This window comes from Furipterus horrens, unplaced genomic scaffold, assembly GCF_987537825.1.
Source record: "Furipterus horrens unplaced genomic scaffold, mFurHor1.1.pri manual_scaffold_10, whole genome shotgun sequence".
NCBI lineage: Eukaryota > Metazoa > Chordata > Mammalia > Chiroptera > Furipteridae > Furipterus > Furipterus horrens.
In genome coordinates this window covers 40,294,117-40,436,193 of record NW_028327180.1, presented here as the reverse complement: position 1 = coordinate 40,436,193, position 142,077 = coordinate 40,294,117, and the positions used below count along the sequence as shown (strand labels likewise).

The 142,077-nt window shown below is 51.3% G+C and overlaps 1 protein-coding gene across 3 annotated transcripts; it reads left to right on the top strand.

Annotated features, from left to right (window-relative positions):
• The first annotated feature begins 80,040 nt into the window (after positions 1-80,040).
• On the top strand, positions 80,041-139,612 carry PTPRS (protein tyrosine phosphatase receptor type S). Of its 3 annotated transcripts, XM_090289418.1 has the most exons (33): positions 80,041-80,212; positions 86,424-86,569; positions 87,163-87,304; positions 90,054-90,242; positions 95,749-95,859; positions 106,593-106,862; positions 108,311-108,892; positions 109,895-110,028; positions 110,466-110,610; positions 116,305-116,610; positions 117,885-118,078; positions 120,351-120,468; positions 121,972-122,580; positions 122,998-123,095; positions 123,653-123,906; positions 124,307-124,400; positions 124,503-124,718; positions 125,198-125,355; positions 125,854-125,865; positions 126,105-126,217; positions 127,552-127,599; positions 128,719-128,816; positions 128,895-129,018; positions 129,602-129,777; positions 129,857-129,976; positions 132,926-133,080; positions 133,189-133,474; positions 133,659-133,837; positions 134,590-134,716; positions 134,798-134,923; positions 137,397-137,551; positions 137,737-137,872; positions 138,489-139,612. In XM_090289418.1, the coding sequence occupies exons 1-33, from the start codon at positions 80,122-80,124 to the stop codon at positions 138,555-138,557; spliced, it is 5,781 nt and encodes a 1,926-aa protein (XP_090145544.1). In that variant the 5' UTR covers positions 80,041-80,121; the 3' UTR covers positions 138,558-139,612. The 3 variants fall into 3 exon arrangements, with proteins under 3 accessions (XP_090145544.1, XP_090145545.1, XP_090145546.1); XM_090289419.1 differs by lacking the exon at positions 127,552-127,599; XM_090289420.1 differs by lacking the exons at positions 116,305-116,610; positions 117,885-118,078; positions 120,351-120,468; positions 121,972-122,580; positions 127,552-127,599 and having other exon boundaries at positions 80,045-80,212.
• Positions 139,613-142,077: the final 2,465 nt, after the last annotated feature.

Genomic DNA, 142,077 nt, shown 5'->3' with positions numbered 1-142,077 from the left:
TGAGAAATGCAGAGAGACACTGAGAACCATGAAGAGACAGAGATACAATGACAGACAAAGAAATGCACAGAGAGATACAACAAGAGACAGAGAGAAACAAAGACAGAGAGAGACACATAGAACAAGAGTTAGAGACATAGAGACAGAGACACATCAAGAGGCTCATAAAAAGTCGGAGACACAGGCAAAGACACTCGGGCAGACAGAGAGACAAAGACATAGAAAAGTGACCAGAAAGAGGCCTACAGAGACACAGAAAGAGATGCAGAGACAGACACACAGGGAGACAAAGAGATGCACAGAGAGACAGAAACAGACAGAGACAGAGACAGAGACAGACTAGACTAGATGTTACTGTTGTCAATTTATAATCCCCTGAATTCTCACTTAGATAGATAGAACCAAGGCTGGGGCCAGGAGGGCTTAGGAAGTCCAGGTCCCCAGAGGTGGAGGCTCCTCCTAACAGAGGCCACCAAGATAGGAGCTGGGGTGTGAGTTCTATGAATGAACCGTATGGGCTCCTGAAATCTGGGATTCCACTGCCCATCCTGTGCACAGTGTAAGTAAGCTCTCTTCTGAAAAGCTGCAGCAAGCAGATCACAGGAGACACCCATACGTGTGCCTTTCAGCACCATGGACAGCGACACACTCCTGGGACGGAAAGAAGACACCCCTGGGCGTAGGTGGCCCCAGCAGTGAGCTTTCTACTTGCCTGCTACAGGGCCAGTAGTTGTCCCTGCAAGGGGAGGTGGTTGCCCCCATTTACTGGTGGGTAAACTGAGTCTCAGAGCTGTGAAGGCCCAGATACAAGGTCCAAAACCAGCCCCATTTGGGCTTACTTGAGCATTTACTGTGTGCCTGACCCTGTGTTGGATATTGGGGACAGAGCAGTGACTAAAACAGACAAAAGTCCCTCACCTTGTGAAGCAGATAGCTGATATAAAAGAAAAAAATTTTTTTTCTGGAATGAATCCTTTCTGATAAAGATTCTAAAGAAAATAAAATGGATGATATACTGGAGAGAGAGACAGAGTGGTGACTTTAATTGGGGCAAGGGGGATCAGGGAGGGTCTTTTTGAGCAGGTGACATTTGAGCTGGGACCTGAAACAAGTGGGGGAGCCCCCCATGGGGAAGGTGCTCTAGGCAGAGGGCACAGCAAGTACGAAGGCTCTGAGGTCAGAGAAAGCTTGGTGAATTCAAGGAACAGAAAGAAACAGAATTCAAGTTAATTTTCAGACAGGTGGATCCTGTAATCATTTTTTGGAGGGTGGGCCAAGCACTCCTCACACAAGTCTGGGCAAGGGGTCAGCTGGCTATTATTGAGAGCAAGAGGTTGGACAAGTATCTATGGAGTCTTGGGTTCGAATTCCAACTGCTACTTTCTATCTAGGTGAGTGGTCATCTGTACAGTATTGGTTAGCAATTGCTGTGTAACAAATTTCCACAAAACGTAGTGGCTTAAAACAGCACTACAATCTCAATTTCTGTGGATCAGGAATCTGGACATGGCTGAATGGGGTCCTGTGCTTTAGGTTACAATAAGAAAGTAAGTCAGTAGAGAGAGTCCATCAAGATGGAAGTCAAAGTCTTTTTACACCCCAATCAGGGAAGTGATGTCCATCATCTTTGCTGTATTCTATTCTTTAGAATCAAGGGGAGGGGATTATGCAAGGACCAGATGACCAGGAGGCATGGATCCATTGGGACGTATAGATGCAGAGAGAAAGAGACAGATACAGGAAGCAACAGAGATAAAGAGAGAGATACAGAGACAGAGAGGCTGAGAGACTAGATCAGATGTTACCGCTGTCGACTCATGATCCCCTGAATTCTCTCTTTGGTAGATAGAACCAAGGCTGGGGCCAGGGGGGGCTTATAAGCTGTCTACCACAGTGCCCTCTCTGAGCCTCAGTTTCCTCATCTGTAAGAAGGACAGTGAGTCCCTACTTTTAAGGGGTCATGCAGAGGATGCTGCACAGTGGGGCATAGAAAAGTTCTGGGCACAGCGAGTCACCTTCAGCCCTAACTTTCTGGACACACAAGTGTGAGGTTCAGAACCTTGAATTAGGGTTTCTCTGTATTCTGTTCCTTCAGTCAGATGTGAGATTGGCCTGGGCAGACACTGAGCTTTGCAAAAATAACCCTGACTTCCCTAAGACAGTCACTTGTTAGCCCACTGTACTAATTTTCTGTGGCTGTTGTAACAAGGGGAGATGGTTGCCCCCTTTTATTGGTGGCTTGAATATCAGAAATTTGTCTCAGTTCTGTAATCTATAAATTCAAGATTAAGCTGTTGGCAGGGTTGGTCCCTTGTGAGCGCTGTGAGGGAAGGATCTGTTCCAGGCCCCTCTCCACGGCTTGTAGATGGCCATCTTCATGTTGACACGATGTTTTCCCTATACGCACATCTGGATCCAAATTTATGAGGGCATGAGTCATATTGGCTTAGGGATGGATCCACCCTGCTCCAGTATGACTTTACCTTCACTGAACGAATTCCATCTGCAATGGCCCTACCTCCAAATAAGATTATATCCTGAGGTCTTGGGTGTTAGGAATTCAACACAGAATTTGGAGGGGACACAATCTAACCCATAGCACTCACCAATGAGAGACTCATATCTCTGTGTGTGTGTCTGTCTCACAGTCTCTCTATTGTTGGTTCTGTGTGTGTCTGTGTGTGCATGTGTGGGTCTTTATCCAGCCTCCCTGTCCAAGCTCATTCCCACCCCAGGACCCTTGCAAGTACTGTGACCTCCATTTGGAAAGCCCCTGGTTCTTGCAGGTCTGACTTCTTCTCAGCTCAGATGACACCTCCTCAGTACGGGACTCTCCAATCTACCTCACTTCCTACCCTCCTCTGTCATCTCCTTGCTGTTTTTCAAATATACCAAGCAAGTTCCCGCCTCAAGGCCTTTGCCCAGGCTGTTTCCCCTGCCTGGGACACCCTTTCCTCACACGCCTCCTTCCTCCATTTTATTCAGGTCTCAGCTCAAGTGTCACCCTGTTAGATAGAGTCTCCATCTCGCAGCCCTCCCAGGACCTGTCGTCCCTGGCTTTGTTTTTCCCCACTGCATGCCTCCCCCACCGGATAGATTATAACCAATTGCTTTAACTGCTGCTTGTCCATCTCCACTCGACTGTCAGCCCCACAAGAGCAGATATTGTTGTCTGTTTTGGTTCCTGCTGTGTCCCCAGCTTTTAGACCAGGGCCTGGCTCATAACACATGGCCAGTAAATGTTTGTGGAACTGATGAATCATGACCAGTCAAAAGACCTTAGAATGATCGCCCAGGCCTCTCACATTGTGGAAGCTTGCGGTTCGCCACTGAATTCCAGGCATGGAATCTTAGAACTGACACTAAATCTTACAATCAGAAAGAAAGGAGTTTTGGACTCCTCCTACTCCAGTGCCCTCCAAGGACTCCTGGAACCGTTCTCTAGCTTGCCTAGGTTATCTCCTGTGACAGGGACTTTATGACCACCTAAGGCAGCCCATTCAGGTTTTGGATAGTCCACAGGTATGACAATCCTTCCTTCAGAACTGAGCCCACATTTTTCACCTTGCCATTCCCGTTAGTCTCAGAACTGTCCCTCCCCTGCTTCCTGCACAACCAGTCTGCTCCCTCTTCCCCCCGAGGAGTCACTGGATTGGGAGGAAGGGATTTGAGCTTTATGAGGCTCTCTCTCCCTTCTTCAGCCTTCTCTGAACATTTCTGGCAAAGATGATAGCTGACGTGTGAGCTGATAACTAAGGTGTGAGCTGATAACTGAAAGGTTAACTGATAAGGGAAGTGCTGGCTGATAAGAACCGCAGAAGACAACTGCATCAACGTTAGGTAAGAACTAAAGAGCTTTGGCCAACAACTCCCCCTTTCTACCCTCCTTCCGTCCCTGCCTCCCTCCTTTCTTTCTCAAGCATTTATTGAGCACCTACTGTATATCAGGCCAAGTGCTGAGAGTGAGAGTTATAAAAACACACCAGATACAGTCTCTCCTTTGGGACACTCGGTCCAACACTTCTGAGGTTTAAGCTCTCTTGGAAGCCCCAGAGCCAGAAAAGTCTTTAAGACAGGAAAACATGGAGCTGTGCTGGTGGGATGGCAGGCAGCATGCAGTCTTTTCCCTCCATCTCCTGCCTGCTGGTAAAGTAAACCCCTGAGTCTGTCCCCACTGCTGGCAATTCTGGGCCACCTCCCTTCTCTCCAGCGTGGGTGGCAAACGACTTCATCTGGCCCCAATGGCTGTCACTCAGCCCTCGTCAGACAGGAGACAACATGGTTGCTGTGGAAACAAATATGCTTCCCCCTAGGGGGGCGGGGCGTGAGCCAAGGGAGCCAGAAACTGCTTGCGGATGTGTGAACTGAGGCACAAAGTGACCCAGGCCTGGCAACTCGAGTGGTGGCGGTGGTGGGTTAACTCCTTCACTGCCATTCTCCCCTCCTCTTTGCTCACGCTCAGGGTCCTGGAGGAACCAGGGTTTCAGCGACAGAGTTGAGAGTGTCTCGAGCCCTGCTCTCACTCCAGGCAACCTAACCCCTCTGTCCTCAGCTGCCTCATCCAAAACATGGGCACGAGAAGGTGTACTCATTTGTATTCAGGGAATGAACGCATTTCAGTTGCCTGTCACATGCCTGGTGTAGTTCTGACTCCCTTGGGTTGTCTGGACCATGGGAAAGGGTCAGACAACGAAGAAATATGTAAATTAAAAATCAACAAGTGCTATGGAGGGAAGATAAGAGAATGGAGGGACATGATAAGGAGTGGAGGAAGAAGGGCAGGGGAACATTTCGCTGGGGATCAGGAAGAAGCTGTGAAAGGAGGTGACATTTAAGCTGAGACTTCAAAGATGAGATGTGTGGGAGAAGAGGGGTTCTGGTTGAGGGAACAGCTCATGCAAAGGTCCTGGGGCAGGGCCATGCCTGGTTCATTACAGGAACAGCAAGGAGGCCTGTGTGGCTGAAGCAGAGTGAGAAAGAGGGAAGGATGGGTGGTGAGGGCAGGGAGGGTATGGGGCAGGTAGTGCAGGGCACTGTGGGCCATGGGGAGGACTTGGGCACTTACCCCACTGAGGTGGGAGCCCTGGAGGGCTGTGAGTAGAGGGGGGCTGGGACCTGACTCAGGTGTTCACAGGCGCTCCCTGTGGCTGCTGCGGGGAGGACAGGCTGTGGGGCCAAAGGTGTGTGTGATGGGGGGACATGGACCAGAATGGAGGTAAATGACCTGGACACAGAGCAATGATGAGATCCATCAAACAGAGAGTGCCTTGGCCAGCTTCACTGTGTCCTCTATTATGGTTGTGCTGGATCATTTACATATTGAAATACCTAGAATTTTATCGTAAAGAATGTTCTTTTTATTTCTCCTTTATATTATAAGTAGTAAGTTATGTTCTTTGAAGTTACATACGTAACTTGTAACTTCAAAGAACATAAGTTACATATGAACTTGTTATGTTGTCTGTGAATTTAACCTTAGGATGGGCTGAGACTCACAGCACTGGGGTGGCCCCTGGTGTGGATCTGTGTGACAAGGCCTGGCATAGAGTAAACACTTGGTAACAATAGCCTGTGGCTTATGGGGTCACAGGACAGAGGTGGAAGGGAGGCAGGTTTCTCTCCAGACTTCTGGGAGTTCCAGACACAATGACACCATGTCTCAAGGGCCAAATTACAGGCTATCTTTTTGTGGATGAAGAAACAGGCTTCCAGAGAGAGAGCAAGCTACTTTCCCTAGATTACATAGCCTGTCTTGGAGAGCCTAAGATTTAAACCCTGGCTGTTTGGGCTTGCTCAGATGCCTGGGGTGACAAATATTTGCTCTGCCTTTGGGGGAACCCCTATTCCCCACTCTCTTCCTAACCCCACCCTTCGTACTCTGTCTCTAAAGTGACCCTGAGCTGGTTAGTGGGAATGTCATATCCCTTGGCCACAGTGATTGATTCAGAAGTGGTGGCCACATGACCCAAGTCAAACCAATTAGTCTCAGCCATGGACTTGCATGAACCAATAGTCAGAAGGGGTTTCCATTTCTGTTTGGGTTGCTGACTGGGAAGAGACAAATGAGGCTGGATCTTGGGATTTCTTTTGACCCCATAGATAGGGGGTCATAGTTGTGAATGAAGCTCACTTAGAAGAAAGCCAAGCTGAGACACTGACAGAGACAGACTTTTAATAACACCATTTCAACTCCTAGATCCAAAAATACCATCTCAGCTCCTGGATCCAGCTATGCCTGAAGCTGGTACCAGGACTTTACATTTGCTAGAACCTGTTTATATGCAGGTTTATTTTTTGGTCATTTTATTTTGTTTTGTTGTCTCAAATCTGTTTACATTCCATTGCTCACACTCTGAGGGACCAGGACTTCTACCTTTGAAGTCTGTGTCCTGTCATGGTGCCAGGCTTTCTTTGTGTGCTGGGCAGGCATTATAAAGAGGCACAAGAGCGACATATTTATTGTCTTGATTGTGACAGTGGTTTCATGGAAATATACATATGTCCAAACCTATGAAAGTGTACACTTTTGCAATTTATATGTTAATTATGCCTCAGTAAAGGCATATGTTTTAAAAATAATGCCTGTAGCATTATTTCAGCTCCTGGTTCCAGCTGTACCTGAAAGCAGGAACCTTTGGACTTTTAGATACATAAGCCAGTCAATGTCCTTTGGGGGAAAGAATACTATTTATTATTAATTTTATTCCCTCATCAGTTTTGTTAACCCTTCTCTGTCTCTTTCATGTCACAGTCTAGATACAAGGGGCAACCAAGAGAGGGCAGTGGTCTGATGCAGTGCCTCTAAAGATGTGTCCAGGGAACTGCTGTGGATAAAAACTTATTTAGAGGTCATCTAGGAAACTGTTCAACAGATGTGTCTTCTGCAGGACTTGTTAGAGCCTTTAATATACAAATGAGACAACTCTGAGGCTTGCTTCATGCAGTCTCCCAGACGTCCCCAGCAGGACTGAGCCCCGGATGGTCACAACAGTCACTGCTCACCAATTCCCCCATATTGGTTCCTTCCACAGCCAGTCTCCTTTCTTCCAGTCTCTGGAGTCATCTCTCAGATAATACATTTTTCTTCCAGAAAGCCCCCACACAGTTGAACTCGGAGCCCCATTGCCCCTCCACATAGACCTCATTGTTCATTTGCTTTTTTCCCCCTCCCCTGTTAGAAGACATCAGTAAAAAACAGAAGGTCCCTTTCCTTCTGGTCTGGGGAGAAAAATCTCACAACTGTACCATCTCCTTGCCAGTCCTACCTCTGAGCCTTTGCTTATGCTGTGCTCCCTGCCTAGAATGCCCCTTCTCTCCACCTAACTAACTCCATACTCTGTAGGTCATGGTTTCCCTCAGTGCTGGGCCCAAAGTGATTGTGGATTATGAAATCCATAGCATGAATTTGCAGGGTGAGAATTGAGTCCCTTTTCAATCCACTTTCATGAGGTAAAGGAGAGAGACTCCACTGGGGCCTTGGGTTTTAACACTTTTTTCTCTCTCTCGCTGATGCTCTTTTAAGCAAAGTGAGAGCAGGCTGCAGGCTCCGAGCCTTGGTGGGCAGCAACACCTCACTAGATGGAATAATCATATTTTGTTTCCATCACATGTGTTTTGCCGCCCACCTTCTATTTGTGGCAGGTGCAACTGGCTCTCATTTCCAGGAACGAAGCAGAGACTGTTTTTAAATAAACCCTGGAACAGGTGGGGAGCCTAAATAGCAACAACCATTACCTATGATACTTGGGAAACACTCTTCTTTCTCAGAAAGCCGTCAAGGATTACCCTGGTCAAGCCTACAGAGTCTCTGCTTTACCTCCCAAATCCCCATCATTCTGATAAGAGATGCTTTATGTTGGCACATGCAGAGTGTAGTTTTCACCATAGATGGGCATTTTAGAGTATGTGGGAGGTGTCTCTGGGCCTCAGTCTATCTGTCTGTATCCAGGGGGGCCCAGGGAGTGGCCACAATGCTGGAATGGGGGTGGGGAGTGGCAGGTGCCTCTGTGCCAGCTGGGCCCGCCTCCCACAGCTGCTGGCGTTGTCATGGTTACTGCACAAGCCTTCCCCACCCCCAATCCCACCAGCGAACCCTTCACCCTCAGACCAGGCCTTTCTAGGGACCATGGCTCCTGGGTGCCATGGAAACGGTTTCCAGGCACCCAACAGCAGGCTTCCTCATTGGCTGGCTGAGCCTGCAGGCAAAGGTCACCCTCAGGGTCACTTCTGAGGGCCAGATCTGGGTTTCTTCAAGGTCCCCAGGAAGTGAGATATCCAGTAGGTAATCCTGATTTTTTTAACCCATTTGCTCCTGGGGTTGAGAGTCTCAAAGGCACCTGGGTGGGGCATAGACCTTCAGGAACTTTCCCAAACTCCCAAAAGTCCCCTCAAACTCCCAAAATGCCTCCCCCCAAAACCTCTGATGTGAGTCAATGAACTGGGCTCCCTCTGCCCATGTGGTGCTGAGAAGAGCCACCAGGCAGCCCCTTCCTTTTCTAAAACCTTCTCCCAACAGTGGTGGCTGCCACAGAGCAGGAGCTGGGGACCAGGACACAGGACTCAGGAGCCGGGGAGAGCATGGCTGGGCTGGGCCCTAGGGGTTAGAAAAATATAACAGCAGGTAACACACTTGTGAAGGCAATTTTCATGTGCCAGATCCTGTTCTAGATATAAATGCATAGTAACTCATTTAATCCTTAAACAAGGTAGGAACTATTATGCCCATTTTAGCGATGGGGACACTGAGGTCCAGAGAGATCAAATGCTTTTCTGAAGTTCACACACAATGAATAGCAAGTGGCAGCATGGATTTGGACCCCGGCCACACGGCTCCAAAATCAACAGTCTCGCCACCAGGCTCTTGATACCTCCCATGATTGTGATTGAAAGTGATATCTGCTGTCGGAGATGGGGGCAGGGGTCTGGAACTGAGTGGGTGTTGCCAGGAGGAGCTGAAACCCTGGCTAGCCAGAGGGAGAGATGGGCGCTGCCAAGGGCTGCAGTTTGGGGGCCTTCCAGACCTTTCTGAAATCTCCATCAGGGACCATGGAGCCTCCCAAAGAAACTGGCAGCTCACGCTTAAGAAGTGAGCCCACGGTGTAAACCCAGTTTCAAGAAAGTCCTCTCAGACCCCAGCCACTCCGTCCCTTCCAAACAGATGCGGCAGCTGCCCCCCAAGTCGATAGGAATTCTGGAAGGAAACCCAGGGCATAAGGTGTCAAGAAGAAAAATTAAATTCAGGGCAACAAATGTTTTATGATGGCTGCTGGGTGGTCAGCCCTGTGCTGAGAGGTAACCAAGGGACCCCGGGATGGTGGGTAGACAGAGATGGACACAGACACACCCAGCACTTTGGGGTCAGGAGCTTCCAGAGAGGGGCAAAGAGGGAACATTGGAAGGACATTGAAATTGGGCTTAGATGGTGAGTAGGAACTGGGAAGCCAAAAGAGAAGAGGGTTCTGGGCAGAGGGAACAGGCAGGGCATAGGCTCTGGGGCAAGACCGTGCATTGCAAGGTGACTCATGTGGCTAGATCAGAATGAGCATGGGGGAGAGTGAGAGGACACCGGTCAGGGAGGAAAAGGGATTGCTATAGACAGAATGTCTTTGCCACCCCTGCCTCCTGTTAATGCATATATTGAAACCTAACCCCCAATGTGATGGCATTAGGAGGTGGGGCCTTTGGGAGGCGACTAGGTCATGAAGATGGAGCCCTCCTAAATGACATTAGTGCCCTTGTAAAAGAGACCCCAGGGAGATCCCTTACCTCTATGAACCAGGGGCTTTCACTAGACACTGAATCCACCAGGGCCTTGATGTTGGACTGCCAGCCTCTAGAACCATGAGAAATAAATGTCTGTTGTTATTAAACCCCTTGGTTTATGGTGTCTGTAGAGCATGCCCAATGGACTAAGACAGAGATTGACTATGCAAGGAAAGTTAAGAGGGCTTCTTGGAGGAGGTGACATTTGAGCAGATCTTGGGAGAAAAGTGTTCTAGGCAGAGGAAAGTACAGGCAGAGGCCCTGAGGCTAGACTGTGCTTGAAGTAATCAAATAACAGTAGGGAGGCCCTCATGGCTAGAACAAAGTGAGAGGTAGTGAGGGCAGGAAAATAGCTAGGACCAAACCTGAGAGGTGCTATTGCATAGTTCAGGCGAGTGATTATGGTGGCCTGGGCCAGGCAGTGGCAGTGGGAGTTGGATGGAGACAAGTGCTTGGATTCAGGCATAATTTGGAGTTAAAGTCCCAGGTTTTTCTGATGGAAGAAAGTGGGGAGGGAGGGAAATGGAGGAATTAGGGATGACAGTCAGGTTTGGGGCTCTTTCCTCCCAAGCCAAAAGAAATTATCAGGCAAATTTTGGCTGTAGACTGATGGTGGGACCAGGAGGCAGTTCAGGGCCACCCAGCCTCCCGAGATGTTGCTGCGCTTCATGGCTTCCCAGATTCCACCAGATGCTAGCAACACGTGGTCCAGATGTTCCATCCCAGGGACATCTGTGCCAGGCCTTCCCTGGAATCCAGCAGGTTTCATCTGCAGCATGATATCTGGGATGCCTCGGATTGGGGGGCAGCAGGGCAGGAGTGGAACTAAGAGGGGGTCCTTTGTTCTGGGCCAGGAGGCTGTCACTACCTCTCACGGGGAGGGGACACGTGGGCAGCAGAACCCGGCATGGCTGAAATGGTGTTGGAGATGAGGTCTGCGCTGCTTGAATTGTCAGACATAAACCCCTCTCCAGAAGGAGAGAAAGCTGGGGGTCCCATACCAGGCACTTGGGGCTCACAATTCCTAATTGCAAATTCCTACCTCTAAACCTTTGCCCAGACATCTACCTTGCTCACTCCTTTTATTCATTCTCTCAACAAGTATGCAGTGACCGCCTACTGTACACCAAGCACTGTTCTGTGCAGCAGGAAGATAGCAGTGGCCAAAATAGAACCCCCACCCCTAACGAAAAATCCCTGATCTTGTGGGTCTCAGTCTAGTGTAAGACAGGTAGTAAATGAACAACTAAATAAAATATTTTAAAAGGGCAAGTGCTGGGAAGGAAACATCATGTGATGTGAAAGGACCAAGACAGCTTCTTCAGCTGGGGGTAGTCAGGGAGGTCCTCTCAGAGGAGGTGGCATTTGAACTGAGAGCTGAAACAGGAAGAAGAGCCAGCCCCCAACAGAAGGAGGACATTCAGAGGAAATAGCAAGTACAAAGGCTCTGAGGCAAAACAAAACTGCCTAACATGTTGGCAGTACAGCAGGGAAGCCCTCTTCGTTTGAACTGAGTGAGCAAATGAGAGAGAGGAAGGAGTGAGGGCCAGGCAGTGAGCAGTGACTGTGGTGGTGGTAGTGGTGGTGGGTTTTGGAAGACCCTACAAGGAGGGCTCATTGCACAGATAGAGACCAAGAAGGGGAGCAGGTGTGTGCAGGACACTTTCTAACAGATCTCAGAGAAGGTGAGGCATTTGTCTGCAGACACACAGCAGTGGTAGGTACCAGCCTGGCCTTTCCCTATAGCTTTGAGATTGGGGGCCTCAGAACTCAACAGAAACTTTTCTGCAAGCCAATATGAAGAAGAGGGAAAAGGAAGAAGTAGGGGGAAAGCTCAATATTTCTATTGTCCTTATCCAAATAAATTGAGATGTATTTGTGAAAGTGTCAAGGAAACCTCCAGGAGAGAAACTATAAAATCACACAGCTGCTCTGAGGGCCCGTGACAGACAGCTCAGATTAATGTAGCTGTAGTTTTACGGTCTGTTAACAACTGATATGGGTTTTAAATATATTATCTTCCATTGTATTGTCTGTCATTTTAAAAACTGCTCATGTCTCCTGTGTTTGCTTTTAAAAGGTTCTTATAGAACCTTCCGCCGCTGAGCTCCCAAATCTTTTTTTCCTGTAGATATATCATTGCATGTCTTCTCCCCCGAGCAAGGTTTTCTCTGGTACTTTCATGGGTAATTTACCACAGAACCTATTGGAACCCCTTGGGTTTCTTAATTCAGGGAGCAACTGCAGGAGGCCAGACTCCTGTCTGGTGGAGGAGTTCTGAGATGGAGCTGCAGCAGTCGGGATAGGCAGCAGTGAGGATGTCTTGGGCCTCTGTTTCCATGTTTATTGATAGGAGCTTTGCCTCGGGGAGCTCAGGGTCTGTTTATGGACACTTGTAGCAGTCAGCTAACGTTGTGATGATGCCATGTAACAAACCACCCCTGAATCTCAGTGGCTTATAACAACAAACATTGGTTTCTCCCTCTTGGTGAATTCATCAGCTTCAGAGATTTCTGCCAAGTCTGAACTGCACCCTAAATTGCTTTCTGTGCTCTAGATGAGGAGAGCTAGCATTTCCCCCCTTAGGCAGGATTCAGATAGAGCTTAGCATCTGTATCACAAACCTTTGTGTCCTCTTCTTGGGAATGACCCCATCACCCACCTTGTTTCCCCTTGATCAAAGACCTGGGGGTCTGCTGTCCCTTCCCCACATCCTCACCCGTCATTTGTCAGTCTCCACATGCTGCCCATACTACCTCTTAAATATCTCTCTCCTCCATTCCCTTCTTTCCATCCTTACAGCCTCTGAACCACTCAATCCATCTTAATCTTATCTCTGGACAACAGAAATCACCTCCTTTCTGGTCTCATGACCTCCACCATCTCTTCCTTCTACTTATTCTTCCTGAAGCCTCTAGAATGATTATTTCTTCTTCTTCTTTTTTAATTTAACTGTCAAGTCTCTCTCCTGCTCAAACCCTTTTGGGCATCCCCAGAAGATAAAATCCAAGCCCTTCAACCTGGTCTTCAGTATCCTCATATAGGACTCCCATTATATCTTTTACTATCTCCCTAAATTTTTCCCTGCCATAATTCTGCACTTCAGTCAGACTGTTTCACAAATTCTTACCTCCCCACCTAAATGCCCAGCTCTTTCCAACATCCAAATCTTTGCACATGCTGCTCCCTCTGCTTAGAATTCCCTTCCTCTTCCCAAACTCCTATGCATCTTGTACAACCCAGACTCCATTGCACCTCCTCCAGCACAGAGCACCCTTGGTCCATGCACCCCTTTACAACCAGAATTTGTGGCTCCCATGAGCTTCTTGTGAATCCTGCCTTTGCTTGTCTTCTGGTCAGCAGGAGCTGCATTTTCCTCCTGTGGCACTGCCAGCCCCAACCTCAGGAATGAGCGTGACTCTAACTACACAGAGTGGAGAGGACACCCTGGCACAAGGCATTAATTACAGAGTCCGGACAATTAGAAGTGAGGCTGGTAGACTATAGAAGTGCAGGCAACCACAGAACCATGTATAACGAGGTACTAATTGTGCAAGGAAGACAATTAGGAAGGGAGGTTCTGAGTCACCGATTCTCCAGTCTGGACAATTAGACATCGGGCCATATATAAAGGATGTGCTAATCACTTGGTTCGGACAATTAACGGGGTGCCCAGGAAATGACAAAGCAAAATGCCATCATGCAACCAGGCACAGAGCCAGGTGGCACAACCCTGGGGACTGGAGTCTGGCTGCCTGGGCTCTAGTCTTCCTGCAGGACCTTGAAAAAGACTTCCCTTTACTGAGCCTCATTCTTCTCCTCCGTGAAGTGGGGATGCTCATGGCCCCTGACACGTGAACATTATCTTATAAATGGCAGCAGGGAGGTTGCTAGGAGGCAATCATTGCCAAGTCCTGGATGGTGCAAGATAATTACCCAGATCATACAATGTAAGAATAGAATAGTGTATATAATGAAGAGAAAATTGAATAATGGATACAGAGGCTGGGAGAATCTAACAAGGTGCAAAATACTCACTGTGAACAATACAGAGGAAGTCAGTGGGATACCCCCATCCTGTCCTAGTTCTTATAACCACCCTCCCCATGTGGATCTGCCCTTAATTGTGTTCCCTGGGAACATGGAGCTGGGAGCTATGAAGCAGACAGGCCTGGCATTGCTAATTTGAGCAGGCACTTTCCCCTGGCTGAGCCTCAGTTTCCTCATCTGTGAAATGGGTGCACTTATCACCCCCATTATCTCCAGATTCAATAAGATGCCACACACAAGCATTTAGCAACATGGCCAGCATGAGGAAGAAATGGGACACGCAGTGGCTGTTTTTATTATTGTTATTAATGTCATTGTTCTCACTACTGTCATCACTTTAAAATGCTGCTCACAATTCCTGCATGGCTGCATCTGGACTCCAAGGCAGGGATAAAGCTAGGGCTCCAGGGCATGCAGAGGGGCTTGCAGAAATAAGAGTTGTTCCATCCAGACTAGAATAAGATTTCTCTGGGTGGCTGGGTGGCCAGTGTCCTGGTGGAAAGTGTTGGATGGGTCAGTCGGGACCTCCAGGAACGGTTGTTCAATGGTGAGAGGGACTCCTGGAAGGAAAGGGCTGCTGCCAGCCTCAGTGGGAGTTCTTCAGACCATGAAGAAGGGGAGGGTGTTGGCTTGACTCCAGAGGGCACTGGGAGCCATAGAAGGTTGTCGATAATAGAGGAGCTGCATATTACATTCATAAGATCCACGGGGGCTTGGTGTGAGTTTTCTTCCACTCTGGGCAGGAATGTCTGAGGTCACTTTTGCTTTAATACAATTTGGAAGGAGTTTGAAGCACCTTCTTTCCCGAAATCGGTGCCCTTATGAGTAGCCTTTGGCCCTGCTGCCACCCTGTAAGAGCCAGAATTTACTGAGTGCTTACCATGTACCAGAACATTTATTTTTCTCAGGTAAAATAAAAACTTATGTTTTCTTTTTCCCTTTTACCCCTAGGAAGCTCAGCTCCAAATGTGAGGTCCAACTATAAGTACCTTATCACAGCCCCAAACAATAATGGGACATTATTGCAAATTACTCCTCACGTAACCCTATGAGATAGGAATTGTCATGTACTCTGGTTGAGGACCCCCCAGTCCCCACCTACCCACAGTGTGTGTAAGCATATATCTCACAGTTTTCCTGTGGTAGTAAGATGGTCAACCATCCTGGTTTACCCAGAGCCCCCTGCGATGTGGGGATGTAGGACTTACGGTGCTAAATCCAGGGAAGTTCTGGGTAATTCACGATGAGTTGTTCACCCAATGACAGCTTAGAAAAAAATCAAAGAGCAAGAGTTTCGCACTCAGTGGCACACGTACCTGGGATCACTTGAGGGACTCATTTAGATAACACGGAAGCAGCTGAACCAAGTGTGTCTTCCTTTTGCTGAGCACTTGTTAATAAATTAATAAAAATAACAGCAAACAGACTCCTAGTCTTTGTCCTTGAAGCGGTGACAGAGCACAGCTGAGTCAGCATGAAGGTCTAGTCCTGCATCTGGGTTGCTGGGTAACCTGGGGAGCACTCTGGGCACCTCTGGGCCTCCAAGGGCACTGCTAGCTGGGAGGGTTTGGCAGCTGAACCTGGCCGACTGTGAGTTCCCCATCAGGTGGTGCTAGAGAGAAGTGCCACCTCCCTGAGGATGAGCCACTCAGGATGATGGGGGATGAGGCTGGAATGTTTATAACTTCTTTCCCATCCTGTGCATCCACCTGGGTTCAGCCCCATCATCATCCACTTGGACCAGTGTAGTTGCCTCTGACCTGCTCCCCTGGCTCCTGGCCACACCCCGATGGTCTGTCCTTCCCGCAGGAGCCACCTGCAACCACCAAAGTCAGGTCCTGCCCCTCCTCTTCCCATAATCCTCCATGACTCCCATCTCTTCCCAGGTAAGAGCCCAAGTTCTCCCTGGGGCCCACAAGGCCCTGCACAACCTGCCCTTGTCTCCTCCCTGTCCTCAACTCCCTCTCTCCCCCTCACTTGCTCACACAGGCCTCCTCACTGTTCTTCCAATGTGCCAGGCACCATCCTGCTCAGGGCCTTTACACAAGCTGTTTCTATTCATTGTTCCCCCCAATTTTTTCCCAGTCTGATCAGTGCAAAGTGAGATCTAGTTCTGGTTCGATTTTCTATTTCCTTGACTGCAATGACATTTTTTTCCTCCTGCTCCTCTTGGTAGAATAGATGTTCCCTAGAGATGTGGACATTGCCATCCACAGACACAACATAGGTGTCATGCACGTCCTGCCCAAATGGCAACTCAGCCCAGGAATGAGGGAGGCTGGTCAGAGGCCTGCAGTGTATGCTCTGAGCTGCTGCTGGTACCATCAACCCCTCCTCAGCCCCTCCATCATTATGATCATGATGTGTTCCAGTTAAATTGGGAGATATGCCTGATGGAGCAGCCTCTGTGCATTCATTGATTGTTGGGAGGTCAGAGTCAGACTGCCAGCAGCATCTCAGCAGTCCCTGCCACCAGACCCCCAGACCTGGAGTGTTAGGGAGGAAGAACTGAGGCTGCCCAACCAGGCTTGATTCCCAAAACTTCTACTAACTGCCATGAGACCTGGAATAGGCAGTGTCTCCTCCCTCACCCACTATGTCCATAATTTGTGAATGGGGCATTAACAGTTTCCTACCTCCCAGAATTCATTCATTCTTTCAACAAGTATATAATAAGCACCTACTGTGTGCCAAGTCCTGTTCTAGGCCTTGCAATTTGTAGCAGTGAGTGAGACAGACAAAATCATTGTTGAGATGGTGATAATCTGATGAGGTCATGGGCAATAACCAATAAAGAAAATAATGAATGGCTTTGAAAGGGTTGTGAAGAAAAATAAAGCAGGGTGAGAGTAGAAAATGATGGGGACATGATTGCTTTAGGTGGAGTGGTCAGGGAGGGCTTCTCTGAGGAGGTGATATTTGAGCAATGATTTGAAGAGGGAGGTAGAACCCCAGGCTGGTATCTGGTTGGGGGTGGGGAAGCACTCCAGGCAGAGGGAACAGCCAGTGCAAGGGCCCTGAGGCAAACAGGACATGCAGGGCAAGTTGAGGGAACAGGGAGGAGCCCTATGTGGCTGGAGCAGAGTGAGTGAAGGGGAGAAAGGAAGGCAGTGAGGTCAGGAAGGGGATGGGGGCAAGCTGTTAGTGCAGTGGGTTGGCCTTGGGAGCCAAGCCATCGGGAATTCAAATCCCAGAACTACTACTCAGTTGCTAGGTGATTTGGGGTCCAGAGAAGCCCATACAGGTGCTTAGCATCCCCATGCCTCAGTTTCTTCATTTGTCAAATGGCAGTGATGAAGAAAGAAATTTAATCTGTGACTTCTTTCAAAAAACTCTCTTGGGCTGCAGAAATGGGAGCCAGGAGGCCAGGGGAGGTTGGGGTGGTCTCTAAACAAGAAGTGACAGCTTCCTGTGAGGGTCTGTAATGTCCAACATGGCTGGTCTTGTCAAATCCTCACCTTAAACCCCTGTGGTCATGTACTTCTTATATTATTTCCATTCCACAGGTGAGACAACCAGGGTCACTTCTTATTAGCACCCCACTCCCAATGTTACCTGGGTTTCCTTTTTCTCTCTCTCTTTAGGAACAAGAATTTATTGATGTCCTTTATCTTGGCTCAGACCACAAAAGTAACTAAACAAACTAAAATGTAGTCGTAAAACTTGGCTGTCATCTGCCTCAAAGAGCCAACATGAAGCGTGCCCTTCGAGTCTTCTTTTCTATGTGATTATATACATTATAATTTATCTAATGGCAACATACTGGGTTTTTTTTTAATTGACTCTCTATTGTTAAGTGTTTGGGTTGTGTCTGATAGGTTGTTATTATAGATTAGGAAATAACACCCTTGTAGCTACATGTATGTTCACATTCGCAATTATTTTCTTGGGAAAATGTCCTAGAATGACTAATCAGAGGGCAGGCATGATTATAAGGGCTTCCTTCCTCCCACCATTCCTTCTTTCCTTCCTTCTCTTTTCTTTTGCTGATTTAAAACAACTTTATTAGAATGCTTACATAAACTTCTTTGTATCAAGTAAATTTTCACATGCAAACACATATAAAAATGACAGAATAGTGACATATATTCTTTCAGCAAAGTGGGATGGTCAAAGGTTCTTGAAGCAAAATATTATGTGATGAAGTCCTTGCTGTGAGTGACCCTGATTTCCTCTTTGTCCATAGAAATATATCGTTCCCTTATTGGTTCTTGGTTTTTAGATGTAGTTCGGGTATCCTATGAAAACTCATCATTTGAAGTTTTTATCTGTACTATCAATTTCACCATCAGCATTTGTCTCCAGGGCTGCTCTCTCTTTGCCTTCATTGATTTTATTTTTATTGAGGGGAAATTCACATAACGATCATAGGTTTGAGATGTATCCTTTTGATGCAAACCACCCAGTACTCAGACATCCTTTCATTCCTGGGTTACCACTATTACTATTTGATGTGTTTTTTTCCAGTCTTTTTTCTGTGCATGTAGGATGTGGGCACCTGATTTCTCTACACCTGCTTCAGTTTTTCCCCTCGTTACAAATCTAATTTGAGCCTGCGAACCAAAGGGTCGCCAGTTTGATTCCCAGTCAGGGCACATGCCTGGGTTGCAGGCCAGGTCCCCAGTTGGGGGCGTGAGAGAGGCAACCACACAGTGATGTCTCTCGCTCTCTCTTCCCTACTCCCTTCCCCTCTCTCTAAAAATAAACAAATGAAATCTTTACAAAGAAAACAACAAATCTGATTTGATTAATCACTAAATGAGGACAGGGGTTGGTCTGTCTTGGACACTGCAGTATCACTGGTGCCTAGAACAGCCTGCGCACAGGGACTTGGTAAATACGTGGTGGATTAATTAATGAGAAATATCTCAAGGCTTGTTTTATTTTGCAAACCAGTGTGCTAACATTATAGGACCTTTTCCCCAAGCATGTGAACATGAGCGTGACATGACCAGTACAGTCTTGGGAACAGATGCCCCTCTGATTCAAATGGAGACTTAGGGGTGACCCCCCAAAAGTCACCAAAGTGTCCTCAGGAAACATCTAATCTAGTTTTCATTACAGTTGAGGAAACTGAGGCCCAGAAAGGGAGAAACATCCTGCCTAAAGAGCCACAACAAAATAACAAGAGGGTCCCTTTTGTTTTTAAAGGACAGTGTCTCTGATGGGTGACATTGGACTGGGACTTTGCAGTTTGCAGTCACGTGGTTTCAGTGGCTCGGCATTCACCCTTTTGATTATTGACTGCATTCCGCAGCTCAGGCCCAGTCTGCGGCCGAAAACCTGGGTCCTGTAGCCCCATGGGATTAAGAATCACAATATGTATTGTTTTCTTGAGCATTTATTGAGCACCTATTATCTACTAGCACCTATAATGTGCTGCATGTACATTATCTCTTTTGACTGTCACAACATTCTAGTAAAGTTGGCACTGTTATTATCATACCCATTTTACAGAGCAGGAAAATTGAGGCTCAATGGGGGAAGGAAATCATCCAAGGGGTGAGAAGAAAGAGAGGGCAGCCAGGTGGCAGACACAGCTCATGCAAAGGCCCAGAGGTGGGCCTGGCTGATGGTGTGCAAATATGACCAGAGCCCCCTCAGTGGGAGTGGACTCTGTGCCAGACCAGGGCTGGAGGCTTTAACATCTGGTCTTGATAATCCTCAGACAGCTCCAGGAGTTGGTTTGACAGATGAGGAAACAGTCTTGATCTAGGGAGGTGACTTGCTTAAGCAGAGAAACTGAGGGCCAGCAAAGGGAGCAAGAGTTTGGGGCTTGGGGCGAGAAGCTCGTAACCCACCCTGGCTACAAGGGAGGATCTTTAACTGACTGCTAATGGTGCAGAGAGCTGAGGGGAGGTGATGATAAATCTTCCCGTGTCCAAAATGCACAGGGAAGAAATTTATTTCAGTGGCGTGTGGATGTACCTCTCCTGCTTCTCTCCCTCCCCTAGGCTGCACATGATGCGGTGGGGAGATTTCAGAGTGGGAGACAAAACGGAGAGCCCAGATGCAACAAAGCAAGGGGTGAGCTCTCTAAAGGGCAGGGAGGGAATAGAGTCCCATACCAGGTATAGGGGAGGGGGGACCGAAGCCCAGAGAGGAGGACACAGGCCCACCTCACCCCTCCATGTCAGCTGCCGGGGTTTGCTGTGCTCTGTCCGTTCACTCAGGTCAAGCCCCTGATGGAGCTCCATCTCCAGTTTAGCACATGGTCAGCACCTCATAGGAGCTCTCTGTGATGTATATTCCCACACACAGACACCCCCCCACCCCATCCCCAGTTCACATGGAAAGAAACTGTGGCCCAAGAAGCTTGGGCAGATGACCTACCCAAGGTCACTCAGCTAGGGGTACTTGGCACTCAATCTGGCTTGCAACTGATTTTTTAACTGTAGGCAGCTCTCTCTCTGTCTCTCTCCCTCTCCCTCTCTCCCTTCTTCCCTCAGAACCATTTAAACGATTACAAAGATGCTATTTTTATCTTGGGGAAAATTCAATTATAGACATTGACCTTTATGTTTTTTCCCAGGCTCACGTGCTGCAAGCCCAGGGTGTGAAAGGCTTCTGTGAATGTTCTCAAAAGAGAAACATCTTCAAAGGCAGAAACTCAAGAGGTAAGAGGAAGAGCAGAGGGCAAGGGTGAAGGTCGGAGGCCATGGGCTGGGAGGCAAGTCTCAGCCCTCAGGGAGAGCCTGGAAGGCAGGAATTCCCTTGTTACTGTGTTTTGGGGCCAAGGTCAGGAAAATCTGAATGGCAGTAGTTTTGAGTGTGGTCTCTTCAGGGATATCCCCCTGCTGCTCATTGTATTTTTTTGTTTCCCTGGACAAATTTTTCAGGGCCTAGCAATAGTAGAAACTCATTCATTAGGTTCAGCTTCCCTTAAGTATTTAATTATTCAACGAATATTAATGGTATGTCAGATGCTGTCTTGTTTCTGGGAGGAAATGGTGAACAGAACAGAATGAAAGTCCCCATTTCCAAGAGCCAATGTTGTGTGTTAAAAAGTAAACAAGTAAAACATATGATGTTTAACCAATGTCACCCCAATACGTTTAATTTAAAAATACAGTGGGTGATGAGAATGAAAGAAAGAAATCAAGCAGCAAAAGAAGACGGAGAGATAAATATTAAACATGGTGGTTGGGGGAGCCTCAGTGAGATAATAGCATTTGAATACTAGAGACTAAAGGAAGAAGGGGGGGGGGTAGAGGGCACAGCCTATGCAAAGGTCCTGGGGCAGAACCAAGCCTGGTGTCTTAGAGGAACAGCAGGGAGGCTCATGTGGCTGGGACAGAGTGAGTGAGGGGGAGAGAGGAGAGGTGAAGGTGGGGATGTTATGCAGGCAAGTCATTCATGGCCTTGTGGGCTACAGGGAGGTCTTGGGCTTTTATCCTGAGGGAGGTGGGAGTCTTGGAGGGCTTTGAGCAGAGGAAGGATGGGACCTGACTTGCGTTCTCACTGGCACCCTCTTCTGGCTGCTGTGGAGATGACAGACTGTGGGGATGATGGTGGAAGTTGGGGACCAGGGTGCAGGTGGCTGCACTGGTCCAGGTTGGCAGTGATGAAGCTGGATCAGAGGATGTAGTATAGAAGAGGGGGGAGAAATGGGCAACTTCTGGATAAAGTGTGGAAGCAGAGGCAATGTAATTTTGTAAAGAACTGCTTGTAGGGTATGGGGAAAGAGGAGAGCTGAGGATGATGCCAGTGTGTTTGCCTGGTGCGCCTGGAAGGTTGGAGCTGCATCAGAAGAGACAGAAGTATGGTGAAGGGGCAGGTTGGAGGGGCAGGGGATGAGGATTGACATCTGGCTTTGTTGGATATTAGGGTCTGGAGTTTGGGGGAGACATGCCTTATGAAGATATAGGTCTGTTGGTCAGTAATGAAAGAATGTATTTGAATCCATGCGGATAGATGAGAGGGCAGGGGAGAGAGCAGATGCCCGTGGGCTGTCCTGTATTAGCAACTGAGAGAGGAGAGAAGCTGGCAGAGATTGAGGGGTCCCACAGAGAGGATGGTGGAAGCCAGGTAGAGGCAGGCTCCCAGGGACCAAGTGAGGGCATTGTCCCCAGGAGGAGGGAAAGCCAGATGAGATGCTATTGGGAGTGAGAGCAGGATGGGGACTGAGAAGTGACCATTGTATTTGGACTCGGAGGTCACTTAGACAGGGCAGTCTCAGAAAAGTGCTGGGAAGGGCTCACCGCTGAGATTTTAAGGAAGGACTTTAGCTCTCTGAGCCTCAGATACCCCACATCTAGAGTGAAAGTACCAGTGAGACCACCCCCACCACCACCACCAAAGTCAGTCTGAGGATTTGGTGAGGTTATGTGCTCAGCACATACTCTGGTTGGTAAGGCAAAGCTGGTAGTACTGAGCTATTGCTACAGATAGGGGTGCTATCTGTCCATTCACCCACCCTTTCCATCCTCCCACTCATCCATGTATCCATCCACCTATCCACCCATCGACCCATCGATCCATCCATCCATCCATCCATCCATCCATCCATCCATCTACTTATTCATCCATCCATCCATCCATCCATCCATCCATCCATCCATCCATCCACTTATTCATTCATCCATTCATCCATCCATCTATCTACTTATTCATCCATCCACCCATCCACCCACCCATTCACCCATGCCTCCATCCATGCATCTATTCATCCATTCATTCATCATCCATCCTCTCATTCATCCACTCAACCCTTCTGTGCTGGGCTCTACGTTCTGTTCCATCTTGGCCTGTCTTGCTAACTCCCCTGCCCTGGTGGCCATTCTCTTGATATCTTCAAAGCAGCACCCAGGTTTGACTCCTTGCCTTTCTCCCCTTCATGCTGGGCATTGCTCACCCTCATCAACACAAGTTGCCGAATGGACCAGAGTCAGCCATGCTGCCCCTCCTGCTTCCCAGTGCTGGGCTGTGCTCAGGGTAGAACACACAGCTCCCTTCCACAGAGCCTTTCATATCAGCTGAAAAATATCTTTTTGGTCCCTGGCTGCTGTGGTTCAGTGGCTTGAGCGTCGGCCTGCAAGCCAAGTGTTGCCGGTCCGATTCCCAGTCAGGGCACATGACTAGGTTGCATGTCAGGTCCCCAGTTGGGGGTGCGAGTGAGAGGTGACCACACAGTGATGTTTCTCTCCCTCTCTTTCTCCTTTCCCCTCTCTCTGAAAATAAGTAAATAAACAAACAAATAAATAAATATTTTTTTAAAATCTTTTTGGGTTTTTTCCTGGCCCTGGAGCCAGATTGGAGAGCCAGCCTCCCCATGTACCTCACACTTTGCTCATTGATGTCCTCCTTAATCAGAAAACCACTTGCACCAGCATCAAACTTTTCTTTGTTTAAATCACTTTGTCTTGTTTCTGTTTCTCTCCCCACTCCCTAAGGAGTGGACAGAGTTGGATAGATGAGGGCTTGGAGACCAGCGCAGAGGAGTCTTGTACTAGCTTGGCCCTGCCCTACTGCATGACCTTAAGACATATCCCCATTCTAGGCCTCAGTTTCCCCAACAGTGGAATGAAGCGATGATTCTTTTTTTACTAGGAGGTAAGATTATACAGACATGCCTACCATGTGGGCTGGCTTCCAGCTGCTGCTTGATGAATAGCTGTCTCATCTTCAGGTGGGGAGGTGTTTATAGACAGGACCCCAATGAAAATGACATTGGATAAGAGTTACCCATAGCCCATGATGGGCCGGAGCACCTGGAGTCAGCCTCCTGGCTTCAAATCCTAGCTCTTCTATGCTTTCTGTGGGCAGGCTAAGTTCCCCCTTTGAGCCTCAATTTCTTTATCTGTACAACAGGGTTATAGTCCCCCCCACACACACCTATGAATAAATGAGTTATAAATATGATGTACTTAGAACATATTAAGAGCTTAATAAGTACCAGCTATTATTATTATTTATATTGCAGCCCCCCAGACATAAGCACTATTGACATTGTTATGTGTGATCTTCAGATATTTTTCTATGCATACAAACAGTTTGGGGATTATAAGTGGAATCCTACTGAAAACCACTTTCTCCCAATGAATTGATAACTGCAACAGTAGTTAGGTCTCCTAACCCAGAGCTGTGCACTTTAGATTTTGTTATATTCTTCCAACAGCTTGGAAGGGAGATGTTTTTATTAGTCCTCATTCACAGAAGAGGAAAAGAGGCACGCAGTGAAAAGAAAGTCTGGATGCGACCCCAGATCAACCTGATTCAGATGGTCAGTGGGTGGCCAGGCTAGCCACTGCAGGGAGGAGGAGTGGCACCTATCCTGGGGCAGCCTGGGCCAGGCTCCACCCCAGCCAGAGACTTCCTCCCGAAGTCATGGCAACCAGCTCCTCCGAGATGCTGATTAAGGCAAATAGAAGATTCCCACCCTCAACCCTTCCAGAGAACTAAAAGGGCACTCCCTCTTCCACTCCCTGTGCAGGCAAGGAGCACTGGGCCTGAGGGACTTGGTTTCCCCAGGTTGGGTCACTTGCTCTGAGGCTGGGTCTCTGGAGGCTGAAGATGGGAGCAGGGAGGAGAAGGGGTGAGCTCACCAGTTTGGAAATTGTAGATGCCAACCATGGGCCAGGCGCCAGGCACTAAGCACTTTCCATTCACTATTCATTCAAAGTTCAAAAATTTTAGTCTTACATATTTCTTTGTTTGGATAGGAAAGCATGGAACAGGGTATACAAGTCAAGAGCAGTGCTTAGACGGCACCTGCCTTATGCCAAACCCAATTCTCAGTATTTGATTGGTATCAATTTGTTATCTCCTCATCCATACAGCTGAGGTGCGCACCATTATTTTTGTTTTGCTGGTGATGACACGAGACAGAGAGGTTAAGTGACTTGCCCAAGGTCACCCAGCTGGTTAGAGGTAAAGCTGGGCTTTTCACCACTGCCTTCCAAGGTACAAGAGTTCAGGAAGAATAAACAATTCTCTTCCCCACCCTGGGCCCCGTCACCCAGCACCCATCCCTAGAGGCAGCCATGTTATAGGTCCCTGTTCCTTCCAGGGACAGCGTGTACATACGTACACACCTGTGTGTTTCCCTACCTACCTGCTTTTTTTTCACACATGTGTGCACTCAAGCACTGCCTTGCCCTTTTCTTGCTATCACTTAGCAATACACCTTAGAGATCATTCTTAATCGGTCCCTGGATTCTCCCTCCTGTAGCTGCTGTCAGCTCCTCTTCTGAGAGAATAAACTAGACTGCTTTTAATATCATAAAAGACCCACAGTGCAAAAGTTACCACTTTAACCATTTAAAATGTACAACTCAGTGGCATTAAGTACATTCATAATATTGTACAATTATCACCACTATCAAGTTCCAGAAATTTTCCATCTTCCTAAAACACACAAAAATATTTATTGTGGTGTAATATACATAACAGAATGTTCTATCTTAATCATTTATGTATATGTGTACATATATATTATATATATGTATTTAGAGAGAGAGAGGAAGGGAGAGAGAGAGAGATTTGTTGTTTCACTTACTTATACATTCATTGGTTGATTCTTGTACGTGCCCTGACTGGGATTGAACCCACAACCTTGGTGTATCAAGACAACACTCTAACCAACTGAACTACCTGGCCAGGTTGCCTCTTAATTCTTTGTAAGTGTCCAGTTATGTAGCATTAAATATATTTACACTGGTATACAACCATTATCACCATCCATTCCCAGAACTTTCTCATCTTTCCATACTGAAACTCTGTCCCCATTAGACATTAATTCCCACTTCCCAGACCCTGGTGCCCACCATCTGCTTTCTGTCTCTATGACTCCTCTAGGGACTGCCTATAAGTAGAATCACGAAGTATTTGTCCTTTTGTGCTGGTTTCCTCTCACTGAGCATAATGTCCTCAAGGTTCATTCATGTTACTGTAGCAGGTGTCAGAACTGCCTTCCTTTTTAAGACTGAATTCCATTGGATGGACCACATTGTGTTTTATCTGTTCATTTATCCATGGCTACTTGGGTTCTTTCCACCTTTTGGCTCTTGTGAATAACATTGCCATGAACATGCAAGTTTTCATTGGAACACCTGTTTGCAATTCTTTGGGGGATTAAACTAGACTCTTGCAACCAGTCCCTGTGGACTGGCATTTAGACTGTTTCCATTTTATTTCTTTATGTTTTGTTTATTTATTTTTAGAAAGAGGGGAAGGGAGGGAGAAAGAAAAGGAGAGAAACATCGATGTGCGAGAGATACATCAATCAGTTGCTCTCTCATGCCCCCACCTGGGGTCCTGGACCGCAACCCAGGCATGTGCCCAGACCAGGAATCGAACTGGCAACCTTTCGGTTCACAGGCTGGCACTCAATCCACTGAGCCACACCAGCCAGGGCTGTTTCCATTTTTATTTTACCATTGCAGACAAACTGCAATCAGCATTCTTGCCAGTTCTGTGCCGTGGGCAAGTCACTTTACCTCTCAGCACATCTGCTTCCCCACCTGTAATATGGAGCTGATAATACTTCCTGCCTCATAGGATTGTGGGAGAATTCAATGTGAAAACTGTAATAAAGGGTTTGGAATAGAGCCTGGACACAGTAAGTGCTCAATTAGCATTCGTCCTCTGAGCAAAGTTTGGAAATGCTTTGCTCTCTGCTCCCTTCAGAGTGTCAGCTTTTGAAACTCAAGAGCCAGAAGGCGGCTGACTGATTGAATGTGAGGTGGCAGGGAGAAGAAAACATGGCAGGGGGTGCAGGTTGGTATTTCACCGGGGTGACAAGGGCCCAGGAGGCTATGCGGGGCCCGGCACACATGAGGGAACAGTCGCACACTATCATGTGTACCCTCAGATGAGCAGCCTGGGCATGTGCTGGGACAGGGAAGTAGTGGCTGAGATTCTCTGAACCCATCTTCACAGGCAGGAGCAGGGACACATGTGGGGACACAAATGCCACAGTGACATCTGCACCCTGTGCTTCTTCAGTTAGACCCAGCTCATCAGACTCAGAAAGGCAGCTCGGAGAGGTAGCCAGTGCTGGGCACGAGAGAGTGAATGAATCTGCTACTTGGTCTGTTAATTCAGTCATGCGTGTATATGTTGGGTACTTAGTGTGTGCCAGATGCTGTCCTAGCTGCTGGGACCCAACAGGCAACAAGTTAGCCAGTTGTGGTCTCAGTGTCTGGTGGCTCACACTCCCATTTGACAGATGCACAAACTGAGGCCCAGGAGAAGGCAGGGACTTGCCCAAGGTGACAATTCTAGCAGGAGAGACAGGCATTGAACAGGTAAATAATTCATGAAAAATTCATCAATTTTTACCAAATGGGGATTAGAAATGAGAAGGACATGAATAGGGGCAGAGAATAGTTGGGCGTGTGCTCAGATAGAGTGATCAGGGAAGGCTGAGATTAGGCTGAGGGCTCAGTAATGACGAGAAGCTGGGGATTCAGTCAAGAGTTTTGAGGGCTTCTGGTCAAGATGGCAGTATAGGTAAATGCTGTGCTCACCTCCTTCCACAACCACGTCAAAATAATAACTAAACTACAAAAAAACAAAAACAAAAAACAAAAAACCATCATTCAGAACTGCCTGAAATCTGACTGAATGGAAGTTGTACAACTAGAGAATTAAATAAGAAGCCACATCAAGACTGGTAGGAGGGGCAGAGGTGTGGAACAGGCTGGCCCCACATCCACATGGAGCAGGTAAAAATCAGGAAGGATAACTCAGCTGCGAAGTTCCCCCCACACCAGGGCCCCCAACCCACTGTTTCAGTACCAGGAAGAGAAGTCCCCATAACTTCAGCCTGTGAAAACCAGTGGGGATTGTGGCTGAGTAGGATGGAGCGCTGCTGGAAAACCCAGGCATTCCTCTTAAAGGGCATGTGCGGGGACTTCCTCAGACTCACAGCAGCTTGAAAGATACTAGGAACATACAAGGAGCAATTGAATTGTCTAGCGAGGGCTGGAAGGGCAGCCTTCTCACAGACAGAAGCCCTGACAGAGGTCATTGTTCCTTTGCTAAGTCCTGCCCCTGCAAAGCCAGCAGACAGGCACCATATCTGAGTCTCCATCAATCTGGCTGAACTGTTCGTCCCCTCTGCTGATTCCCCGAGACCCCATCCAACTTGCAGGCCCATCCAATCCCTTTCCAATGGCTTTCCCATACAAACAGCCTGTCTTGGCTCATGTTGGGGACTTTCCAAAAATCTCTCAAACAAGCAGCATCTGGCTTCAGTGTGCCACATACCTCTTGCTAAGTGGCCACAGGCCTGGCACTGGTGGCAGCCAGCCTTGGTTTGCAACTTGGCCTCTCCTGGGCATCTCCAAGCCCAGGACAAGTAGCAGCCATCTGCAGATCACTTTGTGCTCAGGCCCGGTGTCCCAAGGCATAGCACAGACAGCAGCTGACCCTGGCCTGCACCTCCCAGGAGGCCCCAGAGCCAGCGAACGCGGTGGACAACTTCAGATCACTCTGAAGCACTACCCAACCACCTCCACAAGCAACATACTCAAGGGGGCAGACTCAGCAGGAACCAGAGCCCCCCTGATGAAGCCATTCTTGTTCTGTGGGTCAGCCTCTGCACAGCAGATCCCCCACAGTGGTTGTGACAGTCCTCACATCCTATTGATCTCGGCGTAAATACCTCCCATTGATGTACCAACAGCAATCAAGGCTCAACTACAATAGAAGGGTGCATGCAGCACACAAAAGGGATGTACCCAAAGCACCCAGGTCAGGTGGTTGGTGAGGCTGTGCCACTGGGCGCTACAGGAGACTATTATATAAGGCTAAGGAGGTGTAACAGCCCTACCAAAATGAGGAGACAAAGAAACGTCCCAAATGAAAGAACAGAGTAAAATCCCAGAAAAAGAACTAAAAATGAAGACAAGCAATCTACCAAATACAGAGTTCAAAACACTGGTTATAAGGATGTTCAGCGATATCAGTGAGAAGTTTAACAAGGAGATAGCAAACATGAAAATAGAGATAGAAAACAAAAAAGAACCAGTCAGAAATGAAGAATACAATAACTGAAATGAAAAATAGTTTACAGGGAATTAACAGTAGATGAAGCAGAAGATAAAATTAGCAATTTGGCAGATAAGGAAGCAGAAAATACCCAATCATAACAGGAAAAAAAAAAAATTCTTCCCCCCAAATGAGGACAGTGTAAGGAACCTCTGGGACAACTTCAAGTGCACCAACATTCACATCATAGGGGTGCCAGAAGGAGAAGAGAAAGACCAAGAAATTCAAAACCTATTTGAAAAAATAATGAAAGAAAGCTTCCCTAATTTGGTGAAGGAAATAGACATACAAGTGAAGGAAGCACAGAGAGTCCCAAACAAGTTGGACTCAAAGAGGACCACACCAAGACACTTCATAATTAAAATGCCAAAGGTTAAAGACAAAGAAAGAATCTTAAAAACAGCAAGAGAAAAGCAGTTAGTTACCTATAAAGGAACAGCCATAAGAATGTCAGCTGATTTCTCAACAGAAACTTCACAGGCCAGAAGGGACTGGCAAGAAGTATCCAGAGTGATGAAAATCAAGGACCTACAACCAAGATTACTCTACCCAGCAAAGCTATCATTTAGAATCAAAGACAGCCCTGGCTGCTGTGGCTCAGTGGATTGAGTGTCGGCCTGCGAGCTAAGTGTCGCTGGTTCGATTCCTAGTCAGGGTACATGACTTGGTTGTACGTCAGGTCCCCAGTTGGGGGTGCAAGTGAGAGGCAACCACACAGTGATGTTTCTCTCCCTCTCTTTCTCCTTTCCCCTCTCTCTAAAAAATAAATATAATAATAAAATAAACAAAACAAAAATGAATAAATTATTTAAAAAAAAAAGAATCAAAGACAAACAAAAAGAAGCTAAAGGAGATCATCACCACCAAAACTGTATTATAAGAAATGTTAAAGGAACTTCTTTAAGAAGAAGAAAATAAAAAGATTAAAAAATACGAATAATAAAATGACAATAAATACATTTATCTATCAACAATTATTTATATGCAAGTGGATTAAATACTTCAATCAAAAGACATACGGTGACTGAATGGATAACAAAACAAAATCCTTACTTATGCTGTTTACAAGAGACTCAATTCAGATTGAAAGATACACACAGACTGAAAGTAAAGGGATGGAAAAAGATATTTCAGGAAAATAGAAATGAAAAAAAAAGCTGGGTTAGCAATATTTATACCAGACAAAATATAATTTAAAACAAAGGCTATAACAAGAGACAAGGAAGAACCCAGCAATTCCTCTTCTGGGTATTTATGCAAAGAAACCCTAAACACTGAGTTGAAAAGACATCCATCCATCTGTTCATTGCAGCATTGTTTACAATAGCCAAGATAAGGAAGCAACCTAGGTGTCCATCAATAGATGAGTAGATAAACAAGAAGTGGTGCATATATTGTACATTGGAATATGATTCAGCCATAAAAAAAGAATGAAATCTTGCCATCTTCGATAACCTGGAGTGTACTGAGAAGAACAAATGCCAGATGATTTCACTCATATGTGGACTATAAAAAAAAAACAAAAAACCCCAACAACATGCAGGGAAGAGAAAAACAGACTCATAGATCCAGAGGACATTTTGACAGTTGCCATCTGGAAGGGGGGTTGGGAGGATGGGTGAAAAAGGTGAAGGGATTAAAAAGTATAAATTGGTAGTTACATAGTAGTCATGGGGTTGTAAAGTACAGCATAGGGAATATAGTAAAAAAATATTGTAATAACTATGTATGGTGTCAAATAGTTACTAGATTTATCAGGGTGATCACTTTGTAGGTTATATAAATGTCTAATCACTGGGTTGTACACCCGAAACTATTATAACATTGTACATAAACTGTAATTGAAAAATAAAAAATTATTTTAAAAAAGAGTTTGGGAAACAGTGTGTCAGGCAACGAACACAGCCCGTGCAACAGTCCTGGGGCAGGGCCATGCTGGCATGTTGGAGGAAGGGTGATCAAGGGGGAGACAGGGAGGAGGTGAGGTCAGGGAAGGGATGGGTACAGGTTGTGCAGGGCTTGTGGGACATGTGAAAGAATGCATACTTTATTAAGAAAGCACTGTGGAAGAGGGATGGGACCCAGTGACCTGCTATTCTGATTCAGGTCTTAAAGGGACTTCTCTGGCTCCATGTGTGAAACAGGCTGACAAGTGCAATTAATTAACTCATTCATTCATCCATCCATTCATTTCCCCAGGGGCAAAAGCAGCCACAGAAGGATCTAAGCAGAACAGGGACGGTATAGGGTTTGTGTTTTGAAATGTTCCCCTTGGCTGCTGAGTGGAGGATGGAATGTTGGAGTGAGAGGCAGGGGTGGGAGTTAAGTGATAGGGCAAGAACTGAGTCGCTAAGAGAGGCCACTTCTGCCCCCTGTGCCCCAGGTTTGTTCAACCTTATCTCATCCTGCACATTTATTGCTTCCCAAAGACCACCCCGAGTCAGGTACTGGCAAGGTGTTTTTTGAGATGTCCTCTCCTCATCACAGTTCCCCAAAGTCCCTCTACTCCATGCCAGGTAACAAAGGAGGCAAAGTGATCCCAGTCACCTGCAGACATAAACGTTGAGGGTGGAACTCCAGGCCAAAAGTTGGGAGGCAGCCAAGCCTAGGGACAGTCCCCACGGTGGTTGGCAAGGAGCACCCTTCCTGGTAGGCCCAGGTGGCGGGAAGCGAATGGGGGCCAAGTGTCGGGACCCCCTCCCCATGAGAGTCCAAAGCCCATCTGTCCCTGTGCCCACTTTGTTTTATGCATACTGCCGCCACGTGGGGAATAAAAGTGGATGGTGAATGCCAAGGCTTTGACAGCTGAGGACAGAACCCAGGTGCAGGATGCAGCCGAGGGTATCCGCCAGATCTGGAGGGCGGAGCTGGAACCAACCCTGGAGCTGGGTCTGGAGATAAAACTGAGCCGGCTGCAGGGAGGGAGGCCTGGAGAGGCCAACGTCAACCATAGCCGAGCACTGTCGCATGCCGGCATGTCACACTCCACTGTCCACACAATCCACAGAACAACTCCATGAGGGAGAGTTTTCTGTTCATTCTTTGCAGAGGACGGAGTGAAGCTCCGTGACAGGAAGTGACTCACCCAAAGTTACACGGGGAAGATACAATCCAGCCAAAGTTTGAACCCTGCTCTGAGTCCAGGATCCATCCTACTGTCCTTTGCAGGAGGGTATAGAGGGTATTCTCTGAGCAGAAGCAGCCCCTTAGCCTTGGATGGCAAATATATGACATACAGATCACAGGATTCTTTCTGTTCAGCAGTCCATGACAGGCATTACTAATCAATAACAGAACTCCCCCAAGGAGACAAGACCCAAGCATCACTAATCAGTGGCAGCACCCTTCCCTGCAGAACTGGGACACAGGTTCAGAATCCAGCCCTCAAGCAGCAACTGCCCATTAATGAGCAGGTGTGCAGTGGGAACACAAGCTGACAAACATTCCTTTATCTTCCAGATGGACAACTGTAAGTCACAGATTTAATCCCTTCCCTGTTAAAAATCCCTTAAGTTTATTTTTATTGACCTAAGGATGTATCCAAACTCCTGGCCCTGCCTTTGACCTTGCTGTTCCCTCTGCCCTCCATGACCTCTCAGTTCTTCAGAGAGCTAGCTCCCCTCGATCAGCCATTCTGACTAAAGTCTCCCCAACACCTACCCTTCCATTATGTTACCATGCTTCGTTTCTTTGTAGCACCTGTCAGGATCTTCAATGATCATCTTTATTTCTCAGTGTCTCCCACAAGGCAGGGGCGTGGTCTGCAGTGTCTTGTGTTGGGATGCTCACTCCCAACTCTAAGAGGAAAGAATCTAATTGGCTTGGCTTATGCCCTGGTCCAATCTGTTAAGATAGTAAGGCGGGGGTCACACTGTGAATGAGTCAGGACGCTGTGTTAGTGCGGTGGAGGGCCAGGGCAATCCTCAGGAAGAGTGGGCTGGGCAGACATTCTAGATGGGTTATGAAAGCAACAACAAAAACAATAAGGAGAGCTAATAATAACAGCAAATAAACATAGCTAATATTACAATTGTAATATTAAAATATTGTTTGTACTTGGCAGATGGGGAAATTGAGGCACAGAGAGGGAATGCAATGTGCCCAAGATCACACAGTGAGTACTCAAATGTTCAGTAGAAACCTCCCTCCCCAGGAGGAGAAACATTCCTTCAAGACCTTACCAGTAGGAGAATCCCCTCTCACCACGTAATCCACAACAGAAAATGAAAATTCTGGGGGCTCAGCCTGGCCCTTTCTATCTCTTGAAAGGGCCTCAAGGGCAATTCCCTCCCCACAGCATCTCAGTCCTCTGTGACCTTCATTCCATCTGGGCATGGCTCCAGGAACATGTAGGGCTTCAACTCCAGTGCAATTACGTTCTCTTTGTGGCTACTCTGCCCCAACCACTCTGAAGGGCCTGGCACCCACAGCTGTGGCTGAAGTTTGCATGTCGAGGACAGGAAGTGTCTATCTTTATATTCTGGCATTAACAAGCCGCTGTCATATTGAAATGGCATTTTATTTCTCCTCCTAATAAATGAGAATGTATTTTTTTTTTAGCTCTTCCGCCATCACTTGATCTCAAGTTTGAGATGTCTGAATGCTTAAAACACTTCTGACTATATCAACACATTTTAACGTTTTCCTCTCCTGAATGAGAAGAGCATAAAAGGGGGAGGAAAAAAAGTGAGAAACATTTTGACTGTATTAACAGGAGTATGAAGAACAAAATTAAGAAGGTGATTGTGCCACTTTCTCTGCTTGGAACTGCACGAAGAAGAGTGTGTTTAATTCAGAAACCTGATAAACTGGAGCATAGGGAGGAATCAGGTGGGCTAGTATATAACATGTCATTCATTGTTTTCATTCAAAAGTGTTTATTGAGCACTTAATGTGTGTCAGGTGCAGTCCAAGATGCAGGGGCTACATACTGTACAAGTGCAAAAGAGCAGATAACAAGCCCTGCCCTCCTGACATGGAAAATGTGTGGGAAGACAGAACTTAAGCAGTTAATTACTTAATTAACCATCACAGTTTATGTATATGTAAACCCTTGGACACAGGAGGAGAAGGATCCCAGAGGGGGAACCTTATCTGACCTCTCAGCTGTTGTATTAAGGATGAAAAGCAAGGCAGGCTAGCAGGAAAAACATTTCTGGCAGAGGGAACAGCATATGCAAAGGTAGTGAGTCAGGAAGGAGCTGGCCGGACCTTGCAGGTCCTGGTGAGGAGGTGAGTGTTACTCTGGGAACCCTGGGAGTTTCTTGAGAAGAGCCAGATTTGGAGCATATGAGGAGTAATCAATTAACCAATAGTAGAAAGGAAAAACATTCATTGGACAAACATTTCTTGAGCATCTGCTGTGTGCCAGGCTCAGCTAGGTGCTGGGGCCACAGGGGCAACCAAGATAGGGAATAGTGCCCTTGTTTTTACAGATGAGGAAACCAAAGAGCAAGCAGACAACATGGGGCCAGAGATGTCAAGTGGCAGCTGTGTCTGACTCTGAACCCTGGGAATCATCTGTTCCTCAGTTCTGGTCCTTAGAGTGAAAGCTGAAAGGCTGCCTGGAGAAGGAGGAGGAGGAGGAGGAGGAAGAGAGAAAGCGGGTAAGGAGAGGAAGGAGGGAAGGAAGAGGGAGGAGTGAAGAAAGAAGGGAGACTTTTTATGAGCAACCTCCAGAGAGTAGGACCAAGGCCAGAGGAAAGAAGTTGAAGAGAGACAGAGACAAGTAGATTAAAGAAAAAACTAACCTTTAGCATCACCCAAAACTAAGGAGGCTCCCCCATACAGAAAACGAGGGTCCCATTGCTGGAAGTATGCAAAGCCAGCCTGTGTCAGGGAGGGGTTTCCTCTCTGAGAAATCCCCTCACCTTCCGAAAACTGTGTGATGGAAGGGCAAAGGGGACCCTAGCCTAAGACTCCAGGGCAGCTTTGGCTGAGCACGACTCAATTCACAGAGACCAGGTTTCCAATCCAGCTTCTGCTGTTATGGCCTAGGCTGGCCCTCAGCCTCTCTGTGCCTCACCTGTAAAATGGGGCCATAGCAGCACAGAACTCCCAGGAAAAACATTGGGAACAGTGTCCAGAACAGAGAGTGCACCCTGGAGATGCTATTTTTGGTGACACCTTGAGCTCCAGTCATCAGGGGGGCCGTGGTTGTTACTAAGGCCTGGGTGGGGTCTGGCAGCAGCCAACAGAACTCTAGGAGTGATATCATTGCTGTTTCCAACTCAGCTCTCTGCAGACTCTTGCTCAAGTGCTCAGGGTGGAGTGGGCTCCTATTTACTGAGTTTTGGGGGCACAGGCTGCCCTGCCTGGGGGACAGGGCTCACATGCCTCAACCTAGATTCAGGGGCTTTGTGTACACCCTGATTAGTGCATACCTATGGGCCGAGTTCTAGGACTCTGTCTTCTGGGTTAATGATACAAATGTGCTACCAACTTTAGTCCCTGAAGGTCACTTAGGCCCCAGAAAGACTGCAAGGAAAGTGTGGGCGAGGGTCACTCTGCCTCCCAGTTCTGCCCTCAATCTAGCTACTTTTCCCCCTAAGCTGCCTGCACCCTGCTCCATCCTATCATCACCCACCTGGACCAGCACTGACACTTCCACCCTGGAACCCTAGCTCCTGTCCTTGCCCACCCTTGGTCTGTCCTCCCTGAAGCAGCCACCAGAGGGCGCCTGTGAACACCTGAATTAGGTCCCCTTCCTCCTCTGCCCATCCTCCAGGGCACCCACCTTCCTTGGGGTAAAAGCCCAAGTCCTCCCAGCAGCCCACAAGGCCTTGCACAACCTGACCTCACATCTTCCCTTTCTCTGACTCCCTCACTCTGCTCCAGCCACATGGGTCTCCTTTGCTGGTCCTCCAACATAGCCAGGCACAGTCCTGCCCCAGGACCTTTGCACTGACTGTCCCTACTGCCTGGGATGCTCTTAATCTACTACTGCTTTCAGGTCTGTGATGTTCAAATATCGCAATTAGGTCTTCCCTGACCACCCAACTTAAAATTGCACCTCCAGTCCTTCCCCTCTCCTGCTTCATGCCCCCCCCCCCCAGCACTTCTCAGCATAGATTTATTCATTTGGTTTCATGTCCATGTCTTCTGTTAAGAAGTCAGCCTGAAATTGTTTCCTATATTGTACCCTGCTGTGTCCCCAGTGCCTGGCACACAGTAGGTGCCTAATAATTGACTGCTAGATGCATGGATACATTTAGAATGAGCTGTATCAGACCTGGGTCCAGAAGCCCAGCCCTGTCTCTTCCAAGCTATGTGAATACAGGACATCCTTTTCCATTCTGAGCCTCAGTTTGCTTAGCTGTAAAACGGGCAGAAAGCATCCGTCTTACTCCCTGGGGAAGATTCGTGCTGCTCAGCTGCTTGGGAAGCTCTCAGCCCACAACCCAGCACACAGCAGGTGCTCATCAGATGGAAGTTTCTGTTGTCCTATGTCCATGACTTTCCCCCTTCCCTCAGCAGCCTGCTCCTAGCTTAGAAAAGTACCAATATTTTGGTTTCTTCCTGGCCCAAGAAAAATCATGTCCTCTTAGGGGACAAGGACAGTGACCCTAGGTGAGGTGTGTGTGTGTCCATGTGTTGCTTCTGAAACATTGTGCATCTCTGGGGCACAGGAAAAGCACCCCCCTCTAGGGCCCCAGAGTACCAGGCCCCCGGAGAGGAGCTTGATGGGTAACTGGGACGCAAGGCGAGCTGATTTATTTAGCACTTCCCGTTTTATCCTGCACGACATCTCCGCTGCCAGGACATCCTACTCGCAGCCAAATGGTTGGGTGGGAGCTGCAGAAGGTGTCAGGTGGAGGACTAGGCTCTAGCACTGCTGGCACATCCATGCCCACTCTATGTCCTGGCCAATGTGCCCCCTCCACAAGGCTGGGCTGCCTTCAGAGGTGTGAAATAACACTGGCATTCTGTTAGGTGCTTACTATGTGCCAGGTGCTTCTCTGATAACTAAGTAACTAAATGATGCCCTTGGATGTCTGTTAACTGACTTAGTGTCAAGCACACTAACACAGGTGGCGTTGAACTAACAGTGTTTCTGAGAATGTGCCCAGAATACATACTACAAATACATAAACTGAGAACAGATTCAGAACCTCCCCAAATAAAACAAACAATACCCTTAAATGCTTATAGGGCTCTGATGGGGAAAAGAGATGTAACTCCAACCCCACAGTATTTAGGGTGATCTGTGCCTCACCTCTGCTTGCACTGTCCAGCTCAGAGCCTTCTAGCTCTGCCCAGAATTAGCCCTTTCCCCTCTTTGAGTGCTCCAGGACTCCCCTCCATGCCCCTGAGGCTTTGCTGCAGTCTAGTCCCAAGATGCATCTGAGGACAGTATGCAAATGAAGTGAGTTAACCCTTTTCACACTCAGAAGGGTTCCATATACCTACCAACTATTTAGCAAGCGCCAGGGTGTGCTTGGCTCTGTGGGATGGGTTAATGAGCTGTCATGGTGACTTAAATAAGACCAGGGGCTGTGAGCTGGAAGAGTCAGCAGGTGTCCTGCTGGAGTTAGGAAAAATGTGGAGTGGTAGAAAGAGCAAGCCTGAAGTAGGCCCAGCCTTGGGAAACATCCAGACATAGGACCTTCAGAAAAGTCAGTGAAGGAAAGGGTATAGCTTTGGCAGTCAGGCTGATCCTTGTTCCAGACTAATCCCTGGGTCAGTGACATCACCTCCCAGAGCTTCTCAGCTTTATTGAAATATAATTTACACATCACACAATTCATCCATTTGAGGTATATAATCCATTAGTGCTTAGTATATTCCCAAATAATCATTGTCATTATCAACCATCCACAATCTAATTTTAGAATATTTTCATCATCCCAGAAGAAATTCCAAAAGGATCCATTACCTAATTCATAATCATGAAGATTTATGCCTGTGTTTCTGTCCAAGAGTTTTACAATTTAGCTCTTACATTTAGGCCTGTGATCCATTTTGAGTTACTGTATAAATATATATGGTGTGAGGTAAAGGTCCAACTTCATTCTTTTGCATGTGGATATGCAGTTTTCCCAGCACCACTTGTTGAAAAGACCATTCTTGCCCCAACTGACTTGACAACCTTGTTGAAAATCAATTGATCATAGGTCTGAGGGCCTATTCTGGACCTATATGTGTATTTTTATGCCAGTACCACAGTGTCTTGATGACCATAACTTTGCAATAATTTTGGAACTGGGAAGTGTGAGCCCCTCAACTTTGTTCTTTTTCAAGATTCTATTCTGGGTCCTTTGATCTCTTGTATGGAATTTTTTGATCAGCTTGTCAATTTCTGCAAAAGAAGCTAATTGGAGTTTTTGAGAGGGGTTGAGTTGAATCTGTAGATCATTTTAGAGACTATTGCCATCTTAACAATATTACATCTCCTGATCCCTGAACATGGGTTATCTTTCCATTTATTTAGGTCCTCTTTCATTTCTTTTGACAGTGTTTTGTTATTTTATAGTATAGATTTTGCATTTCTTTTGGTAAATGTATTTCTAAAAATTTTATTGAATTGTAAATGGAAATGGTTTCTTAATTTCATCTTGTTTGTTCATTGTCACTGCATAAGAAATAAAATAGATTTTTGTATATTAATCTTGTATCCTGCAGCCTTGCTGAACTTGTTTACGAGTTTTAATCGTTTTTTAGTGGATTCCTTAGGATTGTTTATACACCAAATTATATATGTGCAAGTAGAGATAGTTTTACTTCTTCCCTTCCAATCTGGATGCCTTTTACTTCATTTCTTGCCTAATTGCCAGGTTATAACTTCCAGTAGTTTTGAACAGAAATGATAAAAGCAGACACCCTTATCTTGTTCTTGATCTTGTGGGGACAGCATCTAGTCTTTTGTCATTAAGTATTATGTTAGATATAGTGCCCTTTATCAGGTTGAAAAAGTGCCCTTCCATGCCTGTTTAGTTGAGTGTCTTATCGTGAAGGAATGCTGAATTTTGTCAAGTACCATAGTCACAATTTGAACCTATGTCTCTCTGACTCCATAGTCCTAGCTCTTACCTGGTACACTAAATCAGTGGAATCCCAAAGGAGCACTCCCACCCATGGAACTCTGTAAAGAGCTAGTGTTCAGCAAGTGGGGTGTTCTCATGTGCCCTTTTTCTCTTTAGCATTGGGCATGAACTTAAGGAAAGGAGGGAAGAGAGAGAGCGAGAGAGACAGACAGACACACCATGTTTAATTTGAAGGAATGTGTAATGATGGTGGAATCTATGGCATAGGACAAAGTTATAGGGGGTATGTTTTGGACGTGCCTCTCAGGGATTTAAGGCAGGGTCTATGCAGGCAATCCTGAACTTGGCATGAGGAGTCCTGTTTATGTACAGTATTGGGCAGCCGATGGCTCCCCTGGAGTTGTCCCAACAGAAACATACTGGAGCTAATTACCAAGTTCTGGGAGACACTGGGGGGTGGGCAGGCTGGGCTGGAAGGGAAGGAGGAGAAGGCTGGGAGGGTGGGAGAGGCCGCCACTCCCAACAGAAGATGGAAACATTCATTGACTAAACTTTTCACCCAACAGTGAGTAACACCCCCTGCTTGCCAGATGCAAAGGTTGGCAGAGACCCAGAGCCCACCAAGTCCCACCTCACAATTCTAGTGTTTTCCATAGTATGGGACTTAAGAGGCTTCAGCCATGCCCCTCTCCTCTCCCCAGGGAGAATATGCTCTCCTTGGTTCTCTTCAAGCTCTGGCTTGCAGGAAGTCTTGGTTTGGTGTTACTGAATCCTTAATTTCTTCCTGACACTTGTCAACCTCCTGGGGCTGCCTGGAGGCTATGACAGTATCAGATTAGAATGTTCTGTTCTCCTTGTATTGGTTTTTATGGTCACCTGGCTAGCCATCCTGACTTTTCTATTGACAGTGGCTACATTCATCAAGCAAGCCTTTCTAGAGTCTATACTTGGTGCCAGATGCTTGATGTTATGTAGTCCCCAACAATCCTAGGAGATAGAGACTATTACTATCCCCCATTTACAGATGGTCAGAGGCACAGCAGAAGTGGGGAAACACACAGAAAATAAGCAAACTGCCCCAAATACAAAATCATTCCAAGTTATGATAAATAATCTGGTACCAAGATGAAGGGCGAGGAGGATGCAGCCTTGGGAAGAACAGAGCATCCTAGGCAGAGGGAACAGCCAATGCAAAGGCTCTGAGGCTAGACTGTGACTGATGTTTGCAAGGAACATTGAAGAGGCTATGGATGGAGTAAGCAAGGGAGACAGGTGGAGGAAGGAGAGGACGAGCACAGGTCATCTAGGACCGTGTGGACTTCACTGAAGACTTGGATCTTTACCTGGAGTGATATCTTGTCTATCTCCTTCCCTGGAGGGCAGGACTTTTTTAGCCTGTTTTTATTTACCTCTGTGTCCCAGGCCTTAAAACAACCTGGTACACAGATTAATGGCCTGAGTGGAGGGGTTTCCTAGGCATACACTGTATCATATTTTATGCCTGTTTTCCTTTGTTCCTCAAAAGAATCCTCAGGGATAGATGTGGTTGTTCCCTTTTTACAAATGGGAATACTGAGGTTCAGAGTGACTTGTTCAAGGTCCCTCCCCTAAATAGGTGGCAGAGTTGGGGCTCATGCCACATCCATAAGCCTACAGTCTCATTTCACTCTGCCTTCACTGAGCATGTAAGGCATGAGCATCTACTGTGTACAAGAAACCATGCTCAGCACTTGTGGGACTATTCCATTTGATCCTTCAAGATAGGGCTATGTCCCCATTGCTTGGGTGACAAAAACCTAAGGCAGACTGTTGATGGCTAGGTCAGGGTCATGCAGCTAGGAAGGGCAAAATAGACCCTGCAAACCTGGTCTCTGGGAAACTCTAAGCTTAATTTAGGTTCCTTGATTAATTATTCATTCTCTCCTCTCTCTTCTCCTATTTATGACATCCGCCTTCTCATTTTGTTCCCGGGTTAATGCCTTTTGTTTACATCTGCATCTTTGGCCCAGAATGAATGAATCAACAATTTTGGAGGAAAAACCCCCCTCAAATTCTAAACTTGAGTTCCTTTGTGGGTATGAGGCCCTCTCCAAATACATACCTTGAAGAAATAAAACTTTCAACGTGTTCAGAACACAGTGACCCCACATGCAATGTTGTGTGGTGTCTGAGCACTGACACCTCCCATGGTAAACCTTTGCTTTTATTATTATTTTTGTCTTGTTTTCCCATTATTCCATTTTCAAGCACCAACTACAGGCTAGGTAGGCACATTATCACAATTCATCCTTACCCTCTGCTTGTGAGCTGCGGCTACCTTGCCCCATTTCGCAGATGGGAAATTGAGAACCAGAGAAAGAAACGCAGTTTGCAGATGGAAAAACTTCATACAGCTAGTCAGTTTCTGAGCTGGGGTTCCTAATGTGGTTTATCCTGACTCCAGGGCAGCTGACGATGATAATTAGGTGGGATGTTTGTAAAGTGTTTACTCTGCAGGAAATGTTCCCTCATTTATTCCCTTATTCATTCAACCAATACACATGGATTTCAGAGCCCGTGGTGTCACACCCCAATGTGATCAGAATAAAACCAGGATGATGGATGGAGAATGGAGCCTGAGGTGGCTAGTGGCCTGGGTCAGAGAGGTCTTCTCCGAGGAGTTGCCGTTTGAGCAGAAAATGGAAGATCTTGGAGAAAGACTATTCCAAACAAAGAAACAGCAGAAGCAAGGTGCCCGAGTTAGGAGTGAGCAGTTTGTTGGAAATTTAAGGAGCTGGCGTGTCTGGAGCATGGAGATTTGGGGACAGAGTGGTGGGTGCGAATGAGGAGAGATGACTGGATTTTATTCGAAGGAGGCGCTGGGGAACCTCAGCGCAGTTCAGAGCTGGGCACTGCAAGCACCATGGCCTTTGTGCACGGTGTCCTGGCCTCAGGTGCGAACGGATGGCCGGAGGTGTCCCTCGCGCTAACGTCGCCGCCCACGTGTCACACGAAGCTCCGTGCCCCACGTGCTCCCGCGGCTCTTTAAACGCCCGCATCCACGTGACTCAGCCGCGCCGCCTCATTGGTCGGGGGGCGTGGCGGCAGCGCGGCTGCGCATCGACCAGCGATGCCTGCTCCGCCTCGCGGCCGGCAGCGGCGGAGGCAGCGCAGGCGGAAGGGATGACGTCACCGGCTGGAGGGGGGTGCGCAAGTCGGCGCGAGGGGAGCGCGAGCCGCAGTGAGTGTCCTCGCGCCGCCCGCCCGGCAGCCCGGCCGGCGCGCGCACGCCACGAGCCGCTGGCGCTCGGGCTCCGCTCGGATTCCATGTAACAGCCAGGATGTGAAGCGGGGCAGAGCCGGGGGAGCCCAGCCCAGCCAGCCTCCAGGTAAAGAGGGAAAAAAATCTGAATTACGCTAAAATTGCAGGCGCTCCAGTGGGGGTCTCGCAGGCAGCGGAGTGGGCAGCGCGCCGGCTTTGTGCCGGGGAAGCCTGCACGGCCATTGTGCTTGGAGGACGCTTCGCTGCAGCCGGCTGCACGCCCAGTCGCTGCGCCTGGCCAGCTGCGCCGGAACAATGCCACCGGGGGCCGGACTGGGTAGGGGCTACGGGACGGGGGGCTTCGCCGCGGCGGGGGAGGGGGCTGGGCTGGATTCGCCCGGAGCGCGGCGTTGGAAGCTGCCCAGCGCCGCCGGCTGCACCACCCCGGGCTGCGGGCGGGGCGAAGGCGCGCAGGGGGACGTGCGTGTGTGCCGAGGGGTCCTGGCCCCGGCGGCGCCGGTAAGGGACCCCAGGAGGGTCCTGGAGGCAAGGGGCGCTGTTCTAGGGTGGGGGTGCGCTGTCGCCCCGGAGTGGAGAGCAGCCCGGGACGGGTGGCTCCAGGTGGGAGCGAGAGAAGACCGGCAGGTGCGCCGAGCTTGGCTGCTTTGCCCGCCGCCTTCTCTCTCCAGTCCCCATCCCCTGGGAACCCCCGATTCAACGTTGTCTCCCTCAAGCGCTTTCTTGGTCTCGTCTCTCCCTTGAAAGGGGAGCTCCCCTCCATCACCCTGGCCTTGCCCCACCCTTCTGCGGCCCTTGTGTCCCCTTCCAGCCCCCCGGGCGAGGCGAAACTTAGCCCCCAGCCCCAGGGACTCTGGCGGGCGGACGAGCGCGCGCCCGGCACCCGACTTCCTCTGGGTGCCGGGGGGTCCCAGGAGAGGGGATGCCGCCCCTAGATCCGTCAGCCCCGCAGGTTCCGCACGCCGCTGGAGCCCCCTGGGGGGCTGGGAGGGTCGGGTCGGTGACGTCATCCTGGGGGCGGAGTCGTTGGAACGAGGTTGAAGGGGGCGTGCGGGGGTGGGGTTGCCCTGAGGGGGAGGTTCCCCGAGTTAGAGTGCCAGTGCCCTGGCGCAAGGGTTTAGGCCAGGCTGCGGCCAAGTTCACTGCTCCTTATGGAAATCTTTCAAATTTAGGACCCCCTGTTAGCACTCTCCCTACAAATCCAGGACACTTAACCCCATGAAATCCTCCTAAATCGTGGTACTCCCCTTTAGTCGTTTTCTCTCCAAAATTCTCAAATCAGGGAACACCCTGCAAACTGGAAAATTTTCAGCCACACCCCCACTCCCAATCTGGAACCTCCTAATTCAGATCTTCCTCTAGGAGCTCCGTAAATATGCAGCTTTTGAGAGGCCCCTTCCTCTGCAACCTTTTTTCAGGTTTAGTCACCGGCTAGGGATCTCATCCGCCCAAATTAACAAACCTCAACAGCTCCTCTATCTGGGGGGTGCCTCCCCTCCCTCTCCTGGGCTCAGCTGGGATTCCCCTGTCCCCTCCATCAGGGGGAGTCCCTACTCTGAGCATGGGGCCCTTCTGCTGTTGGTCCAACCCCTGAAAAACCAGCCTGGACAACGCGGCCAGTGAAGGGAGATGTCTGCGGTGTCTGGGCTGGGCTTTGGGACTCTTAAGAAACGGGACAAAGCATGATGGCTCTGGAAGGTCCCCACCATAGGGACCCACCCGCTCTCGGCCCCCAGTGGCCTCTATCCTGATTTGGTTGCTGGGGTTCTGGCCCACTCTTGATATCCCCCATCGTCATTGTCCCTGGGGTGCGGGGAGTGAGGGCCCCTCTTTGTTTGGGGTGCCCTGCTTCCCTCTTGGAGCCGCCAGCCGCCTTCAAGGAGAGGAAGCCAGCCCTTCCCGCTACTCCTGTGATACCAGCTGCTACTGCTGAAGCTTTTATTAATGCCTGAGGAACCCAGTTGATTCTGCCATTTGCATAGCTTCCCACCCCCTCCCAGGGTCCCTTTCTTTTGTACACCCCTTCCCCTGCCAATCTTGCCTGCCTTCTGTCCAGTTTTCTTTTTCCTCTGCCAGCTGATACTTTGGCTAAGGAAGGCAGGCAGCTGGGGCTAGAGTCGGCTGTTCCCTATGTCCCCAAATTCCAGAGCCCACCAACCTGGGCCTCTGTCTTTGGCTGGACACCCCTACACCCCACATTGCCCTTCATTGGGCATCTTTTACTGCTTCTGCGGCTGCTGCTGCCTGCTGTCTGTCCAGGTCTCTATTCTTCCTCTCCAGAAAGCTTTGTTCTGCCCCGTCCCCAGGGCCGGGTGGGGAGGGGGGGCCCCTTCACCATGACAGTGCACTTCTTCGTGGGGCCCAACCCCCCAGCCTCTTGGGGGACTGCTACCCGCCATACTCTGTTACACTGAGAGTTGGTATAATTGGGCTCAGGCAAACAAAACATCGCAGGAGACCTAGCCTGCATGGTGAGCTCATGCGTTTTTCTATTTTTGCTACCTGGGCTGGTGACATAGGCCCCCCGGGGGTGATGGGGGGGTGGCTGGTACTGTCTTGTCAGTGGACTTTGATAGTCCGGCCCACTCCCTTCGGGAGATGGGGGATAGATCATTCTTGTGTGTCCTCGGGGTGTGGCATTGGAGGGTGATCCTGGGGTGGTGGGCTTGGCTCCCTGGGAACCCTCTTCCCTCAAGGTTCCTTGCAGGCCCCTGAGCTAGGCATTCGTTCAATGGGTGTCGAGAAAGGGTCACTGAAAACCAGGTGCCTGCCTGTTGCCTGTTGCACAGAAACCATCCTTCATTGACCATGCTTCTGGTCTTTCCCTCTCAGAGCCTTTTTTCTGTGCTTCCTAGGGGATTCCGGGCATCTCCAAATGTCCGTCGGCCCCGCCTGGAGACACAGTGTTCAGGGCCCAGGTAGCAGGAGCAGGTGGAAGGGGAGAAGCTCCTTGGATGTCAGGGAGTAGTGGTAGCATCTGGGTGGATGATTCTGGAGCCATCCCTATCCTCTTTTTTTTTCTGTATTTGGGTTGCACAGAGTGTAGGACTCTGCCTGGCATTTCCTGGACTTGGGTCCAGTCAAGGAGACAGATCCACCTCTGCTGGGCAAATGGATTTTTAGGGATGACTCAGTTTCCCCTCCTGTCTTCTGGGTCAGCACTGCACAGCATTTCACAGGTGTTAGAGTACAGCACATGCTTCAATGGCTGCTTCCAGCATCCAGGCGCCAGGAGACCTGTGGCTCTGCTGGTTATCCCAGCAGCCGCATGGCCTGAACGATGGTCAGTGGGTGAGGTGGCTGGGGAGGGATGGGCAGGCACAGGCAGGGACAGTGTGACTCTGAGGCACAGAGTGGCCAGGCACCCTCCATCCTGTGTTCCTCCTGCGGCCGTGGTGGTGGTGGGGGGAATAGGGGTAGCATGGAGAGAGTTTGGGATGGGGAGGAAAACTCTAAAAATAAAAACGGATATTTATAAACCCAGCAGGTTTGGGGAATAATTGACGAAGCTTAATGTTTTCAGCTGAGAGCAATTTTGCTCCCTGACTGCATTAGGCTCCATTTGTGGAGTCATTTGGAGCCAGCTGAAGGTTCTTGAAGAGTGTGGGTCTTGGCGGGCGTCTTGCAGGCCGTGGCTCTTTTTGCGAGGGTCGCGTGCTTCTGGAGGGAGACAAGGGGCCTACTAGGCAGGGGCACTGAGACACCAGAGTCCCTGGCTTCTTTTCCTCCAGAGCAGCCTCATGGCACATCCTCCCATGGTGGGCATCCCCTTTTCCAGAATTTGCAAGGACGATGCCCATCTCCCACACAGCAGGTACGGGCTGTCCTTGCTCTGTCCTTCCATTCAGCAAAAGATGCCTGGGGTAGGGTGTTGGAGAGACACCCACCCACCCACCAGGCAGGGTGGCTCAGCCTCTAGTGGGGACAGGATGAAGGCATAACTGCTGTACCCATACAGGATCCACGTGCCAAGCCGACAAAAACCTGCCGTGGGTGCATGGACAGAGTCACATCACTGCCTGTATCAAGGGCTTTTCAGATGGTTTTTAAATTTTGTCTTATTCTCCCCTGGTCTGGGACCAGAAAGCTGCTGACTTGCAGGGCGGGGAAGGTGGGTGCTGAACAGGAGTTGAGGTTCAGGTGCATGCTACCCTATTACAAGGATGACAGACAGCCCAGAGACAGGCAGATTTTAGCTGTGAGATGCACAGAAAGTAGTGACACTTGGATCTCCCAGCCCTGTGGTTCAATTTGTTACCTCCTCTGCCTTTTAGAAGCTCAAAGGTACTGAGTATAATCTGTGGGTTTATTTTTTTCCTTTTTTCTTTAAGATTAAAAAAAAAAAAACACTCAAAAAAGGAAAAAAAATTTCGACATACCATTTCTGTCTTATCTCTGGCTGATATTTCTGAAGTGGTGGTGGTGGGGGAGGGTGCATGGGGAATATGAAAAAATCAATTGGCTTACATTCTGCAAAGGTGAAAATTAGCGAGCGGTGGGAGTGACTTGTAGACAGGGCCTAGACTTTTCATTGCTTTATTTTTGTCTCCTTTTTTTCCCCCCTCCTCTGAGGAGCTGCTGGTCCCCCTGCCACTCCCCCAGCCTGGCCAGGCTGGACTTGGGGGTTGGTACTGTTCTACCTGGCCTTGGAGTCCCGTCTTTTCTTTCCTGAAATCAAGGCACCCCCAAAGTCCCACTGAGGCCAGAGATCCCAGACATGAACATCCTCCCAGGTTTTTTTGTTCAGCATCCTATTGGTTCCTTTCTTCATCCCATGAATACCACTGTGGTGGGGGGTTTGGAGCCTGGGTTTCTGGATTGCAATGACCCCCTCCCTCGAAAATGCCTGATGGACCTGATCTGAAAATGTCATTTTTCTTTCCAAGGAGCAGATTTTGTTCAGAACTCCCTGGGTACTTCTGTGACTTTTGAAGGTTTTTTCTTTCTTTTTTTTTTTTTTTTTTTTAAATCTTTGCTGTTAGCTCCTTGTAGGAAGGCCAGGGGTCCCCTGCCTTCCTATTGGGGGAACCAAAAATCCCAGTTTTTCTCCTGGTTCTCTCCTTCCTCTCTCTCTGTGTGTGGCCTCACCTCTGCCCTGTTTCACTTGCAAAATGAAGTTATGCCTCTGATTCGGGGTCAGAGCCCTGACTTCTACCACCTACCCGGCTTGATCTGTGCACACTTGGGCTGGTTTAGTTGACTGCTGTGTTGCTTTCTCAGATCAGGGCAGTCACAGCCTGCTGCTTGTCGAGCTGGGACATGAGATGCCGTGTGTCTGTGCCTGGTCCAGCAAGGCGGAGCAGCGCAGCCCCAGAGGCATGGGACCCCAGGGTGGAAGCAGGTGGGGTGGAGAGGGGCTGGAAAGATGCTCTATTGTCGTGCTGTCTTGTGGGTAATTAAGTGTTGGTGGAAATTTAGGGGTTCTGGGAAAGCAAGGTTGACATGTCTGTATGTGTATAATTTAATGCCGTTTATAATTAACCTTGTGATCAGCAAATGAGGGGAAGTCGGGGGGGATAATAATAGCTGCTCCGTCTTATTCGGAGCTGGCGCCCCGTGCCAGGCCCTGTGCTGAGTAAGCACATGAGACACGTCCTCACGTCTTTCACCTTCACACCCTCTGTGAGCTCAGTTGCCGTACTCAGAGCCCCATTTCTCAGAGGGAAATTGAGGCACAGAGAGGGGTCTTCATTGGCCTGGAGTTACACAGCTTGTAAGTGACAGAGTGAGGGATCTTACCCAGAGTCAACGGATGCCAGAACCTAAAGTCTTAATTGCTGCAGCCGGGTACTCTGCACAATAGTCAGAAAAGTCGTTTTGATGACATTTCTACATGCTTTGGGCATCTCAGAGTCACTACGGAGGCTCTAGGGCCCCCAGCTGCCTTCCTCAGAGGCTAAGAGAAGAGCATGGAAGCTGGACTGAGGTTGCCTGGGTTCAAATCTCAACTTGGTCACTGGTTGTCTCTGTGACCTGAGGCAAGTTGCTCAACTTCTCTGTGCTTCCATTTTCACATCTGTCGAATGGAGAGTAATAGTGGCCACCTCGCAGGGTTGTTGGGAGGATTAAATGAGTTAATATGTGTAAAGCAATGCATTGCTGCTTAGTGGGACCTGCCTGGCAGGGACTCCCCAGCAGCCCCCCATCCCTCCATGGGGTCCAGCATTAGGAGACAGATATCGTGATGACTCAGCCACTGCAAACTGGGGCGTTCCCCGTCGCTGGCTGCCTAATCAAGGCCGCCCCACTTCTGCAGCAGGACCAGGCCAGGTGCCTGGCAGGATCTGAGCCATGGGAGGCCAGGTGAGGCCGGTGGGGAGGGGAGGTGGCTGCCTCAGAAGGCTCTGGGTGCTCCTAAGACACCAGGCCATGGCCCCCAACTGCCAGGATCCATGGTAGCTTTGAGTGAGTGTCCAGGGGGAGGTCATGAGGTCTCAGCTTTGACTGAGGGTGCTCAGGAGAGGGTCAGTTTACAAGCTTGATGTGCGAGCACATCCGTCCATCCGTTCATTCGCCAGCTCATTCCTTCAGTTAGTTGGTATTTGTTGAAGACCAGCTGCCAGAGGATGTGAGAGCCAGACTCAGGGTTCAAATTCTAGCTCTGCTGCTCACTGGTTATGGGACCTCAGGCTAGCTATATAGCTGTCCTGTGCCTCAGTCTCCTCATCTGTAAAATGGGTGTTTTGGCATTGCATCCATCATGGCAGGGTTATTGTGAGGGGCGCATGAACTAATCCTGGCAGAGAGAAAGCACTCTGTAAGAACTTTTTCTTTCTTTTTAAAACATAATAGCAAATAAAAATGAAATTCTGGGGATATAGTAGTGAACAAGGCAAGCTGGGTCCCTTGGACCCTGCAGTGTATTGGAGGAGATACCGAGTCCAAAAATAAGCAAAGTAATTGACAACAGTACGGTTCTGAGACTGAAACTCGGGTAGCACCTAGTATGTCACCTGGCTGCTATTTTGTCTGGGGTGGGGGGCCCAGGAGGACCTTTCTGAGATGACCTTTGAGCTGAGACCTGAAGGGAGTAAGATGAACAGGTGCTGGGGACAGCAAGTGCAAAGCCAGGAGGGGGCACCCACAGCTGTGTGGCTGGAGGTGAGGGGAGCAGAAACAAGAGGAAACTGAGGCAGAAACATGTGGCAGGAACATCATTCTCACACCCCAGTGCCCATTAGGGCCTGGCAATAATGCCCGTGGGTGGTGTGGGCCAGGCTGGCTCGCCCCCGCTTCCTGGGCATCCCCGAATGGCTCCACAGCCAGGTCTGCCAGTTATTCTGAGAAAAACCAGAAATCTAAATTCCATGTGAAATTGCCCTATTTAACATCCTTGGATCTTTCTTTTTCTTAAAATACCTCCATTTGCCGGTTGTGTTACCTTGAATCACCTCACTTGCCATTGCTGAGCCTCCGTTTCCTGGGCTGTAAAGTGGATTTAAGATTTGAAGTCACCTCGATGGGTTCTTTAGCGGCACCGGCCCAATAACTCATGGGAGGACCAAGAACAGGGCCTGGGCCAATGTCTGCGCTCAATAAACGTTGGCTCTGATTATATTAATATTGGTCATAATGATAAACTTGACTTAAATTAAATGCTGTGCAGAAAGAAACCGGCTGGTCCCATGAGGCAGGGCTGTGAATTATCTTCTGGCTGCAGGACCTGTTTCTCGCACTGTAGTCTTTTCCGGAACATACCTGTTTGCTCTCAAGGCCGGGTGTGGGGGTCACCAGTGTCATTTGTAGAATTTATTGCAAGTGGTTTGCATCCAGGGATGATTTTGCTCCCTGGGGGACACATGACAATATCTGGGAACATCTGGGGTTCTCCTGGCATTAAGTGGGTGGGGCCAGAGATGCTGCTCAGCATTCCACAGTGCCCAGGACGGCCCCCCCCCAGGGAATGACGTGGCTTCATTGTCATCAGTGCTAATGAGGAGACCCTGATTCATGCTCAAGACCCTTGGCAGCATGAGAAATCAGGCTGTTGGCCTGTCTTTGCATGTCCACCTTCCACGGTCTGTAGGGTCCTGTTGGACTTGAATGCTGAGCTTACTGATGGGTTTCCCCTATCTGTGTACCTGTCCAGGCCCCACTACCCAGTTGATTATCAGAAGCGCGTAATTGCCCCTGACATGTGGATTCTAGAAATCGGGAGCAACTGGGGTTTCTGGCCGATGGTGCTGGATCTGGAACCTGGAGGGGCTGTCACATCCAGGTTTGTTTTTTCCCTCTTTGTCCCACCTGGCCCTGGGAGACTACACTCTGTCCCCACTGGGGAAGGGCTTTTTGAGGCTTAAGCTCTCTAATTTTGAATTCTGACACCGATCTTCCCCAGCTGTGTGAGGCAATCCATTATTCCTTCCCTCAGCCTTGGTTTTCTCATCCGTGAAATGGGGACAGAGCTTGCCTGCTGCGTCATTGCGGATTAGATGGTGTCACATTGATATGGTGCCAGGCATCTGGGGTGCATACAGAGGGGCTGAATGACTGTGTCCTCCTGCCCCCCGATCTTCATGAGAAACAAGGGGGGTGAGAATAGAGCCTTCTACCTACAATTTCCCAGCAACTACAGTGGAGGGGAGGTCACCTCCCTGTCATAGAACCTGCACCACATGCTTGGCCCTGGGCTCCGGCTTTGTTTGCGTTTTCGCTTCTCATTCTGAGAACAACCCCAAGAGGTGGCAGCTGTTGCCCACCTTGCAGAGAGGGAAACCAAGGCACAGAGTGGAGACCAGGACCTGGAATGGCTGGAGCCTTTTGTCAGGGCTGCCCCCACGCAGCCAAACCTAGGTGTCGTTTCTGTGCTTGTGGAGGTTCAAAAGGGTCTGCACTTGGTTTAATGCTCTGCTGGTATTTTCTTGAAATTCCTAATAATTTTTGGTTACCCCGCAGTTATGGAGCAGTTACAGAGCTGTTACGGAGCTAGAAGGCTGCTTCCATAGCAGTTGTGAGCAGACCAGAGCTCTGTGGGGGGACATTGTTGTTGGCCAGGTCTGGTTCTAAGTCTGCTTTTGCCTCTCTCACAAGCTGTGTAACTTTAGGAACGTTGCTTTGCTTCTCTGAACAGCACACCCAAACTCCCCTCTTGGCAGCAAAGTCCCTGCCGGCCTCCCTGTCCTCTCCCCCTGCCTCTCTCACTTTTGCTTATTCTGCAGCCACCACCATTCCACACTAATTGTCCCAGTCAGGTAGGTCATGGCTGGGAAAGCCCTGCCTCAGCAGTTCACTCTGCCCTGGCAGGGAGACTAGGAGACCCAGTCCCAAGTGGAGGTGCTGTGTGACTTTGGCTACTCACTCACCATCTCTGAGCCTCTGCATGTCTGAGATGTGTGGCACAGAAGCAGTGATGAGTGGCCATTGAAAGCCAGGGGTTTTGAGGATGGGGTCAGGAAGCCCTGAAACAATCCATGAGATTTCCCATCTCTTGGGAGAAGCCCAAAGGAGTTGGGACCCCAAAAAATGCATAGTAGCCAGGTCATGTGACTTTTAAGACTTAATTACCCCTGATGTTTGTTTGATACCCTTTGTGCCGGGCCAGATTGCTGGAGAAGACACCAAGGAGGCCTCCTGAAACAGGCCAGGGTTTCGTTTGGGTATCAAATTTGACATTTGAAGAACCCACATTGGAATCTTGGGTTGGCCTCATGTACAGTGTGACCCTGGGCAAGTGGATCCACCTGCTAGGGCCTCAATCTGCTCGTCTGTAAAATGAGTGTGAGACTGTCGCTTGGGTAGTTAGGTCCATACCGAGCATGCCTGGAAAGTGCTGGCATAAACATCCTATGGTACAATGTGATGATTAATGCTCTCTGGGAGCTAATTGGGGGACCTGTGTACAAGGGTTTGGGGGTGCTGGGGAGCAGATGGGCCAAATCTTGCATCTCAAGGATGTGGTATCCTGCCTGAGCCTCCTGCTGTAGTGCCAAGAGCAGGCTGGCAGGAGCCAGTGGTCAGCCCAGGGCAGATGAAACCACAAGCCAGGCTGACACTGATTGGCGCTGGCAGGAGGCCTTCCCTGGAATCACCTGAGCTGTGGTGGAGAAACCAAGTCACAGCAATATGGCCAGAGTCCTTGGCAGATATTGGTGGGGGGGTCAGTTCTGAGGTCACCCTGCAAACTGTCTAGGGCCTCTGGACTTCCTGTCCAAGTGCTCTGCTGGACATCACCCAAATTTTGTCATTCACTATGACATGTGCCTCTTGCCCTGGCTGCTTGGTCCTCCTAATGGCTGAGTCGTTTTCTTTAAACCCATTCTCTTTTAAAACTTAAAAGAGAAAACTTTGTCTTACTCTCATGAATGCGAACCTGGTACGTCCTTGGTATAAGCAGGGGGAACCTTACACAAAATGGGATGGGAGGAAAAAAACCCATTAAATCATTTGGCTTCTGCCACAGGCTTAGAGCAGAGGCAGAGGGCTACTGAGACAGTAAAGCTGCGTGAGACCCACTGGTGACTTCAAGCTGTGGAAGGCTAGGAAACACCCAGAGCAGGAATGGCCCCCTTTCTGGTTGAGTCATTGTCACTGAATGTGGCTAGAACTGTTTGGGGGTTTCCTAGCTTTGTTGGGAGGCCAGGTCCCCTACTGCCTTCCGACTGAGTTGCTTGGACTTTCTTGTTTGCGTCTGAGTATGCCTTCTTAATGGCCTGGGGAGAAGGTTATTTCTCCCTGAATTCAATTAATGAGCCTATTAAAAACTATTTATTTTCCCTGACAGTTGTTTACTGAGGAGCAGGAGATGAATTGGTCAGGCGTCCTCAGCAAGCAGGCAGGAGGGAGGGTGGGGGTGCCTGGGGTTGTGGGCACTGGTGCTTGGGGAGTGTAGGCTACAGGCAGGATCCTGCCTTCAGGGGGCCCCAAAATGCAGAGCCTGAACTTGGGCCGTGGACACCATTTCTGACCTTGGAGTTTTGGGGGAGGTGGACCCTGGGATGTGCAAAAACCATTCTGGTGTGGAGGCAGGGACCTGGCTCCAGTGGCTTTCATCTCTACTTTCCAGGCCAAAGTGTCCCAGATGCACTGGTTTGAACCTAAGACCTGGCCCCATTGGGCCATATGTTGTGGCAGGGTGTCCCAGTATTCCTTCTCTTCTCCATAGCAGTTGAATCCTGTGACTTATCTGGGCACGTGGCCACCTGGTAAAAACAAAACAAAACATTTTCCAGTGTAAACTTTGCAGCTGTCTGTGCTATATGATTCAATTCTGACCAGTGGGGTAAATAAGCAGGATTTTTCTGGAAATGTCTTCAAAGGGAGGTGGCGCATGCTCCCTTCTACGAACCCCAGCTGGAAACTGGAGGGGATGGTAGGCACTCAGGCAGCCATTTTGGACCATGAGACAGGTATGATGGATAAGAATGGGGGATTCAAAGAGATGGAAAGAGCCTGGGCCCTAATAATTGTGAGGTGGGCACAGTAGCCCTGAAAGGCCAGCCTAGGAACTTACCTGAGGTGAAGAGAGAAACTGTGCCTCTGATGTGAGGTTTTGCACTCGCAGCCCAACTTGATCCTAACAATAGCAGTACATGAGCCTCGGGAAACGGAGCTTTTCGTGTCTCCTTCAGGTCTCTATTCGGTTTTAAGTGAGGCTTCCTCTGACCGCCCTATTAAGATTTGCAAAATTTGCCTCTCTGCCCAGCTACTCATCTCCTCCTCTCCTGCTCTGCTTTTACTCAGAGCACTAGTCACCATCTCCATGCTGTGTGCATCTGACTTATCATCTGCCGCCCGCTCTGGCTGGGAGTTCCTGGGAGGCGTTCTTGCCTGTCTTCTCTGCCATGTCCACAGCAGCTCCTGCACATAGTAGGGCTCAATTTTGCACAAACAGAGCGCTGTTCACAAAGAGGCCCGAGGTCTTCCACCTGGTCGGAGGCAGTACCTCCACTTGCACTAAGCAGGTGGCTCCCAAGTTCTCCCTTTTCACCCCGCCCCCCAACCAGTTGGCCAGTCCAGGCAGACAGGCAAGCAGACAGTCCCAGTGGCTCCTCCTGATCCTTTCTCTCGCCTCCATGTTCTCACCTTGGCCTCCAGAAATAGCCACTTTAAAATAGCCACGTCCCTGCAAGCCTTCCGGGGCCTCTGCCTGCCCACGGATATGACGCCTTGCTGACGGGCCAGTCTCCTTACTGCTGTGGGATTTTTAAAAATATAGTTGGTGTTAGGTGGGTTTTTTTGCCCCTCTTTTATGCATGGAGAAGCCCAGTCACCCACAGGTCTGCTTTCCCATCCCAGATACTTGTCATTTCCATTTTGCTCTGTGTGTCCCTGTGGATACTCCATCAAGGCACAGCCGCTGCGGGGTGCCTGGTTTGCAGAGCCGAGAGCTTTCTGCTGTAGGTCGCCTTGTGCCAGCTCAGGCCCACTGTCCCATGACTGGTTGGGAAGCCCTAAGTTTGAGTCCCAGCACTGCCGCTTGCTGGCTGTTAGACCTTGGGCAAGTATAGACCGTCTCTGAGCCTCAGTGTAACTGTCTGTGACACGGGGACATCTCGGGACTTAGGCAAATGGCTGAAGTTCTCTGAGTCTCAATACACAGCCAATATTCTGTAGAAGTTAGAGGCATTTTCTTATGTTTTATTCTTATCACGTATTGAGACCATGTAAATGAGCGGTTAAGCACTAGACCCTAGGGCCAGGTGGCCTGGGTTCAAGTTCTAGCTCTATTCCTTATTTGCTGTGACTTCACCTCTCCTGGCCTCAGTGTCCCCAGCTGTAAAATGGGGCTACTGATTATCCCAGCATGCCAGGGTCCTTGGGAGGATCTGGTGGATTACTAAAGGTAAACCCCTTAGAGCAGCACTGGGCCCTGGCTGAGGGCGAGATGGTGCTTGTAAATAATACGTTTACTTGATAAATATTTATCAGGTGCCTCCCATGGGCTGGCTCTTCCTGGGAACGGGCTTAGTGAGGTGGCTGCTTCTCAGTTGGTCTGTTTGTTTGACTTTGTGGTCCTGGATCAACCTTAGGGTTCTCTCTCTCACCAGGGCAGGGATTCAGCTGGCTGGAGGGATGTGCCCAGCCCAGTCTGCATGCAGGGCCCCTTCTTCCTGTGTTTGCTCAGCAGGTGTTGGGCCCCCAGATGGCTCAGACTGGAGCTGGAGGCTCAGGAAAGGGGGCAGAGGGCAAAGTCCAAGGATGGCTCAGAAATGGGGACAGGAAGGGCCCCGCTGGAGGAGGCGTGGGTGCTTCCGATGCTAGCCCTGCAAGCCCAGGGGCTGGTTCAGCTGCAGCCACTGCCTCCCCTACATCTGTGCCTTTAGTCATCCAGGGAGTTTCTCAGACACCTGCTGTGTGCTGGGACCTGCCTGGGGAAGAAGTGCTTGCCTTTGTGAGGCTCATGTTCTCATCACAGAGGGACAAGAAGCAAAATAAAATGTGTCATGTTAGATGGTGAGAAGGGAAAGCAAGAAAGGAAAAAAGGGATTTGGGAGTGGAGGGATGAGAGTTGTCATTTAAAATGGGATGGTAGAGACGGCTTCATTGAGGAGGTGACAGTTTTAGTAAAGGCCAGAGGGAGGTGAGTGAGGGAGCAAAGTGGATATGTGGGGAAGAATGTTCTGGGCAGTGGGTATAGCCTATGAAAAGGCCCTGGGGCAGGACCATGCCTGGCATGTTGGAGAAGTAAGGAGGCCCATGTGGCTGGAGGAGAGTGAGAGAACAGGGGAAGGGGCAGGTTGTGTAGGGCCTTGTGGGCTGTGGGGAAGGACTCGGGCTTTTAACCCTTGGGGAGGTGGGAGCCCTGGAGGGCTATGGTCAGAAGAGGGATGGGACCTGACTCAGATGCTCAGAAGTGCCCTCTGGTGGCTGTTGGGGGAGCACAGCTAGTGGGCAGGTAGTGAGGATGGGGGTGACGGGGAAGGGACAGGGCAGAAGGGACTGCACTGGTTCCAGTAGGTGACGATGGACTGGACCAAGTGGAGACAGGACAGGGGAGGAGTGGTCACATTTGGGATAGAATTTGCAGTCAAACTTTTTGTGTTCTTTTTGTGGATTTAATCTTCACAGTAGCTGTGAGGGAGAGACTCTTATACTCATTTAACAGATGAGAACACTGAGGCCCAAAGAGGCTGAGTCATCTGACAAGTGCTACACAGCTAGATACTGCATGGCAGCAGGGTAGCCAGTCCAGCTGACCGGCTGCTGGGTCTGGCCAGGGTGTCACTTGCTCCCCAAGCACTTAACAGCCATCACTTCTTAATTCATAGGTTGACCACATGCATTTAAAGGCTGTGTGAGTGTAGTTTTCTTAGTTCTGAGGTTGGTCAGGGTCCACACCTGTCCTGTTTGAGGAGAACATATTGTAAGTGCTGTCAGCTGCGTGGACCAGGGCAAAGCTGGCGATTCTGTCAGACCTCAATTCAAAGTCTGCCCTCACCTCTTGCTTAGCTGTGTGACTTGTGACCAGTGCCTGACCTCCCCGAACTCTCGTTTTCTGTGACATTTGTTTGTTCACCCAGTAATAATTTTTGAATGCCTGCTATGCGCCAGGCAGTTTTGATCAGAGTGGTTATTTCTGCCTTCACGGCAGCCTCCGTGTCAGTTGACAAACCACAGTGCTCAGGTGGTGTGAGGGTCGGCAGGAACCCCAACCATCATTGGTACCTTCTGTGAATCCCTTCAAGGGGATGCTGGCAGTTCAGAGGGAAATCCCTGGGCAGCCACCCCTAGGAGATGCTAGCTAGGTTCCTGGGGCCTGGCCACACAGGGATTGGTACTGTGTGCAGAACCCCAGACGGGCAAGTCTGGGTTGAAAAGCAGTTCAGAGGAGTTGGACTTGGGACACAGGAGTTTTAGGAAAACCTGAACTTTATATTTTACTTATATTTTCCATTTTGTACCTAGTTCAGGAGAGAAAAGTGATCAAAATCTCTTTTCAAAGAAGTTTATAAAGCTCTTTCAGTAGTTATCAAATGATAATTCTCTGTGATAAGGAAATCATGTCCAGTTTAATTAGCAACTTTTTTTCTTTCCCTCTTATTGGTATATAAAATAACAATGCACCTTAAACTCAATGAAGTACAAAAATTGCCAGACCTGGAACTGGCATGGAGGAAGGGAAGGAAAGGTGGGAGGGGAGGTCAGGAAAGGCTTCCTAGAGCAAGTGACAGCTGACGTGGAGGTTGAGTAGGAGTTACCTGGGTAGTAGGGAGAAAAGCGTGTTCGAGGTAGGCGAACAGTGTTGGGAAATCTCCCTTTCTGTACAAAGTCACAGTGAGCCCTCCAGGTAAAGTGTTGTTTAATTTTGCATCTTGGGCTGCTCTCAGTCCCAGATCTGGGTGATGCCACCCATGTAGGTGCTGCTTCCCGGTGACTGTTTTGGAACACCCGAGACCCAGAGGTTTGGGTCTCTCTAAAGCCCTTCAACAAGTTGATTCTTGAGCAGGAATAACATTCAGGGGTTCACGCCCTCAGTTCTCTGCCCTGCTACTAATGAGGCTTCAGCCTCAGACACACAGTGGGCCTGCTGTCTGAGAGAAAAGGAAACCCAAATCAAACTGACTTTAGTATAAAAGAAGATGAATTGATTGGCTCTTGTAACTGAGAAGGCTGGTGTTAGAATATACCAGCCTCAGGCATTGTGCAATCCAGGGGTACAAACAAGGAGCCCTTAACAGATGAAGGAAAGCAGACCCAGATTGTGTGAAACACTTGCCTGAGTCCACAGAACTAGGAGATACTAGGTTAAGCCAAATTCAGACTCAGGGTTGCTGTGAACATAAAGTTTGTGGCTTGAGAAGGTTGTCCCAGGCCAGGGGGTGACAACTCCATTTCATAGATGGGGAAACTGAGGTTCATAGATGGGAAATGATTTGCTGAAGGTCACACAGTAAACAAGGAGCAGAGCCTGGAGCTGAACTCACATCAAACCTGTGGTCTTGGACCTCTTACCATAAGGCTCTCTGTAAACACAAGTGAAATGGTGGGTTGGTCCGACTGAGGCAGAGAAGGAAAACAGGTTTGCCACATTGACCTTGGGCCAGGCTCTCCCCTCCCCACCCAAGAAGTGTCGTTTCATGCCTCCTCCTGCCACCCGCCCCAGATGGTTATGACATTCCCATGCTCTTGATGAACACATCACGAGTGACAGGTTGAGGAGGTCCCGCTGACCCTGGCTCCAAGCCAGCCGTGGGCCCTGGCCAGGCCTGCCTGTCTCTGTCACAGGAGGAAATGAGACTGGCAGCCAATTGTTATCCTCGGAGCCAGCCGCATTGCTCCCCGAGGTCCAGTTCCCTCTGTGTTTGCACTGTGTGCTCAAGCCCTCCCCTCTCCTGCCTCCTCAGCAAGCACCCAGCGACTGCCCAGCCACTCCCACCACCTCCACGTGGAAATGTGAACCCTGCCTCCACTCATGTCTCCCTTGGACATCTCCATGACATTTACTGGGTGCCTACTGTGTACCAGGCATGGCGCTTGGCTGCTGGCAGCCTTTGCCGCCACGTATCCCATTCTGTCACATCCGAGCTGTGTGATCTTGAGCAGGTGTCCTGACCTTTCTGAGACTCTGTTTCCTCTTCTGTAACATGGAGAGCATTAGGTGAGCTATTATGTGTGAAGCACTTTGAACAGTGCCCAGCACATAATACATGGTCTTCAAATATTAGCCATTATTTTTATTATTGCTACTATTATTTTAGCATCAGCAAATATAGCTCTGTTGTTCTCCTCTTCCCTTTCCACCTACCCTACGCCCACATCAGCATTCGCTGAATTCCGTCTGGTCACCTACAAAGAGTGTTTACAGCCTCCACTCCGGTCACCAGTGAGCCAGTGCAGGCCTGCCTGTAACAGCTTTGTGGGACAGGCATGTTTTTCTTCTTTCTTTGCCTGCTCTTGGCTGCTCCCAATGAGCCAGTTGCAGGAGCCAGCGCCGCTGCCCACCCATTCCCCCAGGGGATGGTTCAGCTCTAAAATGTTCTTTCAGGCTCTGAGACAAGTTTCCGAGTGTTGAGAAAACAATCATAATGCCTTTTTCTGGGCCCGAGACCCTGATGGGGTTCTCGAGTCACCAATGGATATTTATTGAGCACCTCCTGTGTGCCGGGCCCTGATCCGGGGGCTGGGAATAGAGTAGTGCAGAAGACAGAGGAAAGAACCCTGTTGTCCTTTGATATAGGGGGAGAAGGACTAGACACAAATAAATAGACTAAGTATTTATTAAGGGCCTACTGGATGCCATGCCTTTAAGAAAAATGAAGCCAGGGAAGAAAGGAGTATGTGACAAAGAGGGGCTATTTTAGCTACTGAATCAAGGCAGCCTTCTCTGAAGAGGTGACATTTCAGTAAAGACTAGCAGGGGTTGAGGAAGTGAACTATGTGGAGTTCTGGCGGAAAGGTGTTCCTGGCAGGGGGAATAGTCCTTGCAAGGGCTGTGAGGCTGGACCATGCCTGGGTCATCAGAAGAACAGCAAGGAAGTCCATGTGGCTAGAGCAGAGTGAGTGAGGGGGAGAGAGGGAGGAGAGGGTGGAGCAGGTGGTACAGGACTTTCTGGGCTCGGGCGAGGACTTGGGCTTTTAGCTTGAGGGAGGTGGGAGCCCTGGATGGCTGTGGGCAGAACAGGGATGGGACTTTGCTCAGGTGCTCTCAGGTATATTTTTGCCACTGCAGGGAGGACAGGCTATGGGGCCAAGGGCAGGAGCAGGGGGACCAGGGTGGGGCTGACTGCACTAGTCCAAGTGGGAGATGATGAGGGCTGAACCAGATGGAGGCAGGGGAGGGACAATAAGTGGGTGGGTTCTGGAAAGATTTTTCACAAAATCCAGTGGGATTGGTCAAGTGGTTGGGTGAGGGTGGGATTGAAAAGACTCAAGGATGAGTCCTACATCTTTGACCTGAGCATCTACAAGGACAAAAGGGGTAGGCATGGGGGTCCCTCTGTTAGAGGACAGCCACTCAGGTTCCCAGAAGGCAAAGGGGCTGGTTCTCCCTGGAGGCTTGGTGTGGGCCTCCTGGAAGTGGTGGATGTGATCTGGGGCCCGTGTCCCTATGCTGCAAGCAGGCCAGTGCCCTCAGCAAGGTGCGTTCTTTTCGCAGCCTTATATAGGAAGCACTTAGAATAGTGCCCAACTACACCTTTGGAGCTGGATGGGGCTTGGGTTGGGGCTTTGCCAGCTTTAAGCTCTACTAGGGCTCTTGGGGCAGAAATTCAGAGATTCATGGAGGCCTCCAGTTTGGGATGTGGAGGGGACCTGGTTTGCAGACAAGGAGACTGAAGCCCAGAGAGGTTGAAGCACTTGCCCTGGGTCACACAGCATGTGGCATGGGTTAGACCCCACTCTTGGGCCTGTACTTCCTCCCCTGCCCTCCCCTCCCCACTCCTCTTTCTTTTCCTTTTCTGCAAGTCTTCTGCTCCCAGGCTTGCCAGCTTCAGTTCTTGGTGGTTTCCAGGCTTCCCTTGGCTCCAGCTTGACACTCACCTCCTGTCTCCATGCACTTTGGGTCCTGGGGCTGGTCCCAGGTAGGGTTGAGGGACTTGATAAACACCCCCTGCCTTAACCCCAGGGTTCCCTCTGCCCCTGTCCGACCCCCAGTCCTGCTAATGATGGAAGAGGAGCGGGAGGGAGCAAAATTATATACACATGGACATATAGAAATTAGTTTAGGATCTGGGCCAAGAACCACTTGTGCTTGGCTGGGCATTGTGGGTAATTCATCGTCGATTACCATAAAAGCCAGAGCCTGGCAGACAGGCTGCTGTGGGGCTTTTGTTTAAGATTCTGATGAATACATGATTTCTCTCCAGGTCTGGAGCCTGCGGTTCCTTCTACCCCCGCAGCAGCAGGACCCCCCACCCACCCTGTCCATTTCCTCTGCTGCTGAGCACTGCCCCTAGGAAGGATGCACACAGGCTTCTGCCCCAGGGACTGGCAGTTCTGGCCTGCCCAGGAGCCAGACTGGCCCCGTGTCCATTGGTGACACCGCCTCAGGCAAGCTCGGCTTAGCATTCCATGCCCACTGCCAGCCTTGTCATGCAGCCCCATCCTTGGGCCCAGTTCCCTCAGTCCGTCATGCACACTTACTGGGCTTAAAGTGTTCACCTGGCCCTGCACAGGTGCTGGGAACACTGCGGTGATTGAGATGGGCGGGGTTCCTGCCCTCTGTTCTTTAGGAGTCTGTGGTTGATGGATGAGTGGATGGGCATTTATCTATATTTAAAGATTCCCAGGAGATGCAAATTAAAACAATGAGATAACCATTTTTTCTTTTTTTTCTTTTTTTTTTTTTTGCCCATCCTCTTGGCACAATGGTCTGGAGCTTGGTAATATCTGGAATGGCAGGAGTCCAGGCCCTCTGGGTGCCACTGGCAAGAGAATAAGCATTGCCACTTTGCAACATCTTTTATTTTTAATTTATGATGCATACACGTGGGGCACAGCTGAGGATGTGCAGAAGACTGCACAATGGAGTCTCTACTGCCCCCAGATCCTCAATTCCCTAACCTTCTCCTTCCCCAGAAACAGGTCAGTAGATTATTTTCTGCAAAGGGCCAGATAGTAAATTTTCTCAGCTTTGCTGGCTGGAGGGTCCTGTGCCTACTACTCAGCTCTGCTTTTATAGCAAGAAGGTAGCCAGACAATAGAGGATGAATGGGCGTTACCATGTGCCAATAAAGCTTTATTTACACAAACAGTTGTCAGGCTAGATTTGGCCTGTGGGTTGTACTCCAATTCTGCATCAGTCCAGTAGAGTTTTTATGCAATGATAGAAATGTTTTCTACCTGTACTTTCTAATAAAGTAGCCACTAACCAAATGTGTTCAGTGCAACTGAGGACTTGAATTTTAAATTGTATTCCACTTCATTCCATTTAAATGTAAACAGCCACGTGCAACTGATGGCTACCATTTTGGACAGCGCAGTTACGTAGAACTTTCCTGTGAACATTCGGTAGGCGGCTCGAGTCATACTCCCTTGTTTAACCAAATGGTAGCTTCCTTACATGCTGTTCTGTCCCTTGGTGTGTGTTTTTTAAATCTCTGTTTTAAAATACAGTATCTTAAAAGTGATTTCATAATTGTACATCTAGTTCCCATTCCTTTTCACACCCATGATGCTAATCTCATAATAACAAGAGATATGAATTTTTTTGTGTGGCATTATCTGGTCCCTTGTGCTGTTATATATTTAACTGATCCACTATTAATAGGCACTTTATGTTATTTCAAGTCTTGCTGTGAGGACTTTCTACATGTGTCATTTCAGGGGAATGTGTCTGTCAGATAAATTTCCAGAGGTGTTTGTAGGCTCAGAGGAAATATGCAAACATCCTTCTACCTCTCAGCTTTGAGAGAGAGACAGATGCTTCCCCAGGGCCTGGGAGGCACGGATGCAGCGGTTCACCACGGCTTTGGGTGAGCAACAGGAGATCATAATAAAGGGATCCAGTCTTTTAATGGAAGATTGTAAGGCAGGTGAGAAGAGGGATTGTGTGTACAGTGTCATGTGAGAAAAATGCAAGTTGGGAAATGACACCAACAGGATGATGCAATTTCCACTTTAAAACCCCACTCTGTGTTCTGGTCTTACCTTTGGTCTGTACTGCGTGGGAAAGCTCTGCAGAGATTGACACAAACCAACAACAGAGGTAGCTTCTAGGGGCAGAGGATTCTCCCTTCTGCATTGTGCACATCTGTGTGCCAGCTGCTCGCTGTTCCAGGCACGAGTAATTTAAAAGAACAAATTCCCTGTCCTCTTGTAGCTTGCACTTAATTTGGGGAGATGTAGAATAAGCGAAGCACAGAAAAGAAACCACATCCAATGTCAGGGTGGTACATTGCTCTAAGAAAAAAATATCAGAGAAGGGGAAAGGGAAGTGCCAGAGTGGAGGGCAGAATTTTATTTAAATAGAGGAAATCTGCATGGAAAGGGTAACATTTGAGCAGAGGTGGTGAGGGAGAGAGCCAGGTGGGTGTCTGGGGGGACAGTGTTCCTGGCAGAGCTATAGACAGTGCAAAGGACTGGTGCTGAGTCCGCCTGGGCCAATTACTGAGCCCAAGCCACTGTCCTTGCCCATGCCTCTGCCTCCTTATGGCTCCCAATGCCAGGGGCAGCTGGTAGAGAATAATTAATAATAATAATAACAATAATGTATTACATTTAGGAGCCACTGGTCCCTCCTTGTGCCTCCAGGTGGCTGCCAGCCCTGACCATGTGAAGACTGTGAGTCACAGGAGGACTCAGTGTGAGATGCCATGGATTCTGGGACCTTGTTATCTCCAAATGAGGCAGGAGGATGAGGACTGGGGAGGGGAGAGAGAGGATCAGGTGAGTCATTGGGGGAGGAGTTGAGAACCAGCTTGAGTTCAGGTCCCCATTCTGCCACTCATTAGTGTGATAATTTGGGCTCAACCTCTGTGCCTCAGTTTCCCTAACTGAAAAGTGAGGGAAATAATACCATTTGTTAATACCATTTATTGAGGGGATTCAACAAGCTGCTTACGTCTGCCTGGCCTTCAGGAAGAGCCAGGAATGATAGCCAGTGTGTTCCTTGAGCATCTACTGTGTCCCTGGCTCAGTTCTGAGAGCTTTTCCCATACTAAGTGCTTAAGGAGCATTTTTAGATCTTGGGGGAGACAGCTTTGGGTCCAGATCCAAACCCCTGTCTAAAAATGTTACCTTCTCCCTGGTCTTGAGAGCTTGGGAAGCAAAGAGGTTGTACCTGCATCTGAGTTCACACAGCAGGTCCATGTTCCCCTCTCCAGCCCCTCCCCAGCAGCTAGCCCCCTAGTCCCTGTCTTCTCACCTGTGCGATGTTGTTGCAGAACCCCTGGGCTGCTCCAATTGAAAACAAACCCACGGGCTCTTTAATTAGGGGTCCGATTGCCCGCCGCCAGAATTACAACTCTTAATACTTCAGTTGAGTGAAAAGAAAACTGTTTATTTAACAGTTACACATATCCTTGCCTCCCCCCTACCAAACCTAGCCAGTTTTTAAGAAGGTCAGAAACACCATTTCCCTACTTCCCAAACACAGTTCAGCTTTACCAGCGACTGCCAGTCATTCAATCTGATTGGGGAGGTCCTTTCTGTGCTGTGGTGCCCTTCAGCTCTCAATACAAAACCGCTGGGATTCTCAGCCTCCTTGCAAACTGTCTTCTTTCTGTAAACCGCGTGGATCTCCTCTCCTTCTCCAGAGCACCCCTGCGAACACCCGCCAGCGGGGGAGACAGCCCCAGAGCACGCCGCCCCTAAAGTGTTCGAAGCTGCCTATATATCCCTGACTGCGTCCTCTGACGCAGTGGGTGTTGCCAACAGTTCTGACCATTCACAGAACCCCACGTAGGCTCTGTGTGCTTTCCATACCATCCCCTGGTTCAAGACTCCTCCCATCCACCTGAGGCCTTGGAAGCATCCAAGCAATTTTGCATAATGAAAGACACCAGCCACCAGCCTCAGGCGTGTGGAGGCATTCTGAAAGCTGCTTCCCTCTCCTCATCCCCTAGCCACAAACTCCGGGGATTTTTGGACTCCCCTATTTCTGTAACAATGTGACGGGGACTCGGCCCAAGGTTTCTGTTCTCGCCTCTTCCATTTTGTCCAGTGCTACTTATGTCTTTTCTCCCAGTTTCTACTCTTTCTTTACGTCTTAGATATTTCCTCCTCCTGGAAGCCTACTGCATTCCCAGGCCGGAGGTATCCCCCATCACAGCTCTGGTCTCCCACTGTTAGAGTCCCTGTGTGCCTCCCCAGGAGGCCCCTGAACTCCTTAAGACTGGGCTGGGGCTCCCTGGGTCATCCTGTGCCCCCAGTACTCAGCGTGGAGCCTAATGTACAGTAGGGGCTCTGTAAATGCAGGTGAGGTGTGAAAGGAGAATATGTACAGGAGTGTGATGATTACTCATGCCTCAAATATATTCATTCCTCAAATAAATTCATTTCTCAATGACTTGCCTCCCGCCTACCCCTCTAATCTCATTTCTTAGCTACCAGCCACCTCTCTTTCCCTAGAAGTTCGTTTGCTCAGTCCCACCTTAGGGCCTTTGCATGTGCTGTGTCCTCTGCCCAGAATTCCTCCTCACCTCTATCTTTGCATGGCTGCCTTTGTCTATCGGTCTCCTTCCCTGGAAGAGAAACCCTGGGAGGTTATCTGCCTTGGTCCCTCTTGTGTCCCCAGAACTCAGGATAGCGCCTGGTACAAGTTAGATGCTGAGGTTTGAGTAGTGACCAAGACCGGGTCCCACCTCACTAGGGAAGTCAGGGGATGCTTCAAGCCCTGCCTCGGGGACCTTGCTGGCCTGTGCCTCAGTTTCCCTGATCTTCAAAGGCCTTGGACCCACAGAAGTGAGCTTCAGGCACTAAAAAACCAATCTTCCTCTGTACAGGTAGGGAAACTGAGAGAGTCAAGGACTTGCTCAGGACCACATAGCTCCCTGGGGACAGAGCTGGGAAGAGAACCTTGTCCTGCATTCTGTGAGCCATGATTTCTAAAGTGGGGGGCCTGTCCCCCAGCTGAAGCCGTTTGGGGGTAACCTGTGGAGGAGGTGTCTGGTGACACATAGCTGCACAGACTAGCAATGACTCCCCTTTCCATTCATGTGTAGCAGTTCAAGGAGAAAGACTCAGGTGCAGGGTGATCTTTAAACCAACACCTTCCAATCTCTTTATAAGCAAACCCCATTCAGGCTGCTGCCATTAGCAACAGTATCCAAGGAAAATGGAAGAACTCTGTACATATTTTCATGGTAACAAATTTTCTGGTGACTTTCAAGGCTGAACAGTTAGAGCTGTGCATTATCGAGCTAGTTTCTAAAGTAAATTAGTTTTAAGGCAACGATTTTCAACCTTTTTAATCTCATGGCACACATAAACTATTACTAAAATTATGTGGCACACCAAAAAATACTGTATTTTTTGCCAATCTGACAAAAAGGTATAATTTTGATTGATTTACCAAAAATATAATAATAGTAATTACCAACACTTTTTGCTCCAAAGTGTCTTTTTAAAAACTTAGATGCCTATGCTTGTATACAGTATTCCCTCACTTATCACGAATATTACGTTCTAGACCCCCCCGCGATAGGTGAAAACCCGCAAAGTAGGAACCTTACATTTATTTTAGTATTTATATATATTTTAAGGCTTTATAAACCCTTCCCACACACTTATAAACTGTTCCCAGCCCCTTATTAACCTTACCCACTCCCTTATTAACCTTTTTCACACTTTTATAAACACTACTTATGTTCTTAAACATATTCTACACTCTTAACCTACGTAACTTTAACAACATACGTATACAGTACCACAAAATCCCACGATATGGTGAAAAATCCACGATAAATAATTAAATATAATATTTTTAAAAATCCCGTGATACAGTGAGTCCGCGATAAGTGAACCGAAATATAGAAAGGGCCTACTGTATAAGGATTTTTAGTACCAAGAATTAACCAATGAGACACAACCTTATTATGCAACATGACCAATAAGATGCAGCTGCTCTATTATATGACCTATACTATATATTTGTGGTTCAAGATGGGGCATTCATGCCAAATGGTTATTATTGTGTTGGCTATTGTTGTTTTTGTTTTTGATAACCTGAGGGAAAAAAGGATCAGTGCCCCTGACTAAATACTCAGGTATCGCATGTTTTAAAAATTCTTGAGGCACACCAGTTGAAAGTCTCCAGTTTAAGGGAAAGGCATGAGCCAATTGAATGAAAGATTTACTGAGGGGATTGGCATGGGGCAGAAGTTATGAGCAAGGAGGGGAGGGTTTCGGAGAGCACCATGGACTCACTGGGGACCTTGGTGATCACACAGAGGCACCTTGCACAGAGGATGTGGCCAGAGCCACAGAAGCAGCCAAAGATGGCCCAAGGTGGGAGATGGTGGTAGGCCTGGTGGGGGCCCAATGGGGAGGACTGTGCCTGGCAGGACACCTGGCCCCTCCACCCAGCTTCTGGCTCAGTCAGCATGTTGGCACTGGGCTGCAACACAGAATCTGGTGGTGGCCAGGGCAGCTTTTTACAAAGTTCCACCCTTGGGGCTGGAGTAGTAACCCCCAGAGAGCACCTCGGTTGCAAGTCAGGTAGACCCAGGTGCAGATCCCAGCTTGAGGACTTGATGGCACCTGCCGACCTCTGCCCTGTCCTGCAAATCAGACCCTCCAGGCTTTGCAAAACCTCTTAGCCATCCATTTGTTCATTCATTTATTTAGAGAGCATTTATTGAGCACCTTTTGTGTGCCGGGCCCTGGGACCCAGCAGTGACCAAAACCAACCCAGTCCCGCCCTCCCGGCTCCCAGGCTTCAGCAGGGCTGTCCACAGAACCTTCTGTGATGATAGATATGCACTCTATCTGCACCAGTACTGTGACCCTGGGCCTCATACGCAGGGCACTCAGCCCATGTGACTGAGGAACTGAAATTTGAAATTTATTTAATTTTATTTAACTAGTCATCATGACTATTGGCTGTCTATTGGACAGAGCTTATCTAGACAAGTAAATACAAGATGAGGCAAAAGTAGATTCACAGTTGTTTGTGTGAAATATACAATAATTAATAATACAAGAGTACGCTGTTTCACATATTCACAAGTATAAAACTGCTTTTTAAAAAGATTTATTTTTAGAGAGAGGGGAAGATAGGGAGAGAGGGAGAGAAACATTGATGTGAGAGAGAAACATTGGTGAGTTGCCTCTCGTCTGTGCCCCAACTGGTGACAGAACCTGCAACTCCAGCATGTGCCCTTACTGGAAATGGAACTGGAGACCTTTTACTTTGTGGGATGACACCCAACCAACTGAGCCATACTGGTCAGTGTAGTGTGAACCTACCTTGCCCCACCTTGTAATTTCAGATGAAAGTAAGTGCCAAAAAAAGAGAAAAAATAGAGGAATGTGTGATAAAGGATGATGGGGTGCTATCTGAACTGGAGTGATCAGGTGTCTGTGAGGTGATGTTGGAGGGCGACCTGAATGGTGAGAAGAAAACTGCCACGAAAATGTGGAGGAAGGGTGTTCCAGGAAGAGGGAATAGCCCATGCAAAGGCCCTGAGGCAAGACTGTGGCAGGTGTGTTGAAGGAGCAGGGAGGAGGCCATGTGACTGGTGTGGAGTACACAAGGGGGAGAGAGGGAGGAGGTGAGGGTGGGAGGGAATGCGGGCAGACTCTTTAGGGCCTTGTGGGCTTCACCTAGGACTTGGGCTTTTATCCTGAAGGAGGTGGGAGACCTGGAGGGCTGTGGGCAGAGGAGGGATAGGACCTGGGACCTGATTCAGGTGCTCACAGGCACCCTCTGGCTACTGTGGGGAGGACAGACTGTGGGGAATGAAGGCAAGAGCTAGAGGACCATGGCAGAGGTGATTGTCTGGTCCAGGCAGGCAGTAATGGGAGCTAGACAGAGTAAGAAGGCACATGGAGAAAAATGGACAAATTATAAGAAATTAAAGAGGGACACTTGGTGGTATTTGCAGACCAGCAACATGTGCAGTGAGGGAAGAAGAGTCAGGGCTGGCCCCTAGGTTCTAGCCTAAGCCTCTGGAAGGATGGAGCCTCCATCATCTGAAAAAGGAAGAACCTGGGAAGAGCAGGTGCATCTGGATCCAGCTGTACCTGAAGGTATCCTGGATTTCTCCAGAAAGAGAGGAAGGTAGCTGGGCCTGGGGCAACCGGCAGGTGAAGAAGGCAGTTGAGCTGGGGCATGTCTGTAGTGGGTAGTGTGCCTGCTGTGGTATAGCTGGCAGGCACATGTGGCACCAGGACTGTGCTGTGTGGGTGAGATGGGCTCCTGGCTGGTCGGCACACGCTTACTTCCCCAGGTTGTGGATACTCTGCTGGATGGGAGGGAGGAAGCTGCCCAACCAGTTTCTCCCTCACTCTGAATCTTAAGGGTGTGGAGTTGGGTGGTTGTCTATAAGTGAAACTTGGAGAGATTTTGGCTCCAAATATGAGGACAGTGGGGCAGGTTGGGAGAGGGATGGGAAGGGGAGTGTCCTACCCAGGTGTGTGTGGTTTTGCCTGAGGGTGCCACATCAGGGCAGGTGTCAAAGGCTGTAGAACATCCCAACAGAGACACCTATTAGTTGGACCTTCTGGGCGGGAAGTGACAGGCCACAGGTTCAAATGTGGATGTTCCTCTCAGTGTTGTAGTTTGTAAAGCAGAATAAGTGGAAACTGATTAAACTCTGTGGATTGGACACAGGCAAATGGTCTCATAATGGTGATCTCCATTTTAGAAAGTACCAGTTTGCACACAAAGAAGAAAGACTGGAAGGAAGGAATCAGCCTCAGGACCTTTGCACTTACTGTTTCTCCTGCCCAAAACTGTTCTCATATGTGTTTATATGTCTAATTTGCTAACTTCATCCAGGTCCTCTGAGAAGTGCCCAAGTGCTTCCTCCAGGCTTTTAAAGCATCACTGTGCATTTTCTTTTCTTTTTAGAATCACTTAGCACTTCCAGCATTATGTTATTGACAATATTGGTTTCCCTGTGAGTGACTGTCTCCCTCACTTGTCTTGAGGTGAGGGGCTCTGTCATGCTCACTGCTGTGTCCCCATTAGCCTGGCACACAGTAGATACTCAACAAATGTTTGTAGAAAGAATGAATGAAAATGACCACATGCTCACATTTTCTCTCCAGGAGAGGGGTGGATTATGGGCAGTTTTTATTTTCTTTAGGGTGATTTTCTCTAATTTTCTGCTGCATGTGCCTATTTTATAATTAGAATAAAAGTTATTTTGAAAAAAACAATTACCCACAAATGTCCCAGCTGCAGGGGCAATGTGATCTAGCTCCATGCTTCTCCCCAAGGGCAGCTGCCTCCTGGGTGTATATAGAGAACATAACAACTGAATGTTTGGGGGCTCCCGGGGTCAGCCCTCAAGGGCAGTGGCTGGGGAAAGCAATCAGGGAGGGCTTCCTGAAGGTGACAACTTTTAACCTTCAAGTTGCTCAGGCCCCAACCCTGTAGTTGTCCTTGAGGCCCTGCTTTAATTTGTGCCCCACCACTAGCCCCTTAGAAAGTTGGCTCTGCCTTCATAATCTATCCAGAATGTGCCTCTCATTGCTGGCCTGAATATGGGTAGTCACCTCGCCTCTGGTTCCCTCTCTCCCCTAGTCCCCCCACTGCTCTTGCAGAGGCCAGAGGGCACCTGTGAGCACCTGAGTCAGGTTCTGCTCCTCTTCTGCCCACTGCCCTCCAGGGCTCCCACCTCCCTAGGGATAAAAGCCCAAGTCCTTTCTGGGGAGGCCCACAGGGCCCTGCATGACCTGCCCCCATCCCCTTCCAACCCTCACCTCCTCCCTCTCTTTTCCCTTGTTCAATCTGCTTCAGGCACACAGGCCCCCTTCCTGTTCCTTCAGCATGCCAAGGCCTGCCGCAGGACTTGTATTGCACTTCCGCCAAACACCCGTAACTTCTTCACATTCCCATACTTCCTTGAGTCTCAGGTCAGATGTCACCTCCTTATTCCTGGACCTGCCTTTTTAAGACTGCATCCCACCCCCTGGTTTGTCCATCTGCATAGCACTCACTACTAACTGACTCTTGGTGTATTTTATTTTTTGTTTCCCTTCCCTCGCCCTCACTAGAGCGTCAGCTCCCTGAGGGCAGGGATCCTTGTCTGTCTTAGTCACTGTCGTTCCTCAGCCAGTCCGGGCTTACAGTGGGTGCTCAGAAAGTTTTGTTTAAAGAAAGGTGGGTGAAGATGCCTGTTTTGTGGGGAGGGCATCACACACTGTAGCCCGCGGGGGAGAATAAGGCTGGAGAAGGCTCTCCTGGGTGAGGAGGGTCCTGGCTATTTATGTAAAGGTTTGCTGAGGACCTACTTCTGCAGGTGCTGGGGACCCAGCACAGGGCGTGTGCTGTGATCAAGACAGAGACCCTGCCCTTGAAGGTCACAGTCTAGTGGCAGAGGCAGGCCTATATGACCAGGCAATTAAGATATGGGGTGATTAGAGTCATGACGGGGGGACATTCAGGGTGCTGTGCAGATGGGGTTACCCAGCTGGGGTAGACCAGATGCAGGCCTCATTCCTGGCCCACATCTCTCCCACCCCTGCCTTGAGGGTGGCTTTGTTCCTAGCCCACTGCGGTCACTGCCACTACTTGGAGGCAATAGGCCATCTTCAGGCAGATATGGGCAAGAGGCCCAGAGAGGGCAGGGCCAGTTGGGGAGGGGTTGGCAGGTCCTCTGCCCCAGGTCACACAGCCCTGGATATCTTGATATATTGGATTCATTGAGTGCCTGTTGTATGCCTGGTTTTTATTACAGATGGGGAAACTGAGGCCTGGAGGTGCAGCTTCTTCCTTGAGGTCAAATGGGGTATGCTTGGATTCATTCCTGGGTGTATATGAATCCTGTGCCTGGGCCACCAACCTACAAATGCAAGCAAAGCACCGACTCTGCTGGTGGCATTTCCTGAGGGCCCACTGTGTGCCCTCCTAAGCTGGGGAAGGTTACACTGCTTGATTCCACATCTTGTTGATGCAGAGCACCTCCTGTGTGTCCCACATAGTGCTGGGGTGCCAGGTATTGTACCTCTTGAAGCATCTATCTGCCTCCCACAGTTGGGGCTGTGAGGGAATGGAGATATGGGAGTATCTCGTGTTTAGCAGTACCTACTGTGTGCTCTGTGTAGAGTCCACATCCAGACATTCACAGAAAACCTACTGTGCACCTGGTGCTTTGAGAACTCCAGTGCTGGCCTCCCCAATGCTAGGGGAGGTGGCATTATACACTGTTTTGCAGAGGGGGAACTAAGGCACAGGTCAGGAAAGGGGCAGATCACCAAGCCTGTGGTGCTGGGGAGAGGTGGGGAATGGATCCTCTAAGGCAGCCATAGCAGTGTGTGGATGGGCCACCATGGGAAGTGAGTTGTCCCTGTATGCTTATTAGGAGCTCCTCTGGGCTCCCACAGTTGCCCGTGTGTCCCCATCAAAGCCCATGTCCTTTGCCCCACTAGGCAGTGAGCTTATACAGGCTATGTCCCTGGATGCTTTAAATTTGTAGCAATTTGTCCATTTGTCGTTTTCCTACTCCAGGCCTCCTGTAACATTGTGGATAAGGGCTCAACCCCTGGACTTAAACCTTGATTCCAGCCCCTGTTCTTCCTGATCTTGGCAAGTAACCTCTCTATTCCTCCCCTAACCCCTTTGGAGAATGGGGGTGATGTTGGGGTGACTTGAGCAGGCACAGCGCTTGGTATACACTAGAAGCTCAATACATATTAACTGTGGGAATCATCCTGAGCAGTAACAGTGGAACAAGTGGCATTTTCAGCAGGGATAAGAGCAGATGGGGGAGCCAGTCCCCTGCGGTGGCCCATCAGGGTCTCCGCCCCTCCTTGAACGCTTCCCAGAACCCAGGGGCCTCCGGTTCCCTGCCTCAACCCTGGAGTTTTCAAACTCTTCACCGGAGCAGACGCACAGCCCGGATTGGCTGCCTGGGTGGGGCCATCCCTCCCTCTCCCCCCTCCTTTCCACCCACCCCTATGGATCGGGTGTCTCCGGCCTGGCATGGTGGCCCCATCTGTTTCCAATCTGGGCCTGCGCTCTCCGCCCCCTCCTTAGGGTTGTGCCTAGGGTGGGGGCCTCTGCCACCGTGTCCCCCATTCATTTCCCCAGATCCCAGCAGGAGGGCAACCTCTTTGTGCCTGCGCCCCTCCCCCACCCTCTGGGTCTTTCTGTGTGTCTAGGGGCGCGGCCTCTGCCATCCTACTCAGACTGGGAGGGACTCTCTCTGCCCCCTATCCGACCTCCAGTATTTGGGTGTGTTTGGGGAGACCTCTGCTGCGGTGTCCGGCATCCAGTCCCTTCATCCGTTGCCATGGTCACGATCAGCACCTGGAAGGGGAGGGGGAGCAGGATAGGGGTCCCTGTGTCATCAGATTTCCGAAGGGGAGGGCCTCAGGGCGCTCCCTCATGCATGTGCATGTGCGAGGGCACAGTACCCCCCTTTAAGGCTTTCCCTACACAGGAACCCCATGAAGGCTTCCAGAGACCCCAGATGGGGCTCCCCCCCTGGTCCCCCGCCCCACTTCCGTCCGGAGCCCCGCCCCCAGGTCGCCCCGCCCCCGGCCTCGCCCCCAGGCCGAGCCCGTCTTCGGGCCTTGGCCTCTCCCAAGTCCTCCCTGCGCGCGGCTCTCGCGCTCAGGGTAGACGAGGGGCCGAGGGACCAGCTGCAGCGGGACCCAGCCCCAACTTCTGAGCCGCAGGGTGAGTGCACCTGGGATCTTCTAACATATCTAGGGCCAGTCTGCGCTGAGCTTTGTTTCCCTCCTTGTCTGCACTCTAGGCTCCGGTGAAGGGGTACTCTCGCGGCCCCCACCCACCCCCTCCCGGCATGGGCCTGGCCCAGCCAAGCAAGCTCCAGGGACAGCTCCAGCCCTGACACTGCCTGGTGCTCCTCTGTTCAGGCCTGCAACTCTTGCTTTGGAAAACTCTTGACCGTTATGCTCTGTAGGGTCCCCTCCCCCGCCTGGCCCCCAGCCTTTTCTCCTCCCCCACCTCTTGTGGGCGGAGCCAGCTGGGGCAGCCTTAGCTGCCAGCCTCAGGGTGTTTGCTTGTGGTGGTGGTGGGGGGTGGCTTCTGATCCTTCCTTTGGGACCTGGTCCTTGGAGGAGGCGCAGGACCCTGAGGGTGGTGGGGTGGGGGAATATGTGGCTGGGTTCTCTGCTCTTATCCAGCCCCTAAAACTTAGGAAAGTTTCCCACTCTCTGTTTGTCCCTCTGCTCTTCTGGCCTGTGGACCCCAGGTTGGCGCTGTGTCTTGTTGAGGCTTTAATAAACTGGAGGGTCAAGGCAAGCGTATCAGCGCCTACCTATCACCTGCCCTTCCTGTCCCCAAGCTCCATGCCTTTGTACCTCCCATTAACACCCACCAAACCTGTGCCTCAGCAACACCTATTATTGCCTGAGAGTCCTGCTTCCCAAGATTCCTTCTTAGTCCTGGGTCACTATGGAGTAACTTCATGCAACTCTCCAGCAAGGGGCCCAGCTCCCCAAGTCCTGCCTGCCTCTCCTCGAGTCTCACTTCTGCCTCTTACGGCTCAAGCTGACTGCCAGAGCAGATTTAAGTTGCAGGTGGCGGCGTGCCTGTGTTGGCCTCCCTGCCTGCAGTGTCTCCCTCTAGCCCTCAGTTTCCCCTTCTGCAATGAATGCGATCATAGGAATGATGTGGGTAAAGTGCCAAGTGGTGCCAGGTATGCAGTGGACATCCAATATATGCCCAGGCCTTGCCACATTGCCCTGGTGGGGAGATGGCTCCCATCCTGGAGGTTGACAGGTCCATAATGGGAGCAGAGCTGTGATAGGAGATGCAGGGTGCTGGGGGAGCTCAGAGGGAATCCTGATCCAGCCTGGGGCATCTAGAGGGGGCTTCCTGGAGGAGACTACAATTCAGCTGAGACCTGATGATAAGTATGATGGCTGAGGTTTGATGTGGAAGGAGGAAGGATGTGCTGGGGGAAGCAACAACATATACAGATACCCCTGTGTTAACTAGTGGACAGTGACTAGGGCAGTGGGGTTCAAGCAGGGCACTGGGGGTGCAACGTGATGGGGTCAGCATACTGAAGGCTGTTAGGAGCCTGGATTTTAATGGATGTAGATGAGAGCCATGGGAGCTTTTAGAGCAGAGGAGGAACAGAGTCAGACACAGCCACTCCCAGTTCCAAGTGTGTCAGAGCTGAGCTGAGAAAGGGTCCTGCGGGTGGGGGAGGAGTCCAGGGAGGGTCAAGGCTTAGGCTGGGGTGGGGGGGATCTTGTGGCCTCATCCTTGAAGGATGAGTTGATAGGTGGGCCAGCTAGGGGAGGGTATACCTGTTAGGGGGACCCATGTTAAGAAAGATCCAGAGGCCTCAGGCTGATCAGTGGACTCTGGGCATGGCGGTAACCGTTGGGAAGATGCCACAGGGAGGATCCAGGGTCAGATCCTGAAGATCCCAGAATGCTGAGCAGAGCTACTGCAGGGGAGCCCTGGAGGGAGTGAGCAGGGCAGGAGTTCACCTAGATCTTGGTATCTCAGTCTCCTCCATGAAGCCAGTGTGGGGTTCATGCTGGCAGAAGTGAGGCTGGCATCCTGGGCACTCAGGGAGCGTGGACTCTGAACTCTATTGATACCCAGTCTCCTACCTCAAATCCCAGCGCAGTGTCCTCCATGCTATGGGACCCTTGGCAAGCAGGAAGCTCAAGGAGTGTTTAAGAGGGTTTGGCATGCTGTGACACCCAGCTAGGGTTACCAATTTCCCCCTCTGGGGCCAGTCCTGGCTCCCTATCTTCCCTGCCCATCCACTCCTGGTTTTGGGGACAGCACCTAATACAAATCAATATTGAATTAAAGGCAGATCCCTAGCCCCAATTCCAGCCTGTTCTGAGAAGGTGGCAGGGCAGGGCCAGCCCAGCACTGAGTCTGTTTCCCCGTGAGGGTACACTGAGGCCCTAAGAGGGAAAAGGGCCTGGCTGGAGCCTTTTGCGCCCACCAGTGACTAAGCTGGAGCTTGGACCCTGCTGGGTACTTTGGAGACACAGTTATGCAGCAAGGCTGAACACCCACCCCTTGCCCTTGAGTGGCTCTAAGGCCTGTAAAAATGGGTTCTGAGCAGCAGGAAAGTCTGCTGGCCCAGAAGTGAGGCAGTGGGGAGGGAGAATTGGGGGTGAGGTGGATGTGGGGGCAGAATGGCAGTCCAGTACTGTTGTCTTGAAGCCCCATTGCCAGCATCACCACCTTCCCTTCCATGGGGAGTCTCCGGAGGGTCAGAGTTGCACAGATAAGCCCTTAGACCCCGTAGGATAGGATGAATCTTTAGGGGCAGGGCGAGGCCCAGAGCATCCTTTGGCTCCAGCAGACCCTGCCTTGTGTGGGTGACATAGCCTGTTTGCTGTGCAGTCCTGGGTCATAATCACCCCTTTATGTTCCCTGCTCTGCGTGGGTACACAGGGCTGGCTCTGGGATCGCGTGACCCACGTCCTGGCGCCTGGCTGGAGTGGGTGCCCGCTCGTCTCCCATTAGCACAGTCTGGGAGCCCCCAGTGGTTGCCCAGCAAAGCTGTATCAGGCCCTGAGAGGGTCATCCACTTTCCTAGATCACATAGTGGCCATAGAAGGACATAGTCATGTGATTAAATGTGAGCTCTGGACCCAAGGTTCAGAGGACCCAGGACTCAGCTGGGGGCCCTGGGCAAGTCCCCAGGGGCTCCTCTCAGCCTCAGCTTCTTCATCTTTGAAAAGAGGGTACCTGCACACACACACACACACACCAGCTGACTGCTGGGAGCAAATGGTGAACAACTCAGCACCTGGCACAGAGGAAACTGCTGACCCTGGGTTTCAGTTCCCAAGGTTGCTCCTTCCTTCGTTCCCACCCCTGGCCCAGCCTCATTTGTTGCCCATTGTTTCCTGTAAGTCCCACAGTGGCTGTTCCCTTCTTAGCAGCCACACCATCCTCCAGGAACTCGGGAATTGCAGCATCACGCAGCCCTAATGCACCTGCCTCAGTTTCCCTGTGTCCCAGGCTGCTTTCCTGAAAGAGGCACAGGGAGGAGGCTTGGCCAGATGCCAATCTGGTCATGTCCCTCCCTGCCCAAGGCTGCCTAGGGCTCCTTGCTGACCTGTGTCTCTGCCTTAATCTCTTCCCTTCTCCCTCCTAAAACCTCTAGGTACTGCTTCTTGCTGTTGCCTTGTGTGGATGACACCCCCACCCATTCCCATTCGCTCTTTGATTATTAGCCAAGTAATATTATTAACATGAAATGTGGAGACAGAGGGAATAGCCAATGCAAAGGTCCTGGGGTAGGACCATGCCTGATTGGTTGGAGAAATAGTGAGGAGGCCCATATGGCTGGAGGAGGTGAGCAAGTGGGGAGAGGATAGGAAGGGGATGGAGCAGGTTGTGCAAGACCTCTTGGGCTGGGGGAGGACTTGGGCTTTTACCCCAAGGGTGGTAGGGAGCCCAGAAGGGCTTTGGACAGAGGAGGGGTTGGATCTGACTCAGGTGCTCACAGGTGTCCTCTGGCTTCAGGGTGAGGACAGACTGGGGGAGTGAGGGTGGGAATGCATTGGCCCAGGTAGGTGATGATGGGGCTGGACCAGGAAGAGGCAGAAGAGGAAAAATAGTAAGTGAGCATATTTGGGATAGATTTTGAAGGCAGAGCTGACAGGGCTTTTTAATAGTCTCCTGAGGTTCTTACAAAAGACACCCACAATGGGACTCTTTTAGAAAGCAGCCATTGGCAGGAGGGTCATGGGCTTTCTAGGGACTTACCTCTGTCATAGTAAGTTCCTCCAGGGTGCATGGAGGCCTAAGAGACACTGTTACTTTTTACCTTCTGTGTGGTGACTGGCTGTCTCCTCTCTGAGTCTGTTCCCTGCCTCCCATCCTTTTCCAGCCTCATCCTCCAGGCCTTGAAAAAGCCCCCAACACTGTGTTCTCTCCCTCCTTACCCCCCACCCCTGATCCCAGCAGGCTGGGTTTGGGAGAGCTAGGAGCTCACGGCCCAGCTCTGCCTGCACCTGGTTCAGCCCCTTCCTGCCCAGACATAAAGGCATAGGCCCAGCAAGGCTGCGGCTACAGGAGCCAGGGGGTAATTTGGAGCTGCTTTGTTTAGAAGGCACTGCCCCTGGTTCCCATGGGGCATGGAGAGTGGGGAGAGCAGCTGTGGCCGGGGCCCTCCCACACACCAGGCCTTCTGTGCAGGAGGCCCCTGCCTGTGCCAACTGGTGTTCTAGGTGAGGAGACTGAGGCTGGAACGGAGATGTCACTCCCCAGGAGTCCCTGGTAGGCTGGGTAGCCCTGGGTTTGAGCTTCTCTGTGCTGCAGGCTTGCTGTGCTGCCTCAGTTTCCCCAGAGATTCTCTGAGGGCTCACCCAGCTATCCCAAGTGGTCTGGGCCAGAGCCCCCCTCCCTAGATGTGGCCAAGCAGATGTGCATCTGTGGGTGGGGCCAGCTGCTGTGGTTGCCCTGGCCTCAGCTGGGCCTCCACTTTCCTCATTAGCCACTTTTGCTCTTAAAAGGCCCATGACTGGGGTACGAGGTGAGCGGCTATGCTTGAGGTTCCAGTTTCCCCAACTGCCCAGTCCCCAAGTGGTTGTATCTGAGTGTTCATCTGTAGTCTGTGTACATGCCTGTCTCCACCTGTGTGTGGATGAGGAGGACCTTTCCATATCTGGACTTATTGTCAGCTGGGTGAAAGTGTGGTTTGCTGACTACAAGGCCTGACTATGTGCACGTATCCGAGTCTGGGGACTGTGTGTTAAGTTTACTTGCCTGTACACCACAGATCTCTGACCTGACTCCATATTTATGTTTGCCTGCAGCTCAGTCATATAATTGTATTGTCTGCCTGGCCGTGACCCTGTGTGTGTATCTTGTCTGACTATGTGTCTGAGGTCTGATTTTGTACCTGTCTGTGCTTATAGTCTGACCGTGCAAGTTTTATTTGCCTGACTTTGCGTGTGGCACCATCTCTATTGCCTGACTGCATGTGTACATCTGTTGACTGTTTCTGGCCTCCCTGTCGGTGGTCTGACTGCATGTCAGTTAGTGGTCTGACTGTGCAGGTTGAGCACCCCCTACCCAACCTCCCATCCCAACTGCCCCACCCTCCACTCTGGGCCATGACCTAGCCACCACCCAGTCTTCCCCTGGGGCCGCTCCATGACTGGGCGAGGTGACCACAGTTAGGTATTTTGGGAGCCAGATGACAGGGGCTGCCCTGTCATTATGTGGCACCCGTTTTTGTGGCCATGGTTCAGACCCACCCGGGGCATGAACTGGGGTGGGTTCCGGGCTGACCTGGCCAGAGGGCCTTTTCCCTGGGTCCCTCCCTGCCCCTCCCTAGCCCTCCACCCTGACTCTGGCCAAAGCAGAGACTGAGGAGGGGGCCAGCCCAGGGTTCTGCCCATGCAACAAGGGACCCTTCTGCCTTTAGAAGAGTTTAGGTTCTAGTGAAAGGAACAGACACTGAGTGATTAACATTCCATTTAATTTACCAACTGGGGTATATGTTGTGGAGGATGATCTTAGTCATTTCTTAGGCTGTGGGATGTAGAATGAGGTGGGAGGGCTGACCTTGGAGGGGCAAGGAGGGTTCTGGGGAAAGTGACAACTGAGCTGAGACTTGTCGTGTGGTAGTGGGTGGAAGGGGGACAGCACTTCTGGCAGAGGGCACAGTCGGGGCAAAGGCTTGCAGGGGGACTGAGCTCAGGCTGTGTGGCTGTCAGGAAAGGCTTCCTCTGGGGGCAACGGGAGCCACAGCAGTTTTTAGAAGCAGGACAGGGACCAGCAGGTGTGTGTTTGGAAGGTCAACTGTTGGCTGTGTTAGCCGGAACCTCCTCCTTCTGGAGTTCCAGGCTATGAGGGGGAGAAATTAGGTTTTCAGAGCAAATTCTAGAGCTGATGTTCAGTCCTGGTTTGGGGCTTGGCTAGAGTCCGGGGCTTTGTCCAGGTTTGGGGGCTCAGTCTGGCGTTGGAACTCAGCTGGGTGTTGGGGCTGTCTCAGTTTGGGCTGCTGTGACAGTACCAGAGACTGGGAGTGGGGGGAAGCTTATAAACAACAGACACTTATTTCGCATGGTTATGGAAACTGGAGGTCCCAAGATCAGGGTGCTAACAGATCTGGTGTCAGGTGAGAGTCCGCCTCCTGGTTCATAGACATTGTCTTCTCACTGTGTCCTCATTTGGCACAGGGGGCGCAGGAGTGCTCTGGGGCCTCTGTTATCAGGGCACTAATCCATCTTCATGCCCTAAGCACCTCCCAGAGGCCCCACCTCCTAATGCCATCACATTGAGGGGTAGGATTTCAACATGCATTGGGGGAGTGACACAAACATTCAGTCTGTAGTAGGGGCTCAGCACTTTCTTTCCACCTCATCATCACCCTAGGACCCTCCCCCATTGTCCTGCAACCCTGTCTTCCCCATCCTGTGATTCTCCTCCACTCTCCTGTGATCCTCCTTCTGCCTCCCCCATGACGGCCCCCAGACTCCCCTATTCACATCTGATGGCCCCTCTGTTGTCTCTACAGACGCTGCCTCGTCTGACGCTCGGCTCAAGGCCTCTCTGTGAGGGATTGGGGCCATTCCCCCCTCCAGGTGGAGGTCGGAGGTTGCAGGTCACTGCCAAACATGGCGCCTGCCTGGGGCCCTGGCGTGACATCTGTGATTGGTCCCGTGGGCCTCCTTGTGGTCTTGCTGGTTGGAGGCTGCGCAGCAGAAGGTAAGAGCCGGTCGCAGGGTGTGTGGGTATCTGAACACACATTTATGTGTGCGTGTGTGAACATGTGCCCTCTCCAGGGCTCCTGGTGTTGCCAAGTGGAGCCTCTGTGCTCCATGAATGTTAGAGTAAAATGCCTACTATGCACTGAGTCCGAGAGATGCAGAGGTAAATAATAATGATGGAATTAATAAAGCAATAACAGTAATGATGACAATGATGATGTCTGCTTCCCCAGCTTTAACTCTGCACCAAACCCAGTGCTGAATACAGACTTTACCTGCTTCATGTTCCTCCAGCCTGTTAAAACCCATCATACCAGTTCTGTTTACCTTCCACATTTTCCAATGAGGGAAACTGAGGCTCAGTGTAGGCAGCAAGTTACTTGAAGTCCCTCACTCCTGAGTGAGCCACGGAGTTCATTTTCCTTTGCCATAGGTAGAGATGCCACCTCCCAGGTGGCAGACACACAGGCATCCAAACCTTCCAGGCAGAGCCAGGAGAGGCTTCTTAGGAAAGAGAAGGCGTTAGCACGGGTGTCTTGTGGGTGTGTAGGAGCCGCTGGTGGAAAGGACATTCCTGGTGAGGTGTGAGCACATGGAGGCTGGTGCGGTCTGGGGACGGACGAGGCTGCATTGCTGACAGTGCGTGGAGAGGATGAGATGACTGTGGGCCCAATGCCAAGAACCACTTCACCATGCGGGGCCTAGAGGAGGCGTCACTCAGTTCCCTGGGGAGACAGGGTCAGGCCAGAGGGGAAAGAAACAGGGATCTTTGAGCAGGCTGGTTTTGCCAAATACCTGCTGTGTGACCTTGGGCTGATGACTCAGCTGACATTTTCGCCTTGATGGAATGAGACTCCTAACATTATCCCTATCCCAGCATTCTTGTCACAAGGACACATGATAGGACCCTGTGTGCTGCCTGGCACAGAGTAGGTGCATAATCCCATGTTACCACAAGCATGGTAGTTATTACTGCTGAGTGAGAACACCCAAGACCCACACACCTGCCTTGTCCGTTGGTACATTTTCTCTAACACATTCAGATCAGCCGCCACAATCTGATGGGGAAACCGAGGCACAGCCAGGTTATAGTACAGCCAGGAAGTAGCCATGCTCAGATTTGAACCAGGGCTGCCTGGCCCTGGAGCCTGAGTTCCCGACCATGGTATGGAGCTGCCTCCAGGCCAAAGGCCAGGAGTGGCTGGGCTGCGACCTGTCCAGTCACCACTTTGGGCCTGTGTCTCCCTGGGCTCTAGTCCCTCCAGTCTGAATGGTGGACTAAAGATACTAAGAATTTTTAGTTTTTAAGTCATTATTTAACACAGGGCTTCTCCCATGGGCACTGCTGACATTGAGGTCTGGTCATTCTCTGTGGGGAGGTGTCCTGGTCATTGGCAGGGGGTGGAGGGGTTGAGCACCATCCCTGGCCCCCACCTACTCGATGCCAGGAACAGCCCCAAAGTGATAACCACAGATGTCCCCAGACAAAAATGTCTCACCCCCAGTTGAATAAATGGTATATTTACTGCTTGACATCTTGCTCCTCTCATAACTGCCAACCTTGGCCATGGTGGAGCTGAGATCTTCCCTGTTTTCAGATGGGGAAACTGAGGCCAAAAAGGGGCCATTGTGATGAGGGACAGAGATCACAGACTTCTAGTCCTAGGCTCAAATCCTGGCTTGATTATGTGACATGAAAGAGACTGTTCTCATTCACATAAGCACCTACGGTGTGCCAGGCACTGGTTTAGACACAAGGGACAAAACAAACATCTCATCCCCTCTGGAGCTGCTGATCTCTTAAGGGAGAGACACTGAGTGTATTGGATGGACATGCCTGGGAGCAAGAGAGCCGAATGGGAGATGAGGGCCTGGGGAGGTCACAGTGAGCAGGAGACATCTGCGCAGACTTAAAGCAGCTGAGAAGTACACTCCGTAGTATCTGAGGGGAAAGCATCCCTAGCAGGGGGACTGAGCCTGGTTTGTTGGCTGTGTGACTGGAGCAAAGAGAGGAAGTGAGAATGGGGCAGGTTGTACAGAGCTGTGTGGGCTTGGGGAAGACTTGGGCTTTCTAAGAAGGTGGCAGCCCCAGAGGACTATGGGTAGGGGGTCGTACCTGACTCATGTGCTCACTGGCACCCTCTGGTGGCTCCTGTGGGGAGGACAGACTATTGTGGGTGACAGTGGGAGCTGAGGGACTTAACTAGGTGGGCGATGATGGGGTATGACCCAGGATGTCAGCACCTGGCATGTAGCAGGAGCTGGCTCAATGGGTGTTTCCTTCATGATGCCTTAAGTGCTATAACTGTAGGTGTTGATAGCAGTCTAGATTCAAACCCAGGCCTCCATCTTCAGGGCGGGGGCATCTCAACACCTGTGGGTGGGTCTGTTTAACAGGAGCCCTTTCATCTGGGGCCCAGCAGGGAAGCTCTGGGCACCGTGATTGGCACTGCCCAAGGAGTGGTTCAGGTCCTTGGGGAGCCATTTGGGGTAAGGCTGTGAGGCTGCACAGAGCCTGCGGGAGCTGCTGAAGTGTTCACCAGCCAGCACCAAGAGGAGTGATTTCTGCTGAAGAAATGGTTTCTAGTCCTATGGGGCCAGTCCAGGCAGAGTTGAAGGGGACAACGGGTGGGAAGGTCCATGGATCTGGCACCAGATTTTTCTCTGCAGAATCAGAAATGGAAAAAACAGCCATCAGGCCTTTCCCAGCCTTTGCACTGTTGACATCACCACTCAGTTTCTTCATCTAAGAAACGGGGGCCCTGGAGTGCTCTCAGTAGTGGAGGCCCACAGCCCTGTTTATCCAGCACGCTGTTCGCAGGGCTTGAGAGCCGGGTAGGATCGGCTAGAATCCTAGCTCTTTGCCCATCACAAGTGGGATGAACCCGGCAGTTACTCACCCTTCCTGAGCCTCAGCTTTACCACCTAGGACACGGGTGTAAGGACGGTGCTGAGCCCCACCGGGCTGAGCACAAAGGAGCGCTTGCACAAACTACGGCCATACCCTGTGCGTATTCTTGTGTCCGGGGCTCCTTTGCCAAGAAGAGGAGGGAGGGGAGAGAACGAGAGAATCCAAGCATCCACAAGGAATTTTCTAGTGGGGGCTGCAGCGGGTAGAGTTCTCCTTGGCTGCCTGGGACCCTGGGGCCATCTAGAGAGAGGCCCGGAAGGAGACCGCTGCAGGGAGGGGCCAGGAGTGAACGGGCAGCTTCACTGGGCCTGGGGTTAACGGGAGCCCTGTTTTCTCAAGGGTCACTGGACACAGAGAGGAGGTGTAAGGGGGTCCTGGGGAGTGGGGCTGCCTGTACCCACCCTGCCATGTGGCACATAGGTGTTTCAGCCCAGCAGGATCAGGGCTGTGGGGGGGGACATCCAGGCAGTGGTGGGACAAAGGGGCTCTTGACCTGGCCTGCCGTGACCTGGCTCCCGGGGGAGGTGCTGGCCCAGCTGAGGTTGGAGCTGCCAGATGAAGGGAGGAGGAAGGGATGCCAGGAGGAAGGAACAGCAAGGCTCCTGGTGTGTCTCCTTCCCCGGATTGGTGAGTGTAGGGGTGTGTCCCCAGCTCTGATAAACAGACGGCTGTGTCTCCCGCAGCTGCTCTGCCCTTCCGTCCAGAGGCTCTGAGGGAGAGTTTTCCCAGAAGTAAGATTCTTGACCTGGCCCCAGTGACTTTCCCCGTGACCTTGGCTGGGGACCCATATGGCTCCAGTCATCATTCCTGAGGTTTGTAGGAGGAGGAGCGGCAGGCAGTCAGAGCCAAGGAGGCAGGCCCAGCCCTGGGTTCAGTGTGGAGCAAAACATCTAAATCAGGCTCAAGGCCTGGAGGGCATTAAGAGCATTGGTGCCGTCTTGTGTACAGAGAGACTCAGGTTCATAATGGGTGCTCTCATTGCTGAGCTCTACAACCTTGTGCAAGGTTGTTAACCTTCCTAAATCTGTATAGTCCCATCTGTATAATGGGATTAACAGTCACTGCCTCAGAGGGATACACAGGAGTTGAATGAGGTCACACATGTCACACGTAGTGGTTCTACCGATTTTCAAGAGAGATGGCCAGTGTAGAACATGGTCATATCAGTGGGAGGCAACACCAGTCAGACCACTGAGATGGGCACTCTGTTTTGTTCAAAGTCTAGTCTGAGCCATGGATGGGATAAACTGGGACCTGTGGGCACCCAGCCTTGGAACCTGGGGCTTCCTTGAGCTTCTCAGTGCTTCTGAGCACCCAGAAGTTTCCAGCTGAACCATTGTGGCCCTCTGCTGATTTGGGGGGCTCAGACCTGGTGTTGCTATAGTTTGAATTGTTCAGCCCCTTTTCTGCCTCTCCTCAAACACCAAACTTTTACTTACTAGTTTCTCTAATCAGCTCACCTTTTTACTCAGTCCTTTTAAAAATATTTTAAATTTATCTTTAAATAGTTCTAAATATAAAAAAAAGGACCAAGATATGAAGCCTCCTTCCACCTCTATCTAGCGACATGGTTTCCGTCCCTAGCAGCAGCCATTGTTTATTTTTATTTATTGATTGATTTTGAGAGAGAGACAGACAAACATCAACTTGTTGTTCCACTTACTTATGCATTCATTGGGTGATTCTTGTATGTGCCTGATCAGGGATTTATCTCACAACCTTGGCGTATTGGGATGATGCTCTAACCAACTGAGCTACCTGGCCAGGACCAGCAGCCACTGTTCCTAAACACACACACACACACACGCACGCACGCGCGCACACACACACACACGACCAGCAGCCACTGTTCCTAAACACACACACACACGCGCGACACATATAAGCTGCCTTTCCCCCTTTTCATTTTTCTTATCACACAAACAATAGCATTCACTATTTTCTCACCCCTCACTTTTTTTCATTTCATGATATGTCTTTTTAAATTTTTTATTTACTTTTTAGAGAGAGCGGGAGGTAAGGAGAAAGAGGGGGAGAGAAACATTGATCGGCCACCTCTCACTTGCCCCCAACTGGGGAACCTGGGCTGCAAACCAGGCACGTGCCTTCATCGGGAATCAAACTGGTGACCTTTTGATTCTCAGGTCGGCACTCAATCCACTGAGCCACACCAGCCAGGGCTCACTTCGTGACAGGTTTTGCTGTTTTACCCTCTAACAGTTCATTTGAAAAGCATCCTTGTTCCTTTTTATAGCTGCATAGTATTCCACTTCATTAACAACCCAGCATTCATTTAATCATTCTCTTTTGGTTGGATATGTAGGTTATTCCCCTCAAGACCTTGTAAATGTGTTGCAGCCCTTAAATCTGATAATAAAAACCTCAGAAGTAACTGAATTCATTCTTAGGATACACTGTAGCATGACTGTGAATAAAAATCCAGTATTCCTTTGGGTAATTCAAAGGTTACTGTGAAAAGTCAATAGAAAGGAAACAATGTTATTGAACTCTGGCTGGATACTGGAGCCTGTTCTAGGTGCAGAGTTGAGGCTATCTAGAAATGTTAAAGACAAAGTAATTCCCACTTGACACTTCCTCGGAAAGACTGTATGAGACCATTGTGAGGGGCAAAGAATCCATGTGGCACAGGAGCCAGCCTGATTCAAATCCTCAGCCACTGGCTGGCTGTGTGTCTGAAGCAAGTACCTTGTCTGGTCAGTGCCTCAGTTTCCTCATGTGTGAAATGGAAATTTTGATCGCCTTGCCCCTCAGTGCTGTCAGAAGGATTAGATGTTACTAATCTGAAGTGTTACTAACCTGTTTGGTGCTTCAGTTTCCCCACATGTCTCACCAGGGGATTAGATCAGGTTATCTCCTTCTAAGTCTTTTTAGGACTCAGGACCCTTTAGGGTTTGGCTGGTTGCCACTGGGGGCCTCCAGGTGCTGAATTTGGGGTCCTAAGAATCTCAGGGGTCTCCCCTCTCACTACCCCTGTGGCACTGAGTAGGTGAGCCCACGTGAGGTTCTGTCCATGTGTGCGTGTGTGTGGCTGTTCTCTCCAGGTGGTGGTGGTATGGGGTAGGGCTGTGTAGACCCCGGGCTGCCTTGGCAGGGAGAGGGGGACATTCAATGTCAGTGTTTCTTCCCCTTCCTCCTGCTCTCTCAAGCCCTTTTGTTGGGCCCACGTGGTAACTCCATGGTCAGGCAGGGGATGGGGTGTATGTTTGCGTGGCCTTGTGAGGTCCTGGCCACGTACCTGGGCCCACTGGAGCCCCTTTTTTTCCTGCTCTATCCCCAGAGCCCCCCAGGTTCATCAAAGAACCCAAAGACCAGATTGGTGTGTCGGGAGGTGTGGCCTCCTTTGTGTGTCAGGCTACGGGCGACCCCAAGCCACGGGTGACCTGGAACAAGAAGGGAAAGAAGGTCAACTCGCAGCGCTTCGAGGTGAGTTGGGGTGAGGGGAGGCAGCCTAGGGCCAGTGGCCCCCCCCCCACCCAACCACCCCCCGACAAAGCCACAGCAGCTCAGTCACACAAGATGTCACAGAAATGTTCCCCAGATGTCACGTGGGCAGCCAGGGCCAGGCAAGCCTGGTTGGGTCCCCTCTCCAGCTGGGCCTTCTCCCACCTACTCCCTGCCATGTGGCCCCACCTGTCTGCTCAGCAAGGGCCCTGCTAGGCTGCCTTGCTCTGCCGTCTTCACGTTGCGTGGTCTTAGGTGGGGCCTGCCTTCTGTTTTATCTTCAGCTCACGCAGACTCACATCCAGCACTACTGCTTGCAGAAAGGAATCTCTACACATGCTCGGGACCAGAAGTGCATGTTTCCACACCCCACACACCCTCACATGACTGTCACACAGACTTAATGTGCATGTCACACCCACATACACATAATACTCTTACTTGTACATACCCAGGCCCAGTTTTCTGCCTCCAGGGCATACACCTGGGACAGGGTGTGTACAGACCCCCAGTTCCTCTCCCTGGATCCCTGGGACCCCAGCCTTGCCTTGACCTTTCTCCCCTGCCCACGGCAGACAATCGAGTTTGATGGGAGTGCAGGGGCCGTGCTGAGGATCCAGCCGCTGCGGACACCCCGGGATGAGAACGTGTACGAGTGCGTGGCCCAGAACTCAGTTGGGGAGATCACAGTTCATGCCAAGCTCACTGTCCTCCGAGGTATTGGGCTCCCCAGTGTGGGTGGGGGAGGAACTGGATCTGAGGCTTTGGGGACAAATGCTAAAGGCATCTGTGAAAGTCTTGCTTTGGATTTTCTCTTTGGGAGACCTTGATCTCCCTTCTCTGGCCTCTAATGCCACTGAGCCCAGAGCCTACTGATAGGATTTAGTAAGCCTTTGCAGCAAAGAGGAGTGTTAAGAGATTAGAGTCATCCTCAATTTTTTATCTTAATCATGCTCTTCTGATTACAAGAGACTGACTGAACCCAAACTGGTTCAAGTAAGAAAGAGAATTTATTGGTTCATGTAATTAAATAGTAAGCAGGGAACCAGCTTCAGGTTCAGCTCAATCCAGGAATTCATATAGTGTTCTCAGAGCTCACTCTCTGCCCCTGGGCTCATTTTTTTCCACATCAACTCTATCTTCGGTGGGATGCCTCCCATTAACTCCAGGCTTCCAAGCCCCCAGCCGAAAGGGAGGACCACATAACCCAGGGCTGATGCACATTGGCCTGGCTTGACCATGCCTGAGCCATTTACTATGGCTGGGGGAACAGTCAGGATTCTGACTACCAGAGCTTTCCCTGGAGTCTGGGATGTGTCAGCCACTTAGCGTCAGTAAAGCATGGTTTCCCCAAAAGTATTGAGGAGGAACAGATGCTGGACAGGCAGAAACAGCTGCCCCCCACATCCCCATACATTCACACACATATTTGGGGAACACTGCTTCACTAGGCTGCTTGCTGGTCTCTTTCAGGTGCTTCCTCATTATAAAACAGCAGCATTCCCACAAATTCCCACCCAGCTGCGCTCTACCGCCTTCTCTATTGCAAGGTGGTTTTATAGCCCGAGTGCCTGCAACTTGAGTTCAGATCCTGGTGTTGCCACTCTTAAGCTGTCTGACATTGGACATGTTAATGAAACTCTCTGAGCTGCAGTTTCCTCACCTCTAGAGTGGGATAATGATACTCAACACAAGGGGTGGTTTCATGAATCACATGAGTGGATGATGCAAGTGGGAGGCTTGCACAGTGCTATACAGGGATGGAGCACATGGTCCAGTCTCTCTGTCTGTTATGATTATTATTGTCAGTGTTGTTATTCTGGCTTGAACAAGACAGCATGGCCACCAGCCATTCTGCAGCTGTCAGGTGGGTGGGTTGCTCCTGTCACCTACAGGGATACCCTGACCCTCTCTATTCTATAAGTATGAGCAACAGTGCAGTTAGGTGGGAGGTGGCCCATATGTGGCTCTGTGGTGGTGTTCTAATAGTGTCCTCCAGGGCAGCAGAGCTGTGGTCAGCTAGGAGCCCTGGGAAGAGGCATCACATTGGCCCCAGGGGGCTTTGTCCCAGACCCTGGTGTGTGACCTCTCACTCAGAAAGCTCTGCTGTGACCATCTAGAAATTCTTAATGATTATTTAACTAGAGGCCCCGTCATTTCATTTTACATGGGTCCTGGAGCCCATCTTGCAGGGGTTGGAGGGAGCAGGGAGGTGCAGGGAAGAGTCCGAAGCCTGGCCTGCCTTGCCCCTTCCCAGCAGGTATTTTTGCCCTGACCTTTCCTGGGCACAGATGGAACAGCCTGCCTTCCCTTGCCCAGTGCCATCCTCCATGGTAAGGGCTCAGAGAGTTAAAAGAACAAGCTGTGAATCTATTATATTAAATGCCCTGGGTGTCTGGGAAAGCTACATGTCTGCTCCCTGCCCCCTGTCAAGGCCTCCTTGGCAACTCTCTGTGCTCCAGCTTCTGGAAGGACGCGGTACTTTGGCTGGGCACCCAGCCCAGGGTGTTTGACCCGGGAACGCCTAGCCTCCCCAGCTCCGGGTCCTGAGCCCCAATCCCTGCCCCTGGCTCAGTGAGGGAGGTCTGAGCTGCTGGGCCCAGCATTTCCTACTTCTCCCTCCCTTCCCTACCATCTGATTGTGGACTCTGCTCACGCCTCCCACGTCGTTGTTTTAATTAAACTCTGAGGAATAGGGCACAATGTGGTACGCGATGAACATTTTTGTTTAATTAGGAGCTCACAGTAACGTCAGGCAGCCGCGGCCTCCCCCAGCACCCACGTGCCTGCTCCCACCCTGGCTGGGTGCCACCCACATGTGCTTGTGGGGATCCCAGCAGAGCTGCATACACATGGGAAGTGCACACATGTGGGACATGTGTCGGGTGGGGGCTGCATGCATGGGAAACAGGAGCATGGAGGATTGTAGGGAGACCCAGCCTCCATCTAGCATGCACATGCCAGCCCTAAACATCAAGAACAGAGGCCCAATTGTTTTGGCCTTAACCTCTTGTGAATGTCATCAGTACTAATGAGAACCACCTCAGATAGGGTCCTGCTGCCCGCTCAGACCCCGAAAGGTCCAGGCCCAGTTTGAGGATTCTGCAGCTGCCATCCCAGCCTCCTCCCAGTGCAGCCGGGCCTCGGTGCCAATCTCAGCCTTGCCGTGTTCTGGCTGTATGAGCTGGGGCAGGTGTGTGTGTCTGTCTGAGCCTCAGGTTCCCCCTCTGAAATAAGCCCCCTGAGGAGGGCACAGGCTAGTACATAGCATTCAGGCCTTGGGACTGGGGCCCTTTGCCCTCCATGCGGCAACCCCTGTGTGGGCCACAATCACAGCCCTCTCATTCCACTGGGGAAATAAGGTGCTTTGGCTCCTGCCCAGGGCGGCCAATCCCCCAGATCTGCCCTGGAGGGGTGGCCATGTGATAATTGGGCCTCTGCCTGTTTTTCCCATCTCTGTCCTCAGAGGACCAGCTGCCCCCTGGTTTCCCCAACATTGACATGGGCCCCCAGCTGAAGGTGGTGGAGCGGACGCGGACAGCTACGATGCTATGTGCTGCCAGTGGCAACCCTGACCCTGAGATCACCTGGTTCAAGGACTTCCTGCCCGTGGACCCCAGTGCCAGCAACGGGCGCATCAAGCAGCTGAGATCAGGTGAGCCCAGGTGGGCAAATGGGAGCCACAGAGGGCAGCTGGGGGTGGGCAGCATCTCCAGGGCCCAAGCCCTGTGTACTAATGGGAGACAGAAAGCAGCGATGATGGGCAGCTGCAGAGGGCATTGATGATGGGGAGAGTGTCTTCAGAGCTGAAACAGTGGGGATATGGATACGATGGGGGTGATGGAGAGCTGTGGTAGATGGTAGGGGAGAGTTTTCCAGTGCCTGAGTGGGCACAATGATGGGGAGCTATGGAGGCTCCAGGGGTACAGTGTCTCTCATATCCAGCAGTGGGTTCTCAACAAGGCATAGGTAGTTCCAGGTGATGAAAAGCCACAGAGGATGGTGGCTATCTACAGTGCCCCAGCAGTGGGGACACAAAGGAGGACAGGCAGCCAGAGGTGATGGGGAGCCATGGTGGGTGGTGAGGGGAGGCCATCTTCAATGCCTAACCACTGGGTATATAATGGGGCACAATCAAGGTAATGGAGAGCCATGGAAGGTGGTATAGGGAGAGAATCTTCTATACTAAAGTGGTAGACATCTGCAGAGGAGATAACCATAGACAGATAAGGTATGGGGAGCCATAGAGAACTGCAGGGATAGAGTGTCTCCAAGACTGAAGCAGCTGAGGAAGTTATGGGGCAAAGACAGGCAGCCTAGCCTGTTTGTCTAGGCCCTGGCTGGGCTAGGGGACCTTGGGATGGAGTACAATGACTTGGTCACCTCAGGGCCGGGTGGTTCCACAGTTGTGTCTCAGCATAGCTCCCATGTACCCCATCTGTGAGTCCCATGTGTCTGGGGGGTGCTGTGTGTATATTGTGTTTGTGTGCGCACACACACACACCTCCGCTTCACTATATGTCCATATGTGTGTGTCTGGGCTCCCTGTGTTAGTCTGATCTGTGGGCACACACAGGCCATGTCATTGGCATGTGGGTTCACCTTCTTCCCCAGGGCAGAGCTGGTCTATGCACATGTCAGCCACATGTATACACACGTTACAGTCCCTTCCGTGCACCTGTATCCTGGGCAGGCCCCCCACGTGCACATGTCTCAGGCCATAGGCCCCTAGTCCTCGTGCAGACACATGGTAGGGTTGTGGCCATGTGCACTCATGCGTGTTTCAGTCCATTGTGAGTACACACGTTGGAGTGCATCTCTTTTTGCTTCCTCTCTCCCTCTCCTCCGAGGACTCGGCCTTGGAGCCACTCGTGCCTGAAGGCCTCCAGTCGCCCTCAGTGCCCCTTACTCACTGCCCAGCTGCATCTTCCCAGGAGCCTGCCTGCCTGTCCTCGCTTTCTGCTCCCCTCCCCGGGGAAGACCTAAGCTCTGAAAAAGGGCAGACATTAAGCTCGGAATTTCTGCGCTGGGGACAGAGATAGACTGGCCCCTCCCAACCTGTCTGGGGATACCTGCAGCTTTGGGGGTTCAGCTGGGGGAATGATGGCAACCTTGGGAATCCAGTTGCTTCCCCATTAGCTTCCACCATCATCTCCCCAATATAGTGAAATCACTAAGAGCTCATGCCTCAGGGCCTGATGACCTGGGCCAAATGTCAGCTGTGTCCTAGGAGCAGGTCCTCTCTGGGTCTCAGCATCCTTATAAAATGTGCCTACTCCCCGACGTTATTGTGAGAGACCCAGCACAGAATGCCTGGCAAGGAATAGGTGCTCAGTGAACATAAGGTGCTTTATTAATCATAATAAATCTGATTATTCTGACTTCCGTCTCCCTATCCTGCTCTTGTGAGTATACAGGCTTCTGCATAACCACCTGTTAATGATCCTGTTCTCTTTTTCTTGTCCCTCTGTTGTAAACGTTCAGAAACCTTTGGTAAGTCTCATTTCTTCACCATGTCAGCAACTAACGTTCCCCCTTCGTTCCCTTGCCCCTTTTCCCCAGACTAACAGCCACCGTGACAATAACTGTGACCCACTCTACGTGGCATGTTTACTAACTCAGTCTTCTCCACCAGCACTCCCCACCAGCTACTGGGTATTTCCCAGCCAGGCACCAGGGAGCTACAGAGAGAAGACCCCAAAAGGAAAAGAGGAAAAAAGGCAAGGCCACACAGGCTCATTCCGACCCCAGAATGGAGGCTGAGGGGAAATCAGGGGCATCCTGGAGCTTTGCGTAGAACAGTTCACCTGCCCCATGCTGGGCCTTCACACTGCTAGAAAATGATGAAATTACAGAAGTTTGAGGGCTGGGGCTGAGATGAGAGGGAAGTTTTCTAGCTGGGCTGGTACTGGGCTCGACTCATTCTCTTTTCCCAGCATCTAACCTGAATTCCCTGAAACCAGCTGCTGGACTAATTCTTACTAAGATGAGAATGATGGATAGTGGCCCATGATTATTTCTTATCTTCCTTGGGGCACATCCTTTTCCTCTCAATATAGTGGCCATGTGCTATTTGGCCATCTCGGGGAGAAGTCCTATTGTCTAGCCTCTAGCTTCTACCATCATAATCTGCATGTAGTGAAACATCCCAAAGCAGGGGCTGACCTGGTTTCTCAACTGCCCTGGATTCTAGTTCTCCATGTTGCAGCCTTAGGCAAATTCCCATTTCCTTTGTGTAAAGAGGAGAGAGTGGCCTTGTCAGGTTGAGGATTTTGTAAGAGGTAATATGGGGGTCCCCAAAAATTCAGGCAAGAGGGTCCCCAACCTGATAGGCTAGATAGCTGGGTTCAAGGCCTGCCCTGCCTTTGACTCAGTGTGACAGTTCCCTTTGCCCGTTTGTAAGATGGGCCTGGGCCATGAAAAGGACCTGTTTTTTTCATCCTTGACAGCATCTCTGCCCTGGCCTTGGGGTCCCCTTGTCCTCCCCAGGGTTATCAGCTGTCATCAGCAGGGTGGGGGAGGGGAGAGAGATCCCCTAAGAAGGTGAGCTGAGGGTGTGACACTCCAGTCCAGGACCTCCTTTTTCCTGTCTGACTGAGTTGTCCCTGTCCCCAGTACCCAGGTGGACACACAGATAACCCTTATTTCCTCTTTTCCTTTCAGAAGTAATGGAAGCTGCAGGGCCCTTCCTCTGCCCTAGATCCCCTTTCACTGCCCTCCCCTGTCTTTCCTACTTGGCCTGTCTGTAATACCTTCCCTTTGCTTTTTAATGCCCGACCCTGGGGCACTAACCGGTCTCCCACTGTCTCTAACAAGATTCCTGAGATCCCTACTGCTCCCTGTCCTTCCCGAGAAGGAGAGAGGGGAGGGAGGTCCTGGACCTCCCTCCCTCAGCCCAGAAGGAAGGCAGCCAACAGGGCCAGGCCAGGCCATAGACCCTCCTGGGCATAGTGATGCCCCTCCTTCCCCAGGAGATTGCTGCCTAGCCTAAGGGAAGCCCTCCTGATTGACAAGCCCTCAAACCCACCCTGCTCCTGGAAGCCTTGCCTCCTCTTTCTCAGCAAGGTCTGCAGGGTCCTTAGACCTAGCTGGCTTGGCTCCACCGAGGTCAGAGCAGACAGGCCTGACTCAGGGCCCGGCCTGGCCTCCCTGGGGCCCCTGGCCCCCAGGACTGCCTTCTGTCATTCACCTGACTCTCTCTGCTTCCCTTACAGAAAGCACTCCGATTCGAGGTAAGAGGCTCTTTACCCACCCACCCACCCACCCACTCAAGCTCTCTCGCTGCCCTCCCAGCCCCCTAGGCTCCATGAGGGGCTGTCTCAGGCCCCCCTCCACATGTCTCCTCCTCACCACCTGCGCAGGGTTCGTCCATTCTCTGTGTCTGTGTTGCTGTCTGTGGTTTGGGGGCTGAGTCTGGCCTCAGTGGCTCCTCAGGCTACCTGGCTACAGGCAGAGGGCTGTCTCCTGCTCAGGGAGGGGCAGCGCCTCCCATGCCCATCCAGAGTGCTGGAAGCCAGGTTTGTGAGCGTTGGTCTGTATGCAGCCCTCGTCCATCTCCAGCCTCGTTTTCCCATCAGTAAAATGAGCGTGCAGAAGGGGTCTTCCAGCTCTGAAGCTTTGGTCCAGGGTGGGTTCCAGCCTGAATGAGCAGGGAGACAGGCAGTCTCAAAGGCCAGAACTGGCTTAGCCTCTGGGCACTGGCCCGGAGAATAGACTAGAATAGACCTGAGTAGGAGACTCAAGAAAGAGTCAATGTCTAATCCTGGCATTACCACAAAATGCAGTGTGATTTAGAGCAGCCTCTCTGCCCTCGCTGGGCCTCCATAGTAATACCTGCCTTCCTGCTTCCCTAGAGCCTTGAGTTCTGGGAAGAGTAGCAATGTGATATGGGGACAGGCCCTCATCCACCTCCCAAATGAAGTGTCCCAGTGTCACTCCCAAGGGACAACCACAAACAAAGCTAGGAGGAGGGTCTCTTTGGGAGCTTGGACTGGATATCTGGACTCTTGGTGCCAGGGACTCTGGCTGAAGCGTGTGATTCTAACACACCTGGAGATACTCACCTTTATTTACAGGTCAGCAGGCACTTGGGTCCTGGCCTGTGATTCAGACAGACTTAGAGAGGTTCACTCCTCTTTACATACTTGTGAAAATGAGGCTTGGCCCTAGCTTTTGGTTTCAGGTGTTCTTTGGTTTTATTTATTCATGGGCGCTCTAGTGCTTGATCGAGGCCTGTGCTTTCAGATATTTTTTAGAAGTTTCACTCATTCTTCTATGTTCACATAAACTGAAGTCTGCTTTGGGCCTGTGATTTCTAATGTGCTGTGGGGAAATAAGCCCTGTTTTTATATTCCTCACGGGCACTGAGGTCTGTGATTTGGACCAGTGCTTTTAAATATACTTGAGAAAATTAGCCTCCTCTTTAAATTTTTATTCATATGTGGCCAACAAATTCTTTGATTCAGGCTTGTGATTTCAAACATACTTGATATATATCAGTCTCAATGTCCTTTACTTTAGCTGTCTTCAGGGGTAACCGGTCCTGAAACTTGGTTCAAACACCCTTGAAGAACTACAGCCCTGCCCGTGTTGACTTATGGGCATTGCTGGCTTTGGGGTCCATGATTCCAAACACACTGAGGAACCCAGACTCATGTTTATTACCCATGGGCACTGGGTAAAACCAGCAAAGCACCCATCAGCTCCCTGAGGTCGCACATCACTTAGGGTGGCCCGTCAGGCCCCAGGGTCTCTGGAATGACTGCCATGGGTTATAACTGCTAACCCCATCATCTTTCTCCTTTGCCTGGGCAGTATCACTCAGTGCTTTTGTAAACACATCTTCATGGTACATGCTCCCCCCGGCTCGTAGTTCACCTCAGTAGCCATTTATGAAGCCCCTGCCCCATGACCAGCTTCTTTTACAGGGACAGTGGATGATTTCTGGGGAATGTGGTCTGTCCAGGGCTAGACTTAGGGTGGGGGAGACGAGCCAGGGAGGCTCCGGCCCAGCCTGCGCTTCTGGGCTAACTCGACTCTTTCGTCTGCCTCTGCGGCCCAGCCAGAGTAAGAGATGGGCCAGATGGGACTCTGTGACAGCCCTTCCAGCCCAGCCCTGGGCCTCGCTTGACTGGCTAAACTTTCTCCCTTCTCCCCTACAGGGGCTCTGCAAATTGAGAGCAGCGAGGAGACCGACCAGGGCAAATATGAGTGTGTGGCCACCAACAGCGCCGGTGTGCGCTACTCCTCCCCTGCCAACCTCTACGTGCGAGGTAGGGAACGCCGCATCCAGGTCGGAGGCAGGGACCCGCCCCATCCTGTCCCCCTTCCTCCTTGGGCTCACAGCCTCCGGGCTCCCCTGTCCCCTGCAGACCTGAGCAGGAGGGCCTCCCTGCCCAGTCGTGGCGGGACCTTGGGCCAGGCGGCATCCCTCTCCAGATCTCAGTTTCCTTGTCTATAAAATGGGGACAGCATAAGCCCCCACCCCTGTGCCTTGTGATGGACGCCCAGGTGGGATTCAGGTCTTGTGGGGGGGCGGCAGGAGGGAACAGGGCAGGGCCGGGGGAGGGCTTCGGTCTTGAGCCTACAGGGCCGGGGGAGTCTGCAGGCCTCTGCCCCACCCGCCCGCCCGAGTCAGCTTCTTCTGTGGTGTGTCGTGCGTGCCTCCCCTTGTCATGTGCTCGCTTCGCTTCTCCAAAATCCGTGGCCTCGTAGCTCGCCTCACCGTCCCCCCTCCAGCACCCTACATCTAAGAGCTGGGGAAGGGTCTTCAAGGGTGCCCCTGTCCCTACTGGCCCTGCACCCTCAGCTTTCCCAGAGCCCTGTGTGCTCTCTCCACATCACCCTTGGAAAGGACTCATGTAGGCCCAAGCGAGCCCAGGGCCTTGTGCTCTCTCAGGGCAGCCACACTTGTCCCACCCAGAGGCTTGGACTCATTGCCCCAGCCCCCATTCCACTCAAGGAAGTCCAGGAAGCATCTGCACACACTTCTTTTTGGGTGCCTCAGTGTCCCTTCAAAGGTCCTGGGGGCTTCACCTGCCCCTAGATGTGTCTGTCGACCCCCTTACCCCTGTATTGGTTCTCTTCGGTTCTTTTAGAGATTTTAATCTGCCACCTCCTCCACTATTTTTGTTCCTCTATCTCCCACCTCCCAATGGATGTTTCTGATCAGATTCATGGTAGAAACAGCTTCTACCTGCCAGGAAATGGGCCTGTTCAAACCCCAGAGCTGTCCAGTTGGCTCTGTACACTTGACCCCATCATGATCCATCTCCAGGCCTCAGTCTCTCCCATTCAACATAACAAGACCCTGCCATTCTCCACCTGGGAAACTGGGCGGCTCCTCCCTTGCCCACAGCCCCACCAAGCACAGCCCCACTGGCCCTGAAGCAGCTCCGTGGTTCTGCACCTTGGGTTTTGCATCTGGTCTCTGAGGAGGAGGCTGCATGGAGGAAGGGGATGGGGATGCGGGTGGGCAGGCGGGCAGGGGACACACATTTGATCTGCTGCCACGGCCCCACTGGTGAGTTATAGTGCGTCCATGACTCCAGCTGACTGGTCTTCATCTAACCTGCTTATTTTTCTGCAAACACCTGGGATGGGAATGTATAAGTCCAGCAGAGCTCAAGGAGAGTGTGGGCAGCAGGAATGGGGCAGGGTGGGGGTGGGGCCTCAATCAAGGGTATGACAAGGGAGGGGGTCCTCTGTGTCCTCAGCCCCACAGAGGGGCGGTCCCTGGCATGTGCCTCCTTCCTTTGGGGGGGGATCCAGCCTCCCAATCTTTGCCTGGGTCTCAGATGCTCCAAAATTGAATTTAAGAAAAGAATTGTAGAAGACAAATGTAGATCTTATTTGTTAAGGAAGATGTGGAGGAAAGGGAAAAGGTCATTGCTGTTCTTTTCTATTTTTTAATTTTAATTTTCTTTTTGGTTTAAAGAAAAAAAACAACAACAAACTATTGCAGCTTTTAGCCTTGGGAAGTCCTCTTTTTACTCTCTGTATCTCCCCTATTTTTTCTCTTCTCCCCATGTCATTGTGTTCTGCATCAAATCCCCTTTACATCCCTCAGAGCTTCGAGAAGGTTGGTGTGTTTTTTTCCTTTTTACTTTCTTTACCCACATTTTTACATTCTGAAAGTGACATGCACACACACGAAATTCACACAGACACACACACAGATACACACAGACATGCACATGGAAAATGATAGAAAAATGAACTAAAAAAGTAAAAACAACGGAATATAAATAATAAGTGCAAAGCAAACTAAACAAAACAAAAAAACCACCAAGCGAGAGCAAAAACCCAGAAAGACACGAAAATCTCAGCCGTGCCCAGCCCGGCCTAGGGCAGGCCGCACACATGCGATGCTTGCATTGTGGTCACCTCTATGCATCCGTTGGTAATGTTGTTGCTAAGTTTTTTGCACTCCTCGTCGTCATGGTAACTTGGGCCTGATGCATGCTGGGAGAATGTAAAAATTTCTCTGCATGCCACTCTTGTCAGTTCAGTTTGGTGAATTCTCAGCGCCTTCTGTTGGAGTGTTTTTCGTCTTCTGTTCCGTTTTCCTCTTGGTTTTCTTCATTTTCCTTTCTTGATTCCTTTTATTTAATTATAAGGGATTTCCTTTGGTTTTGTTTCATTTTAGGGGGGGAAAAACCGATCTGTTCGTTATTTTTTCCCTCTCCCATCCCCTTCACCCAGCCCTCTTCTCCTCCAAAACGTTTTGTCTTTAGTTCTGTCTTGTGTTTCCGTGCTATTTGGTTTCGGTTTCTTGGGCTGCGCTGTTCTGTGGTTGTTCTCCAAACGCATTGTGATTTAAAAGCCAGTGTTCCTGTCCCAACTACTATCTGGGAGGGCGGAAGGGGTCCCACAGCTGGGATGCTGGGGCAGAAAGTGACCACTGGGCAAGTGAGGGGACATAGACAGGTATGGGAAGTGGTCATAGCCTGGGTGGGGTGTGTTTGGCGATCAGCCCAATTTGCTTGACCTCACTGGCCAGCCCCCTTTTACTAGCCCTGTTGGGCAGCAACATTGGAAGGGGACTTAAGCAAGCACCTTCCCATTATTCTGCCTCAGCATGAGACCACCTCCCACCCTCCCAAACTACCCAGCTGTGAATGGGCGGTCGCACTTTGAGTTCTTGTCCAATACAGTGACAAGTCCAAATGTGGGAAATGGCCACCTTAAACTGGATCATCCTCCCAAAATGATGTATGCTTGGCTCATAGGCAGCACTCAGAACGGCAGCTGGTTTGATGACTTTGTGGGTCCTGGCTGGGCACAAATATGGAACTGCCCACCAGAAAATGCAGCGCGGCTGACTTTAGAAGAAATACTTAGCAGGTCATCCTGCCCTTTAGTGTTACGCTTTCACCTCCCAGGTGATGTTGGCTGATTCCCCCACCCCTTTGCAGGCTCCGGGTCTAGTCACAGGTGTCTTTTGTCCAGCAGTACAGCACGGTCACTTTCTGAGTACCTGAGCATTGGAACTGTGGAGTTCTGGAGAAAACCCAGGGGAACTTTGGATATAGCCTCTCCCCCTCCTCCCTCTGCCACCCCGATTCTCTCTGCCTCTCTCTCTCTCAGCCTTCTTTCTCTCTGTCTCTCTCACTCTTGCAAACCTTCAGAGATGCACGCTTCCATCATTTGCTCCCTCCCTTGAGTAAATGAAAGCCCTTGAGAGTTCCACTCCCTCCCACAAACCAGTCTCCAGTAAAGTCCATTTAGATTTCTAATCCCCAGCCCCCAGTCGCTACCCAATATCATGATAATTAAGGACAGAAGTCAGCCTCTTTGGGGGTCACCTTTCCCCCCACCCTTGTCCCTTATTTACCTTCTCGCTGAACTCCCAATTATTAAGTCTAGGGTCAAGTTGGCAAGAGGAATGTAGATGCAAGAAGATGAGATATATTTCTCTTATTTCCTTTTTAATCCAGTGTGAGAGCTGGTGGGTTGACCCTCAAGGAAGTCCCAAAAGATGGAAGAGAAGGGTCTCCCAGCCCCTCTACCAAAGTTGGGCCGCAGTGAATTGAGCTGAGAGTCTATGAAGACCACTTGGATTTGGGGGGCAGGATCGCCTAGTGGTGAGAGCAAAGACTGCTCTAGCAGGCCAGGCTTCAAACCCTGCTCTGCTTCTCCTTGGCTGTGTGGCTTTGGGCCACTCACCATTTCCTCATATAAACAATATGGATCATTAATATGCCCAGCTTACAGGGTAGTTGGGAGGATTCCATGATGCTAATTAATGCTCCTCAAGTGCCCTGTGTAGTGCGTGGTACCAAAAAAACAAAAATTGCTAGTGGGGTAGCTGTATTATAGAACAGGGAAGTAGAGTTGAAGCAAATGATCTGGACAAGTCACTTTCCTTCTTTGGGGACCTCAGTTTACCTGTTATATATTTCACAGATCCACTGTTTGAATAATAAGACTTATGGGAAATTGCTTTGAAAAGAAGGGCAGAAGCTAACTCATTTGCTTAGATCTTATTTTTTGCTAGTGCTTTTCTGAGGCTATTCCATGATCTCATCTTCTCCTGGCTCTAAACCCATTCCTGTGAGATCGGTGGCCTCCCAGAGCCATGCCTCTCGTCTGACTCCCTGCCACTCCCCCAGGCAGTTCTGTGGCCACAGTATCAGAAGGGAGCAAAAAAGGCCCAGCCTGGCTGCCAGGTTACCCTTGCAGATAAGTGCCAGCGCGCCAGAAGAGATGGGCCACCTGGCATGTTCTCCCTGGGAGCTACACACATTTACACTGTTGCCAGAGCAGCCAGTCCTGGGAGTTAATTGCAAGGAATTTCCACCCCAAATTTAACTCTTCTTCAACTCATAATCTTCAGTTTTGCTGATCCTGGGTTGTTCAGGATGCAGAATATTCAGACTTGCCGGTCTCCTCTTGACCTTTATCTCTGAGATCCAAAGGGGCAAAGTCAAAACCAAGTTCATTTTTTTCATGCACCTGGCAGCTACACTCCCAGAACTCCCCTGGGGAAGATGATCAGGTTACATGCTCCCTGGATGTTAATGTTCTTTTTTGTCTCTAAAACCATAAGCCTTTTAGGTGTGTTAGTGGCCATAGATGGTGTCTTTATCACGTGGCCTAGCAACGTAGCATCATTGAACCAAATGCACAGGACCCAGTTAAGTGGTGTGCCACACACCTATGTTGTGGGAACGTGCAGGGAGAACTCAGAGTGAGCTGGAGACATGGGGAAGGACTGGCCACCTTTAAGGGGCTTAAGATGTCATCAGAGTTTCAGAGGAGGCCACGTGGGGCTGGGATAATTTAATGCCCAGTCTTGAACGCTAAACTAAGAAACTGAGACTCAGTACCCACCCCCAGTGGGAGATGTAGACTGACGCAATTTCCAGGTGTTCTTCATAACCCTTGATCAGAAACCTGTCCCCCAGTCTTTTCAGAGCAATTTGTAGCATGGAATTTTATGAGACAGATTGTTTTTAAAATTAAATTTCTAGCACTGAAACCACGTAATTAGTAGATAGGACTTATAAATGCTCCCTTTACTTCCTGGCCCCTCAGAACAGGGGTAGATGAAGATATTTGGGCCTGGAGCCACTCTCACCTCCTATTCCCCTGGAAAGACTTCCCCTGGGATGTGTTGGCAAGCTCCCCAGTTCTGCTGATTATACTTAGCCACGCCACCCTCAAGGCCCCTGACTTGACCCTAGGGGTAGATGATGGCAGATCAGGACCCAGCCCTTCTCCTCATCCCACCCTCATCCCAAGGGGAGAGGGGGCTCCGGGGTGGGGAGGCAGGCTTTCCGTGGTTTGGGCATGGTGGGGGCGGGGAGGGAGGCGTTCCGCAGGAACACTGAGCTCTAGATCTCTCTCGCCTGCTGCCTGCCTCACACTCTCTGCATTGCTGTTTCCTCTGTTTTTGGTGGGGGGTTGGTGGTGAGGGGAACATTAGATTACACCTTGTCATTTGAAAAGCCCCGCATCTCCAGCTGCAGCAGAGGGGGCAAGGGGAGTCAGTTGATTGGCAAGAAGTCATCCCATTTTCCAAAAATAAATTAATTAATTAATAAAAAGAAAGTGGGGAGAGAGTGGGGAAAGAAAAAAGAAAGAAAGAAAAAAGGAAGAAAGAAAGAAAAGAGAAAAGAAAAGAAAAGAAGCAAAATGTCCAGCTCAAAATGTCAACTTGCCAAGGCCTCTGGTCTGCCTGTGGGCCATGGGTCCAGCCAGGTCCCTCCAGGCCTTGCATGCTATCCCGATGGCGGAGGGAGCTGGTGGTGGGAGGAGGGGGGCAAGATGGTGGTTGGGGGAAGAAGATACACAAGGCAGGCCGGTGGGAGTGGTACCTACCCTCCCTGGGTTATAGGCTGGGGTTCAATGGTGGAGCTGAGAAACTGGATTTGAAATTAGGCCTCGGACCCTCCTCCCTTCCTGACAGGTGTAATCTAAGCTTAAACCTGTGGAGGCTGCAGAACTTCTTGGCATCTCTCCCCTGCCCTCCTCACCGTCATCCTCATTTTGGAGTCCAGAGGAGCATCCAATAGCTTCTCTCACCCCAAAATGCCCACCAGAGCCCCACGCCCCTACCCCCTCGGAGCTGCGGCTTGCTGAATCATTGAGATGTCTGACACTGTCGAGTTCCCTACCTAGTGCTTCAACCAGATCACCTCACTTTTGAGTTTCCCCCTCACCCTTTCCCACCCTTCTCCCCTGAACCCCACTTTTGGTTTTCGAGTTTATGCCTCTTCCTGTTTGGGGGAGGGGTCGTCTCCCGGTTGCTTTGACGGCTTTTGAGTTGTTTTTCCATGTGAATCGGGGTTTGAAGCGACCCACCCCCATCCCAAACCCGTCACCCCCCACCGCCCACCTTCCTGACCCTCTCACCCATGCGGGTCCCCCCGCTGGGACCCCCGGCTACTCGGTGACGAGAAGAGCTGGAAACGAGAGCCAGCCGGAGCGTGCTGAGGACCAAGGCTGGTGTGGTCCCCTTATAACCTGCCTGGACCCTCCATTCAGGTCGGTAATTGGGGGCTGGGGTGCCGTGGGGCCACTCTGTCCCATGGGCTCCGCGCCTACCTTACTTTCTAACCTGCACCTCAAACTTGCAGCCGGGGGTGGAAAGATGACGTGGGTGGGTGTCAGCACCAAACTGGGCAGAACACAGCGTCAACCGCCTGTCCTTGTCAGCTGGAAGGATGCCTGGAAGCCGAGACCCCCAAGGGGGCTCTGAGTCACCTAGTGCCAGTGGGCACCATCCTCTCCAAACTCGTGGCAAACCAGCCCTCTTTCTGCAGCACAGCCTTAGGAGTGTACAGGGTGGGTGAGAAAGCAAGTGGGCAAAGTGTCTTAGGTGTCAGCTTTTATAGCTATTGGCAGATCCATCTAACTGATGGCTGCCGGCCATGGTGGGGATTATAAGCACTAAAATGACTGTTGTTGATAAATGCGCTCCCACATTTAACTGACTTATAGTTAACAACCTTGCACAGCAAGTCTTTTACATGTTCAAGATGCCTTGTCTCTACTTCTGAAAAAAGGTACCTTCCAAATTATGATACTTCCTAAGGGGAAGATATTTTAAGATCAGATGTGAACAGGGTCTTTGGGGCACAATGTTGAACCTTACAGAGGGATAAATTGGGCTCACATTTAATCTTGAAATTCTGAAGCTGGCTCTTACTCCCTTTGATGTTTCAACAGTCCCTTTCAGGATAAGCCTTTTACCAAAGGCTTCTGGGCGTTTATTATGATGGCTGCTGGTTATTATTCAACTGGTAGTTATGGGGCATGATTCAGTTGATAGCTGTAGGTAGGTGATGGGTACTTTTGCACTCTTTGGTGTCCTCAGTGGGTAGAGACACACAAGTATGAGCCAGATGCCAAAAAGGGACACCTGGCTGTAATTCTTGCTACTCACCACGGTGAGAGAAGAGAAGGCTCGCTGTGTCTGAGGTGGGAGCCAGCCATGCCTGGCTTTGACCTCTCCCCACCATTTCCCCCTCTGTGTCTTCCAGCCACCCCTGTCACCTCTAGAGCCTCTGCTCCTTCATCCATAAAACAGGCATAAGGACTTTTGTCTCTCAAAGTTGGGAGGGATAAAGCAAGATGGGGATTCAGTAGAAATTCTTACTGTTTCATTTAAAAAAATTTTTAAATTCTAATTCATCCCTAGACTCTTAAGGTGGAGGATGTAGTTGATCTTCCTAGCACGCTGGAAGTCCAGAAGGAAACTTCACCTGTCCCATGCCAGGCTGAACAACTTCTCTGTCCTAGGCACTGCCCCAGACAGCTTAATGGTCTCAGCGTGTCACCAATTGCCTCCATTTTACAGATGAGGAAACTGAGGCTCCAGAAGGATGAGGGATCTTCCCAAGGCCACAGGGATCATTCAGTCCCGTCAGTGCCCGCACCTGTGCCCAGAGAGGTTTTCTGAGGCCTTGGGAGTTGGCCTTATTGTGTAGTTAGTGTCTGGTCCGCTCTTTGGCCCTAAGTGACAGGCAGGGTGTCATTGAGAAGTGGGCTTAGAGGGGCTGCAAGACAGGGGCTCCAGTGGGGTGGGTTGGTTTGCCCCGAAGGTTCTTTCTCTGCGAGGATGTCACCTCTATAGCTGCTGAGGCTCTTGGGTGCTGGGTAGGGGGGTCAGACCCTGTGTTCTGCCAGGGGTGGGGGGTATCCCCCGGGGGAAGCCACAGCCCTCCTCCTTTCAGACCCCGATTTTCAGCCCCACACCCATTCCATTTTTTTGTTGTTGTTCCTGCTTTGGGGTGTTTTGTTTTGGAAGGGTTTTTTTGTTTGGTTGGTGTTTTGGGTTTTTCTTGTTTTCCGCTTTGTTTCTTCATTTGTTTCTCCTGGTTTTGTTTTGGACGTTGATGCCGTTTTCTGTCCTTGATTAATTAGCTCCTCACTCTCATCCCTCATCGTGTTCTGTTTCCATGACAACGCAGCGTTGGGCATCCCACTCATATGCCTCGCTGTGGATGCCAGTGGCGGTGGCTGGCCTGGACCACGTCTGCTGGCTGGCCAGATCCCATTCTCTTCCCCTGAGAACCCCCACCCTCCACCCAGCCCTGCCAGAAAGCTGCCCCCATCTCAGAGCCCCACCCATCACCCCCAGTCTGCTTGCATGGCCCCTCTTCCCCCCTCCTTGCCCCGTCCCCACCCCACCCCTCAGAGGATACCTTCCACTTTCTCCATCCTGTCTCCAGCGTGACTCTGGACTTTTCGTGGGGCTTCCTTTTCCGAAGGGTGCCAACTTCTTGGCTCTCCTCACCCCCATAAGGCTCCCCCTTCTCTTTACCTCCATTCAGGGATTCAGAGAGGGATTGGGGTTTCCAGCTGGGAACCCAGGCTGCTTCCCTTTATCCTCTGTCACTCCCCTCCTCTGTAGTGCAGGCCACAACCCTACAAACAGCCTCAGGAGTACAACTGTACCACAATACCATGTGAAAATTAGAGGCATGTTGGTATGCCCAAAGTCACATTGTGTCCCTGTTTTGCCTTTTGAGACTCCTACTCTGTCCTCTCTACAGTTAGAGCAGTTAGAGACAAGACTCCTTCACTCACCCAAAGCTGGGGACCTGCCCATGTGGCTTCTCAAAACCCTAAGATCTTAGCCAGAGACACTCCTTCTGACTAGAAGTATTTACTAGGCTATCCCCAGTCATTCCCTCTGCTGTTAAACCTCTCTTAGGGGGGCAACAATGCCTTTTGGAAGTTCAGGTGCCCGTGAGCAACAGCCTCTTTCACCCCTAACCCAGAAACCTGTCTGACTTCCGAAAATGGAGCCCCCGAAATGCATCCTGCCGCCTTCATGGTCTGCGAGATGGGGACAGAAGGCTGCATCCGCTTTCCCGCTAAGAAATGCACAGAACATGTCCCCGTTTTCTCGGCATTCAAGTTCATCCCTTCATTTATTATTATTACTATTATTACTATTATTATTGTATTCTGCCAGGGCTATGATGTGACAATGTGACATGTCACATTGGGTCACATCTGCTAGAATTAATATGCAGCATTGAAGTGGGCCCCCTCCCTCCTCCTTCTTTCTCTGTCTGTCCCTCCCTCTCTCTGTCCCTCCCCTGTGTTCTCTCTTTCTCTTGCCTCATCTGTCTCTTCTCTCTGGTACCCACATGAGTATGCACTAAGGCCCCTGAGATCCAGGCCTCTTCGATGGATTAGCACTCTCTCTGTTCCTCTTTCTGTCTCTTTCTTTCTTTCTTTCTCTTTCTCTCTTTCGACCAATCTCTTTTGCATGCTGTTTGTGACTCTGAGAGCTGCATTTATCAATGGAAACTTGTGAGATCCGACAGAAGCTTTTAGAAGGGTTTCTATGCCCAAAAACCACAAAAATTTCATTAGAGTTTCTCATCTTTTCCTGGAGGGCCCTCGGGGAAGTGGGCGGGGCCCCTGAGTCACCAGGTGGGGGAGGGCGGAGGGCTGAGATTCCTGACCCCCTCTGCCTCCTGGTTCCAGCTCTTTCCCTGACCTCCCTGCTCTGTTCTGTCCTTCCCTGGGCCCCACATGTGCAGCCAGGGTCTTCCAAAGCTCCCCACCTGGGAGAGAGCAGGTGGAGGGTCTGTCTGCTCCCCAAAGCCACATCTGTCATCAAAGATGAGAAACAGCTGATAAATTTTTGTGTTCGTAACTGTGCTGTGACCAGCCCCTCTGGTCTCTGAAACCCTGTTGCTATGAAATAATGCTTCATGTCTCTGACTATATATTGATATATCTCTATTGTTTGTGAAGTACCTTCCTTTGAAGTTTTGGTTTCTTTGTGTTGGAATTTGTTTTTTTAATTTGGTTTGTTTTCTTTTCATTTGGAATAAAAAATTTCAACTGGAGAAAGGAAACAGCCCTGTTTATATTTAAATTGTTTTCTACTTTCCCCCCCCTCTTTTTTTCTTTCTTTCCTTCTCTTCTCTTTCTTTCTCCCTTCCTTTCTTCCTGCTTGCTTTCTTTTTTCCCTCTGCATTCTCTCTCACCCCCAACTCCCACCTCCAACCCTGTGCATCTCCCTCCCCGGCCCCAGTTCGCCGCGTGGCTCCTCGATTCTCCATCTTGCCTATGAGCCACGAGATCATGCCAGGTGGAAACGTGAACATCACCTGTGTAGCTGTGGGCTCGCCCATGCCATACGTCAAGTGGATGCAGGGAGCTGAGGACCTGACACCGGAAGATGACATGCCTGTGGGCCGGAACGTGTTGGAACTCACAGATGTCAAGGACTCTGCCAACTACACATGTGTAGCCATGTCCAGCCTGGGTGTCATCGAGGCTGTGGCCCAGATCACGGTGAAATGTAAGCGAGGGGGCACAGGGGAGGCAGATGGTCCCCTGATGCCAGGTGCAGGTGATTGAATACAAGTGGAAAACCTCTGAGTTTTGGCTGTAGACATCCATGGCTTTGAAAGGGACCATTCTGTGGGTATATGTTTATTGGTTATAAGTTATTCTGGGCCCCATGGAATGAGGCATGGTCTTGCTCTGTTGATCTCACAGTCCAAGTGTGAGACACCTGTGTAGCCCGGTAGCTATGATACAGGCTGATTGGGGCTTGGATGGGGGCCATGTAGCACCATTCACATTCCCAGAGTAAAGGCCCCACCTGCCAGGAAAGTTAGGTCAGTGAAAGCCTAAAAGTGAAAGGGAATAAGCCAAAGAAGGTTGGGCACAGTTCTAAGAAAAAAGAATAGCCTGTGCTGAGACTCAGAGAGATAGGGAGGGTAGGTGTGAGGCCTGCAGAGTGTCCCTGTGCCCCAGGTTTATCGTGAGATTCAGAGGAAGGTGCCCACAAATATTTTTGTAGCTTTAAAATGGGCCAGCAAACTACAGCCCTCAGGCTGAATCTGGCCCTCAACTTTTTTAAAAATGAAGTTTTATTGGCACAAACCCATTTGTTCACGTTTTGTCTGTGGAAGTTTTCTGGCTACAGAGGCAGAGCTAAATAGTCTCATTAAAGGCCTGTAAAGCTAAAAGTATTTAGTGTCTGGGCTTTTGCAGGAAAAGTTGAATGAGCCCTGTCCTAGGGCTGTAGGGGTGTTGTTGGTGTCAGCTGGTTTGTTGGTCATTTTGCCGAGGGATTGAATGCTTGATGAATGCTTCCTGGGGCCTGTGTGATGTGAGAATTTGGGACAAGCAGGAGAGAAAGTCACAATTATCCAGGTGCTAGGACACAGGTGTAAACAAAACTTGGGCCTCCTGGTGGGGAGAACAGACAGATGTGAAAATGAGAACCTTAGGTAGTGAGGGAGGTCCTCGGGAACAGCTTTATGCAGAGCTGGTCACGGGGCCATCCGAGCATTCCAGGTATTGGGACAGCAGGTGTAAAGTGGGAACACAGAAGGGTCCTCTGGCTGAGCAGAGTGAGCCACAGAGAGAGCTGTGGACTGGGGGCCAATGTTCCCTTCAAATGTAAATATTTTCCTCAAATAGCAAATAGTTTTTTAAAAAGTAAACATTGTCAGCTTAACAGGCCATCTAGTCTCTGCTGTAGCCACTCATCTTTGCTGTCATGGTGTAATAGTAGCCGTAGGCAATAAGTAAGCGCTGATGTGTTCCAATAAAACTATTTACAAAAACAGGTGCCAGCCTTTGGACCACAGTTTCCTGACCCCTGCTATAGGTGATAGGATAGGGGTCATTGGTCACTGCCAAGGAAATCAATGCTCAGAAACGGCAGTTGTGTAGCTGAAAGTCACTCAGCTTTCAGGGCATGCAAACCAACACATGACCATGCCTCCCCCACAGCTCTTCCCAAAGCCCCTGGGACTCCCGTGGTGACAGAGAATACAGCTACGAGCATCACTATCACCTGGGACTCGGGTAACCCAGACCCTGTGTCCTACTATGTCATTGAATATAAATCCAAGAGCCAGGATGGGCCATACCAGATCAAAGAGGACATCACCACGACACGTTACAGCATTGGCGGCCTGAGCCCCAACTCAGAGTACGAGATCTGGGTGTCAGCAGTCAACTCCATCGGCCAGGGTCCCCCCAGCGAGTCAGTGGTCACCCGCACGGGCGAGCAGGCCCCGGCCAGCGCGCCGCGTAACGTTCAGGCCCGCATGCTGAGTGCCACCACCATGATCATCCAGTGGGAGGAGCCTGTGGAGCCCAATGGCCTGATCCGGGGCTACAGGATCTACTACACCATGGAGCCCGAGCACCCTGTGGGCAACTGGCAGAAGCACAATGTGGACGACAGCCTGCTGACCACCGTGGGCAGCCTGCTGGAGGACGAGACCTACACCGTGCGTGTGCTGGCCTTCACCTCTGTGGGAGACGGGCCCCTCTCAGACCCCATCCAGGTCAAGACGCAGCAGGGAGGTGAGATGCCGGCAGGGGCTCGCTTCTGTGGGAACCGCAGGATTCGGGGTGTCCCAGCAGAGGGAGAGGCAGTGGTGTGGTGACATGCCTCCTCCTAAGAGGCAGCTGGCTGATGGTGCCTGGACATTACAAAGTTGTATATTTGTCCCACACCGTGCTTTAAAATATTTTCATGCTAGTGTTTCAAAGCAGGGAGTTGTCCCAGAAAACCCAAATTTCTGGCTTCAGTGGGGAAATCTTGATTTGGCAAGCCTGCAGGGCTATAACCAGACATCCAGATAGATCCCCTTGTCTGTGTCTGGATAAACGGGTGCCATTTCCACTTGCCTGCATTTTTCCTGTTAACTGCCCGGCCCATTGGTGTCTGAGTCTGAGGCCCTGTGGGCTGCTCTCATGGAAGAGAGTCACACTGCCTGTTTTGAAATAACAGTGGAACACGCGTGACCCAAAGGCGTGGGCTGGTCTCTGGCCGCTCAGACTGAAAGACTGGGGTGGGGATGCAGGGCACCTAGGTATGTGGGACCCCAGCTCTCTGCAGGTTTCTGGGTTTTTTCCTCATGGGCTCAGGCTTCCTGAACCTCAAATTCAGGAAGACTCAGGCAACTCAAGCGAAGGAGGACAGGAGGGTTGGGACTCTGCCACCACAGGGCTGAAAGGATGGACCTCCACAGTTCCAAACATCATCCCCACCAGTTTCTCTGACACTTAATTTGGCCGGGGGTGGGGGGGCACTGGGGTAATTTGAAAAGGGGATTTGGAAGCAGAGAGAATGGGGGAATTGTGGTGGACGACTGACCACAGGGGATGTTAGGGGGTCCCCCTGGGAAATAAGAGTAATAAGAAGAATGGGAGAACATTCTGGAAGCATCTGGAGACAAACAGCCCCAGCTTCATGGGACTGTTTGTGAGGAGAATGCAGACACCTGGCAGGTTAGGCATCCCAGGGGTGGACCCCTCCCTGACCTCACCCCATTTCTGTTCCTCTGCCCACCCTCCCCCCAGTGCCTGGCCAGCCCATGAATTTCCGGGCTGAGGCCAAGTCAGAGACTAGCATCGGACTCTCGTGGAGCCCCCCAAGGCAAGAGAGCATCATCAAGTATGAGCTCCTGTTCCGGGAAGGCGAGCACAGCAGAGAGGTACCTGGGGGACAGGGTGGGTCGGGGAGGCGCTCTCCTGGGCCTCTCGCCTCGCTGACTCTGTCTGGGTCTCTCTTCCCTCTTTGCCCCACGTGTTGCTGATTTTCCCACCACTCTCCTCTCTGTTTTTGCATCTCTTTCCGTGTCCCTGTCTCTTCCCCTTTCCTCTGCCCACTTTCCTCTCTCTCTCCTCTCCTGTGTCTCCCCCTCTTTCTCTTATTTAAAATTCATTGGTGTCTCTGTCTCTGAGTCTTTCCATTTCTTTTTCTGTGTCTGTTTCTCTTTCCTAATCTTTCTCTGTTCATGCCTGTTTCCATCTGTCTCTGTCTTCGATGTCATCTCTAAATCTGTCTCTCTCTGTGTATCTGTTAACATGTCTCTGTCTCTCTGTCGGTCGGTCTCTGTCCATCTCTTGCCGCCCCTGCCCCTGCTCCCAGGTCAGGCGGACCTTCGAACCAGCCACGACGTTCGTGGTGGATGACCTCAAGCCCAACACAGAGTATGCCTTCCGCCTGGCGGCCCTCTCTCCACAGGGCACGGGCGCCTTCACCTCGGTGGTGCGGCAGCGCACGCTGCAGTCCAGTAGGTGTCTCATGGACCCCGCCTCATCTTTGGGGGGGACCCTTAGCCGTCACAGATGTCCTCTGTGCATTGACCTAGGTGGAGCCTGCCATACGGGGTGGGGGGCGCCTCTGGGCCATCCGCTCCTCGCTCCTCAACCCCAGACACGTCCTCCAGTGCTGTCCTCACTTTTCCCACAGGGCAGTGGGGTTCTGCAGGCTCTGCTTTCTCTGTCTTCCCGGGGGCTGGTCTCGTGGTTTTACCCTTAGTTTGGGAGGAGTTGCTAACTGTACCTCTCTCTTCCTCTCCCTTTTTTGGGGCTAAACAGAAGGGTACATAAGTCTGTCACAGCTTGTACCCCAGAGAGAGAAAAGGGTGCAGAGACCATTTCACTTCCCCAGGAGGCCCTTCCTTCCCCCACCACAGGGTCCCCAGACCAAGGGCAGGGGTGGTGGGAGCCAGAGCTGACACAGGGTTTTGGGGGTAGTACAGGGCTCTCAAATTCCTAGTTCTTTGCTGTGCCTGCCCGGCCTCTCTGTCGCAAACAAGTTACCTTTTGGCCAGGACACTGCAGTGGGGAGCTGGCTCTGGGCCACACCGTGGCCTCCGCTGCCGCCCTCCCTGCCTGCTCCGAGCTCAGGGCCTACGCAGGCCCCTCCTCCTGCTGTTTCCCTGCCTCCCTCTCCTCCCTCTGCTCTCTCCTCTCTGCTCAGCCTAGCCGGCCTGGCCTCTGGTGTGGCCACCTCCGCCGTGGTCTCCACTGCTGTGGCCTTCGTCGTGTGGCTTCCTCCCCTCCCACTCCTCAGTCAGTCACGCGTAGCCACCCAGGCCTTGCACTGGAAGCAACCCCGGTGTTCAAACATTCAAGCCCCACCCCGGGTGTGTGCACCTAGGGGGCATCACGGGTCAGTCAAGAATGACAGCGACTCGGGCCAGGGTGTCTGAGCTACTGGGATCAGGGGCCTCGGAGACACAGCACCCTGTCACCCCCAGCCCCTTCCTTCCTCCATGCTCCTCTGCGCTGAGCCCAGTGCTCTGCAGGTCACACGCATCTGGGTGTTCTTGTGCGCGAGGCGATCAGTGAGGGTGTCCTGTGGCTTGGGCAGCCACGTGAGAGACTGGCACAGGTGCCATGAAGGTGAGTACGCGCTGGTCTCAAGCAGGTTCACAAAGACGGCCCACCCTGCATGCCCCCCACCGGCCCCAGCAGCTCTGGGCTGCACGGACAGTCCAGAGCCCAAATTTAACCCCCCAAAGTCTCCACTCCACTGCCAAGAATCACACCTGTCCAGAAATGGGGCATCCGAACCATGGGCTGCCACACACACGTGTCTGATTTCTGCCCATATCCGGTCCCCTCCTGAGATATCATGCAGGTTGGGCTGGATTGTGAAGGAGGCGGCCTCCAGGGTCGTCAAGAAAGTGGCTTTGGCCCAGCCATGCGAACCTCGGGGGCGGCCCAGGACAGGGACCGGGAGAGAAGGGACTCTTCACTCCTCACCCTGAGATGGGTGGGGCCTGAGAAAACACAGCCAAGACGCAGGGCCAGGCGAATCTCCCCCGGGGCAGCAGGCTTCTTAGGCTGAACTCAAGGGTAGGTGAAGGCCAGACCACTCAGCCGTGGGTCTCCCCAGACACCACCCTGCCTCTCCGCCTCATCGGCACCAGTCTGGAACTGCAGTGCGCCCACACTGGGGGGCCGGAGCAGGGCTGTAGGCCTGCTTGCGTCTGGAGAGCTCCCCAGAGCTCGGTCTGGCCTTGTAGCTCAGCATTCGCCAGTCCCTCCCTCGTAAGACAGTCACATAGGTTAGCGGTTGAAGAGTGGAAGGTAGGTAACCAGACTGGGAGTTTCCTGGAAGGCGTCTTTCTTTTATTATGGTTTTCCTCATCGTCACCATCGCTATTGTTTCTTATTTTATTATGGTTTTGGTTTTATTTTTCCTCCCCCTTTCTCAGCAAATCCATCCTTTCTGGCACATTCCTTGGTTGGTTTCCTTGGTTGGTTTTTTCGCTTCTGATTCCCCTGGGCATTTTTGATTGGGGTGGCTGGTCAAGAAATGTGGGAGGGGTCATTCTGGTATTTCACTTCAAGTGAGGCTGCAGGGTCCTTGTAGTTGAAGTAAGCCAGTGGAATGGCCTCTGGGGTCTCTTGTAGCCTGATGACTTTGAAGACAGAGGCTTCTGACTTCTCTCTGGATCCCAGGGTCTAGCACAGGGTGTGCACATAGTAAGTGCTCTATAAACACATGTTCAGTGAACAAATGAAGCTGGCGTAATGGCGAGGGTTCTCTGTGCCTTGACCTCAAGCAAGGCCAGTGACTTTTCTGGGTCACCCTCTAGGTAAGGCAGACTCGAGACCTGGGCAGCTGAGGGAGTGTGGTCCCAGCCATCCTCACTTGGCCTGAGCTGACAGAAGGTACAGGCTGAGGTCAGAATTCCCAGCCTCAAACCGAGGCCAACCTTAGAGAACAGCTGAGCCTGGGTTCAAATCCTGCCTCTTGCCACATGCCCTTGAGCCGGCAGCTTGCCGTTTCCTGGCCTCAGTTTCTTCATCTATAAAATGGGAGGTGGTATATTAAAAGCACCTAGTAAGGACTCAATTAGTGATAACAGTAAACCCAGGCAGGTGGGTGGTGAACCTGATTCCGCTGCTCTAACGGGGTAGGGCTGTAGGGGTGGTAGCTCTGGCTCCATATGGGGGTTGTGAATGTTAAATGAGGTGTGATCAGGGGGATGCATTTTCACTTTCTAAAGGGCCTAGGGGGCTGGGTGTGCAAAAGGCACATAGAACTTGAGGTTTATTATCAGTAATGCCCTTAACACAGGGCTTGGTCCATAGTAGGTGCTCAGCACATGGAATCTATTACTATTATTTCATAAAGCCTTTAACACACACAATAGGTGTTTTAATTATCACTGTTAGAACATTGCCTAGCACACAGTGCTCCATATATGCACCTGTTGTTTTAAATCTAAACACAGATTGTCACAGTGCTGGGCATATAGTTGGCACTCAGTGAATGGAAGCAATTAGCAGTTTATCACAAGGTTAACCTTGTTCAGGCACACAGTAGGTACCCAAAACTTAAAGGCTACTATTTTGTTCTGCAAAGCCCTTGGTACAATGCCTGACATACAATAACTGCTCAGTAAGTGGTACTTTCTTTAAAGAAGTTGGCTTGGTACTCGGCACAATGTAGGGGCTCAGATGAGAGCCACTGTCAGTCTGAAAGGACCTAACATGGTGCCAGTACATGGTTTTTGCTCAAAACATGGAGTTGTTATCTGCAAAGCCCTTCACACCATGTGTGCAAATAATAGGTGCTCAATAAGAAGTATTGCCATTTTTATATAAGGCCCTTAGCATAGTGCCTGGCACACAGTAGATGCTTAATACATAGGAACTATTCCTGTTATCCAATACAGTATTCCCTCACTTATTGCGAGGGGGGTATTACATTCTAGAACCCCTGCGAAGTAGGAACCTTACATTTATTCTACACTCTTAAACCTACGTAACTTTAACAACATATGTGTACACAGTACTGCAAAATCCTGCGATATAGGGAAAAATCCGCGATAAATAATTAAATATAATATTTTTTAAAGTCCCGTGATACAGTGAAGCCGCTATAAGTGAGCCGCGATATAGAGAGGGACTACTGTAAAGCTCTTAGTATAATGCCTGGCATACAGTAGGTACCTAATATATGGAGACTACTACTGTTATCCAATAATACAGGTCTTGGCACACAGTAGGTGCTCAATACGCAGGAACTGTTAGTATTTTTCAATTAACCCACTAGCACAGTATCTGGCACGCAGTACTTTCAGTATGTGGAGACTGTCGCTGTTATCTGATAAAGTCCTCAGCACAATGCCTGGTGGCACACATAGGTGCTGCATAAAAGGCAACCACTGTTTTTATCTTTAGAGGACTATTATGATGCCCAGCCCATAGTAGGTGCTCAATAAATAAGACTTGCTTTTGGTCTTTAATGCTTGGTATTGTGCCAGGTGCAGAGTAGGAGCTCAAAACAGACCTCTGATCTATAAAGACCTTGGCACACAGTAGGTGCTAAATATGGGCTGTGCTCTCTATAAAGCTCTGAGCTCAGGACCAACACAGTAGGCATACAATAAACAGGCACTTGTGGTATTACTCTGTACAGCCTTTGGCATGCTAACTGGTACATAGTAGGTGCTTAAGACATCAGCATCATTTTCAGGTGAGGCCCAGACTAAGGTCATTGTTGATGTAAGCCATGGGGGTAGTCTTTGGGATCTCTTGTAGAACAAGTATTCAGGAAATAGGTACTTTTACTGTTAACTTAGGAAGTTCTTAGCACCATACCCAGTACACAGTAGGTACCCAATAAATGGGGCTTTTACTGCTGTTCCCCTAACATTCCATTCCCCTATCCACACAGTAGATGTTCAATAAATAAATGTACTTATTGTTATCCTGTGAAGCTCTAGCACATAGTAGATGACCCCAAAATGTGGCTTTTATTGCTGTTACCTAGCATAGTCCTGGCACACAGTATGTGTTCAATAAATACTTATTTTTAGATTATTTATTTATTTATTTATTTATTTATTTATAGAGGGGAAGAGAGGGAGAGAAACATCAATGTGTGGCTGCCTTTTATGTGCCCCCAACTGGGGACCTGGCCTGCAACCCAGGCATGTGCCCTGACTGGGAATTGAACCAGCAACCCTTTGGTTCACAGGCTAGTGCTCAATCCATTGAGCCGCACCAGCCAGGGCTCAGTGAATATATTTTACTGTCATACTATGAAGCTCTTGGTGCCTAATAAATGGGGCTTTTATTGCTATTCCTCTGGCATACAGTAGGCATTCAGTAAATTAATGTATTTACTGTTACCCATCCCTGGTGCTGTGCCTGGCACACAGTAGGTGCCCAGTAAATGGAGTTTTTGCTATTCTTCTGGCATAGTGCCTGGCTCATAGTAGGTATCTGATAAAATTTTTTACTGTTATTCTATGAAGCTGTTGGCACCATGCCTGACACATAGTAGTTACCTAATAAATAGGAATTTATTGCTTTTCCACTTGGCATGGTGGGTGGTGCATACGTAGTAGGTGCCCAGTAAATGGAGCTTTTATTGCTATTCCTCTGGCACAGGGTTTAGCACATAGTAGATGTTCAATAAGTAGTTACATTAGTCATTCTGTGAAGCACTTGGCATGGTGCTTGGCATATAGCGGGAGTTCAACAAATAGATGCTTTTGCTGTTATTCTGTGAAGTCCTTAGCACCATGCCTGGGACATAGTAGGTACTCAGTAAATGGGGCTTTTGCTGTTATTCTACTTGGCATCGTGCCTGACACAGTGGATGCCCAGTAAATGGGGCTTTTATTGCCATTCCTCTCAACACAATGCCTGGCACACACTTGTGTGCTCCACAGGGACTGTGGCTGCCCACTACCTAAGACCTACTATGTGTCAGGTAGGTGCAGCCACATAAGTGAGTGCAGTATTCTTGGCCAGCCCTCCCTGCCCCACCCCCACCCACCATCTCACCTTTGGTTGACACCCACTTCTTTTGGGTTCGACTTTTCTTTGCTTTGGTCCTGTTTTGTTTGTTATCATCTTCTTTTTTATTTTCTCTCTCCCATCTTTTGTTTCCCCGCCCCCTCCTGCCCATCCCGCCTCCCTTCCCCACTCCCACGTTCTCCCCCCTCCAATAGAACCGTCTGCCCCCCCTCAAGATGTTAAGTGTGTCAGCACACGCTCCACGGCCATTTTGGTAAGTTGGCGCCCGCCGCCACCGGAAACGCACAACGGGGCCCTGGTGAGCTATAGCGTCCGCTACCGACCACTGGGCTCGGAGGACCCGCAACCCAAGGAGGTGAACGGCATCCCCCCGACCACCACTCAGATCCTGCTGGAGTCATTGGACAAGTGGACGGAGTACCGCATCACGACTGTCGCTCACACAGAGGTGGGACCAGGGCCCGAGAGCTCGCCCGTGGTCATCCGCACCGACGAGGACGGTAAGCACCACCCTGGCCCGGGGACCCCCCGCCGGCCCCAGTCCATCCCGTCTTGGAGCCTCCCATCTGGAAAACTGGGCTGGCTGGTGGCCCAAAGGTAGAAGCCACTGTCATGAGAGCGAGACATGAAGCAAGCACTCTCCCCAGGGAATTCTTGGCCTCCTTGACTTGGAATTCCTTGTTCTAGATCTCTGGGCACCATTTGCTCCCTGAGCCTTGTGCCTGGAAAGTTGAGCTGGCAGCCCTATAGTTTGGTCCAATGGTGAAAACCATGGAAACAAAGTGTAAGAAGCAGCAAGTGGCACTTATAAAAAATTTATGGTCCCTAACCCCGGAAACCTAGCTCTCATCTTGGGGTGAGCCAGCATCTGCGGCTTCTGGGTGTGAACTGGCTTACCTAAAAGTAGGTAGACTGTGTGCTGATAACATTTAAACACCAGCTCTTTGAGAGACAGAGACTGATTATGTACCATTAGTCAATTTCTGGGGTGTCAATAGTCCTGCCATAGCCAATTGCAAGGTAGAAAGTTTTAAGCTGCAAAGTGATGTGGGTGCTCACGTTGGGGAAGCTGATGAGGGCCTGGGTTGAAATGAAGTGAGCAGCTTCCTCAGGAAAACTGAGCCCCTTTGAACCTGGTTTGCTTTTCAAGCCATTGGCCTGGAAGGTTTGATTGGCAGCTCACACTGTGCCTTAAGCATGCGGAAAAAATGAAGCAGCTCTTTGTGTGGGAGTAGGGAGGCCTCTGTTCTGGGGGCTGGCTGAGTAGGATGTCCAGTACCGAGTGGGCCAGCTGCAATGGGGCGCATAGGAGCGTGTAGCTGGGCTGCCTGGGCTCAAGCCCCTGCTCTGCCTCTTTCTAACCCTGGGATCACAGAACAGCTCTCTGGGCCTCAGTTTTCCTATCTGTAAATGAGGAAAAGAGCCTCTATCTGGAAGGCATGCTGGGAGGGGTGATGGCAGTGGAGCCTGAAGTTCTTAGAAGAGGATGTGGGTGGTCCTCTCGTGTCTCGTGGCCCAGGGAGGTGACCATAGGCACTGGTCTGCTCGGTTGCCCCCTCTGTAAATGGGGCACACCACCAGGGCCCCGCCCTGGGCTGGGGGAGGCGTGACGGAGGCGTGTCCTCCTGGCTGGCCGCGTGCACTTAGAGCGCCCCTTTAGCTAGCAGCCACTCAGCACCCTGGCATCGGGCAGCCGCCCGGGGCAGGGCCTGGCGCCCCAGTAACGGTGCCCCCCACCCTCCCCTCCGCTCCCTGCTCCCCCCTCCCTCGCCAGTGCCCAGCGCGCCTCCGCGGAAGGTGGAGGCGGAGGCGCTCAACGCCACGGCCATCCGTGTGCTGTGGCGCTCACCCGCGCCAGGCCGACAGCACGGCCAGATTCGCGGCTACCAGGTCCACTACGTGCGCATGGAGGGTGCTGAGACCCGGGGGCCACCGCGCATAAAGGATATCATGCTGGCCGATGCCCAGGTGGGTGGGGCTTCGGGGCGGGGCCTGGGTGGGTGGCTTTGGGGGGGTGGGGCAGGGATGTGCCCCACCCTGTGCTCCTGCCCTCTTGCTGCTTCTCTCTCTGGCCACCCCGCTCATCTCCTCCTCTCTCCCCTGCCGCCTCTTCCCACGCTCAGTGGGAAACGGATGACACGGCTGAATATGTAAGTAGTGCCCTCCGGCCACTGGCGTGTGCTTTTTGTGGGCCGTGTCTTGCCGTGCTGTGACACCCCCTCATCCCCCACCCCCGCACGCCCGTTGTCAAAGGGTCTCCCCCTCTGGGTCCCGGATATACATCCCATTACCTCTTGGAGCTAGTAGTCTCAGTTTTCATATCGGGCAGACAGGCACAGCAGTCCCAGGAGGCACCTGCTTGGGACCCCAGGGGGTGATCTGGACACAAGACGGAGGCCTAGACCTAGAAGCCATCCATGTCCTTCTTACCGGGATGGGCCCTAGGCCCCTGGCTCGCCCCACCTGCGGTCTTCACTGCCATACCTTTGTTCACGCTGTTCCTGGAATGCCTTTCCTGCAGGGCCGACCCACTCCACCCCACTGACCCCTGTCCTACCCAGACCAGAACTGGGTCACTTTCCAACCCAGCCTGACCCTTTTATCACCTGCCTCAGCCCTCCCTGACCTAGGAATGCTCTCTGTCTAAAGTGTCCACCTCCTTTTGGCCCTTCAGTAATAAGAGGGGTCAGTGGGCCCAGGCTGGGAAAGGACCACCATTTTCATGCTTTCAAGCTTTCTCCAGAGGCCCTAAACCAGAGTCAGGATTTCTGCATGACTTCGGGCAAGTCACTGCCTCTCTCAGCTGTCTCTCAGCCTTTAGTATGGAGGCCACAGGATCTTCTGAGAGCCCCCGGTCTGATGTTAAAGTGACACCAGCCCAACCCCCTCCCATAGGGAAGTCTCAGACCCTCCCACCCACCAAGGCCCTGGCAGGGACTAAATGTGAGGCTCAGGGGTGGGAGACCCTCTGGTCATGCATCCCTGTCCCCCTTCCTCAGCTGTTGACTTGGAGATACCCCACACTCCAGGCATGCTGGACCTTGTTTGTAATGTGCATGTGTGGGAAAATTGGCATACGTTTGATGGTATACATGAACGGGTGTGTGTGCAAGTCAGTGTGCTCTGGCATTTATTAAACAAGCAGTTATTTACTGAGCACCTGCTATAGGCTAGAGCCTGTGTAAGGTGCTGTGGAAGTGACAGCTACCAAGACAGAGCTCTGAGCCTGCCCTTCCTGGGGTCACAGTTCAGTGTGGGAGAGGGACATTAATGGGAAAAAGATATAAATATATGTCTAGTTAACAGCTCTGGTGGAGGCAGGGTGTAGACAGTGGTGTAAATGTCAGCTTTCCCAAGGGGGGGTGGGGGCAGCCCTGGTCTATATGTAGCATTTGCTGGTGGTATAAATACTCCCACCATGTCAGTGTCAAGCTGCTGGCTAAATGTGCAGTAATTCTCATTCTATAGTTTTGTCCTAGAAGGTACAAGAGACAAAATAACCTTGACAGCATTGATAGTGGTTAAACATAGTAGAATAATTAGGAGGAAGAGATTGAGTATATGTATTACCTTTGGTTTTTTAATTTATTTAATTATAAGTTTATATAATTTACTTTTAAATAATAGCTTTAATAACCAGCTCACAAAATTCCTGAAAATTTAACTAGTGGTTCTCGTGAGCTGGCATTGGAAATTCCAGCACAACAGTGGTTATAGTGGAGGCAGCGGGAAGAGCCTGTGCAAAGGTCCTGGGGCAGGATCATGCCTGGGGTTGGAGGAACAGTAAAGCGGTCCTTGTAACTGGAACAGAGTGAGTGAGGGGAAGAGAAGGAAGAGGTGAGAGCAGGGAGGGGACCTGGCAGGTATTGCAGGGCTTTGTGGGCCCTGGGGAAGGACCTGGGCTTTTACCCTGAGGGTTGTGGGCTGAAGAGGGGTAGGATGTGACTCAGGTGCTCACAGGCGCCCTCTGGTGGTTGCTGCAAGGAGGACAGACTGGGAATGGGGGTGGGAGCCAGATTCCTGTAGCAGAAGCAACTAACTTCCCTATTCCAGTCAGGCTGCATGTGCCCATGTCAGCATGGACCTGCTACCTGTCAGGGTCTGTGCATGAGGTCAGGTGCATGTCTCTGCCCAAGGACCAAGGCCCCACATCCACCTTGTTTGAGCCCAGCACTGGGAGGAGGGTGGACATGGCTGGTCTCAGCTGTGGTTGCATCGCTAACCCCACCTCTGCCTACAGGAGATGATCATCACAAACCTGAAGCCTGAGACCACCTACTCCATCACTGTAGCCGCCTACACTATGAAAGGCGATGGCGCTCGCAGCAAACCCAAGGTGGTAGTGACCAAAGGAGCAGGTATGAGGTACCCCCTCCTCCAGTGGCTCCTTTGCCCCCGCAGTGTCCCTGCAGAGTTCTTGAGCCCATGTTGGGAGAGGGCATACTGGGCAGGGGAACTGCCAGAGCAAAGGGGTGGGTGCTGCTCAAGGGGCATTCGGGGTCCAGCAAGTCCAACCCCATCTCATCTTCATCACTCTCTTCCTTAGCCACTTGGCTCCGGCCAGATGCAAATAGTTAATGGCCGACTCTGACCCCCACATCCTTCTGGCTTTGCCCAGCTTCCTGGATGCCCTTCTCTGGCCTGGCTGTCTTCTCCCCATCCCTTAGGTCTTTGCTTTGTTTCTACCTCATCAGGGAAATCTTCCCCATCCCACTCCATTCCAGAGTCTTGGTTTGATACCCCTCCTAGGCCTCCCCAGCACCCTGTCATTCCCCCATCAGCTCTGATCACGCTGGGTGGGTTGTCATTTTAGGGTGCTGTGCCTGTCTTCCCAGCTGCACCATGAAGCCTCCTCTCCTGGCAGCCCTTCCTCATTTTCCCTTTCTGGCTCTTCCTGTCAGTCCCAAGGTTCTGATTTTCCCCCAGCCACAACTGAGCTGAGTAAGGAGAAAGAGACAACTGTGAACATGCAAGGGGAGGGTGTTCCAAGCAGAGGGCACAGCCCAGGCAAAGGCTCAGAGAGGGGAACAAGCTTAGTGTGTTTGAGAAACTGCAGAAAGGCCTCCATCCCACTTCCCACACCCACTCCTCTCTCTGGGACCCTCAGTGCCACACCTCTGACCACATAGCCTTGCATTGAGGCTCTACACTACTGCCAGCCCTGTCCATGTTGTTTCGTGAGCCTGGCTAGTCTGTATCCTCCAGTGTCCAGTGCCCATGTCCCCTCCTCCAAGGAGCCTCCCATGGTCTCCTCCTCTCTGACACATTGCATTAGAGCCATGCTTACTAAGCTGAACCCACTGCATACACTGTGACTGCTCATAGCACAGTCCATTAAAGGTCCTGATAAGTCCTAGAGTGGAGAAGCTTGGTTGCTCCTTTCTTTACCAGGCCCAGAAACCTTTTTTGGCACATTCGTCACTACTCAGACTGTGAGAACCATAGGGCACAGGCAGGATTTGGACACTCTTTGTGCCCCATGGATATTAATTAGGTGCCAGCAATGGACAAATAAACAAGGCAAGAAATGTATGACTCACTGACTAAAGGAGGAGATAAATAGATGAGTCCTGCTGTGAAATCTGGGGGTGTTTACCTTTATTGGGTTCTCTTGAGTCCCTGGCCTCCTTCTTGTTCCTTAGACTCACCAAGCACAGTCCTACCTCAGGGCTTTTACACTGGCTGCTCCCTCTGCCTGGAACGTTGTTCTTCCTAGACCTCCCTGCGACTTCCTCCCTCACCTCCTTCAGGTTTCTGTTTCTCATTGAGGCCTCTCTGAGACCCACTTTTCAAAATGGCAACCCTACCCCATGCTCCCAGGCTGGCAAGTAGTCACTGATGGTCACCCTGTGTCCCCGCAGTGCTGGGCCGCCCCACTCTGTCGGTGCAGCAGACCCCTGAGGGCAGCCTGCTGGCACGCTGGGAGCCCCCAGCCAGCACCACCGAGGACCAAGTACTGGGCTACCGACTGCAGTTCGGCCGAGAGGACTCATCACCCCTGGCCACGCTTGAGTTCCTGCCCACCGAGGACCACTACATGGCATCAGGAGTGCATAAGGGGGCCACATACGTGTTCCGGCTGGCAGCCCGGAGCCGAGGCGGCCTGGGCGAGGAGGCGGTGGAGGTCCTGAGCATCCCAGAGGACGCACCCCGTGGCCACCCACAGATCCTTGAGGCGGCTGGCAACGCCTCGGCTGGCACTGTCCTGCTGCGCTGGCTGCCACCAGTGCCCGCTGAGCGCAACGGGGCCATTGTCAAGTACACAGTGGCAGTCCGGGAGGCCGGTGCCCTGGGCCCCGCCCGAGAGACTGAGCTGCCGGCAGCAGCTGAGCCAGGCGCTGAGAACATGCTCACGCTGCAGGGCCTCAAGCCCGACACAGCCTATGACCTCCAAGTGCGGGCCCACACGCGCCAGGGCCCCGGCCCCTACAGCCCCCCTGTCCGCTACCGGACGTTCCTGCGGGACCAAGGTAGGCGCGGCAACCCCCACACCAGAGCCGGACCGGGCTTTGTGCCCACCCCTACCCCAGCCCCCTCCCTCTCCCCCACCCAGGTAAGTAGTCACTTTTCTGCTTCCTCGTGGATGCTCGAGGCGAGTCTGGACCCTGAGGCTCTGGCGTTGGCAAAGGTGGGACGTGCCTCAGTGGCACCACCATCCCCCCCACCCCCTTCCTCCTCTGCCTTCTCTCTGCAGCCGCGCCGTCTCCCCCAGCAGGGTCTTGGGACAGGGCCAGGCAGGGCCAGGCCAGGGCCAGGCAGGAAGGCCATGGGCACAGCGGACAACAGGGAGCGCCTGGGCCGCCCCACCCCTCCCCTGCCTCCCAGCCCACACCCAGCACTCACAGTCCTTCTCTTCTGCTCTCTCCCGCTCGGCTGCTGCCTGGCAGTCTCGCCCAAGAACTTCAAGGTGAAGATGGTCATGAAGACTTCAGTCCTGCTCAGCTGGGAGTTCCCCGACAACTACAATTCACCCACGCCCTACAAGGTGTGGCCACCTGGGGGGCGGGGGGGCTGGGCCTGGTGTGGGGGCTTGGCCAGTGTTAGGGCTTGGTCTGGAGTTGAGGCTTGTTGGGGTGGTATTGGGGTTTGGATGGCCTCAGGGCTGGGCAGTCCTGGGCTTCCCTGGGGACTGAGGCTCAGTCTGGACTCAAGGGGGAATCTTGGGCCAGGGCTCCTCAGGGATTAGGGGTCAGATTGGGACTTGGCTGGGATTGAGGCTATGTCTGAGGTTGGGGTTGAGTTTTAGGGCCAGGGTTCAGTCGGGACTGGGGCTCAGTCAGAGTTGGGGCTCAGTTGGCATTAAGAATGAATCTGGGGTTGGGGTTCATTCTGGGATTAGGGCTTAAAGTTGGGACTCAGATGGGACTGAGATTTCGTCTGGGATTAGGGCTCAGTAACGACTGAGACTCAGAGTTGGGGTTCAGCCTGGGACCAGAGCTCAGTTGGGATTAAGTCTCAATCTGGGACCAGTTCAGCAGAGACTGAGGGCAGAGTCTGGGTCGGGGTCAGCCCAGAACTGCACTGAGCCACCCTGGCCCACAGATCCAGTACAATGGGCTCACACTGGACGTGGACGGCCGCACCACCAAAAAGCTCATCACGCACCTCAAGCCCAACACCTTCTACAACTTCGTGCTGACCAACCGCGGCAGCAGCCTAGGCGGCCTCCAGCAGACAGTCACCGCCTGGACCGCCTTTAACCTGCTCCACAGCAAGCCCAGCGTGGCCCCCAGGCCCAATGCCGATGGCTTCATCGTGGTGCACCTGCCTGATGGCCAGAGCCCGGTGCCCGTCCAGTACGCATGACACCCAAAATCCCCAGGATTCCTCACACACCCTCATCAGCCAGCCATGTGACCTTTCTGGGCCTCAGTTCCTCACCTGTCTATGAAATGGGGATTACCTCAGCCCCATGTTGTGTGGTTCCCCTGTGCTTCTCCCGGGAAGTCACTAAATGTGGCCTTCTGTCTGCCTCTCCATTTTCTGAGACCCCTGTGTGCCTGACCTACTGGTTTTGGGCTCCCAGATTGGAGACCAAATGGACTGTCAGCCCCTTGCTGTGGCAGTAAGGGCAGAGGATTGAGGGCTACAGAAATGTGTGGGCATGGAAGCTGGGACCGCCCACTCACCCCCAGGCAGCATCTCTGTCTGGTCATGCCCATAGATAGCTCCTTCTGACTCTTTGTCTTGTGACAGGAACTACTTCATTGTGATGGTGCCGCTGCGCAAGTCTCGTGGTGGCCAGTTCCTGACCCCACTGGGCAGCCCAGAGGACATGGACCTAGAGGAGGTGAGGGCTGGGACCCAACCTGCAGGGGACAGACACGTTCCAGCTGTCATGAGCCTAGTTGATCCCAACGGGGCTCTGAGCAGGCCACACTTGTTTCCATAGCTGATCCAGGACATCTCCCGGCTACAGCGGCGCAGCCTGCGGCATTCACGCCAGCTCGAGGTGCCTCGGCCCTACATCGCGGCTCGTTTCTCCATGTTGCCTTCCACCTTCCAGCCTGGTGATCAGAAGCAGTATGGTGGCTTTGACAACAGAGGCCTGGAGCCAGGCCACCGATATGTTCTCTTTGTGCTTGCTGTGCTGCAGAAGAGTGAGCCTGTAAGTCCTGAATGATGTCTGCCCACCTCCATCCACACTCCTCTCTGTGTGAGGCGGTCCCCAAAGTGGCCTCAGCCCCTGGGGTGCTGACCTCAGAGCCAGACACAGATCCAGCTTCCTGGACAGATGGAAGTTGAGGGAGTCCCAAGAGGAAGGTGTGTTAGAGGAAGGAACTTGGTAACTGGGGCTTTACCCAGAAGCGTAGGAGTTTAACTCAAGAAGCCCCCCCACCCCCACCAGAGTTTGCATGTGCGAAGGTCTGTAGGTACAAGAGGAACAGAAAGGATTTCAGAGTGGCTGAAGCATAGAGGGAACAGGGCAAACACCACAGTGGCAAGGGCCAACCCATGCAGGCCGCCACCAGGGTCCATTTTCTTGGGAGCCAAAGAGTTTATAGAGTAGGGGAGGGACAGAGACCCATATGGCCACCGTGAGGAGGATGGGCACTGATGGAGCTTCTCTCCGCCCTGTGCTTGCAGACATTTGCAGCCAGTCCCTTCTCAGACCCCTTCCAGCTGGACAACCCAGACCCCCAGCCCATCGTGGACGGCGAGGAGGGGCTCATCTGGGTGATCGGGCCCGTGCTGGCTGTGGTCTTCATCATCTGCATCGTTATTGCCATTTTGCTCTACAAGAAGTGAGTCCCTGGCACCCCCTGCTTGACAGAGTGGAGGATTTCCTGGAAAAGGAGGGCGTTTGGGAAAGGTCCAGAGAAGTGTCATCACAGATCTTCATGGAAGCTTTCTGTGGTATAGATAGGGAAACTGAGGCCCAGAGGTTACACCACTTGATCAAAGTCCCACAGCCTGGGAAGTGGCAGGACTGGGTTGACAGGCCAGTGACTTGGCTCCTCTTAAGCTCCACACTCCACTCAGTAAGAAGACTTGGGGGAGAGGCTGTCTCTGTTCAGTTTAATGAAGGTAGTGATTGTAGTGGCCACGTGGGACATGTCCCAGCTTAGGGAGGGAGGATGGTGGACCCAGCAGAAAATATCAGCCTCAGTTTCTGGATGAGACCAAGGCTCAGAGAGGTTTAGAAAGCCACCCACCATCACAGAACAGGCCCTCTATGGCCAGCCAGCACACCCTCACCTGTCTTCTTTTTCCTCCTCACCTGTGTCTACTTTTGGGAGCAGCAAACCTGACAGGTAAGAACTGGCCCTGCCCTCTAGAAGCCTAAGGCTGCGGGCTAGGAGGGAGAATGGAGTGGTGCTGAGCCCATGGGATGGGGGGTGTCTGACTACTATAGTGGGTTGCACATGTGTGTGTGCATGGTCCTGGGAATCCTGACCATGTGGACACAAGGTCCCTGTCCCACCAACTGGGTTACGTGTTCTTGTTGCCTGGAGTGCATTCACTCACTGATTTTTCCTCTTCCCCCATGAAGTAAACGGAAGGACTCAGAGCCCCGCACCAAATGCCTACTGAACAATGCTGACCTTGCCCCCCACCACCCCAAGGACCCCGTGGAAATGAGACGCATTAACTTCCAGACACCAGGTATGTGCTTATCCCAGGTGCCAGGGACAACACTGAGGGGGAGGGGAAGCTGCGTCCTGGCAACCCTCACCTGCCCTGTCCAGCTGTGCTTGGTGCAGTTCAATTCCTGGTTCCCAAACTCCTACACGGATCCAGGCTGGGAACTCAACTGTTGGTTCTACTCACAACCAAATGAGACTTTTGAAACGTTGCATTTAACCAGTGGTTGCTGTCTCCTGTGGGGAGGCCATCGGAAAACCACATCCCTTCCCCATTTCTTCTGGCGGAAAGAGCTATGCTTCTGTTCACACCTCTAGTCTTAAGACCTCTTGGCTTTTTCCCACCCTCCCCTGGATGTGCTCCTAGCAAGGCACAGAAGTTAGGCCTCCCACATGCCCTCTCTTCCTCCATGGCCACAGATGCTCGTGCTCCTGCCTCCAGACAGCTCCCTGTAGGTGAATGGGGTGCAGCTGAAGTCACCTCGTAGGAAACTGAATCAAGGTCTTGTCCTTGATCGTCTTCATGTACAGCGAACCACACACACCCCCGTCTCCCCCCTCTTAATGGGCTCATGCCAGCTGCTTCCAGCCAAATAAGGAATATCTCACGTAGCGGATGGCTGCTGTTCTCCTTATGAGCTCATGGTGTGGTTACCTCTGTCCCGCTGCCTGCACTTGGTCTGCACTTCCTGTATCAGAACAGGTTCACGTTAACTCTTGTTTCCAGCCACATGGAGACGTGAAACATTTGCACGTCACTGGCGGCTGCAGTCTGCACAAGGGCCCGCTTGCCGCTCCTTGTGGCTGCCTCTTTCTGCTGCCGGACTGGCCCACGTCAGCTCTCTCTTTACCCAGATGAGGATTTTGCGCCTTTATATTGACCCGGTGGCTGCAGCCTCCATCAGGGACCCCGAAAGGTCTCCTGTGGCACCTCTAAAGTACTCCCTTCTCTTTCCTCTCACATCAGTTGTTTCTCCCCAGATGAGGATTAAACACGTGTTTAACGCATAGCTGCCCCCCCCCCCCAAGTTCACGGCATGGGTCCTTTCTCTGCCCTCAGGTTTCTCCCTCACCATCCGCATCTTTCTCCAAAATCCCCGCTCCCGACCCCACCAAGGGGATACAAGGCCTGGTTGGTGTGGGGTCACATGTTGACAGAAGAGCCTAAAAGTCATGGCTAAACATGGGGCAGAGGAAACACAGCAGCTACGCTAGGTCTCAGGCAGGGCCCGGCAGCCGTGTGTCCCTCGTTGTTGAAGTCGCTCTGCCCTTTGCGTCTGTCTGTCTGTCGGCAAGGGGTGGGGGAGGCGGGGCCACCGCGGGTTTTCATTTATTTATTGTTTGCTGTTTCTGCAGATTCGGGCCTCAGCAGCCCCCTCAGGGAGCCGGGGTTTCACTTTGAAAGTTAGTTCCTGTGTCTTTCTGTTCTCGGCTCCCTTCCCTCCCGCCCCCTGCCCCCCCGTTTGTTTTCATCTTTGGTTTTCCATGCTGCCACCTCTCTCTCTGCCCACCTGTCCTGCGCTGGCTTCTGGGGGCGGGGTACGGGGTGTCTGGTCTATTGTGCCCTTAGGGCGCTGGTTGTGACTGTGTATGTATGGGGGGTGGGAACAGGGGTGTAGGAGAGACACACACATACATACACACATACATACATACGAACAGGAGCCCACCTGTGTGATGGGCAGGGAGAACCACCAGGCAAATGGACATCAGCCTCAGACCCCATAGAGGTGGGCTCTTGGGGGACACCCGGGGACCCCACTCAGAACAACAATTACTTATTGCTGGCCTGGCAATGTTGGAGCCATTTAACACTGGTGGCCCGTAGCTGCGGAGCGTGTGTGTGAGCACATGCGTAGTGCTGGCCTGGGCATGGGAGGGGTCTGACCAACCCAGATTCCAGGAAAAAAGAGCCAGACCCCTCCACTGCCTCCAGTCATCCCCAGGGGGTTCTGAAGGTCAGGGCTGTCACCATCCCACGTACTAGATAGAAAACTGCCCTCGGAGTCAGGGTCTGCGTGCACCTGCCCCAAGCTGGGGCACTGCAAGATGGGGACACACGTGTGTCTCCTCTGACCCGTGTTTCCCCTGCAGTCCCTCAACTCTACCTGGCAGAGGACTTTTTAGGCCTTGTGATCCCAAAGGGTAGACAGGAGTGGTCATCTCCCACCCCAGGGAATAATGTCTCTGCATTTCTGCTTCTTCATTTCTGTGTCACCCGCCTGCTTCCTGCCACGAGGCACTAGGAGCTTGAAGTCTGTCTTCCAGGGTGACCCTCCCCCAGCTGGGTTGGGGACGGAGCGGGAGGACAGTGTGAGCAGGGGTGTCGGGCTTGGCCAGGAGCCACAGCCTCTGATGCTCCACTCAGACCCTCAGGCCTGGGGTCCCCACCCCTGCCCTGCCCTCTGACTGCAGCCCATCCACTGTAGACTCACACTGTCGGGCACCCCCCACCCCCCGGCCTGGCCCCCCCCAACTCCCCCCATGACCAGCCCGCACTGGCGGGGTCTGCTCTTCCTGCAGGCATGCTCAGCCACCCGCCAATCCCCATCTCAGACATGGCGGAGCACACGGAACGCCTCAAGGCTAACGACAGCCTCAAGCTCTCCCAGGAGTATGAGGTGAGCTGGGCCCCGCCTCCCGTCCCCTTGGGCCCTCTGAGGCCCTGCTGACACCCCCCGCCTCCCCCTTCCCCACAGTCCATTGACCCGGGCCAGCAGTTCACGTGGGAGCACTCCAACCTGGAGGTCAACAAGCCCAAGAACCGCTACGCCAACGTCATCGCCTACGACCACTCGCGTGTCATCCTCCAGCCCATTGAAGGTAACGTGGGGCCCAGACTCCATCTTGCCCTTCCTCGTCCCCCGGGTAGCCCACAGACCCCACGCCTCCTCTCAGCCACCGGGCAGGGCCAGCATGGACAAGCTAGGGGACAGAAGGGACGCTGAAGCCTGGTTCTGGTCTCAGGCCTTGTCCAGCACCAGCCAGAGGCCACTGGGAATTTTTAGATACATATTTAACTGATGGCGACTATCCATGACATGCTTCCATCTATCACTCTACATCACTAGTTCTCAACTGGTTCAATTCTGCCACCCAGGAATGTTTGGCAGTATCTGGGGACATTTTTGTGGTCACAAGTTGGAGGAGGGGGTTGCTAGTGTCATCTAGAGGGTAGAGGCCAGGGAGGCTGCTCAGCTCCCTGCAGTGCATGGGACGGCCCCAGCACAGAGAGCGACCGGTCCCAATGGCAGCAGTGCTGAGGTCATGATGTCCCCAAGTCCATGCCCCACAATTTCCTTGGGCACAGATTGGGGCACCCCAGGAGGGCCTCTGGGTGGGCTCCATGGAGCCAGCCTAGGACAGGGCACCCCCACTGATCTCTGGCTTCCCACCCTGGCCATAGGCATTGTGGGCAGTGATTACATCAACGCCAACTATGTGGATGGCTACCGGCGGCAGAACGCATACATAGCCACGCAGGGGCCGCTGCCCGAGACCTTTGGCGACTTCTGGCGTATGGTGTGGGAGCAGCGCTCAGCTACCATCGTCATGATGACACGGCTAGAGGAGAAGTCACGGGTGAGGCCTGGAACCCGCCGTGCCCAAGTCCCCAGCCAGTCCCTGCTCACACTCACCTCTGTCCTCTTGCCCGGCACAGATCAAATGTGATCAGTACTGGCCTAACAGGGGCACGGAGACCTATGGCTTCATCCAGGTGACACTGCTGGACACTATTGAGCTGGCCACGTTCTGTGTGCGGACATTCTCCCTACACAAGGTAGGACCTAGGCCAGGCTGGAGACTGTGGGAGGGGTAATTGGGGTGGTGGAGGAAGAGAGGGCCCCACCTTCTACCCTGGGAGCTCCCCATCAGGCAGAGATAAGCATATTGACTCAGGCTGACCACATTATCATGAAGCCCACTTGATGCATGGGGAGACTGAGGTTCAGAGCAGGGCACCTCGTGTCTGGTCACAGCAATAGGACAAAACCTGAGGAACCCAACTTAGCAATGAATCTGTTATCCTTTTGCCATCAGTCACATCGCAGGTGTTACCTGCCCCCTTATCCTCTGACGAGGTCCTGGCAGAGTCTGAGCCCTACCCTTAAGGTACCTTGAGTCTTGGGTAGAACACCTAACCGGAGAGATCCTGCTAGCCTTAGGCAAAGGTAACCCTCAGATAGTATTTAACTGAAGGCTGCTCCATAATATGATTCCCTTCATCTTCTACATCAGTGGTTCTCGGTTGCAGCAGTTTGCAACCCAAGGGGCATTTTTATTGTCATGATGGGGAGAGGAGGTGCTACTAGCACCCTGGTGCTCCCTACACCCCAGTCAGGTCCTCTCTCAGCATTAAGCACACGCCTGCCCCACATGCCAGAAAACGGAGTTGATGGACAGGAAGAGGGAGTACTGTTCTTAGTTCATCCACATGCAGCAGGCACACGCTGTGTGTGCCACCCCGACCTGGGCACTGGACACAGCGAGGCCAAGGCAGACAAAATGCCCTGACCTTGTGCTCAGTGGACAAGACACAGACAAAAGACGTGAAAATAACAAAGCTTTTCAAGTGAAACTTATTAGGGTGGCATTGGTTGATAATAATGTTGCCTAAGTTTCAGGCATTATGTCTTTACCACACGGTGTTTCTGTATTTCATCATGTGCTTACCACCTGAGGCCTCGTCTCCTCTGTCACATGAACTTGACATTATCCTCATGTCCTCCTCCCAACCCTCTCCCCTCTTATAACCACCTTGCTGTTGTCTGTGTCTGCAAGTTTGTTCATTTGTTGCTCATACAGTTCTTGTTCTTTTCCGTCTGACTTCACTGAGCATAATATTCTCAAGAAGTTATAATTTGACTTTATTGTTAAAGTTATTCTTAAACATGCTTTATGCCGTAGTTTTATTAGTTTGGGTTAATCGTATGGCCATGGTGGCTGGCACGAAATTTACCAACCCTGAGAAGCATAATTTGGTCGAACTTTCGTTCATGGCCTAATTTTTATCCATCCATGTTGTCACAAATGGCAGTAGTTCATCTTTTCTAATGGCCGAGAAGTGTTCCATCGTATACACGTACCACATCGTCTTTATCCTCCATCCTTCAGAGGACACTTAGGTTGCTTCCATGTCTTGACCACCATGAATAATGTTGCAGTGAACACAGGGGTGCATATATCTTTAAGTGTGTAAGTGTTAATCAAATTTTGGGGGTCAATACCCACAAGAGGGATTGCTGGGTCATACAGCAGCTCCTTAATTTTTTGAGGAACTTCCATACTGTTTTCCACAGTGTCTGTACCGGTTTACATTCCCACCAGCGGTGTGTGAAGGTCCCTTTCTCTCCACACCCTCTCCTACACTTGTTATTTCTGTCTTGTTGGTAATAGCATTTCTCTCATAGCTAGGGAAGTTGAACAGCTTTTCATGTGTCTGTTGGCCATCTGTATGTATTTGGGAAATTGTTCAGGTCCTCTGTCCATATTTTAATCAGATCAGTTTTTTGTTGTTGAGTTGTACAACGAGTTCTATATATATTTTGGATATTAGCACTTTATTAGAGTTATCACTTGCAAATACCTTCTCCCATTCGGTTGGTTGCCTTTTTGTTTTGATGATGGTTTCTTTTGCTGTGTGGAAGCTTTTTAGTTGGATGTGGACCCACTCATTTATTTTTTCTTCTACTTCCCTTGCCTGTGGGGGAGGAGAGGTCAAGTTCATAAAAACTTCTCTGAGATCAAGGTCCAAAAATGACAAGAAATCTTACATGTAGGATTAAAATAAAGCAGTGGAGAAGAATAGAATGTGTAATGGGGGAGCTGGAGGGAGTGAGGAAAGGGGCCATGAGGAGATATGGGGAAATAGCATTCCAGGCAGAGGGCACAGCTAGTGCAATGGCCCCGGGGCAAGACTGTGCTTGGTGTGTTGGAGAAACAGTGAAAAGGCCATGTGGCTGGGGCCGAGTGAACACTGGGGAGAGAGGGAGCAGCTGAGGGCAGGGAGGAGATGGGGCAGGTTGTGCAGGGCTTCTGGGCAATGGGGAGGACTGCTGCTCCCTGGCTGCTATGGGAGGAACAGACTGGGGGTGACGCCAGTAGACTGAAGGGACCAGGGAAGCAGTGACACTGATGCCGTCCCAGGGTGATGATGGCATGGACCATGGTGACTACCATGAGGAGGGTACAAAGTGGGCAGGTTTGGGATAGACTTCGGGCTTTTTTGTTTTTTTTGTTTTGTTTTTATTGAGTTTAGAGAGTGAGTGGAAGAGTGAGAGAGAGACATCGATTTGTTTCACTTATTTATGCATTTACTGTACGTGCCCTGACCAGGGATCAAACCCGCAACCTTGGTGTATCAGGACAACACTGACCAACAGAGCTGCCTGGTCAGGGCTGGGACAGACTTTGAAGGTGGTCAAGTAGTGTTGGCTGGTGTGCTGGATGTGCAGGAGTTGGGTCAAGGGTGACTTTTAAATTCTGTTAAGAGCACCTGGAAGGAAGGCACCACCATCAGCTGAGGTGGAAGGAGCAGGCTGAGGGAGAAAGTTGGGGCACAGTGTTGCCTGCATCATGTGAGACATGACATTTCCACATGGACACTTCTCTGTGCGCAGGGGGCAGATGGCCACCCGCATCAGATGCTCAGGGGCGCAGTGGTTGGAGGGGTGTGTTAGGTGTCCTGCACGTGGACTGCGGTGACAGGTGGTCTCCCTGTGGCTCCTAGAACGGCTCCAGTGAGAAACGTGAGGTCCGCCAGTTCCAGTTCACAGCATGGCCAGACCACGGGGTGCCTGAGTACCCAACACCATTCCTGGCTTTCCTACGGAGAGTCAAGACCTGCAACCCCCCAGATGCTGGCCCCATTGTGGTCCACTGCAGGTATGCTGGCCCCATCCTTCACACCCAGCTCCTATCTGCACCTCATTCTCCACATCCACCTTGGCCCCTCTCCCACGGGGCGCCTGGTCACCGCATCTGTCCCCACAGCGCTGGCGTGGGCCGCACTGGCTGCTTTATTGTCATCGATGCCATGCTGGAGCGGATCAAGCCAGAGAAGACCGTGGATGTATACGGCCACGTGACACTCATGCGGTCCCAGCGCAACTACATGGTGCAGACTGAGGACCAGTACAGCTTCATCCACGAGGCCCTGCTGGAGGCCGTGGGCTGCGGCAACACGGAAGTGCCTGCCCGCAGCCTCTATGCCTACATTCAGAAGCTGGCCCAAGTGGAGCCTGGCGAGCATGTCACTGGCATGGAACTTGAGTTCAAGGTGGGAAAGGCTGTGGAGGCTGCTGTGGGTGGGATAGGGGAGGGGCTGAGGAGTGGGAGACTGAAGTCACCCCTAACAATGGGGACCAGAAATTGGGGTTGGTTTTCCCCTGCCTACTATTCCAGTCTTTGCACTCTGGGTGGAGGCTGTTTGAATGGCAAACCCTGTCCCCTTGTCCCTACAGCGGCTGGCCAACTCCAAAGCCCACACGTCTCGCTTCATCAGTGCCAACCTGCCCTGTAACAAGTTCAAGAACCGCCTGGTGAACATCATGCCGTACGAGAGCACGAGGGTCTGCCTGCAGCCCATCCGGGGGGTGGAGGGCTCCGACTACATCAACGCCAGCTTCATCGACGGTTACAGGTGCCTCACCTTTGCCTGACCCCAGAAGGGTCCCTGCGCGACCTCCATTCTTGCTTGGGAGGCAAAGCTGCAGAGATACTGCCAGCCGCGTGCAGCCCCAGCTGAGGCGGAGGGAACCTTCCCGGGGCTGCTGTCTGTGACGTGGTCCCACCTTTCCTCCGTATCAGTGGTTCTCAATTGCAATGGTCCTGCAGCCGGGAGGCTTGGCACTGTCTAGGGACATTTCTGGTGGTCATGATTTGACTGTGTAGGGGAATAGCTACTCTTGGGTAGCGTGGGTGGAGTCCAGGGATTTTGCCCAGAACAATGCCCCATCACAAAGAACGGTCCGGCCTTGAGTAGCAGCAGCACTGACGCTGAGAGTCTACAGCCAAGGAGGGTGCCCAGGCGGGGGTCCCGCTGTGCCGAGGCCTGGGCGTGCAAGAGGGCTCGGCCTGTGCAAACAGCTGAAAGGAGTTTACTGGCACTAAACTTCTAGAGCAGGAAGGCAGGGGAGGCAAGTGGACAGTTCTGCGAGCTGGAATGTATCTTGAGGGTGACGGCTTCCCCATTTGCTAAATGAGACTGTTGGGGGAGGGCTGAATAAGATGGGGAGGGAGATAGTCCCATGGTGAGCTGTTCCCAAGAGGGAAAGCGTGTGGCAGGTGTGGCTGCGTGGCTGCTCCTGACCCTTCAGGCAGCGCTGAGCCAGCTCCAGGCCTAGGCCCAGGCCTCCCACAAGCCCTGGACTTTCACACACCCCGCCCCCGCAGGCAGCAGAAGGCCTACATTGCAACGCAGGGGCCGCTGGCAGAGACCACGGAGGACTTCTGGCGCATGCTGTGGGAAAACAACTCGACCATTGTGGTGATGCTGACCAAGCTGCGGGAGATGGGCCGGGTATGCAGGGGCCAAGGAGAGAGGGCAGGGGACCGGCAGGGACCCAGACAGCGCTGACCACAGATTCCATCCCCTTGATAGGAAAAATGTCACCAGTACTGGCCAGCTGAGCGATCCGCCCGCTACCAGTACTTCGTGGTGGATCCAATGGCAGAATATAACATGCCACAGTACATCCTGCGAGAATTCAAGGTCACAGACGCCCGGGTGAGTGTGGGGACAGATTGGCAGCAGGGGCTAGAACCCAGACTGGGCTCAGTGTTTCCCTGGTGACCTGAAGAGGGCTACCATAGTTGGGGGTAGAGGCAAAGGCCCAGGGGTAGGAATAAACACGAACGCTTGGGAGGAAAAAGAGTGAATTGACCAGCTGACCAATCACTCCTACCACCAAGTGGGCAGAAGGGAGGACCATGTCCGTGTGCTGACCCCATAATGTCTCCATTGGAGCATGTATAACACCGCTCACTAGGGAATATTGCCCAAGGGGCTTATGTAAGAGGGAGTGAGTGGGGTGTCCCCTGGAAGCAGCAGCCTATGGAGGTAGTGCTAGGGGGCTGAAGGCGGACTGGGGAGGTCTGGTGGGTGGCGGTGCTGGGCGGTGGAGGCTGGAGCCGCGGGATGGAAAGGTGGTGGGCAGCGGGGGTTGGTGTTGGGACTTGGCACCGTGGGGCAGGGAGAGATGGGAAAGCAGAGCGGACGGTGGTGGCCGTTGAAGACTTAGTGGAGGACGGCGGGAACAGGAGGAAGGGTAGGTATTGGGTGGTAACTGATGAAGAGGGACACTGGAAGGTGGCCCTTTTGGGTGACAGAGGATCAAAGTTGGTGGCAGAAGAGGGGATAGGAGAAGGCAGAGCCAGGACTATGGGCGTTGGGAACAGGCAGTCAGGATGTTGCCAGTGGCTGATGGAGCAAATGACATTACTGGTCCTAGTGCTGGGTGGAGTAAGGTGATGCCTTTGCATTGGTGGGATGTGGGGTTGAGAAGCAGTGGAAGATGGTCCTGTTGGCTGGTGGAGGAGGGGGACGGGAACGTGTGGATAGCGAGGGGACAATGCCGGGGGGACATGCCCTACAGGCCGGTGAGGGTGAGGTGCTACCAGCAGTGGGCGGAGGAAGAGGAGATGGAGAAGAGCCAGGGGGGTGGAGGGCGAAGAGAATCAATGGAAAATGACTCCAAAAGTAAAGAAGCATGAGCATTCGGTGGCAGCAGACAGCGCTCCGGATGGTCCAGGACAGAGGAGGACGGGACTGGAGACGGAAGTGTTCGTGGTGGAGGGGGGAGGCCTTTAGGGTAAGATGGCACCATTTTGCGGTGGAGAATGTGACTGGAAAAGTGGGGCTGGAGAACGTCAGGGGCAGATGCTTCTCCTGGGGGGTGAGGAGCGATGACGACTAGTGACGGCTTGTGGACATGGGCACCGTTGGGTCATGACGCGTGAAAGACGGCAGAGGGAGAGGCTGTCAGGTGGTGGGAAGCTAGTGGCGAGAAGGCACCTGAGTGGCGGGGGCTGGGGGACGTTGGTGGCCGGTGACACCACTGGATGATCGGGAGTTACAAGTTGCTAGCGGTGGGTGGTAAGGTGGAGGTGGTGAGGGGTGGTGAGTACAGTTACCCCCACTTACCCGTGGGGAGCGCATCTCAGCGCCCACGCTGGGTATCTGAGGTGGCGGACAGTACTGAACCTTGTGCAGACGAGGGTTTTCCCTGTACCCATGTACCTGTTGTGATGTTTAATGTGCAAATTAGGCACAGTAAGAGACTAACAACAATAGCTGATAGTGAAAGAAAACAGTTGTAACAACATACTGTAATAAAGTTATGTGAGTGGTGCTGGGGCCAATAGGAAGTAAAATGAGGGCCACTGGAGCACAAGCGCTGTGGGGCCGCCGCCACAACGGCTCCAAGTGACTAGCAAGCGGGGAGCGTCTGCAGCCTGGGCCCGCCGCCCGGGGGGTGACTCGTGCCAGGCAGGACGGCGCGAGATTTCTCCACGCTGTTCAGAATGTCACACACCATTTAAAACACAGTAGATGGACAATTCCAGAGGTAAACAACTGATGTTTTGGACCATGGCTGACTGCAGGGAACTGAAACCATGGAAAGCGAGACTGCAGAGAAGGGGGTGCCGTTGCCGTCAGCGGTGGGGGGTGAGGAATCAGGCAGCCAGGGAAGGGCGGAGGGTGATGGAAGACAGCGGGTTAGAGCAGCGGGTGCGGGAAGGTAGCGCTGTTGGGTGGCGCAAGGCTCAGGCACTGAGACTGGTTCGCGCTGGCGGAGGAGGGCGCCATTGGGTGAGGAGGGAGGGAGGGTGGTTTGGGGCGCTGTGAGGGCAGGGCGCCTGGGGCCATGGAGGTGGGATGGTGGTGCGGGATGGAGGGCTGCAGAGAACGCTGGTGTTGGGACTGGAGACGTGAGAGAGGAGCGTTGAGCGACGGGGGTGGACAGTGGCCACGCCAGCTGGTGTCGTTGGATGGTGGCAGCAGAAGATGGTGGAGGAGGGTGGTGCTGGCCATGAGGCCAGAACGTCTCAATGATAGATGGTACCACTGGAGGGTGAAGGCCAGTGAGTCCTCAGGGCGGCTGGGAAGGGTGACGGATGGGACTAGAGGCTGGCGGGAACGGAAGGCAGCGTGACCGCCACTGACCTTATGAGCAAGACTGGGTGCGTTTTCTTTCCAGGATGGCCAGTCCCGGACTGTTCGGCAGTTCCAGTTCACGGACTGGCCGGAACAGGGTGTGCCAAAGTCAGGGGAGGGCTTCATTGACTTCATCGGCCAAGTGCACAAGACAAAGGAACAGTTTGGCCAGGACGGCCCCATCTCCGTCCACTGTAGGTGAGCTGCTCCCTGAGCCAGCCCGTCCACATGCCCCTCCAGTCTGAGCTATTTCCTGGCTGGGTAAACTGAGGCCTAAGGACGAAAACCACCAGCCTCAGGCAGTCCAGTCGGGGATATGTTCGTGCCTGGGGAACTGGGGGCTCCAGACTCCCTGCACCTGAACTGCCGTCTCCCTCCCACAGTGCCGGCGTGGGCAGGACTGGCGTCTTCATTACGCTCAGTATTGTGCTGGAGAGGATGCGATATGAAGGTGTGGTGGACATCTTCCAGACAGTGAAGATGCTGCGGACCCAGAGGCCGGCCATGGTGCAGACGGAGGTGAGGGGGGTCAGGGAAAGGAGGCCTGGCCTCTACTCTGTCGCCCGAGCCTCAGCTCCTCCTCTGTGATGTGCTTGTGAAAAGGAGGACTTCAGTGCCTCCTGCTTTGGGTGGGAAAGGGGTCAGTCAACTCTTGACCCAAGAGTAGCTTGAAGTCCAGAGCTGAGAAGTGACCCTTGGACTGGACGGAGAAGGACAGAGAAGGGCCCATTCTAGTCCTGAAGTCACTGCAAGTTGATGGCTCAGCCAAGACCCTAATATAATATAGGCCACAGTCTAAAGTCCCACTGCTCCCCAGGTGGGGAAATGGAAGCCAGAGTGGGGTGGGTCCTCCCTGCAGTCACACTCTCACTGGGCATATCAACAGTGTCCTCCCCTCCTGTCTCAGGAGAGACAGAGCTGGTGCCACGGACTCCTGGCCTGGAGGGGCGTGTGGACGGGCTGGCTAAGCAGCCACGTCTTAAAAGATATGTACGACCTGTAGGCAGAGAGGAGAGGGCATTTGGGGTGCAGGGTCCACCCATGCAGGTGGCAGCTCCTGGGGGGCCACAGGGAGCCCTGAGAGGCTTCAGTGCAGGAGGCACTGACGGAGCCCTGTTCCCCTCCTCTCCCGCAGGACGAGTACCAGTTCTGTTACCAGGCGGCTCTGGAGTACCTGGGAAGCTTTGACCACTATGCAACCTAAAGCCATGGTCACCCCGGCCCAACTCCACCGGCTCCAGATGCCTCTGCCCGGGCTGGGTGGGCCCCTGGAGGCCTGGACCCCTGGTGGCGGCGTTTCTGCACGGTCTCTGGGGACGACAAGGCCCCCAGCAACCTCCCTGGCACCAGCCGCTGCCTTGAAATACTTGCCACATTCCTCGTTTCCTTCTGATTCCAAAACGAGCAAGTCCAGGGTGGGGGGAGGGGGGAAGGTGATCAAATGGGGGTTTTCCCCAGAACCAGAGGAGGGCGGGGGCCCTGACCCCCTTGCCCCCCACCTCCAGGGAGTTTCCAGCCCTGCATCAGTACCGGGCTGGAGGGGGGCCAGAATTCAGCTTTTTTTTTTTTTCCCCAAACTCCGTGTAACTGTATCCAGTGACATTTCTTTTTTTTTAAATAGCGTATTTTTTTCCAATTTTTTTTAAAAGAAGAAACAAAAAAAGTGACTTGCCAGTCAATGAATTTAAAAAAAAAAAATTGCTTATTCCTGTTATCTTCACAGTCTATTTTTTCACTGTAGAAGCGTCCTCGTGTGATGGCTGCATCCGCTCTGACAGCTGTCCTGTGCTGGCGTGTTTCTTTTTCCTGCCATTGGAAGCTGTTCCTCACTCCTGTTTCTTTTTTTCTTTTTCTTTTTTTTAATGATTAAATTCTCAGACATATCAAGGACAGTTCTGAGGGTGGGGTGGTGGAGGGTGGGCACTCGCCACCAGAGATGGCAGCAGCCTGCCTCTCGGCAGCCTGAGCCCCCACCACGCGCCCCCGCGGAGGAAGAATGAACAGAACAGGAGATTCCGCCTCTTCAGGGAAGAGAGGCTGTGTGCTGCCCCGGTTCGGGGAGCCTTTCCCCCTGGGACTATGGGGCAAAAGCAGAAAAGACAGTACCCCCACCCCGGAGCAAGTGAGTTTTTCTCTTTGTACAAGAGCAGATCTGCCGTTGCTCTCGCCACTGTTTATTCAAACGGAAGCAGCTGGGTGGTTTTCCCACCTCTGTGTATGTAGATATATCAACTTTGTATTAAAGGAAGATGGTCTGAACCCGGTCGTTGGTGACGTCTTTGTCATGCCCCTGTCCGTCCCATTTTGTCCTGGGGCTGGCAGGGGCCTGGAAAGCTGAGGTGTCATTCTGTCCTATAACAGTCCAATGAGGAGTGGGGCCCAGAGAGGTGGCGTTGCTGGTCCAAGATCACACAGTGTCTAGGGGCCACGCTGGCATTTGAACCTAGAACCCAAGTTCTGGCCCTACAGGGGCTCTCATTGGTAGTAGTTGTTCCTGTTGATTGTAGTGTGACCACCATTGAGCGTCTACCAGGATCCAGCTCTCTGAGGTGGACGTCATCAGCCCGATTTACAGATGAGGAAACGGGCTCAGACTGGGGCAGCAACTAACCCAAAGTCACACACACACTTTGGAATGGAGCTGGGATTCATACCCTGGTCAGTCTCAGCCACAGGCAGGCTGCCTTCCCCAGAAGGGCCCATGATGGAGCTGAGTTTACTCAACGAACCACTGGGTTGGGCACACTGTTCTTACCCAGTGAGTGAGCCCATGCTCAGAGTCAGACTCAGGGGATGGAGCGTGAGCCACTTCCTATCTCTACCCCACAGGAGCCAAAGATGAGATGGAAGATTCCCCACCCATGGTCACACAGGGCTCCAGGGACCAGAAGGGGTGGTCTTGGTGAGGACAGGGGCCCATCCTAGGAAGGGGTGAGGTCACCCCTTTTGGAAACCAGATCCAGTAGTCAAAACTACATATATATAGAGATGTGACTAATATTAGTAAACTTACTCAAATAAGTTGATCAAACCCTGTATTGCCCAACCCCCAAGTTTTCAAACACACATGGACTGTTGATAAAAAATCAGCATTTAGAAAATCCAATAGTAGACATCTTTACAAGTTCCAAGAAACAAAGATAAAATAACCTGATCTTGGCACCACTAGTAGATTCTGCAATAAAGTCTGCATCCCCAAAAAGGCCTAACGTGGCAAATTTTAAAACACATTCTAAATAAGGCATAGGTTTAAAGAAAAACTATGAAGAAGCGAATTATGTAATGAAACCTGTGGATTGTAGCCAAAGGTGCCCAGAGGACAATAGACGGCCTTGAACACATTGATCAGAAAACAAATTCAGGAATTTAGTGAACTTAAAAGACAAATGAACCAACCCTTCAATTCAAATAACTAGAAGGGAATAGAATAAATCCTAATTAAAAAAAAAAAAAAGATGAAAGTGGAAATTAATGGCATTTTGAGGCATTTTTGATGTTCTTTTGTGTTAACAAAATTAAAAACATTTAGCTCCTGACTTCAATAAGGGAGAGGGATTCTCTTTTTAGTGACAGATTCTGAGACAAAATGGACAGAGAAGTCCAAGCTAAGCTTGTTCCTAAGGCAATTACTCTGCCCAGAGAACTCCCACTCAATTCTCAAAGCCCCTCTGGTCTCCTCAGCCCATGAGACTAAAATGTCTAAATAGAATGTAGCTTGCCATCCTTACTGGAAACAGGATAAAGAGGATCTTCAGGTAAAGTTAGCATGTGTGACTCTCAGTTCTGTGGTTTAGCCCTCGAGAAGCTCATGGCCTTGGTTGGTAGTAGGTGGTGGCAGGCAGGGATTTAGCTGAGGGCTTCCTGGACAAGGAGGGCCCTAAGGAATTGCCTTCACCTATAGGCATGACTAGCAAGGCACTACATATCTCCAGTTGCCTTGGCCTGCCATGGGAGACCATAGCCACCCCATTTATTGAGCACTTACGTATGCTTGCCTCACTCAGTCTCAGTCCTGCTGGCAATGGACACATAAGGAAACAGACTCTGAGAGGTCAGGTCTCTTACCCAAGATGACGCAGACGGTAAGTAGTAGAACTGGATGTGGGCCCAGGTCTGCCCATTTCCCATGGCCATAGTGAGGGAGTTCAAGGTGTCTATGAGCTCTGCCTCCCATGGTCAGTATGGGCCATACGCACCACAGCCCCAGGCTGGGAAGGACCTCCCATCACCATGGATCTTTCAGGAGCAAGAGCACTGTAGTGTTAAGTGCAGATGCCCTAAATGCACACTTTGTCTCTAACATCATTTAATGTTTAAAGCGAAAACACCCACAAGGAGGAATGAAAGGAAACTGTTGTAGAAGAGGATCCAGTCAAGATGGCGGCATAGGCAGACACAACTCACCTCTTCACACAACCACATCAAAATTACAAGTAAGATATAAAACAACCATCAACCAGAACCATCAGAAGTCAAATTGAATGGAAGTCTGACAACTACAGAATTTAAAAAACCGCATCCATCCAGACTGCTGTGAGGGGTGCAGATGTGAACAGGCTGGTCCCTCACCCACTTGTGGTAGATAAAAATTCAGGAAAGATATCTCAGGAACAAGGAACCCCAGCCCCACACCAGGCCCCCCAGCCCAGGGATCCAGTGCCAGGAAGATAAGTCCCCACAACTTGTGACTGCAAAAACCAGCGGGGTTTGAGTCGGTGGAAGAA

Excerpts from the sequence above, each read along its gene's own strand:
- PTPRS (XM_090289418.1), top strand. The coding sequence starts at position 80,122 with ATGGCGCCTGCCTGGGGCCCTGGCGTGACATCTGTGATTGGTCCCGTG. Across the intron at positions 123,096-123,652 it reads ATTCACCCACGCCCTACAAG|ATCCAGTACAATGGGCTCAC; the intron begins GTGTGGCCACCT and ends CCTGGCCCACAG. Across the intron at positions 124,719-125,197 it reads TGCTGCAGAAGAGTGAGCCT|ACATTTGCAGCCAGTCCCTT; the intron begins GTAAGTCCTGAA and ends CTGTGCTTGCAG.